This window comes from Cornus florida, unplaced genomic scaffold, assembly GCF_030987335.1.
Source record: "Cornus florida cultivar Cherokee Brave unplaced genomic scaffold, ASM3098733v1 CherokeeBrave_3.0.0_Hap2_Chr04, whole genome shotgun sequence".
NCBI lineage: Eukaryota > Viridiplantae > Streptophyta > Magnoliopsida > Cornales > Cornaceae > Cornus > Cornus florida.
The window spans coordinates 103,277,475-103,398,879 of record NW_026775574.1 but is presented as its reverse complement, the minus strand read 5'-3'; the positions used below and the strand labels follow the sequence as shown (position 1 = coordinate 103,398,879).

At 35.5% G+C, this 121,405-nt stretch overlaps 7 protein-coding genes and 1 pseudogene across 16 annotated transcripts; 6 read left to right on the top strand and 2 right to left on the bottom strand.

Annotated features, from left to right (window-relative positions):
• The first annotated feature begins 3,689 nt into the window (after positions 1-3,689).
• On the top strand, positions 3,690-12,443 carry LOC132304366 (casein kinase 1-like protein 3). 10 transcript variants are annotated; one of them, XR_009481584.1, is made up of 18 exons: positions 3,691-4,149; positions 4,268-4,308; positions 5,029-5,098; positions 5,203-5,351; positions 5,782-5,877; positions 5,999-6,069; positions 7,021-7,082; positions 7,168-7,231; positions 7,550-7,634; positions 7,850-7,976; positions 8,733-8,815; positions 9,017-9,098; positions 10,461-10,594; positions 10,819-11,001; positions 11,155-11,267; positions 11,588-11,633; positions 11,736-11,872; positions 12,029-12,443. XR_009481584.1 is itself a non-coding variant. In XM_059802011.1 (15 exons), exons 1-14 carry the CDS (start codon positions 4,074-4,076, stop codon positions 10,996-10,998), a joined length of 1,311 nt encoding a protein of 436 aa, XP_059657994.1. In that variant the 5' UTR covers positions 3,690-4,073; the 3' UTR covers positions 10,999-11,001; positions 11,155-11,432. The 10 variants fall into 10 exon arrangements, 9 of the variants coding, with proteins under 9 accessions (XP_059657994.1, XP_059658001.1, XP_059657996.1 ...); XM_059802011.1 differs by lacking the exons at positions 11,588-11,633; positions 11,736-11,872; positions 12,029-12,443 and having other exon boundaries at positions 3,690-4,149; positions 9,026-9,098; positions 11,155-11,432; XM_059802018.1 differs by lacking the exons at positions 11,588-11,633; positions 11,736-11,872; positions 12,029-12,443 and having other exon boundaries at positions 9,026-9,083; positions 10,485-10,594; positions 11,155-11,432.
• Positions 12,444-13,165: 722 nt separating this feature from the next.
• LOC132304365 (VAN3-binding protein-like) lies at positions 13,166-18,725 on the top strand. Its single transcript, XM_059802009.1, has 9 exons — positions 13,166-15,995; positions 16,076-16,356; positions 16,494-16,559; positions 16,770-16,832; positions 16,907-17,279; positions 17,759-17,920; positions 18,052-18,101; positions 18,370-18,427; positions 18,514-18,725. Exons 1-9 carry the CDS (start codon positions 15,719-15,721, stop codon positions 18,717-18,719), a joined length of 1,536 nt encoding a protein of 511 aa, XP_059657992.1. The 5' UTR covers positions 13,166-15,718; the 3' UTR covers positions 18,720-18,725.
• A 35-nt stretch (positions 18,726-18,760) lies between these two features.
• LOC132304368 (probable lactoylglutathione lyase, chloroplastic) lies at positions 18,761-30,423 on the bottom strand. Its single transcript, XM_059802020.1, has 9 exons — positions 30,153-30,423; positions 28,118-28,322; positions 27,877-28,001; positions 27,582-27,646; positions 24,604-24,816; positions 24,446-24,493; positions 23,563-23,670; positions 23,325-23,465; positions 18,761-19,060 (listed from the first exon to the last, which is right to left on the bottom strand). Exons 1-9 carry the CDS (start codon positions 30,352-30,354, stop codon positions 19,013-19,015), a joined length of 1,155 nt encoding a protein of 384 aa, XP_059658003.1. The 5' UTR covers positions 30,355-30,423; the 3' UTR covers positions 18,761-19,012.
• Positions 30,424-36,890: 6,467 nt separating this feature from the next.
• Positions 36,891-39,316, top strand: LOC132304364 (aquaporin TIP4-1). The gene is made up of 3 exons (XM_059802008.1): positions 36,891-37,116; positions 37,271-37,512; positions 38,647-39,316. The coding sequence occupies exons 1-3, from the start codon at positions 36,990-36,992 to the stop codon at positions 39,022-39,024; spliced, it is 747 nt and encodes a 248-aa protein (XP_059657991.1). The 5' UTR covers positions 36,891-36,989; the 3' UTR covers positions 39,025-39,316.
• A 1,144-nt stretch (positions 39,317-40,460) lies between these two features.
• Positions 40,461-40,595, top strand: LOC132305594 (U2 spliceosomal RNA; annotated as a pseudogene).
• A 12,428-nt stretch (positions 40,596-53,023) lies between these two features.
• LOC132304363 (ankyrin repeat-containing protein ITN1-like) lies at positions 53,024-59,824 on the top strand. The gene is made up of 3 exons (XM_059802007.1): positions 53,024-53,636; positions 58,026-58,441; positions 58,657-59,824. The coding sequence occupies exons 1-3, from the start codon at positions 53,183-53,185 to the stop codon at positions 59,578-59,580; spliced, it is 1,794 nt and encodes a 597-aa protein (XP_059657990.1). The 5' UTR covers positions 53,024-53,182; the 3' UTR covers positions 59,581-59,824.
• Positions 59,825-62,769: 2,945 nt separating this feature from the next.
• On the top strand, positions 62,770-115,065 carry LOC132304362 (ankyrin repeat-containing protein NPR4-like). The gene is made up of 3 exons (XM_059802005.1): positions 62,770-63,348; positions 112,455-112,870; positions 113,790-115,065. The coding sequence occupies exons 1-3, from the start codon at positions 62,892-62,894 to the stop codon at positions 114,720-114,722; spliced, it is 1,806 nt and encodes a 601-aa protein (XP_059657988.1). The 5' UTR covers positions 62,770-62,891; the 3' UTR covers positions 114,723-115,065.
• Positions 115,066-117,920: 2,855 nt separating this feature from the next.
• On the bottom strand, positions 117,921-118,832 carry LOC132305495 (E3 ubiquitin-protein ligase ATL42-like). Its single transcript, XM_059803130.1, has one exon. The coding sequence runs from the start codon at positions 118,830-118,832 to the stop codon at positions 117,921-117,923; it is 912 nt and encodes a 303-aa protein (XP_059659113.1).
• Positions 118,833-121,405: the final 2,573 nt, after the last annotated feature.

The following is a 121,405-nucleotide window of genomic DNA, read 5'->3' as shown; positions in this document are numbered from 1 at the left end:
AATCAAGTTTCATAAAATAGTTTTCTTAAACGTATAACAATTTTAATTGTTTTGTTTTTTCTAATTTTTTAAAAACAAATTTAGTTTTTGACAAATTGAACCAAACATACTATCAACAAATTTTTTATTATTATTATTATTTTAAAATAAATCGAACGATTGTGATGTAGCCGGCCTTTTAAAGTACGCATTGGCCTTTTAAAGTACTCCATCATTTATTATTAGACGCGTGCAATCATATTCCAACATGCAGAGCAGTTATTGAATAGAAGACGGATTATCTCTCGCAAGAATTAAGCCCTAAATTCCACGAGACACATTGTTTTTCACCCAATATTGTTTTACTGGAATGAGAAACTTGACTTTGACGCACTTTTCTTAGCCACTCATAAATTTCAGCATTCAACTCTTTCATATTCTTTAAATGATCTTCGAATTAGCATCCATAAAGGTTCTTACTGTTTCTCATAGCTCAAATTTAAATTGTGTTCTTTTAAATTTGGAGAAAGAATTGTGTGACATTAATCAATTATATCTTATTATACAAGTAAAAACGTTTATTTTTTAGTAAGTGATATTATATTATTTAGGAGTGACAATATTTAACACGACACAAAGATGAGATAAGAGGGTTTGGATTTGGGTAAATCTTGTTCGTGTTATAATCGTGTTGGCATGGATTGACCCGTTAACTAAATGTGTCGTATTCATATTTGACTCTGTTAACACAATTATGGTACGATTAACCCGATTAACTAAATGTGTTGTATTCGTGTAAAAAATGACCTATTTAGTTAAACGTGTAAAATAAATGTATCGTGTTTATGTCAAAATTACTTAAACGTGTCCTTTCGTGCCGTGTCAAGTCTTGACCCATTTATTAAACGGGTTACGCGTGTCGTATCATGTTATACGTATAATAATTGTGTCATATTCGTGTTATGGGGTTTTGACACGATTAATAATCATGTCGTATTTGTATCATAATCGTGTTGACACAAACACGATCCGTCAACACGAATTACCACCTCTAATGTCATTAATATAATGGAGCAATAAGTATTGTATTTAATCAATTAGTGATACTATGTCACTAATATAATGGAGCAATAAAGTATTGTATTGAATGAAATGAAATAAAGTTGGGAATGGAATGGAATGATAATGGAAATGAAATGGAATGGAATGGTCGTTTTCATTCTTTTATTTTGTTGCAAATATGAAATGAATTGATAATCACAATTTTAAGTGGTTGTGGTGGGTGGCGGTAGTGACGGTGGCAGTGGTGGTGGCGAAAGATGGTGGAGAAAGGCGGTGATGGCGATGGCAATGGAAATCGGTAGTAATAGCGGAAGGCGGTGCCATGGTGGTGGTGGTTGAAGTTTTCAAAAAGGTAGCCTTCACAATTCTAAGTTTAATTATGTATTTGTAGAGAGAGAGATTTGTAGAGAGAGAGAGAGAGAACAAATAGAGGAGAAGTGTTTTTCCTCTCCCAATTTTGCCTCCAAACATAGGCCATCTAATCCTTTCATCAGTAAAAGATGGACATTATTGTAATTTCAATTGATTATTTAATTGCATTGTGGTAAAAAAAAAAAAAAAAAAACACTCTGTTAGTTGATTTGATGGTAGGGGAGGTCTGCGTAACAAAGTTTGGTTTTTAGGGAGGTCAGAGTAATTTTGAAAACTATAAGGGAGTCTATGTAATTTGAAAAAAATTTAAGGGAGCTCAGTGTAATTTAGCCTATTATATATTAATAAATATCTATAGGGGTAAAATGGTATAAAATTTATTTTCTTTCAAATTTCCTTTTCACATCCAAATATTTAAAAATAATTCATTTCATTTGAAATCCAATTCATTCCAAACATAAATTGGAATCCCATTTTAATTTGAATCCTATTCCTTTCAATTCTAATTTTAAATCTAAAAGAATTTGATTCCAAATAAAGCTAATTTTTCTTCCTTCTCCTTCTTTGTTTTTTATTATTATTTTATTTTCACTTGCTTTTATTATTGTAACTAAACAGCTGTAATAATTTTTTGTAAAAAAAATCAATATAATGTAAATACCATTTTTAAAAAATAATTAAAACGTTTTTTTTTATGAAACATTGTTTAACAATTTAATTACCAAACATGTTTTTGTTTTGGAATAAATAACACCACATAAAAGAAAAAAAGAAAAAAAACAAAGTTACTTTGTTTGTTTCATATGAAATTGAAAGAACTTTGTTTTTGTTTATTAGATAAATTTAGGGATAATGATTTAAGAATCGAATTCGGTAATTATCAAATTCATTTTTTCTAAGTGGAGTGGTATGTGATGTCACTTATCACTCCTCACACACAAAACGGAATTCGATTTTTAAATCAATACCTAATACATATACCTTGATAAAAATATTATTTTTACTCACATTTCAACATCGAATCCTATATGTTTGGTGTGCAGATTTTGAATAAAATGCAAATGGGAATGGAATGAAATGAGAATGAAAATGGAATGGTCATTCTCATTCTATTGTTTGGTTGTAAATATGAAATGTGTATGAATTGAATAATAAGAACCATTCTAGTGTTTGGTTGGACCAATTTAAAATTTTGAATGGAATAGATTTCAAATTGAATTCTCCAAAATATCTCTCGTAGTAACGAATAAATAAAATTAACAAAATGACATTTTTCTATAATTTTTTTATTTTTATTTTTAAAATGGTGGCAGTGGCGGTGGTGGATGGTGGTGGAGGTGGAGCGGTAATGGTGTTGGAAGGCGGCTGCAGCGGCAGGGTGGTGGAAGGCGGTGACAGTAATGTGGTGGTAGTGGTGGAAGGAGATAGTGGTGTAAGTGATGGTGATGGAAGCCAATGGAGGTGACTGCGGTAGTGGTGGAAGACAGTGGCGGTGGTAGTGGAAGGCGATGATGGTGGTGGTGGAAGGCAATGGGAGGTGGCGGTGGTGGAAGGGGTGGCGGTGACGATGGTGGTGGTTGTAGAAGGCTGTGGAAGTGGTGGTGGCGAAAGATGATGGTGGTGGTGGAAGGCAGTGATCGTGACTGTGGTGGGAGGTGGTAGCGGTGAAAGATGATAGTGGTGGTGGTGGCTGTGGTAAAAGGCAATGGTGGTGGTGGAAGGTGGTGAAAGGCAATAGCAATGGCGGTGGTAGTGGGATGCGGTGGGTGGTGATGAAAGTCCATAGCGGCTGTAGTGAAAGTGGTTGTAGTGGAAGATAGGAGTAGTTTTTGAACTTGGAATATGAGAGTTTTTGGAAAGTTTATTTTTTAAAAAAAATTGCATGAGAATGGAATGATCATTCAATAAGTTTAGTTATGAAATAGATTTTCATTTCCAATAATGAATTTTTATTATAATGGAATGACTATTCTCACATTTAATTGTATACCAAATAAAGAAAGAATTAGAATGAATATTTTATTTCATTTCATTTTTACGTACCAAACCACAACATTATTTCTTGGTAAGATGCATAAGACAACATTATTTTTTTGTAAGATGAATAAATTATATCATTAAGCTAGATGTCATTATTTCTTTCTGGGATGAATAAGTTATATCATTAAGGTTGATGTGATTTAGAAGTTGAGAAGAGTTGGTGTCAAATTTAAAAAAAAAATACATTAACACACTATTTATCTCACATTTCGTCGGCATCCAATCCTCTTCTTTCCTCGTAGGAAGATGAACTTATACCATTAAGATATAGTGTGCGTATATATATATGCCTTGGTATAAAACTGCCGGATTTAGAGCGATAAAATGAAGTTTAATAGAGTGCTGCGTTACCTTATATAGGTGTTGCGATGGCTAGATTCGTTGCCAATTGAGTGGTGGCTTAAAAGTCCACCTCAAACCTTCTTCTAACAACCTTCTTGATTCTTCTTATTTTCTCTCTATCGTATTCAAAATTTTCCATGCTCTAGTTTCATTTTATATTCAAACCAAACTCAATCTCAGAAACCCTAATTTTATCAGCAGACTCGATCCATCAATTATTCATTCCACAGAGAGACAGAGAGGGAAAGGGATCATCAAATCGGAGCATACCCATTCATATGGAAAGGATAGTGGGAGGGAAGTATAAGCTAGGTCGCAAGATCGGAAGCGGATCGTTTGGTGAAATCTATCTGGGTCTGTTTCGATTCTTATTTATATGTTGTATTTGATCTTATTTCTTCACGTCTTCTTTGTGCCTTGCTAATTTTGTGATCTCTTTTTTTTTTTTTTTGTTCCTTTTTATCTCTTTCAGCTACTCACGTCGATAGTTTTGAGATAGTTGCTGTCAAAATTGTAAGATCTTGAACCCAATTGCTTTTTGTTATTTCATATTCATTATATTGATTTATACACATATACGCGTATATATATATATATACACACACACACACAGAGTGAGCTTTTACTACTTAATTGAACGTTATTGTTCAATGGCAAATCCTCTTTGGGCAAATTATCTGTCAGATTTTGTTTTACGTTTTTTTCTTTTTCTTTTTCTTTTTTTGGGGGTGAAGGTGGGGGGTGGTGGTGGTGATGATGGTGGTGGTTTGGGTGTTAGTTATCTGTTCTAATTCCCTGGAATTCATTAGTTGATGGGTTTTTCAAAATTTTGGTTAATTTGATAGAATCTGATCACTATCTGATCACTTGGTTGGTCCAAGACTTTTTCTTTCTCAAATTTTGTTATGCAGAAGGTTTTCTTAATTTTGATTATTTAGACGAAAGCCTATGCTTGATTAGTGTAACAAAATTAAGAACTAGAGAAGTGGGTTAAATGTTCTGTTGTGTGGCATGGAGTTATGTTTAAGTTTATCTGTTTAATACATACATTTCAAATGTTGGTAAAAAATATTTACTTGGACGATCAAATTTAGCTTAGAAGTGAGTATAAAGTTTTTTGTTTTCCCCCCATAAAAGTGGTTGTTGAGTTTATCTGTCACATTAGAGATAGCAGCTGTTGTTTTAATTAATGACTTATATGATAATTGATGGCTTTCTTGTTTATGTTTGTAGGAGAATAGCAAGACAAAACACCCTCAGTTGCTTTACGAGGCCAAGCTATATAATATTCTTCAGGGAGGAAGTAAGTATAATATTGATGTCGAGAGTACTTGGTTGGACTTATATACACATTGTCCAGATCATTTTTGTCAATTTCATTAATTCTTTCATTTTGACATCATTTAGGTGGTATTGCAAACACAAAATGGTGTGGTGTAGATGGAGAAGACAATATCCTTGTCCTTGACCTGCTAGGACCGAGTCTTGAAGACCTGTTTGTTTACTGTGGGAGGAGGTTCTCACTGAAAACAGTGTTAATGTTGGCTGATCAGATGGTAACCATATTCTATTTCTTGGTTTGATATATTTGCTAATGTAGACACCCCACACTGATTATCGTTTGCTCTAGAGTTCTAACAAGTTAATTAGAAAGGACTGTTGGCATTCAAAATCATTTTTTTCAGGTGTCAATTTAAGTTGTGTGTGTATATTGAGTTATCAGCTGTTTGTATCATCATTATCTTTTATGTTGCAAATTAGGATTTAGAATAAATTGTATATACCTAAATTTTTGTGGTTTTTCAGTTAGCTTTATATATACCATAAGCAACCTACTTGTGGGAAAAAAATTGTTTAATATAGTGTCCTGGATTCTGGAATGCATTGTAGGTTTGGCTACCGTATTTGTTTTGTGTTTATGATTAGTAGACTTTATTAAATCCAAATTAGTAATGAAGAACTTTTGTTTCATTTAATAAATTTCAGATTCCGAGAATAGAATATATGCATTCTAAAGGGTTTTTGCATAGAGACATCAAACCAGATAATTTCCTCATGGGTCTTGGCCGGAAAGCAAATCAGGTAATGATTATTGTTGTTTGTTCTTCTTTAACACATAGCATGCTTGAATATATCTGTTTCTTCAGATTTCTTTGTTCTATATCTGGTCGGTCTCAATTTCTCACCTTCTTATGCTCTTCAGGTTTACATTATTGATTTTGGGCTAGCAAAAAGATATCGTGATTCTACTACGAACCGTCATATCCCGTACAGGTATGTATTCAATAACCATTTGTTTTTGGGTTTACTACCATTTCTGTGCTGGACACTGCCCATTGTTTAGTTGTTTGGTTGTACATGTTCCATATCAATATATTTTTATGGTGATAGCGGATAACTATTATTAACTATTGTGGAGTACTTTTCTGTTGATAATTCGGAAATCCAACAAACTGTATAACTATGCTGAAAACTTGTTTTCCTGAGATTATTCTTTTTCTGGATGATTATTCTTTGCTGAAGTAATGAAATATGAACCCTTTCTGTGTGTGTGTGTCCTTATGTGTGTTATCATTACACACACACACACACATATATATATATATGTATGTATGTATGTATGTATGTATTTGTGGGTTGGGGGGGGGGGGGGGGGTGAATTTTCTGATAGGTTGACCAATAGAATATAAATTTTGGCATCTGCATGATACTAGAAAAACAAACATCTTCTTTTGGTTAGAGGTTCAATTCTCTGTAACTGTTCTGTAGCTGATTCTTTTTCTCAGTTAAAATAAGAAAGAAAGAAAGAAAGGAAAAAGAAGTTAAAACGGATCTTTGTGTGGGTGCGAAATGTGACAGCTGCTTTTATATAGTTTATCTGTAACTGAAAATTCAAAACTATAGATCTTTATATGTATGTTTTGTACACAACTTTTAGCGTTAACATCTTTTCCTTACTCTTCAATTTTTCTTAATACGTGACAAATTAATCTTTTTTCTTAATACGTGACTATCTCAGAAATGTCTGCATTATCATCCTCATCAATATCATCAAGTAGGACGCTGTTAAGCTCGTTATCCCGACTGTTTAGAAATGATGCTATCTTGTGTGTTTTTCCCTGATTTGTATATTCTGGTATCATGGCCTTCTGTTTTTCCTTGCTTGAACTTGCATTCCTAGGCCATACTATTCTAAATATTCTTGCCTACCCTTCACTCATACAGAGAGAATAAAAACTTAACAGGGACTGCACGATATGCAAGTTGCAATACTCATTTAGGAATTGGTAAGTAGCGAATGGTCAATTGGCTTGTTTGATATACGGTGTTGAGCATTTTTATTCATATCTGATTTTGTTTCCTTGTCTTCAGAACAAAGCCGTCGCGATGATTTGGAATCCCTTGGCTACGTTCTTTTGTACTTTTTGAGAGGAAGGTATGCCCATTTCCCAGGATTACCATTTCTTATTCCTGCATGAACTTTAGGCCCTGTTCCCCTTATTGGGTATTTTTACATTGCTGAAATGGTCTCTTATTACTGCATGAACTTCTTAGGCTCTGTTCCCATTATTGGGTATTTTTACATTTCTGTAATGATATATCGGAGTTCTACTGAAATAGATTTTTGAGCCTGGGATATGCATTTTTTTTTTTTTTCTTTTTTCTTTTTCCAAAAATTACTGTATTGTACTTTTATAACATTGATGGGGGTGTTTTGACGATTTTATGTTGATTAATCGTTTTCTTCCTTTAGCCTTCCATGGCAGGGTCTAAAAGCTGCAACAAAAAAGCAAAAATATGACAAAATATGTGAGAAGAAGTTATCTACTCCCATTGAGGTATTTTAAAATGATGTGATTGATTTATTTTATACAACACAAAAAGGCTTGAACATTATTTTGGTGATGATAATGGAGCCTACCTAAAAGAGTTTTGGAAAGAATCAGTTCTAAAATCTTTATGGGGACCTGTTGTTGTTTACCGAAATTTTTATTTACTGGTAAACTTGTACCTTCGGCATGAAAAAGTTAACTGACATGATTGTTTTCAAAAGGTTTTATGCAAGTCTCATCCGGTGGAGTTTGCATCCTACTTCCATTATTGCCACTCTTTAACATTTGATCAGCGGCCTGATTATGGATTCTTGAGGCGCCTATTTCGTGACTTGTTTACTCGTGAAGGTATCAGTAAACTCCAAATTCGTTAGATAGTTAATGCACTGTACACTCCATTGGTTATGAGACTGTGACCTTTGTAATCTGACGGCTAGACATTACATTCTAATCATTTTATATTTTATTGCATTTTTTCTCATCTAATAGTTAATCTGCATTATAAACAATTTCATAATTGTTTCTGTTAGATGCCAAAACTTTATGTAGTCATTATGAGCAAAGTTGTGGGTCATTATCATTTTGTATAGATGACAGCCGTGATGGTCCAGTTTAAATTAGTGAGGGTCTGTTCAGAGATATCAAGTAGTGTGTTTGTGTAGCACACTAGCACCTGTCTCAACTTGTTTTCATTGAAGTAGAGAAATGAAATGGTGATCTTACAACCTCAGTGCTAGGTCTCTGATCCGTGCCAGGAAGCTTATTAGTAAATAATTTACGCAGAATCCAAACCCTTAATTCTTAACATTCTGTATTTTGTGTATTCAGTCTTTCAATGTTTTGAACCTTTGAAAATGTACTTGTCAGATTCTTTTATTTTCTTATTTGCTGGATTTGTCATGTTTTGGTCATTCTGGAGAAGATCACTGTTGTGCTTTGTAGTTTCTATCTAAATGTGACATGGATGCCAGTCTTGGAATGTCTTTTCTTCCTAGATGATGTATTAAGTTGGTGGGGTTCATTTAGATAAGCACTGAGCGGACATAAATTAATTAAAATGTCACTTATCGCTGTATGACTCACTTGTTATGTTATGTCTGACAGGTTTCCAATTTGATTACATATTTGATTGGACTATCCTAAAGTACCAGCAAGCGCAAAGGACAAAGACACAGCCCCAATCCTCTGTTAGTATTTCCAGGACTTGGTCTTGTATGAATTAACTTGATCATGGCTTAGCCTTTCTTCCTTGTTATCATGTGCCTTATAGCTTATATCTTTTATATTTAATTCCAAATAAATGTCAATCTAACATAGTTCTTCGCTATTTTGTAATTTTGGTTTCTTAATAACTTATGGTGTTGTCCTTTCTCATGAGACTATCTCAGAATTTGCAGCCACTTTCTGGAGTGAACAGCAAGAAAGCAGTGCCAATGGATTTGGGTAAGCATCAAGGTAAGCTTTTGGCAGGTGAAAACTGTGTTCCTGTAGTGATTTTATTTTCAAATTCTATGAATAAATTACATGTTGTGTTAGGATGTTGAGTCATGTGTTGGCAAATTGCTATACAAGACTCTGTTGTAGTTGAACTTGAACATAATATCTATATGTGCACAATTGAAGAAGATGAAGATGTAGCAAAATTGACAATTATATAAAGAAATCCATCGAGTTCATCCAAATGTTTAGGAAAAGGTTAATAAAAGATCTTAGCAGACATTGGAATCTACGTTGGTTAATTTATTAGACAGTTGGACTGCCTGTGTGTAGGTATTTGAGCATTAAATTCAATTTAAGTCAAGAATTTGAGAAGTAGGAATTTTGAGCAATAGAACCAGGCAGAAATAAAGGCAGATTGCAATAATCGAAGCTTGATCCATCAAACTTATTGGTTTGCGGGATTCTAGAGTACTTCAATCAATCAAATTTGTTACTCGATTGGTCGATCATCAATAGACAACATTTAATTATTACGATTTTATTAAAAAAAACAAAAAAAACAAACTAAGAGAAGTTTCTTATTTTCTTTGGTTTTCCTATAATAATGACTAAGATACATGGTTATAGTCAGTCTAGAGTATGATCTTTAGGGAAAATTATAAAGAGAGAAAGCTTAGAGGTTTAATTTCAATCTAGGGTTGCCACTTAAATCACCATTCTCACGAGATTTAGTGAATCAAAGTGAGGATTTGAATTGAGGATTTTCAACAATAAAAAACCCGGGTATTGTTGAAGAACAAGGAAAGGATGAACAATCAAGGAAAGCAAGTGTTGTTGGAGAAAAAGTGTGTTGATTGACAGTAGCTGCGTTCAAGGTAGTTTGGATCATATGTAACTAGGTAATACTAGGGCTAGATTCTGATACTTTAAGTGTTAAACCTCTCAAATAGTGGATTGTTTGTGCCTGGACTGAAGGTCCCATGGTTTTCTCTTTTTAGGGTTTTTGACATAAAATTTGGTGTCTTCTTTTACGTGATTTGGTTTGGAACTTTGATTGATTATTCAGACACTTGGGTTAAACGGAAAAAAATATCATTATTGATATTTCAATAAAAATATCATTATTGAGATTTCAAAAAATAATAAATAGTTGGAATTAGACCTATTTAAAGAAAAACTAATTCTCTACATCTTATGACAGGACCCAGTTCTTAATTAGTAGGTGGCTAGTCCTTGAAAGCCTCAACTTAGAACCTAATGGCAGAACTTAGACTGATATTCTGGTGAAAGCTGTTAGGAACCTTGCTATTATAAGATGAAAGCTCCATAAATTCATCTTACGTTTAAGATACTTGATGAAGTGGAATTTAAGTTCATATCTTGAATTTTCAGGAGGCAATGATGCTTCTTTTTCAGCTGCAGCTACAGACCGCAGAGAAAGTGGTTTCATGCATGCTGGTGGTCATATGCATTCTAGATCGGGAGTAGCATATAATTCAAATGCTGATAATCCCATCCAGAAACATGTAAGTTATTCTAATAGTTAGTTTGCTTTTATTCCACCTCTCTATATCTTTTGTACTTGGTTTATGATTTTCCTGGAAAATGCATCCACCTGTAGCTTTTCATGCTAATAATGCAATGCACTCCATCACAAATGGGATCATCTCTTTCTGCTTCTTTTTATCAGTTGTATTATGCTGTGACTTGGACTCTTTGAATGACAACTGTACTAATTTGATTGTTACAGAGTATAAGCAATGCGGCAATGCCATCTACTTCGTTTTCGTTGGCCAGCACCTTGGAAAGAAATCTTCCGAAGCCAGAGGAGCCAACTGAAGCTGCGAACATTGGTCATGGACTAGGGAGAAAAGTTGGTCCCTCAAGCAGTTGGATGCAAACGTTGCACCGCATTTCTTCTCCCAAGTAATTGGTAATGATGACTTTATCTGACTCGTTTCTTTTTTTTGTGATGTATTATGCCATATCGCATAATCTATGGATGCTTATATTCTATAAAACTGTATACGGGTCTGTATATATTATTGATCAACTAGTGAGCCTTCTTTTATCTTTCTTTCTCAAGGACATGGATCTGACGGAGAAGATACATAGAATGTTCTGCAGATTTGCCTCTGTTGTGAAGTTAGCATTCCTTGAGTCAGTCAGTGCCAAATCACGTAATGTATTTCTCTTAAGGTGACTACAGAGTACAAACACATTCGATGATGTTATAATTTCGCTTGTCAATTGCCTTTTGATGTTAATGAGTATATAGATGGCAAAATTGACTAAAGCCAGTTGCCTGTTTTACCAGTTGCCTGTTTTACCATTCCAAGAAGGATGTATGAAGTGTTTCTACCATTCTTGTGTTTATAGATCATAAAGCTGCATTGTGTTATTTGGTATTTTTCACTATGTATTTCTTTTAATTCAGGATCGACATAGTTTCAATTTTTTATCTTTTAATTTCTTTGGATCGAAGCCCTGGATTTTCACCTGGGTCAGTTTTAACCTAGGTACTCGAGCCCTTCAGAGTGTGAACATGGTAATCTAGTGTTTCAGGTACTTCAGATACATATTTTCTTTTCCGTGTTTTGAAGCTATGATTATGATATGGCTTGTTGCATCTAGCCTTATATGGATATACCAATTTTCATGTCTCAGATTATGATATATGATGGGTGTAATTGATGAAGGGGATCTAACGGGAAGGTTTTGAAGTCAATTCAACTGCTTTTTGTAAGAAATCCAAATCTTCTTGGTGTTATTCATGTGGAGCTTTATATTTTGGGGATTCCAAGGTAATTAATATTATAGGATTAACTGAGCTTTGCTGAGTTGTTTAATCTTTTGAGAGTGTTATCGTTTTGTTGGAAACATGAAGCAAGTTTTATAACCGATTTTCTTCAATTATGAGTTGAATCTCACAGGGATTTATTTTTCTACTTAACTGGCAGTGGATAAGAGAAGTCATCAGGAACGCATGCTTCACCGGGAGATGGTATGCAAAGCCTAAAACAGCTGTTCCTCCGAGTATAGGAGGAAGCTGATTCACTAGACAAATTAATCAGGTGGTACTATTGCCTTCCTTTCCATTCTGTTCAATAATCGAATAATCCACAACCTTTGATGTTTCATTGCACCCCTTTCCCAGTTCTTGGAAAAAATGAGTTGCAAGGTTGCAATGGCCAACACCTCTCTCTCCGTTCTTACACCTTTTTTATTTTTAATTTAATTTTTTAATTATTATAAGTAGAACACCTCCCCACACCCAGAAGGGAAAGTGTGTGTGTGTGTGTGTGTGTGTGTGTGTGGGATCTTGAATCGAAGGTGAAGGTATGCCAATTGAGATGGAAGCTTGGTTTCTCCTCTTACTCTCTTATATGACCTTCATCCTCTCTCTCAATTTCATTATTTTTAGAATTTCAAATAGTTCAAGGGTGCTATCACATAATTGTGATTGAGAATGAGTTCGTTGTACTCATTTTAGGTCTCTACCCCTCTCAATTTCGTTATTTTTAAAAGTTCAAATAGTTCAGAATGTGTGTGTGTGTGTGTGTGTGTGTGTGTGTGTGTGTGTGTGTAATTTTAGTTCTTGCCATTATGCTCTCTCACGACACACGCACATATATATATATAGATATATGATGAGTGATATACAAATAGCACCATCACCAAAGTTATGGGTCCTTCAAAATTTAGTGTTTAATAGTAGTTCTTTGTATTTCTAAAGAAGTGCGTACATTACCCCGTGAATAAGATGTACATGAATCATATCATCTTCTTCAATTATATATGGTGTACAAAATGTTGATTGAAATGAAGAAATATGAAGAATCCAAAAACCATGGTGCTGCAAATAACGTGAGTGTTGAGATCAGTGTGCATTAGCTGGTGGAGGTATTGGATGAAGAGAGAATTCTATCAATTTAATAAACAAACGAGGAAAAAAAAATTCTATACAAAACAAAATAAAAACGCAAAAATGACAATTTTTACCATTAGGATGACTAAATGGTAGTGTGTGAAATGTCCATTATATTACTAACAGCCATGTGGCTCAAGGCTCTTACTTTTCGAAGGGAAGTTGGAGGCTCGAATTATAGTGGAGGTGTGAGAGTCTTAACTACAAAAAAAAAAAAAAAAAAAAAAAAAAAATTGTCCATTATATCTTAATATTTTAATATTATAATTATTGAAATGTAGAATGACAATTTTGCCCCGTCATATTAGCTCTCCTCTCCTCTCTTGACGCCTCCTAACGCGGCCTGTCTTTCCATTGCCATATTGTTCTTCTTTAGTGGAAGATTGGGTGTTGAGTTTTAATTGCAAAATAATTGATTTGTGTGATTTATTTACCCAAAAAAAAGATAAATAAACATAATTGAAGGGCTATATCTGTCCATTTTGATGTAATTAGGGCATTGAGCCCCTCCCACATTTGGTGTTTTTTTCTTTGGCCAAATTTCACTAAACCCATATGGCGTCAAATATACTATCGAAAGTTAAAAGATATTCCATTATTATTATTATTTTTTTATAGGGCAGCAAATATACATAATTTATCAGAGGTTGCAAATACCATGTTATGTATGAACTTATTTAGACGAAAATTCTCTTGAACATGCAACACTCCTAATTTCTTATATGTAAAATCAACAAAGGGTAAAATGGACAAGCAAAAGGATATATTTATCAAAACAATAACTTGGGGGAATTGAAGTTTTGGAAAATTATAGGTACACTTGTGAAAAAAATTTTAAAAAAAGAAGAAAAGTGGAGAGTATTTTGTAATTTTTTGATAATATAAAAAAAACAAAAAAAAAACACTCCACTTGTCCTCTTAATTTGATGTTTGAAAAGACTAATTGTGAGCCTATTTAACAATTTCATGGATAGATTAATCCGTGGGACTAAACTGGGGAGCATAAATCAAGTTTTCTAGGCAAGATTTACTATCCCTCTGTCCAAATACTTGATAATTGCAAGCCCTTCATTTTTCTTTATTTATTTATGTGTTTATTTTTTTATTTATTTACAAGATGTTAGATATGCAAATAACATACCCTTTTGCATATCATAGGACCTCATAATGGATCAACCTTCTAGAGTATATTTAAAGCATGGCATTAAAAAAGAGTTCTGGATTTGTATATGTAGTGTGTATATTGTAGTTAACCACTCGTTATAGTATGATTAAATGTGGGAAGTGGGATGTGGGACATTGAAAAATTAGTGCTCCATTTCTATTTCTGAGACATGATTAGACTTAGAACAATGATGAAAGAGTGAACAAAAAGAGACACCTTTTGATTGGTGAATGTTGTAAAAGATACTCAAAATGAAGGAATGGTCTATATTTTCATTCTATGCCAGTTTGGGAAGGTAGAAGGCGAGGGTTGTATGAACTTATGAAGCTAATCTTTGGGATTTGGTAGTGAAGCATCACTAAAATAAAGTAGCAAAATTTTAATTTGCAAGGATAATGATATTATGTTCGAAAATTGGAGAACTCTAAATAAAATTAATTGAGTTTGTCCTCTTGTACTTTCTGTTATTACTATCACCTAAAATTTAAAATGTTAGTACTTAAAATTCACTTTTCAATGCTTAGGAAACAAAAAACGATTACATTTAATATAGTTTTTTTTTTTTTTTTATTATTATTATTTTTTTATGATTACATATGTGGCGATATTGTGTACGGGTGTGTGAGCGTGTGTAAGTAACACTAGTAAGCTATCACATTAGACGAGTCACAGGTGCACAATCTCCTATTGCCTGGGTGTGGAGGGGACAAGTGCTATATGTAGATTTTAACACCCTTCTATGACACAATGCGTTTTAAAGTCATGATGGCCGTGAATCTATCAGAACTCCAAAAGTTAACCATATTGTGCATGAATAGGGTTAGGATTGTTACAAATGGTATTTGATCCAGCCGAAAGTGTAGCTAACAAGGACATTGGCTGCCAAAGGGGAGTGATTGTGGCCACCTTAAAGCTGCTAGAACTCTAGAGTTAAGCTAACCTGGCGTAGTATCAGCATAGGTTGGGAGTCAAAAAAGGATAATATTGTGTTTGGATAATGTAAAGATTGTTACAACATATGACATCACCTATCTCTCTCTCTCTCTCTCTCTCTTGAAAAAAAATGAAAATTATTTTCTTTTCAAGTCATACAAATTAATGAAACAAGAATACCAAACGTTACCAATGAATAAACAAATTATACAACAAAGCTTGTTGTAGCATAGTGAAAAGTGCTAGTAATCCTAAGTTATTCATGTTAATCCATATATTGGCACTCAAAAACTGATAAACTGCTGGTATTTGACCCCTTCTGTGCTTATACTTATCACATTGCTTATGCAAAAACTTCACATAACTACTAATAAAACAATTTTATATTATTTATACAACACCAATCACAAGTGTTAGCACTAACAATAAACATTTAAGCGCAGGATCAAGGCACAAGATTTTACAATACACACACATGCATATAAATATATATATTCAAGTTCAAGCAAATGCTAATATTAAAGGGCCCACTTTCTTACTTTATGCAGTAATAATGGTGACAAAGAACGGGATCAAACCTAGTAATGATGAAACCCGCCGTTCAAAAATGCTTTTTAGCTCTTTATGTACAAAGCCACAAAAGATGACACGCGCACGAGTGGAGAAACAAATGAAACATTTTCTTCAGAACTGGGACCCCTCTCTCATATCATATCATATCATATAATATGGCAGAGAATATATATGTACCTCCACTTGTTTTCTTGCATTTTAGTCACTCATTCAAGAGACTTGCACAACAGTTCACTAACAAACCACCATTTTAAATATCAGTCTCTTCTTACTCTTGTTCTTGGTTCCTCATTTCCAACTCAAAAGAGTGAAGCAACAAACCAAAGAAGTAAGCATTATAAGCTGCTAATCTTTCATTTCTATACCAAAAAATATTAACTGATGTTTGCTTTTGTGTGATTGGTACAGTGTCTTCAAGCTTGGGTGGCGCCAAATGCGCATCAAATAAGCTCAAAAACATAGAGGAAGACCGCCCGGCTTGTTGGCTTCCGGTGGCGTGCCACCCACCGGAAACTCCTACCGAGTCGATGGAGTTTCTTGCTAGGACATGGAGTCTCTCAGCTACGGAACTCTCCAAAGCTCTTTCCCACGCAAATATAGCATCGGACCATCTTGACAAGCCACCTTTGTTGTTGTGTTCGGTTGGCGGTGAAGCACAACTTTCAAGCTCTATCGTTTCAAGGGAATCTGTAAGATCCCTCAGCTGACCTTAATTAAAGCAGTTATAAAGAAGGCTTCTTTTTTCATTAGTCTACACCAGTGTCAAAAGTGTTATCTTTTTAACTGCCTAATATTGTGACTTTTATGAAACTTTCATGTCTTGTAGCAACTTCAACCACCACCAACCGCCGATAGCCCTCCAATTTCTCCAAGAGGAAGTTATGATACAAAGGTTTTTCTATGCATTCTCCGTGTGTGTGTGTGTGTGTGTGTGTGTGTGTGTTGCGTACTTAGTTAACACAAATCTTGTTTATCATCACCAAGTAGCTATTGTGCAAATTAGAATTGAACATGAGCAAATAAATCTACCTAGGATTAGATGTTCAACTAATTGCAAAAGCTTTATCCCTAATATAATCTAATAACAAATTAATCTCTGCAGGAACTATTTATACTTCATCAAGTACTCAATCATGTATCTAGTCAACAGTCACTCAAAAATGGGGTATTTGCTCATTCAACCTGATGATCATCGCCATTTTCATCTTTATCATTCTGATCATTGTCATTGTTATAAAGCTCTACAGGAGCATCATGAAGGGAAAGACAATGGGTAGATTGTTGAAATGCCAAAAAGAGAGGAAGCAGGAGGTTAGAACTCACAATGCTCAATTGCACGCAGCGGTGTCTGTGGTGGGGGTTGCTGCTGCTGTGGCAGCTCTTGCTGCCTCATCGGCGACATCTCCTGAAAAGTCGATGACTGCCCATAACAAGGAACACTCCAAAACATCTGCTGCAATTGCATCTGCAGCTGCTCTAGTAGCATCACACTGCATAGAGATTGCAGAGGATATGGGAGCTGAACATGAACAAATCCTATCTGTTGTCAGTTCTGCAATAAACGCAAGGACTAATGGTGATATCATGACCCTAACTGCTGGAGCAGCCACTGGTATCACTCCAACCGCCCCACATACCCATTCTTCTAAAACTCATAGTTAGCATCAACAAAATTGATAGAAAAAATTCAATGATTTCACTGCTGATTTTTATTTTTATTTATTTTTTATTTTTTTAATAAATAAAACACATTCACTTTGTAGATGATATAGACTACAACTTTGGTCAAGAACCAAAATTAATCAAGCATAAGTAACTTAGAATTCAACTAATTTAAACAATAGCTATTCCAAGGTAGTGAATTGATATAATTCAGTAGGATCAAGTCTAACACCATTTCAAGTGAAGGTTCTTAGAAATCTAGTTTCCTGCAGCTAATAAAATATATAACATCATTATCTACTATATTTTAGTGACCTTAAGAAAAGAAAAAAAAAAACAGTGAAAATCCACTTCAGGTTAAAACAATGTTAACACTAAAACCATTACACAACAAACTTTCCTAATCAAATTTGATAATCACCAATGCAGCCTTGAGAGGGGCTGCCACACTAACGGCAAGACTGCAGAAAGATTACGGAGCCACAACCATTGCTCTGGCCGAACAGGCAGAAGAAGGTAAAGAATTGAAGGTCACAAAAGCATTGAACTTCATTCTGAAAGGGGGAGAACTTCTCAAGCGTACAAGAAAAGGTAACTTTTTTTAGCATGACACTACTAGAGTAAAATAAGCACTATGCAGTACTGAAACTGTATTGACAAACCTTGGATTGGAAGTTAAAATTATTGTGTGGCGCTCACTATCATATAAATGTTGATGGCAGGAGCACTCCATTGGAAGCAAGTCTCTTTCAAGATAAATTCAAATTGGCAGGTAAAAGTAGGAGAATACTGTACAAATTCATTGGGGGATATTATCAAATAAAATGGAGTAGATTTCTATAAAATAATTGTGAAAAAAAACTTCAAATACCTATAGATCCGTAACTGTACGAATTAAAAATCAACATCCATTTCATAGTTCTGTTGCATAATAACAAAAGGAAGAATTTGAGCATGCAAGCGTGTGTTCATGTGCTCGGTGTCTTGTTCTTTTCTTCTACATGGTCATGAATACCTACTGATTGAGATAAAAGAAACAGGTGATAGCTAAAATGAAAAGCAAGCACATGGCAGGAACATTCACAAAGAAAAAGAAATGTAAGCAAAATCCATATACCATCATGTCATGTTTTACCTTGTTCCCCTGCCGATATCATCTGAACAGACCCATATTGTGCCTGCAGGTATAGTCTCTGGAGTCTACTGTGACATGCCGTCATGGACTGGACGAGAGTGGGAGGGGAGCAATGAGCAGAGGGCTTACTTCGGGATAAAAACTGCAGAGAGAATTATTGAATTCGAATGCAGAAGTAAAGACGACAAAGAGATGTGGATAGTGGGGATTCAACATATGTTAAATTGCCGAGCCAACATGCATGATTTCAATTAAAAAAGGGTTATATTGAATTGGTAGAGAACTAAATGTCAATATTTTAAAAGCAAATTATAATTGCATTAATATTTCAAATTTCAAAACAGGGATTGCGCAAAGGGCAACAAAAAAACATTAATTTCAACTATTTCAGTTGTATACATAGTGTTATATCTACAAAATGGTATTGCACACACACTCTCATTAGGAGCTTTTGGAAGTTATAATCTGACAGAAGCAAGATTTCAATAGACAAAATCGTTACGAATCTCCACAGATTCAGTCAAGAGGTGCTAAAGCTGCAAATGATTCTATAGTGATTCCAGTTCCTTGAGAAAATCAACATTATCAACAAAGACCTGCAGGAGGGTAAAGAAAAAAGAAAGAAAATTAATCACGTGACTATAATATGCTGCTGTGTAAACTAAACATAGCCCTTAACATTCCTTGCTTACAAAAGAGGGTACAAAGAATTTTTATTTTTCCCTTTTTGGGTAAGATAAAATGAAAGATAACTTATTGCGTCAAACCTCTGGGAATTTACATACTCAAAAATTATAATCTAGCAGCATCAAGCATGCTGAAGTGCAACAGAAAAAAAATAAAAATAAAAATAAAAAAAATTTATGGTGATTATTTTCCAACAATTTTTTAATACTAAAGGTCGTAACATATCAAAAAATGAAAAATAGGAAATTCAAAAGGCTATTATTATTTGTCATGCTTGAAATAAAAAGTGTATTAATAATTCTGATGGAAAATAGCTTGCTAATAGTAAACATGAACCCTCTTGCCTTGTATGACATAATCAAAGTGTACTCAGATTGTAACACAGTGTTATGGAACTCATCAACTACGCCAGCAGCTGGAGTTTGCTAAATTTGGCAAAGCAAAATGAATCAGTTCAATGTCCATCTACATTTTTTCTGCTTGGTGATAAGTAATTCATTTACAACTGATGACTTGGCAAAGTGCAAGAATTAAGATACTAGAAAACAAAGCGAGACCAAGCACTCAAGGACAGAAATTTTTTGAACACTTGGGGGTCAAGAAAAAACTAAGAATGTATTCAAACTGACAGATATATTATGTCTGTTTTGAGTGTGCCCGAAAAGCATAACAAGAGGATTTAGAAGATCTGGGTTTGCCGATTCATAAGTAAAAGCAGTTTAATGATTACATGTATTTTTGTTTGTAAAGGAGTTTTTCTTTACCCTTTTATTCTTTCGTAGATTTCTTATGTGACATGAGTTAAACAGAGAAGCTTAGTTTGTGTTTGCTTTTGTACAATCCATGCAAACATGGGTTTGACACCTGTCATGAATACACCATCAACTATTCCTTAATTAGGGGCATAATCACTGCTTTCCTTATTTTATGTTCTTGAGAACATTATATGTAATCATCCTTCGAATAATAATACTATGCAGTCGATCCTTCTCTCTCTAAGATTTAGCTTACACTTTTGACATGGTATCAGAACTTCAAGGTTAAAGTTGGAGACCTACGTAAGCTTCGTCGTCGTCTTCTTTTTTCCATTTTTCTTCTTCTCAGTTTCTTTTTATTGTATAGTCAACCTCTCTACTTTGTTGTTCTTCTCATTTGGACAGCGATGACCTAGAACCCTAGGTTCTAAAAAAAAAAAAAAAAATTGCCTCTGTAATTCTAACAGAAATGACCTGAAAAATAAAAAAAGAAGTCCCTTTCTTCTTGAAGTTCAAAATTCAGTAGTCCCTTTCTTCTTGATCTCATGCCCAAAATTCAGTAGTTTTTCTTGCTTGACACTTTTACTCGTCTCTACTATAATGGGTGACAAATCGAAAAACAAGGACTCTCTTTTTTGGCTCTATGCCTACTACCAAATTGAAGGGTTCCAATTACCTTCAATGGTCCCAGCCAGTCCAAGTTTTTCCATGGGAAGCATTCCTATATTAAGTCACCGAAGCCTAAGGATGAAAAACAGATTGACGCATGGGAACAAGAGGATGCACATATTATGACCTGGTTATGGAACCAAAGTTGTTCAATAATGTCTCGATTCTGGAGTCTGCTAAGGAAATTTGGACACTCTCAAAGAGATATATTCGTCAGAATAGAATATTTCTCAGATCAACCAGTTGTACTAGGATATCTTTTCTCTTGAACAGGGTGATCGTTAGATTGAAGAATACTACACGGAATTAAAAGGCATGTGGGAAGAACTTATTGTTTATCAGCCTTTGACTACAGATTTAGAGACTCAAAAACAACAATTTTGGGTAGCAAAATTTCTATCGGGACTTCAACCAGAACTTGCTCCCATTAGTTCTCAGATTCTCTCAGACAAAGACTTTCCAACTGCTAGTGAGACCTTTGCCCGGGTTTGACATGCCTCCATCCACTCTTCTACCATAAAGGAGGATGATCTTTCTACCCTTGTAGCTCCAGTTGAGCAATCAGATATTTCACGTTGTGGCCGAGGAGGACATGGTCGTGGTCCTTCACACACTAGCAGAGGTGCTCGTGGTGGCCAAATTGGTCGTGGTGGCAGGACATGTACACATTGTGGTCATACCAACCATTCTTGGGAACTTCATGGCAAGCCTATATGGGCAAATCAGGCTGTGGTTGAGGGGGAGAACACTAATCATGTTATTGCGGAACACGTTCTTATCTCTAAGGCTCGGTATGATTCAATTGTCAAGTGTGCTAATCCTCCATCCACTTCCACAGTCACTTTTGTTGATTTAGGTAATACTTGTTTTCATTCTTCACTCAGTACACCTTGGATCATTGATTCTGGGGCCTCAGATCATATGACATGTAACCCCTCTCTTCTGTCTCTCATTTCTAGTATGTCTTCACCCTCATTTGTCACGATAACTAATGGTACCCAGTCTCTAGTCCAAGGAATTGGTATCATTAGCACCTCTAGTCTCTTACGTCTTGTATCTACCCTAATTTTCCTTTAATATGTTATCAATTCATAAGCTTACCTCTACCCTAAATTCGTCAGTAACATTTTATCCTATTCACTATGTCTTTTAGGATCTAGAGACGAAGAGGATGAGTGGTGGGGGCTTTGAGAAGTGGGCAACTAATTTCAGTCATCTTGTTCGCCGATTTCATCTGCACTCCATACCTCGACTTCTCTGTATCAGTGGCACTATTGGTTAGGGCATCCTTTGTTTGACAGTCTTCGGCACTACTTTCCTTCCTTACCCAGTTTTTCTAATTGTGAAACATGTGAACTTAGCAAGCATTATAGGGTTTTTCCTAATTGATACTCACACACACATGCCTCCACTGAGGCTTGAACCCCCAACCTCCCTTTGGGAGGTAAGGGCCTAATACCGTGGCTGTTGGTAAGTATCATAGGGTTTCGTTTAAACTTAGGACATATGGACCTTATTTACACCCTTTTGAACTTGTTCTTCTGATGTTTGGGGTTCAGCCCGAACTACTGGATTGGTTGGTGCCCGTTGTTTTGTTTCCTTTATTGATGACTATTCTCGTTTGACTTGGTTATAGGTTCTTAAAGATCGATCTCCACTCTTTCATGTGTTTAAATCTTTTCATGCCACTGAGATAACTAATCAGTTGAATGCTAATTCACATATTTTTCGAACTTATAATGCTCTTGAATATAAAGATTCTCTCTTTTATCAATTTCTCGAGGTGTCACCCAACAAATTTCTTGTGTTGATACTCTCCAACAAAATGGGACTGCTGAAAGAAAAAATGGACCCATTCTTGTAATTGCTTGGGATCTGATAATTCACATGAATGTACCTAAACAATTTTCTTTATTTTAGTGGCATGATTAACTATTCCTTAATTAGGGGCATGAATAGCTATTCTTAATTAGGGGCATAACAACTGCTTTCCTTATTTTATGTTGTTAAGAACATTATACATTCTCATTGTAATCATCCTTTGAATAATAATAATAATATGCAGTCAATTCTTCTCTCTCTAAGATTTATCTATATAACTATACATAAAACTCAAAGAGTTATTAGCATTAGTCATAAACAGACGGTGACCCAAAGATAGTTATGTAGTGAGCTGAGTTCCTCTCCCTATATTCTTTTTTTCCTTTTTGTTTGGTAGGTAACTCCTTATATTCGTAGTTTGGAAGATTCTTGAAAGTTTATGAGGTAACTTAATGGAAGAAGTGGCTCTTGATCAAAATCATTATGGCTTAAGAGAAGGATTGTGTAGCCGAAATCAAGTAGTTGGGATCTAAGACTGTCGAGTTGAGTTGAACATTAGAGTCAGATTTGGTCCAAACAAACAAATTTTGAGGATTGAGAGCTGGAGGAGAACCCATTTTTGGAGGATATTTTTACCATGCCTTATCTTACAAGTGATACACAAATTTTCAAATGATGTTCAAGTTTTCAAAACTTATTCACCCGTTCTCATTTCAAAACATGCCCAAGTCTCTCATAGAAAAACAAATTTCAGAAAGTAAACTAAAATTTAGGCTCATTACGAAAAGATTCCTTAGATGTTATCTAATTGTGAGAAGCAAAAATCCCATAAACTTCCATGCAAGCAAAAGTTAGGAACAATGGCATGGTCAGCAGACTGAAAAGTTAATCCATATGTCAATAGGGCTACAGTTATTCAAAGCCATACCGATTTCCAACCATCAGGATCCAAGCAGGCAGTAACCTTGGTGTTGATACCTGGCAAAGGCCCAGGTTCGAGAATAATTTTCCCACCACACAGTTTGACCACTTCTGCAGTCTTGTAGACATCATCAGTGCCTATTGCAATCTGGTAAACATAATGATTGGTGTTGTTAATTGATGACATAGCGTAAGTCTACAACGTGCCAAACTCTGATGAATCTAGGTAAAGGTAGAAAATTCACCTGTGCATAACCATTTCCTTTGTCATATTCTGTGACCCCATAGTTATATGTCAGTTCTAGCACGGTGTTTTTATCTTCAGGTCCGTAGCCCATCATTGCTATTGTATACTGGGGCAAAGCACAACCAAACATCAATTTGAGTCAAACATGCAGATAACTTGCAGCAAAACTCGTAAAATATTCAAATGAAGAAAAATTGATAAAAAGAGCGATGAAAATCATGGAAGGTTTTGAAAGAGCATAACTCTTTGAATGGAGGGTAATGGGCCCCAAAACAAAGTAATTTCACCATGAATTTGTCAGCACAACATTCCAGGTTTCAGCATGATGGGGTCGTGTAAAGCTCGTCCTAGCACTTTCACTTTCAAAAATAGCATCCACTATGGAAATTTTATAAAGCACTGACATGCCATCTGACACAAGCACATTATATTTACTTCCACATGAAGAGTCTTGCTCACCTCTCTTAAGTTGCCTCTTCAAGGAAGCACTTTACACATGGTAGAACACATGCACAAGTTTGAGATGCATGTCCTACACACCCGTGCATGACACATCCCAAATAGCTGCTTCCTTGTGTAAAAGGAACAAATAATGACAAAAAAATAAATGAATGATAACCAAATGGGTTAGGACACATCCCATAGCTCAACCTTTGGACCCAAAACACTATAGCAAAAATATCATGTCTAAAGAATTGGGGATCAAACAAATCTAACACCTAAATAAATATCTGGACCAAGCATGTATTCAAGTTGAACACAGCACTACACTCACACATGTTATTAGAATGGCATGGAAATAGATAAAACCTGCATTTAAGAGAGTAGACAGAGAATTTTGAACTTCAAATATTGTTGTCAAATGGAAGCTAAGAACTAACCTTGTACTCAGGGTTATCGCTTTTCCGGAGAAGCTCCATGCCAAAAGCCTTTAAATTCAAGAAGGGTTTAAAACTTTAGGCAATTCATGTATGTAACCGCAAAATATGGATATTGCTCAAATTTCAACAGTTTGCATATAACATAAAATGCTACAAACCTTCTTATAAAAATTTATGGAGCGGTCAAGATCTCCAACTCGCAGCATTACTTGACAGAGGGGCTCAGATGTAGGCCCCCGCTCCAAAAGCTCAAACTTGTAGCCATCTGGATCTTCAATGAAGGCAATTATTGTAGTACCACCTTTGACAGGACCAGGTTCCCTGGTAACTTTTCCCCCCTTTGCTTTTATAAGATCTACTGTTTTTTCAACCTATAATAATAATAATAATAATTAAATACATGAATATGAAAGTAATTATATGTGAACCTCCACCCAAAAAATCTGCCGAATGGGAAATAGAGATAAATGACTTCAAAATGTTTATTTTCTTTACAAATATATTTTCAAAGTTCCATGACAGAAAAGTCACTTTAGTGGACAACACGAAAAAAACCCATCTGGTTTGCTGCATTGATAAGATAGACAAACTTTAGCATCACATGGCATAGACATGGGCAAGATTTAATAATCCACACGAGTTGCAACCCTAGGTTGGTCAACTCCACAGCATATCTGTTTGATAAAATCTAACTTCAGATCTACTAAACTCTTCAGATGCACTTGGAGAAAGTGGTATTACTCATAAGGAGCTTGACATGCAGAAGAGACAGGCAATTGCATGGTTTACACACAATCATTCAAATATGAAGTTTCACCGGTAAGATTTCATTTTTTGTTATAAATAATAAGATCCCACTCATGGTACTAATGAACTGATACTGCGAGTCCATAAGCGTCACGAGAACGTTTGGCTAATTGGTATTGTATACGAGCAATACAACAAATATTAAACTTATCCAACATGAAGGGCTGTTTGATAAACCAGTAAGTACGTATGAAAACACAATTCGAGTGTCATTTAGGAAAATAGGTTCCACTTAAAAAGGAGTCCAGATTTAAGCGAATGGAACTTATAACTTGTTATGACAAACACCGGGAACCAAGAACAAATCAAGGAATCAATAGAAAAGCAAACACACAACACCCAAAGATTTATGTGGTTCGACGCAAAGCCTGCGTCAACAGTGAAGATTTGGTGAAAGATTTTAACATAAACCTGTGTTCTTTGTGCGGTGTGTGTTTGCTTTTCTGTCAATTTCATGATTTATTCTTGGTATGCAGTGTTTGTCGTAACAAACTAGTATGGTATCAGAGCTTTGGTCCTAGGCGATCTGAGATGGCAACCAAGTTTCTGAAAAATCGAGAAAATCAACGACAGGAACAACTTGAACCTGTGGCAGATTAGGATGCATGCTCTGTTGGTTCAACATGGGTTATCCAACGTGCTAAAGGGAAAGGATGCACTGCCAGAAAAGATCAAGAACAATGATGAGGTGATGGAAAAAGCACATAGTGCGATTATTTTGTACTTGAGTAACAAGGTTTTGCGAGAAGTTTCTGGAGAGACTATGCCGAATGGGCTGTGGTACAAGTTGGAAGTCTGTACGAACCGCTTGTATCTAAAGAAGCAGTTGTTCACCCTCCATATGCATAAAGGTTCGTCTCTAAAAGACCATCTTGACGAGGTAAACATTATCATCATGAATTTGAATAATACTGATGTTTCAATATTGGATTAGGACCAGGCTGTTATTCTGTTGTGTTCTCTACCAGCCTCATATGAGAACTTTGCCGATACGATGATGTACGGTAGAATTGTGTTTTATGTGGAAGACATGAAGGCAACTTTGAATTTGAGGGAGTTGCAAAGAACGGTGTTTGAGGGCAACATAGAAGGTTCGACAGTTGTTAAAGGGAGAAAGATTCAAAATGTAGGGTCTAGCAGCATAAGTCATTCTAAGTCCAAGAACAAAATTGAAGGTGAAGGAGATCCAGAAAACACAAAGAGTCTTACAGGTGGAGTCAATCAATCGGCTTGGTTGGTCTCGATGTTCAGAAAATCGTGATGGGTTTCAAGGCATGGAGCTAGAATAGTCAAGGTGGAGCCTTAGAGATTTGACTGAAGATTGTTGGGAATTTCGTCTCAAATTCTATTTTAATTAGGATACTATTTTAGAATTGTATTTGTTAGGAATTTCTTGTTAGAAAAGTATTGGGCTCCAAGGAATTGTAATCCTTGTCCAAGAATTGAGTTTAGAACTATATAAATAGTAACCTAGGTTATGAGTTGAGACTTATGAGATTGAGAGGGATGTAGTCTCATGAGTGAATTAATGGGTAGAGGTAGTTTAAGGGTTTTGGTAGAGAAGGAAAAACATCAGTGGCACTAGTAGCAAGGAGACAGACTCATGGAGTAATACATGGTGAAAGACATGTACACAGTATTGGTACTCTTCTATTGTAATATCTCTACGGAATCATAATGGAATCTCTTCTCATTCGTGAATGTAGGCTGGTTTTGGCTGGATCACATTATATCTTGTGTTTGTGTATGATTGGTTTGTTAGCTTTCATTGGATCTTGATTTTCATGTGTTTCCGCTGTTATCACTGACGCGCTAGTGAAAATTTGTTTAAAGTTTCTATTAAACTGGACATATTTAACCTTGGAAAAAAAAAAATCAAAATTCACAATTCAGTATCAAATCAGCACTTAAAAATTCTCAACACAAATTAAAAAATTTCAAAACAGCACCAAAGTAAAGCGACTTACTCATTTTTCTCCTCATTTTAGGAGGCAATTGAATGGGGATAAGCTGAAACTCCACCTTATAAGCATACTTTATTATGCATTCACTAGCATAGAAAACTGAGCTCGAACCACTTGTTATCGAATACAATTGCCAGTTTTAATTTTCACCATTTTGTCTTCAGAACTGATGGCACTTGGGGTAATACACAACTATGGACCTATGGTGAAACATATTCTATGATTTTACTCAATATGATGATGGCTGTGGAATGCATATCCATCTCAATTAATAGAAATTTATGGTGCAACATATCTGGTAGTAAGCCGGGATGTGGTCATAACCAAAGATAGACAATCCATTTTTTTAAGCAAAATGAACTTACATCCTCAACTGCAATACCAAAATGTCCAAAACCAGTTCCAATGTCATACTTGTCAACTCCATAATCTGAAAGCATTATTAACCCAAAACCAGTGAGAAGTCAGCATACAGTAATAGGGGAGAGTAACAGATTTCGTTAATAGACTATACACATTTGAAAATTCAAAAGAAGTGAAGGTCCAAGGTTCAAGTCGCCCAAGGGGAAAGTGGGTGTGTGTGTGTTTCTTGCCAATGAATATATATATTCAATCTTCCAGGAAAATATGACAGAGATGCTGATCAATCAGAAGGCTTACTGTAAGTAAGTTCAACGACAAAATAGGAATCTTCAGGCCCATATCCAAGAAAAGCATTTGTATATCTCTCTTCTGGTATGTCACGCTTCCTCAACAGCTTCATTCCCAAGCACTCCGTATAGAATCTGTAGCCACAACAAACTAGTCAGCTCTGACTTCAAACCATGTGTTTCCTTTAAGTAAGAATATAAAGCAGCAGCTTAGTGTAGCAAGCAGTAAATGTTATATCCAATACACGTACTTTATAGTCTTATCTAAATCCCCAACACGATAAACAACATGGAGCATCCTTCTGTGGTCATTTTTGACCCACTCTAAAGAATTCTCCTCAGTGACAACAGTACTTGGTCGTGCCATATCTGCAGTTGAACTGGCCTCTATCGTGTTCCCCTCTGCTCTTAACAACGTGGATGCATTTACACCAAATAGCTGGGACTGAGGGATAGCTGCATAACAAATAAGAGTCCATAAATGATTGCTAAATCAATTCAAGCTTTTATGCGTATCAAGTCATTGTATTCTTAGAAGAATAGAGTGATATGGCTGTACATAGGTATTTCCAAACCCTGCCATCCAGTAAAAGAAGTGAAGGAAAAAATCGAGTAATTTAGACTCTCATCCAACATTGAATATGTGGCCCAAAAACATGTTTAGCTTAAAACTGGAAAGAACAAATACAAAAAGGGGTAGCTGTGTAAGGTCTTGAATATGAGATTCTTGAATGATCGACTGAAATTTCAGTAAATTAAGTTGAGGTGTAATTTTGTATATGATACCAAGTCATAAGACTTAAGGATTGATGAATAGAAACCATAAACGAGAGAAAATATTGTATAAGTAAATGAAGGTAGTTAATCTAGAATATTAAATTGATTGTGAAAATAGATTGAGAATTGGATTATGTTAGTATAGTTAGAGTATACATGTCTATTCATAATACTAATTCTAGTAGCATCCTTATATTTATACAGTTATGTTTTGATATATAATAAGAGTGTCACTTATTGAGCGATGTAACTTGCTGATTTGTGAACTCCCCTTTGACCATCTTTCAGTTAATACTTGAGCCAAATTTCGATGGCCAGTTGCAGCCGCTTGGAAGTTGATGAAGCTTGAATATGGTCATTTTTTACTCTTAGGATTTATTTCTTTTGTTGAGAGGGCTATGTAGTGAACTATTGATGTAGGAAGATTTAGAGTGGACATTGCTATGGTCTATTTATGTTAAGACAGTAATTTGATTATCGTGTTTGATGTCATATTTCCTTATAATTGGATAATTATTTTAGTTTATTAGTCTGTATGTGCAATATTGGTTTGCCATTTTGGTACTTTTACAGTTCAAGCCTCAAATTTGAAGACTGATGGAAAATTTACTATGAAATTTGTGTGGGGGCACGACATTAAGTCATTAACAATTTCGTATTCTATTATTGGTTCTCAATTTTAGTTTGTTTGGACAATTTGATATCCTTAAATTGTATAAGGTTCAACTGAGAAGAAATTTATGCCAACAAGATTAACTATAGGAGAATGCTCATCAAAAGCATAAAAATGTCCTCTGCTCGGTTGTAGATAAAGCAAGAAAAAAAGAAAGTTTACAAAATAACCCAATTATACGCGATTTTCATTGTTTTAATTACAAGGGAAAATAAATGAAAACTCTCTCAACTAAGCTACAGAATCGTAGTAAGCTCAATTAAGGAAAATATTACTGTTTCCTTTGGTCCTAATCCAAACTTCAATATTACTATTTATTTTTTTTATTTTTCCATATTTTCACAGCAACCAAGAACAATGACATCTGTCCCTGTAGGTCTGTGTGTGCGTATATGTATGCGTATACTAATCGGAAAAAGTACATACTTGTGCAAATACTAATTAAAAAATACATGAGCATACATGCTTGTGTAAATACTAATAAAAAAAACAAATAAGTAATACATCTTCATGTATATATGAATGCATATATGTACATATAATGTATTTGATGTGTGCATTATATAATTTTTCGTTATTTTACAAATAATCAGCTTAACAACTTCATATATAATTTATATGGTCGAGTTTGCTTTAAGATTTTGTTTGTTTCAAAATTAAAACAAGCACAAAATATAAAAGTCCAACATTTTCTCTCAGTTTTCCAGGAAACCAAACAGATGAGCGAATGCCCATTTCACATCCTACAAATATATATACATACACAATAATATATATTGTATATATAGCCAAATTCTAGGTTTTACTGCAGATAAAAATTAGGATTGAATACATACCGCTGCTGAGATGGAAGAGAGCGAGTCTTCTAGAAGGGTTATAGGCAGAAGAGCGAGGAACAGCGAGTCGACAAGAACAAGAACAAGAAGAAGAAGGGAGGCTGATGAGAGATAAAGATGATGAGCGAGAAGGTCGAGCTGAGGACATATGGAGAGTCGGTGACAATGTCGACAAAGACGCCGAATGTAGAACCCCCACCATTTTTCTCTCTCTAGAGACCCACACTCTCTCTCTCTAACTCCACTCTGTTTGTCTCCCACCTGTTCATATAGATATCCTCAGCGACGAAAGATCGAGGGGGCGATTAATGGACTTATTTAGGAACTGCAAGAGGCCCATTGATGACAATGGGCTGCCCCATTAATGTTGTTTGATTGTAAATGAGATGGCCTAGCCCGTTTTTAAGACCAACTTGAACGCGAGTAATAATAGTTGGACCGATGCATGAAAGTGAATTGATTGACCTCTAACTTTTAATTGTCATCTTTGTACCAATCAAAACTTGTCAGTCAAACAAATCACTTGATCGGTTTAAAAATCATTTTTCATTCTATTACACTTATATTGCGAGTTTGTGAGGGGCAATATAGTTATTTTAAAAGGATATTTTTGAATTTTCATATAACTTCTTTTTTTTTTTTTTTTTTCTCATAATTGACTATAAATGGATTTTTTTTAACGGTCTCTTGATGGTTGTGAGCAAATTGTACACATTTTTAAAATGTTAAAAGATTATATGTTGATACTGCATGAAAAGGAATTTATTGCACATTTTTTATATAACTGGTTCAAATTGTTTTTTTTTTTTTTTTGGTAATTTATTATTGTTGGTAGTGGTGATGGTATTGAATAAGAGAGTGAATTGTGAATTCGTAATTCAGTGGTTGGATTGTTCCCGTTATTTTTAAAAGTCTGATTTCAAATTTTCGCATCTCTAATATCTAATATAACATTCTTGCATTAAAAAAAATAATAAAAATTTGGGCAGAAGGGTTTGCAAGGTATATACATATATATATATATATTGAATGAGTTATATGTATAATTTTTTATGTCCAAATCACAAGCTATTGATGGAGGGGAGGCTTTTTTTTCAACCCATATGCTGAAACATTAAAACTGTATTTAAACTTGTGTCATAAGGATGAAGGGGTTAATATGTATCAATCGTTGACTTTGTTGTATGATCAATTCCAATAAATGCTTATGCGGAGAAAGTAAGTATTGAGAATTTTATAATACACATACAAGATCCAATATATATAGTACAATCAATGTGATTTTTAATATTTTTATAATGAGAAACAATTTAATTATTTGATAATGCTAAGGGCTGTAACTTTTTTTTTTTTTTTTTCATAGATACAGATGTTTAAATGTAAAATGGGGAATGCTATTGAAACCAAAGGTGGTCATACAATTATTTGTTCTTGAATTTAAATGACACGATCATAGAGTGATGTGTATTCATTTTGAATTTATATATACGAGATAAAAATTTACTATTTTTATTGGACAATTTAAATTTAAAATTATCGCGTGCCCAAATTATTGGTAATTATCTTTGAATAATGATTTGTAGTTTGAGAGTGAGACAAGTCCGACTGATTTATGTAAGTGAGGACTGACATTATCATAATATATCCATAATATCATGATAATATTGTCCAACTGTCAGACTTTCTATCATTACTCATCATCTCTTACTATATTTTATGCACATTTCAAGTATTAACCGTTAAATTCTGGTTGACAATTAAAAAGATAGTTTATGTTTTTATATTCAACGGTGAAAATTTAATTCATGTATAAATTTCTTATCGCAGGTGATATTTTGAATAAATTATATATATATATATATATATATATATATATATATATATAATTTTTGATGTCCAAATCACAAGCCATTGAACAGTTCAACCATAAAACTATATTTAAACTTCTATTATTAGGGGCTTCTATCTATTTACTGTTGACTTTCTTGTATGGATAAATTTTATTAAATGCTGAGCATGTAAGCATTGAGAATTTTATATATAACATGCAATCTTGGATCCAACATGGTACTATGAATGTGATTTTAATAATTTATATAATGACAAACAATTTAATTATTATTTGACAGCCAGTGCCAATGCCCATAAATTTATTGACTATACACATTTGTAATTATAAAATAGGGAAATGCTGCAGAAACCAAAGGTAATTTTTTATATTTTTTTGTTAACTTGAAACCAAAGGTAATTAAACAATATTTATTCTTCAATCCAAATGTAACTCTTCTTTTTCTCTTTATTTTTTGTATAAAATCTTTTGCTTTGGTAAAAATACTCTCAAAACCTTCCTCATTGAAGTTCCCTGTGTTTTGAACTTTGTGATCGTTAACCTTTTTTTTTTTTTTTTTTGAATAAATTTTGTGATCATCAACTTGGATCAGATCATTACCATCAATCCATGTAATACAATATATTTATTTCGAAGATATAATATTCATTCAACATATTATTTAAATATGCAGCATTACAATATTGTTAAATGGAGAAATGCAAGACATTTTCATTATCATTCTATTTTCAAATTTAACAGTATTGTATAATATTGCTTCTTTGATTAATTTATAAAAAAAACCACGTCACATATTCATGTGTATGGGATGGGGCCTCGGTTAATGTATCACTATATAGTATAAAAATATATAGATATATATATACTCCTGTATTATATGTCAAGATTAAGGAAGGTATCACAGACAGACACTAACATGTCTTCAATAATTAAAAAAGCAATAATGCAAGGAAGGCTTTACAAAAGTTGATTCCAGCAATATGGAAGCATAATCATAGGACCAGGAAAACCTATTACATATTGTGCCATTATGAACTAGATGACAAAGCAATGTGTCAGCTACATTTGCCTATAATAATGCCAAGCTACACAGGCTCTACATGGGAGCTCCAAGTCATTCATGAACCCACCTCATCATCATCAGCATTTGGATATCTAGCATTGGACGGTGAAGATTCAATCTTGTTTCTTCCCATTCTCTTAAAAAAACAAAAACAAATCATTCATTGATCAATATTCTTCACTTCATCTTTGAGAGGTGAACCGTACATCTCAGCACACAGTCATAATTTTAGGTGTGAATAGATCTCAGCCGTCCATTTCAATACATCACACAATCTCAGTCGTTCACTGCAATACATCGCACGTTGATTAAAGTTATTACTGAGATACCTCTAGAAGTAGTGATTTCTAACATGTTTGGTGTGGTCAAATGGATTGAAATGGAAGTGGAAATGAAATTGAAATGATGATTCATATTTTACCGTTTGGTTGTAAATATAAAATGTGTAAAAATAAAATGCTTATTCTTATTTCTGTATTTGGTAAGAAACTTGGAATGAAATGAATTTATATTATTTTTATAAATTATATTTTATTATTAGTAAAAAAAATTAACTAAAGAAATTAACATCTGCAAAAATAAAATGGAGAAGAGATAATAAAGAGAGAAAATAGATGAGAAAAAAGAAACAAAGGGGCAAGAAGAGGCGATGGAGAGAAGTAGGTGATTGAACAGAGGTGAGGCGTCGCCGCCGGAGAATTTGTATCTAGCGGTGGTGTTTTTATGTATCTAGTGGTGGTGTTTATAATTGAGACCACCGATCATATAGGAATAAATCACAGACGAAGGTCCAATGTATTAAGACGAACACAACGGTGCAAAGAACAGCCCCATACAATGCTACATGTGTTAACACGCGCCACCTGAAGTTCTGCGCGTAGATCTCACTTGCTTGACCAATTTTTCGATCATCTTCTCCGGCAACGTTCTTTAACAACTTTCAGCAAACTGGTCCAGATCATTCATAGTTGTCGCCGTTTCAGTCCACTTCATCACTGGATCAAACCCTCTTCTTGCTCGTCAAAGCTGGCTTTGCTTCTTTCTTCCTTGTTCGTTACCGGTGTATTTACAGGATTGATGTGGGTGTATTTACTGGATTGATGTGGGTTTGTAATTTGTTGGGGACTCCGCTTTATTTTTTTAATTTTTTTTAGTCCGTATTTTTTTAAAGTGGGAATGGAATGGTCATTCCTTTTGTTTAAAGGTGGAATGATTTTAATGGAATGGTCATTCTCCAAGAATAGTGGGGAATGATGATTCCAACTTTAAAATTGCGCACCAAACACGAGAATGGAAAAAAACTCATTCCATTCCACTTTCTTTTATTCCATTTCACCACATCAAACTAGCTCTTAAATTGGGTGTTTTGATTGACTTAAGGTAATATATAAACCACGAATCCTGAATAATGTGTATGTTTCTTATAAATTGGACTTCAAGATATAAACCACGAATCCTGAATAATGTGTATGTTTCTTATAAATTGGACTTCAAGACGTGTTGTTATTGTGTCATATTTATTTTATAATTGGTAATTATAAATTTTGTTGTCAGAATGAATCTGATCGAGTTGTAAAATTTCGGTTTAAAATTTCAAGATTCAAGATCGGAAACGGATTTGAAGAAGTTAAAGTGTTCATGCTTTAATAAACTACGGGATGATGAGAACAATATTTAAGAGAGGTAAGAGCGTGTGTGAGTACACTTGGGAGGATTAAACTTAAGTGTTTAAGAAGACTTTACATTCTGCCCAATTTGAACTGGTTCAGGTTTTTTGGAACAGGTTCAACTTTTGATACTTTTTAGTGATCGATTTTCAAGTCTGACCAACTATAATCAGTTCAAACCACCCTGAACCGGTTCAAGTCTCAAAGTTATTTTGTCACGAAAACTCACCGGCCAACTTGAATCGGTTCAAGGTCTTCAGATCGATTTTGGTAACTTACCTTCCTGGTCTATTTTGATTCCTAGGTAGACTTCATTTCAAAAACCTATGCATGAAATTGACTTGTTTTAAGTATTTTAAGTTCTTCTAAATTTTTATATAATCTATCTTTTATTTAACATTAAGGTACGGCTTTTTGAAACAAAAATTCATTATTTTGAGAAAGTCTTTTGAGAGATATTTTTTAGAAAATCAATTATGATTTTCTTTTTTGTTTTTCTTTTGAGAGCACGTACATATATACATGAGTGATATAGAAGTATTGTTCTCTATCTCATCAAAATTGCAATATAATTAAATATTTAAAAATTTCAAAAAATAAATTTTATTTCTTTTACAACAAATTTAGATTCAAAGAAAAAGAATTTCATATTTACACTTTGAGTGAATGAAGGCACTTGCGGAGTAAAAGTGTTGTTAATCTACCAACTTTGATTTGTCATGCAACAGTACTATAAGAAGAGGACATGCACAGTCTCCTTTGTATTAGTGGTGGTAATTATGAAAGTCTGGCTAGTACCACCAAATAAGGTGGTGAATAAGATGGGTAAATAATGTTCGATCTTGAATCAGGCCTTTTAGGGTTCAAGTCAATGAAAGCGTAGGGGTCACTTTCGATTTTTGCATCGCCCATTCTTTGTTAAATGTCAAATGGACATAAAGCTATCAACAAAAAGGAAAGTATACCATGTCTACATGTTTAATTATCACATATATGAAGAAGACAACACCAAAAGCCACACCCACAAAAACACACTCATTGGACCATGACATTTACTTAAATCAATAGCAAGTTAATTAGCAACTCAGCTTTTGTTGTGGTGGGTTGTGAAGTGCCAATGTGTCTTGTTAAATTACCACACAACCCTTTACCATTCTGTCAAATTACCACAGCAACACCACATGCCAAAGAAAAATAATTAAATATATAGAAATGGGAAACCTTTGGACAACTCCATGTCTTCCATAACTCATGCATCATCCTCTTTGGTGCACTAGGAGGATTGAGATTTTAACCTAACAACAAGTAGGTTGATCGATCTCACAGTTCTCTCTTGTGCAATTAATTAATGGGCATTAACGTATCGATATAATTTTTTTTTTCTCAAAAGGATTGTGAGAAGTTCAAGTTTTGTATCGAACAATTTGTGAAATATATGTGTGAGTATTTACGTAACTTTTTTTTTTTTTTTTACTTATATTTCATTGGATTATAGGGACTACAAATAATACTCGTCTATAGTAGTCATAAAAAGGATGCAGGACAAGAAGAGGAATCAATACTCACGTGGGAGGAATTGCACCTTTGGACCGGAAGAGTCTTGGTTACTTGGCCAGTTGGCCACTAGGCTAGCTTTTACTTTAATTATAAATGATACAATGAAAAAATATAACCACTTCATATAACTAATTAATAAAATTAATTATAAATAAATATCTTATTATTCTTAAATATTCTTATATTAAAAAATTCATCAAAAAAGCATTTAATAAAATTAGAATGATAATGGATTAAATGAAATTATATATATATATATATATATATATTCATTCAGATACTCTAACAACATTCTTGTTTTCGTTGTCGCTTTATGTGATTTAGGTCTTTAACACCAATACTTGATTGATCAAATCAAGATCTCCAGTGAATAGAAAAGGGAAAAATGTCAACAGCAATATTAAGAGTAGGAAAATATTTATTTATATATTCAAAATGGCAAACTTAAAATTAGAACAGAAGTCAATGGGCATGTTAGTCATTTGAGCATTATAATAATTTCAGTAACAAAAGATGCCAACGTGCATTCCAGTTCAATGTTTAATTAATTACCTATAAACCCCTCGATCTCTCTCTCTCTATATATATATCACTCTCACTTCGCCAACATAAATGTACTAGGCCTTTCACCAAGTTTTTGAGACTTTACCATCTCTTACACACATATCTATTAGATCATTTTGTTCAGGTGAGAGTTGGAAATGGCGAAAATCGCCTTGGGAACAGGCCGAGAGGTCTTGCAGATCGACTGCATTCAAGCCCTTATTGTGGAGTTCATTTGTACCTTCCTATTCGTCTTCGCCGGTGTTGGATCGGCCATGGGCGCCGGTACATAATTCATTCATTACATATATACATACATACTATATATATATAGTATATATATATATACTATATATATATATATATATATATATATATATATATATAGTGCAACGGATATATATATATACATATATATAATTGTTGATTGGAAAAACAGATAAGCTAAGTGGGGATTCACTAGTGAGCCTATTTTTTGTGGCCATGGCACATGCATTGGTGGTGGGAGTGATGATATCGGCCGGCTTTCGCATCTCCGGTGGTCATCTTAACCCTGCCGTGACGCTCGGTCTCTGTGCCGGCGGTCGTATCACCGTCTTCCGATCCCTTCTCTACTTTATCGATCAGTGTTTAGCCTCTGTTGCAGCTTGTGCTCTACTTCATTACCTTACTGGAGGGTTGGTAAGTTTCTAAAAAAAAAAAAAAAAAGACTCTTTCTTTTCACGTAGATCCCATTAACATGGATTAAAATTTTAATTAAAACCCATATTTTAAAATGTTTTTATTATTATTTATATATATGATCGGATCAAATTATAAATAAATTTTATCAGATTTGAAACCGATTCTGGTTTCATTGGAATCTAATCCTTTGATTAACCTAATTTCCCAACTCTGTAACAAGCAATTGCATGGTCCACATGCAAGTGTGTGGACTCCATAAAAGTGCCTGATTTGATAGTTTTATTGTAAAAGATACGTTCGTATAAGTATATGCCAAATGAACTTCTTGTCACTCCTAAAGTACTTCTGAGATCTGGGGACACCCAGACCTATCCTCCACAACTTTCTCTCTCTATATTGTCTATATATATATATATTATGTATATGCACTCATAGAGCCATTACGTGCTGGCCCTCACAACAAAATGGATCCCTAATTAACTTTATAGTAATAAATTTGAGAGTAGTCAGTTTTGTGTAAAATCATCCCTTAAAAAAAAAAAAAAAAAAAAAAAAAAAGTCTGTCCCAATCATCTCCTCCCGACGTGACATACACTTATATGATATATGTGTAGGTGTGTGTGTGTATATATATATATATGTGCGCATGCATGCTAAAAGTTGAAATCTTTAGTCTGGAAAAATATTATATAACTGTACCAATACTCGTATTAAAGAGTGCTTGTGTTTGGTAAAACCCCTTTTTATATTCTGAAGTTCTGACTCTTAACCCTCTATTTTTTTTTTCCCAACAATCAAAGTGAATTTATTATTATTTTTTTTGTGTACTTTCTATAGTGAAAATGATTTTTATATATTCTGAATGGTAAAACAAACACATATCTTTTTATTCACATCTGGTTTGAATTCCTCCCCTAAATAAAAAGGTTATACTTTTAGGCTAAATGCTCTCTGGTCAAACATGCATATATTAAGCGTGTTAGTGTTTGGTTAATATTTACAACTTTTGACTCAGGTCCCTTCTAAATTCTTTCCATAATTAAGAGAATTATTATTCCTTTTTTCTTTTTACATAATTGAGAAAACTTTTTCGTGATTCTAATTATGATTTTGTGATCATGAATTCCACAGACAACTCCAGTACATACACTTGCAAGTGGGGTGGACTATTTACAAGGAGTAATAATGGAGGTTGTTTTGACCTTCTCATTGTTGTTCACAGTCTATGCTACTATGGTTGATCCCAAAAAGGGCAATCTTGATGGGCTGGGTCCATTCTTAGTCGGTCTTGTAGTGGGGGCCAACATCATGGCTGGTGGGGCTTTCTCTGGGGCCTCAATGAACCCTGCAAGGTCGTTCGGCCCGGCCTTGGTGAGCGGAGACTGGACCGATCACTGGGTCTACTGGGTCGGGCCACTCATTGGTGGTGGGCTTGCCGGGTTTATCTATGAGAATTTCTTCATTTTCAGGACTCATCTTCCTCTTCCAACAGAAGATGCAACTTTCTAGCTACGTGCCTAATGGTTTATTATTATGTTTGGGAGTACTGAATTGGTGCGATTGGAAGAAGTTTAGTTCAAAATTTGTACTAAAATTTCTCCAATCCTAAATTTAAGGCGCCGTTCGATGCTGTCAAACATAACATATGTGTTTTTGTTGTAATGTTCTATGATTTCTATTGTATGTTTAGTTAATCCTTTTGTAGCTTTATTTGAAAGATAACGTGTTTGTTTAATTTTGTTGGAATGTAAGTTTGTCATAACTGTACCAATATAAATGAGCATATGATCGTTTTACTGTCTATGATGTTTGATGATAATATTGTGTTAGTAGATATTTTTAAATAAAACTTGGCTCGAAGATTATTCAAAATAATCACTTTCGCTATTTAGCATTAATAGTACAAAAAGATGAAACCAAGATCCTCTAATGTCTATGTCATCGTAAGTAAACATTTAAGGGAAAAACGTTTGAACGTGCTCTTTAGTATAATGGAAAGCTCCTTGAAGCCTTTGGGTGCAAGTTATTGAATCCAAAATTGAAATTAGGGTTTTGATTTATTTTTGAAGCTTATTAATTAAATTTTTATGAAAAAAAATTATGGGAACTAAAAATAAATAGGTCAAGACCTAAGAAGACATGAATCAACACGATTTAATTAAAATTTTATATTTCCAGGATCATTCCAAACACAAACACAATATGCTTACCGGACCCGTTTAGTCTAATCGGATTACAAATGATTTGGCGGGTCAAAAATGAATATGACACCCCTAAAATCATCCACTATGTTAATAATCCATGATAATTAGGCCCAAGAACCCCTTCAATGAATTTGCAATTGGGGGTCCAGTTATAGCAAACGTATCATTTTAACCAAGCTTTAATGAACCCAACAGAGTTTTTCAAGCCCATTTATATGGATAATTTTTTGGGCCTCCAAGGTTTGTATGGCTTAGGTCCCAATCACCAAGATTGTGTATGATTTGTTTTGGTCTCTCTCTTACAGGGTTTAAGGGTCTACATATTAAAACCTTTATCCATTAAATTTTGTCCAACATCCAAACCAGCCCACGTTGTACCTCCTCGCCACAAAACCAACCTTGGTCAGCCCAACTCTCGCACTCACTCGTGCCAATACACTCCCACTCGTGCCTTTCACTGAATTTGGCCATCCTCGATCACCATTCCTACCATATATCTATATCTATATCTATACTATTATTAAATGTGCAAAGTGTTTCAGTGTTTCAGTATTTTAGTATTTATTTATTAATTAATATAAATTCTATAAAACTCAAAATTTACTAATAGAATTAAAATTATTCAAATTAACAAAATATAAAAAGAGCTTAATTCAAATTACAAAGTCCCACATGGATTTAAAGTAAAAAAGATTACATGAAAGCCTTTTATAAAACTATAGAGCTAAATAAATAATATTCACACCTTCTCGGCCTTTTGGCTAAGATCAAGTGTAATACTAAATTTTTTTGGGTCGGCTTTTTGGCTAACCTTTCTTGGTCTTTTGGCTAAGATCAAGTTCAGCATTTCAGTATTTATTTATTAATTGATATAAATTCTATAAAACTCAAAATTACCTAATAAAATTAAAATTAACTCAAATTAACAAAATATAAAAATAGTTTAATTCAAATTACAAAGTCCCACATTGGTTTTAAGTAAAAATGATTACATGAAATTATTAAATGTGCAAAGTGTTTCAGTATTTATTTATTAATTGATATAAATTCTATAAAACTCAAAATTACCTAATAAAATTAAAATTAATTCAAATTAACAAAATATAAAAAGAGTTTAATTCAAATTACAAAGTCCCACATTGATTTAAAGTAAAAAAGATTACATGAAAGCCTCTTATAAAACTATAGAACTAAAGAAATAATATTCACACCTTCTCGGTCTTTTGGCTAAGATCAAGTGTAATACTAAATTTTTTTGGGTCGACCTTTCGGCTAACCTTTCTCGGTCTTTTGGCTAAGATCAAGTTCAGTACTATATAGTTAAAGAAATAATAATCACACCCTTTCGGCCTTTTGGCTAAGATCAAGTGTAGTACTAAATTTTTTTGGGTCAGCCTTTTGGCTAAGATATAAATTATATAAAACTCCCTAATAAAATTCAAATTAATTCAAATTAAAAAAATATAAAAAGGGTTTAATTCACAATAAAGAACTCTCATTAATTATTATATCCCACGATATATATAATAGTGTTTCAGTATTTAAATTACCTAATAAAATTAAAAATTAATTCAAATTAACAAAATATAAAAAGAGTTTAATTCAAATTACAAAGTCCCACATTGGTTTAAAGTAAAAAAAGATTACATGAAAGTCTCTTATAAAATTATAGAGCTAAAGAAATAATATTCATACCTTCTCGACCTTTTGGCTAAGATCAAGTGTACCCTTGTTAAAAGATGCTCATTGGTGAAGAAGAGACAACTATAAGATTGTATTTCTTTCAAATATCTCAATAAAAACTAGACTCCAATAATTCAGGCAAACAAAAACTAGACTCCAATAATTGAAGCCTACAATTTTCTCAGGATCGTTGGAATAAAATCTGTAAAAGTAGATATTTTGTTTAAAATATTGTTCTGTTATATATGGCGTAGCCTTGTACCTAACGCAGTTAACTAACTAAGATCTTTGGGAGAAATCTATGGACAAAAAGTTCACCATATTTGATATGTACATACAAGAAAACAATTTACTTGAATTATGTTTTCAATCCATTTGCCACACAACTAGAATCCTGTAGTTATTATTATTTAAATAGAACTTCTCTTTGATGAAAATTATTGGGTCGGCCTTTTGGCTAACCTTTCTTGGTCTTTTGACTAAGATCAAGTTCAGTATTTCAGTATTTATTTATTAATTGATATAAATTCCATAAAACTTAAAATTACCTAATAAAATTAAAATTAACTCAAATTAACAAAATATAAAAATAGTTTAATTCAAATTAAAAAGTCCCACAGTTGTTTTAAGTAAAAAGGATTACTTGAAAGTATCTTATAAAACTATAGAGCTAAAGAAATAATAATCACACATTCTCGATCTTTTGGCTAAGATCAAGTGTAGTACCACTTTCTTGACCTTTGTGAAAAGAGTTTCAATACTTATTTATTAATTGATATAAATTTTATAAAACTCAAAATTACCTAATAAAATTCAAATTAATTCAAATTAACAAAATATAAAAAGAGTTTAATTCACAATAAAGAGCTCTCATTAATTATTATATCCCACGATATATAGAATAGTATTTCAGTATTTAAATTGCCTAATAAAATTAAAATTAATTCAAATTAACAAAATATAAAAAGAGTTTAATTCAAATTACAAAGTCCCACATTGGTTTTAAGTAAAAAAAATTACATAAAAGCCTCTTATAAAACTATAGAGTTAAAGATATAATAATTACACATTCTCGGCATTTTGGTTAACATCAAGTGTAGTATTAAACTTTTTTGAGTCGGCCTTTTGGCTAACTTTTCTTGGTCTTTTGGCTAAGATCAAGTGTAGTACTACTTTCTTGGCCTTTGTGCAAAGAGTTTCGGTATTTATTTATTAATTGATATAAAATCTACATAATAAAATTTAAATTAACCTATTTATCTATTTATTATTGTGAATTTTTTAATAAAAGAAAATCTAATTAGACAAAAATTATTAATATAAAAAATATTTATTAATTGATATATAAAATAAAATAATTTTTATAAAACTCTACCACAAATTAGCTTTTATTATGAGTTTCTTAATAAAATTAAATCTAATTAGACAATGATATATTTAAAGAAAATAAAATAATTTCTATAAAACTCTATTACAAATTACTTATTTTATTTTCAATAAAACTCTATCAACAAAGATATATTTAAAGAGATGCTATAAATTATAACATAAATTATCTATTTATCTATTTATTATAAGTTTTTTAATAAATGGAAACCTAATTAGACTAGAATTATTAAAATAAAAAATATTTATTAATTGATAGAAAAAAAGTTTTTAAAAGAGTTTATATTAAACTCTAACACAAATTACCTATTTATTTATTATAAGTTTTTAATAAAATAAAATGTAACAAGACAAAAATTATTATTATAAAAAATATTTTTTTAATTCATATAAAAAATAAAATAAATTTTTCTAAAATTCTACCACAAATTACCTTTTATTATGAGTTTTTTTTTTTTTTTTTTTTTTTAATAAAAGCTAATCTAATTAGATAGGAATTATTAAAATATGAAAATATTTATTAATTCATATAAAAAGAGTTTTGAAAATATTTTCTATAACACTCTAACACGTATTATATATTACAATTTTTTAATAAAAGAAAATCTAATTTTCAGAGTAAAATACAGAAGCTCTACCAAAGTGTTCCAGGATTTATTTATTTAAATAAAAAATATTTATTAATTGATATAAAAATAGTTTTTATCTGTACTACTGTTAAATATTCAAAGAGTTTCAGTATTTAAGTATCTATTTATATTAAAATATATTTATTAATTGATATGAAAAGTGTTTTTCTAAAAAAAAAAAAAAAAAAAAACTCTATCAAACTCCAAAATCTATGTAATAAAATTTAAATTAACCTATTTATCTTTTTATTATTATAAATTTTTTAATAAAAGAAAATATAATTAGACAAGAATTATTAATATAAAAAATATTTTTTAATTGATATATAAAATAAAATATTTTTTCTAAAATACCACAAATTAACTTTTATTATGAGTTTCTTAATAAAATTAAATCTAATTAGACAAGGATATATTTAAAGAAAATAAAATATTAAATGTGCAAAAAGTTTCAGTATTTCAGTATTTATTTATTTATATAAAAAGTATTTATTAATTGATATGAAAAGCATTTTTATATATAAAAAAATAAATAGAAGAAAAAAATACTCTATAAAAGTCTAAAATCTGCCTAATAAAATTAAAATTAACCTATTTATCTATTTATTTTTAGCAATTTTTTTTAATAAAAGTGAATATAAAGTTTCAATATTTATTTATTTATTTTTAAAATATTTATTAAATGTGTAAAGAGTTTCAGTATTTCAGTATTTATGAAGTTATATAAAAAAATATTTATTAATTGGTATGAAAAGAGTTTTTAAATATATATATATATATATATATATATATATATATATATATAAACTCTATAAAACTCCAAAATCTTCGTAATAAAATTCAAATTAACCTATTTATTATTATGAATTTTTTAATAAAAGAAAATCTAATTTTCACAGTAAAATACAGAAACTCTGACAAGGTGTTTCAGTATTTATTTATTGATATAAAAAAATATTTATTAATTAAAATAAAAAAAATCTTTTATCTATACTATTATTAAATATGCAAAGAGTTTTCGTATTTAAGTATCTATTTATATGAAAAAAATATTTATTAATTGATATGCAAAGAGTTTTTTTAGAAAATAAAAAAAAAGTCTATCAAACTCTAAAATCTATCTGATAAAATTTAAATTAGCTTATTTATCTATTTATTATTATGAATTTTTTAATAAAAGAAAATCTAATTAGACAAAAAATATTTATTAATTGGTATATTATAAAATAATTTTTCTAAAACTCTACTACAAATTAACTTTTATTATGAGTTTCTTAATAAAATTAAATCTAATTAGATAGTGATATATTTAAAGAAAATAAAATAATTTATATAAAACTCTATCACAAAATACATATTTTATTTTCAATAAAACTCTATCACATTAGATAAACATATAATATTTAAAGAGTTTCTATGAAATTCTAACACAAATTACATACTTATATATTTATTATTAGTTTTTTAATAAAAGGAAATCTAATTCGACACGTATTATTAATATAAAAAATTATTTATTAATTGATCTAAAAAGTAGTTTTAAAAAAGTTTTTATAAAACTCTAACACAATTTACCTATTTATCTATTTATTATGAGTTTTTTAATAAAAGGAAATTTAATTAGACAAGAATTATTAATATAAAAAATATTCATTTAGAATTATTAATATAAAAAATATTTATTAATTGATATAAAAAGTGTTTTTAAAAGAGTTTCTATTAAACTCTAAAACAAATTACCTATTTATTTATTTATTATAAGTTTTTTAATAAAAGGAAATCTATTTAGACTAGAATTATTAATGTAAAAAATATTTTTTAATTGATATAAAAAATAAAATAGTTTTTCCTAAAAAAAATTTAGAATTCTATAAATTCAGTGGGGGCATAGACCAAGAATTACAGAAGCTCTGCCAAAAAGTTTCAGTATTTATTTATTTATATAAAAAAATATTTATTAATTAATATAAAAATAGTTTTTATCTATAAAATAAAATAGAGAAGCTATGGCAGAAAAGAGTTTTATTATTAAATATGCAAAGAGTTTTAGTATTTCAGAACTTATTTATTTATATAAAAAAATATTTATTGATTGATATGAAAAGAGTTATTATTATTATTATTTTTTATTAAAAAGAACTTTATAAAACTCTAAAATCTATTTAATAAAATTTGAATTAATCTATTTATCTATTTATTATTATGAATTTTTAAATAAAATAAAATCTAATTAGACAAGAATTATTAATATAAAAATATTTATTAATTGATATATGAAATAAAATAATTGTTTTCTGAAACTCTACCGCAAATTAGCTTTTATGATGAGTTTCTTAATAAAATGAAATCTAATTAGATAAGGATATATTTAAAGAAAATAAAATAATTTCTATAAACTCTATCACCAATTACATATTTTATTTTTATTTTTCTTAATAAAATTAAATCTAATTAGAGAAAGAAATATTCAAAAAAAATAAAATAATTTCTATAAAATTCTATCACAAATTATATATTTTATTTTCAATAAAACTCTATCATATTAGATAAAGATGTATAAAACTCTAACACAAATTATCTATTTATATTTAAAGAAAATAAAATATTTTTTTAAAAGATTTTATATAAAACTCTAATATAAATAACCTATTTATGTATTTATTATGAGTTTTTTAATAAAAGAAAATATAATAACTGGACAAGAATTATTAATATAAAAAATATTTAATAATTGATATAAAAAATAAAATAATTTTTAAAAAACTCTACCTCAAATTACCTTTTAGTATGAGTTTTTTAATAAAAGAAAATAAAAACAAGCTATATATGGATATATTTAAAGAAAATAAAATAATTTCTATAAAACTTTACCACAAATGACAAATTATTTTATAAAACTTTACCACAAATTATCTATTTTATTTTCTATAAAACTCTATCACATTAGACAATGATATATTTAAAGAAAATATATAATACTATAATAATACATATAAATAAAGTATAAAAGTGTAAAGATTTTAGCATTTCAGTATTTATTTTTTAATATAAAAAATTATTAATTAATTTTATAATAGAACTCTATCACATATCACCTATGTATTTATCTATTTATTATAAGTTTTTTAATAAAAAAAATCTAATTAGATAAGGATATATATAAATAAAATAAAATAATTTTTATAAAATAATTAAAAAATATATGAAAAGAAAAATTTTATAAATTACAAAACATTCATCACGTGCATCGCACATGCCTTTTACTAATATATATATACATACTTGAGGTCAAGGTCACTTGCTTCTCGAATAGCTGATCAATCTATTTTCCAAAACTATATCTCTACGGGCTATTGGGACTTGCACACCCACCATTAAACTTTCACCAAGAGAGTCAATGATGTACTGGCACATGTGACATGCCCTACCATCTTCTTTCTCTCTCAAGTTTGTCTAGGCTTTCACCTCTCTTTGTCCATTTCGGATTCTACTATATTTCGAATAATGCCCTTTTTTTAAAAAAAATATTTTATATTGCGATTATTTCAAGATCCTTATCAGTGATATATGTATCTTCTAACAAATGTGTCATATGAGTTTTTGCGTCAATGTTTTATTGTTATGGTATTGTGTTGCATTCACGATTTAAAATGCATGCGAGGGCAATGTAAATATATTTAATGCCTTTTAATATTCATATGTAAAAGAAAAGAGTTCTCCTGATCACATTTGTCACTATCACACGTACGTCTCTTAGATCTTGTGGTTCTACAATGGGGCTCATAGATCTAATGATTGTGGCTGTGCAGTTGCAATTATACTTGAGCATTGTTTCAAAATAAAATTTGCATTACTAACCTTTTTATTATGCAAGTGTGTATGCACGTAGACCAATCAAAGAATCGGATTCAGATTGAATTTTGCATAGTAAAAAGTAGTTAAGTCTTGTCTATGTGGAATGCTAGGAGGAAAAAAATAGAGACAAATCGAACCTTTGAGTTGTTCAAAAAAAATAAAAAATAAAATACTCGAACTCAAGTTCTCATGCTAACCAGTTTTCACATTCTCAGTTGGTTATAGTCAAACTAAAGGCTTGTAGAGATGCTGTTTAGAAAAGTTAATTGCATCAGAATTACCTTTTCTATATCTGATTATTCTTTTGATGAAATTGTACAAAACAGTCGACAACTTGACGGATTATCTGTTAGTAAATCAATATCCAATTTTATAGTTCATCGGATATTGATCCGATAAGAGGTATATTTTGTATTAATTTTTTTAAAATAAAATTTTAAAAGTAACAGAAAGAGAGGGGGCAAAATATATGAAAAAGAGAGAAGAAATTAGATATTTGATTCTTTATCCAAAAAAAAAAAAAAAAAAAAAAGGAAGAAGAAAAAAAAATAAAGAAAAACTTGTATACTTAAAGAGTTCTAATAGTACACATGATACAACTCTATGTAAACTACATTTTTTTATTAATTTTTTCATCAACGGCATAATAAACAAAATTGTCGAATTCGGTCTTTAAATCATTCTCAAGTAAAACATCACATACCCCCCTCCCCCCAAAAAAAAAAAAAAAAAAAAAAAAAAAAAAAAAAAGCACTACGGCTACATTTGTTTCGGGGTAAAATATTTTTTTGGGAAAAGATTTTTCTTTTTCTGGTAAAATATTTTTTTATTTTTATTTATTCGGTGTTCAGCAGAGGTCTAAGTTAGTGGCGTAGGCTACTAAGAATTTCTTTATGTGGGGACAATTTTTAGTAGCAATAATATATATATATATATATATATATATATATATATATATATATAATTTGAATTAAAATAATATATGTAAAAATTAAAACATTGATTCATAATATTTCTATTCAGTACATTCACATTTGTCCTCTTAATAACTACTGTCATACTATCAATGTACTAATAATAAAAATTCATTCATATTAAAAATAAAAAATAATAAAATAAAAAGCAATACATAAAGATAACTAACCTTATAAGTTATAATTAACTAGATAATCTAATTAATTGAAAATTTTGATAGAGTAAGTGAATTTGTGATTTTATTGATTTGGACAGCAAATAAAAAAAATTTCTAAATCTTATTTGGATAATAGTAATTAGTAACACAATACATAAACTAAATTTTGAAAGAACAACAAACTCTAAAATAATTTTGATAGTAATAACTAATAATTTTTCTAATTAAAATTATAATATCAAATAATAATCGTAAATTTAGATGATAAAAAAAATATAAAAAAAAATCAGATTACCTATTTACCGCATTGCAATACGACTGAGTCTCTGTCTAGTGTAAATGGTTTTTTGTGAAACATTGAAAATTCGCAAAAAGGAAAATGTAATAGAAACAATCCATTTGTTTGTGGTAAAATAAAAAATGTGAAAGAATATCTTGATGAATTTTGTTTTTGGAAAGTGGGATAGAAGATAATAATTTGGGAAAGTGAAAAAAAATATCATATTTTGTGAGGAAATAATATTTTGTAAAATCGTGAATAGACTTTTGGTTATATATATATATATATATATATATACACACACACGTGAAGTGTCAAATTTTAGAGGGGGCAATTATAGAAATATAAAAATCTTTCCATATAAAATTAAAAATACAGTGGGATAGTTGCCCCCACTCGTCCCTATGTTGCTATGCCACTGTTAAGTTGTTGTTGAAGTCGAGTTTATTGGACGGAATGTACAAAATAACTTAGTGAAAATTAATAAGTAAGTTATATTGATTAGATTTTAATATATATATATATTTTTTCTCATTTTACAACAAACAAACATTAAAAAATAAAAAATATTTTACACGCAAACAAATGGAGCTTACTTACCAATTGAATATTCAAACAAACTGAGCCTACCTACCAATTGAACGATACATAATAATGTTACGAAAGATAGGTGTCGCGGTCATGCGCACGTGCATACGTATGTGAGAGCATATAGATATTTTGTTTGGGAAAGTGGGTGAAAAACAAGGTGGAGTATCATACGAAATTAATGGGATGATGTGACAAAGTTTAGAGACGACTACTACTTATTGGCCCAGCATTGTTATTGGACAAAATTGAATGTTTATGTTCTCTTAAAAAAAAAAAAAAAAAAAAAAATTAAAATTAAAGTTTAAAGTCAATATTATACTACTCCGTATTTTATACGTAATATAGTTGAGCGAAATGTTTGTCTTCATTTCCTAATAAATAAATTCTATTTTAACTTATTGAATTGTTGATCTACAATCAATTTATTGGTAATTTAGTAGTTTATAAATAAGAGATAAAATCAAATTTGGCTAGTGCACTGGCTCTAGAAGGCCAAAACAACAGGTTGAGTAATTAATGCACGACTCTATGGTGGACTCTAGTAGGCCAAAGAAACAAGTGATTAAAGTCTCTGATGGTACGGTTATTTTTAATGCAATATATGGCAAGAAGGGTTCGTGGGGTCAATCATCTCATCTTCCTACAATTTAAAGGTTGACAAATGAGTGGTGTGTATATATATATATACATACATTATGGTTCGTTGTACCGATTCATGCCTGACGTGACGTATCAATTAGTTTATAATTTTTTTTCAAGATTTTGATACCGTTATGTACTTTTATGAATCGATCGATTCGGTCTGTTTAAATTCGTTATATTGCAATCGTAAACGATACTATAATTCATAACATAACTGCAAACCATAATATATATATATATATATATATATATATATATACACACACACCAAGTGTGCTAACAAGATAACTCTACGTGTGGGAAACCCAATTATAGATATAATTGGGTTTCCCACACGTAGATATAATTGGGTTTCCCACACGTAGAGTTATCTTGTTAGCACACTTGGTTTGAGCCCACTGCTTTCATTTTCCTTTAGATTTTTCCATCCTCATTCGGAATATTCAGGCTTTGCCCTCTCTTTCCTCGAAGCAATAAGGAAAATGAGAGGTGTACGTGCCTCAAACTCATATTCATTTTCCTTCTTGCTTCCAGGACTTTACCCAGCAAATCTTTAGCAATAATTTTTCCATCGTCTTCACGTAATCAGTTTTTTTGGTGGATATACTTTCTCAATGTATCAATAAATTTTAAAATAATAAGAAAAAAAAAATAGTGATATCACTTTATTATTATTATTTTTATTGACAAGAAATTCACGCAGTACACATTTATCCTTATGGACTTGAACTCTCACGATCTATTTCAAGAGATAGATACAAGGCTCTTGGTCCTACCACTTTATTTGATTAGATGAAAATTTAGTTGGAATTATTTTTCGTAACTATTTAATTTTTTCATTTTTTTTTTTAAATACAAGAAAATTTTGATTTTTAAAAAAATTTTATGAACTTACAATAATGCCCTTTGTTATATGGTAAGTTTCATGTTATTCAAATCACAAAATGATAAATTTTCATAATTTTTTTTTGCAAAATTTTAATGGTAACCAAATATACATGGAATTTTTTTTTTTTTTCACTTTCTATTATTTTTTCTTTGAGTAGTGCAAGGGAAACCAAATGATTATCCCGAATTGTTTTTGTTCACCTCATTTATTTAAACATTTTTAAAAAATAATTGTTTAACACGTGATAAGTATAGCCAACCACGTCAAATTCGATTTCCTTTTCGGTTCCTCTATCATTACTCTTTTTTTTTTCCTAACCAAATGGAATCCTTCGTAGATAAATGGGTTTATGAGTTTTTGTCAATATTTGCAAAATTTTAATGGTAATCATAATACACCTGGAAAATTTGTCTCTCCTTTTTTGTGTTTTTTAAACTTTCTACTATTAATTTTGATCTAATCAAATGGAGTCCTTCACAAATAAATAGGTTTATGAGTTTTTTGCCAATTAAGAAGGAAAAAAGAAAAAGAAAAAAAAGTATAAGAGAAATACGTAATTTGTAGTGACACCTAAACAACACCATGTTACTTGAGATGACGAATATGGTATAATGAATGAAAAATTAGGAATTTTTGCGACCTTATATATGTATTCGTTAACTATCTGTTCACCTGGTTTCACGGTTGCGGGGAGGACCCAATATGATTCAGACTCAAGCTCCAGGTAACACCATATCAAAATTTGGATCTGACTCTTAATATCAGTGAAATTGAATAGACACTTGCCCTTTAACAGTTTAACCACTAATCCGTAACATTCTTACCATAAAAACAAAAAAAAAGTACAAATGTATTTGAAATACTCTTACTACTTGGGCTCACACCACTTGACAAGTCAGAGAGGAAATTTTATGAGACTAAAATTTCAATTTATGCTGCACAAATCTATCATTGATAAAATTTTAATTAACTTTTATTCCTAGTTGTTAGTAATTTAGTTATTCAAACTATAATATGATATTTTCTAACAATTTTCTTGAATAAATTTTCATATTAATCAAATACATATTGAAAAATCACTTTTCTTTTCATTCACTTCATTTTTCTTTTGATTTTTTAGTTCTTTTTATTTCTTGCTATTTTTATCTATCCAAATGGAGGGAATGAATACTTGGAGAAAGGGAAAAAAGATTGGGAGAATATAAAATTTAAATGGGCTCACTTGACCTTGTTTGATCTCATGATTATATATTTGAAGCTCTTGAATAATTTTTTTTTTTTATTCATACATAAGATTCTCTCTATGATATAGTTTCGACCTCAACCTCTTATACGTTTGTCAAACATAAAAAAAAATAAAAATAAAAATATATTTTACTTAAAAAAGAAATTTTTTTTTATGTCAAAACAAACACAATGATTCTCTCTATCATATAATTAAACACATCCTACAATACAACCAAAAAAGAGGAGTTTTAGTGAAATAGAACAAAAGATGTGGAGCCAACAACACCTTTATTTCCATGTAAAATAATGAAGGTAAGAATCCACGACGAATTACTTTTAATATTAATTTCAACTTTTGATATTAATTTTAAAATTAATGTTCAACCACAACCATAAGACATGGATGAATTGAATGGTTGGAATCCAAGTATATTAATGACTGCCACTTACCACAAAAAGTTCTAACATACTACTAATATTTCTTTTTCCTTTAAAAATGAAAGGTTCTGAATTCAAATCTCAAAAAAATATACTTAATAGTAGTCATAAAAGAAAATTTTTTTAAAAAATAAAAAATTAAATAATTACCTGAGATTTTCTAACTCCTACCATAAAATATTTCAAATTTAAAACACCAATAGAACTTGCAATCTCCGCCACTCATAAGCTAAACAAACCACAAATGAAGACCCCTTTAATTTTTTTAACTGACAATAATTAGAAAGTTAGGAGTTAGTAAAAATTCGACCCTAAAAATATAAACTGACATTTTATCACTTGAGCAATACCAGTACACCTGGACCCCTTTACCCCTTTACAAGGTAATGTTTGATTCATGATTGCAGAAAGTTTTCTTGATATAAACTATCCAAAAAAGTAGTTTCTAGATACAAAAATCCCTATCATTTAAGTCCAACTAACATATTTAATTGTGTTGTGTGTGTACGTACGGACACAAAAGACCAACACCCTTTTAAGGCCTCACTTTGTTGATAAAACTCCCAAAGGAAAATTCCACGTTGCTGCAATTGTGGAAAAAAATGTCTCCTCTATCCTTTTTTATTTCCCTTCAACCACCATACCCTCATACCATTCCTGCAACTCCAATCCCAACCACCACCATTCTCCCTCATCCCAAAGCTCCGAAACATGGACCGCCGGCTCTCCGAGGCCGTCGTAAAGGGCGACGTCCCGGCCCTTCAAAAACTCACACAAGAAGATGAGGACATCATCAAACAGACAGCTCCTGGTTCATTCAACACCATATTGCACCTGGCTGCCCGGTACGGGCACGTGGGGTTCGCGTCGGCCGTACTGAATTCATGGCCGGAGATGGGGTCGGCGGAGAACGGGGAGATGGAGACGCCTCTGCATGAGGCATGCAGAGAAGGGCAGATGGAGATTGTGAGAGTGTTGGTGGAGACTGATCCTTGGGTTGTTTATAAGGTGAACTGTAGGGATGAGAGTGTCCTCTTTGTGGCAAGTGAGAAAGGGAGGCTTGAAGTGGTGAAGCATCTTCTGATCAACTTCCCAAGGCTACTGATGCTGGAGGTTGATGTGTTGACCAGTTCAATCCATGTTGCAGCTTCAGCAGGACATACAGGTAATTTTTCTATCTTTCTAGTGGTATATTTGGGTATTGATCGATCCTGCGAGAATGTTTGGTATATTCATTGTATATTGGGACTCATTTCTTACATATATACAGAATCATATATATAAACAACTGAATTCTATATGTGCTTATTAATATAAAAAGGGCAAACTCAATTACACGAAGTTTCAAGTCTAATGATTGAAGATAAGATTTAGGCAATCTTTTACAGTCATATACAAAGTAGGTATTTTTTTTATTTATTTTTCGAACTTGTGACCTTTAAATCACAATAAAACAAAATTTAACATTGGAGAAATTTTAAAAATTTTCTGTGCTATTTTATCCTTGGGTTGATCCCTCAATAGGAATGAGGAGATAGCTAGATGTCACTTGAACTACAAGTCTTAGCGGTTGTTATTGTTAAATGACTTTACATGATTCTTATATACTATGCATTATGTTTTTTTTTTTACTTAGTTTAGTGTTTTCAAATTTTTTTTATGACAACTTGCTAGTCAATCACAGTGGAAAACCCAATAATAAAAGAAGAATTTGGACCAGTGTGACTTGACACATGACCTAGTAAGAAGGATACAACTTGGATTTTCATCATCCAATAATATCACATGCGAATTACACACTCTAAAAGTAGATTTATACCAGTTTTACTTATATTTGAGGATTGATAAGATGAGACATCAAATAATGATTTAACTTTGAATTCATGAATTACAAGACTTAAAAACAATAATAATTGAGTTATTATCAAAAAGTATAAAACTCGTCTTATTGATGATGTCCAAAGTACGGTTTGTAGTTATAATATTAATTATGGTATGATTACAGTGTAATGGACTCGAGCTTAATATATATTGATCGAACTAATCAATTTATAAAAATATATAATGATATCCAACCCTTAAAAAAAATTTTACAAACCAAATAATACCTTATGTATCGACATATATGACAAATCATGATCCATGATTGATATTATCATATAAATAGGTCATTGACTCGTGTAGAATCTTTCTACCTCTGAGTCAACCAACATGGTCCCCTGCCATTATTGCGAGGAATAACAATTAAAAATTACAAGTGATGGATAACAGCACATTTAATCACACTCAAAAAAGTCTAGTACCCATTCTATGATAGGGACTGTCACGTGGCATGGCCATCTTTTTGTTGTGTTCATACCACACAGAAAGTGTATGGTTGACTGCGTGCATGGGCCACTAATTATTATTTTATTTACTTATTTGAAACTCACGCCAATTACTTTTTAGGGTTAGTTTAAGTCATTTTTTAGTTTTGGTCAAATATAACAGTAAAATAATTTTTAAAAATTATTATTATTCGTATTATAAAATGTTTGATCCGTTTTTTATTTACATTTCAAAAGTTACTTTTCAATAATGTAGCAACTTTTGCTTGTAGAATAACATTATTATCCTTTTGACTTCGCGATGGCTTGTAAAAAGATTATTTTGCATATAAAATTACTTAATTACCCCCATAGAACACCAAAATGCCCAAAAATTGAATCCCTCTCTCTCCTCCTCCTATCACTGATTATATATGTTATTCTCTCACTAAGTATATACGGAGTATATATATATATATGTAGATCTCTTTTCATCTCCATTTGCTCTTAGAATTACAGCAACCAAAAATCAAAGGAAAATGAATGAGGCTAACCAGCTAGGCAGTCGCAACAATACAACTTATTACAAAAACCAGGTGTCGTTGTTTATGATTACAACAGGGTGAGACCATGAGAGGTGGCAGCGTACATGACAGAGAGAAGACAACATCGCCTCCTAAGAATTGTGATTATATACGTATATATTATACAACATATATATAAGACCTATATATATATATATATATATATAATATAACCCTAATTTGTGAGTATCAATGATAGATTTGAACATATAACTGTGAAACGGAACCTAGATTTAGAAAACCCATTTTTATCAACCACCACCACGGACTCTTCTTTCATAGGCGTCCCTTCCACCATAACCACCACGACGGCCTTGGTTTTTATGTACCATGCCCAGGTGATTAAATTGGGTTGGGAAACTTACGAATTTGTGCAAAATGGATTGATTCATTGTCTGCTACTTTGTTGCATTGATTCACTTGCAGATTGTTCTGTGATTAAATGAGGGTAAAATGGTTATTTTAGTTACTTGATATTTTGGAATAAATATGATTAAAAAATTATGGATAAAAATGTCTTTTCATATATTTTAACGGTGTTAATAACGGAAAAGTAAAATTGGACCTAAGTGATAGTAATTTTCGAAAGTTGTTTCAACGTGATATTTGACCGAACTTGAGGGGGTGTCACTGAAATTAACCCTACTTTTTAATAGGGGTGGCAAAATGAGTCAGAAATTATCAGCCCGTTTTTTAATGGTTTTGGGTGAACTATATTTAAGATAGGTAAAAAATGGATTGGGTAATTTTTAACAAGTTAATTTGAGAATCAAGATGGGTTGAATATAGTTACCCATATTCAACTCATATTTCACCCGGTATATAATAGACACACAATACATATCTATTTTATATTGCACTCAACTCATTTCTCTCTCTAAAATTCACTCACTCACGATTAGGGCTGCAAGTTGGGCTGGCCTAACCCAACCCAGTCCCAACCCAACCTCAACCGAAAATCGGATTGGGTTGGGTCAACCTGAATATTTTGGGTTGGTTTCACAAGTCAATATATATATATATATATAGATATATTTTCTAAATATGCAAATTACATTTTCCTTTTCTATCAATATTTTGGGCAGGTCAGTCTGGTTTCACGGGTCACTTATTTTATTTTATTTTTTTCCCAAATATGCAAATTACATTTTCCTTTTTCATATTTGTAAATATCAAAATTTTTAAGAAAATTTTATTTTTAAAACATCAATATTTTGGGCGGGTCAGTCGGGTTTCACAGGTCAATTTTTTTTTATTTTTACAAATATACGAATTAAATTTTCCTTTTCCAAGTTTGTAAACATTAAAATTTTTATTTTTTAAACATTAATATTTTGGGCGGCTCGGTCGGGTATCAAGGGTCAGATTTATTTATTTTTATTTACTTATTTATTTTTTTTCATTTCAAATATTCAAATTACATTTTTCTTTTCCATTTTGTAAACATCAAAGTTTTTTAAAAAAATTTATTTTTAAAACATCAATATTTTGGACGGATCAGTCGGGTTTCACAGGTCAAATTTATTTATTTATTTCAAATATGCAAATTACATTTTCCTTTTTCATGTTTGTAAACGTCAAAGTTTTTAAGAAAAATTTATTTTTAAAACATCAATATTTTGGGCGGGTCAATTTTCACGGGTCAAATTTTTTTTTTTTCCCCAAATATGTAAATTACATTTTCCTTTTCCATGTTTGTAACATCAAAGTTTTTAAGAAAATTTTATTTTTAAAATATCAATATTTTGGGCGGGTCGGTCGGGTTTCATCAGACAATTTTATTTTATTTTTTTTACAAATTAAAATTTCTTTTTCCATGTTTGTAAACATCAAAATTTTTGAGAAAATTTTATTTTTTAAACATCAATATTTTTGGCAGATAGGTCGGGTTTCACAGGTCATTTTTTTTTTTTTTTTTTTTTTTTTCAAATTTGCAAATTACATTTTCTTTTTCCATGTTTGTAAACATAAAAAATTTTATTTTTAAAGCATCAATATTTCTTTTCTTTCCTTCACTTCTCTCTCTCTAAAACGAGTCGATAAATATTGCTGAGTTTGAGATTGTTTTTTTATTTGTTATTAAATAAAATTTTAAGACCTTCTGGGAAAAAAATAATTAAAAAAATAAATAATAATAATTAATGAGTCCACGGGTCACAACAGGTTGACCCTATATATTTTTGACTCATTCATTTTTAACCCATTCTGAGCGGGTTGAATATGAGTCTTGACCCATATTTAACCCGTTCATTTTTAATTCAACCCAAATTTGGTCCAACCCGCCCATTTGCCACCCTTACTTTTTTATTTTTAATATGAGGAATAAGTACCATGCCACGGTCTTTAGTAGTGGTGGATCCAAATCTATAATTCTTGTAACAGTGTATAAAGTCGGACGTTTAGAGTTTTGGGTGTGTATTGAGAGGACACTGATAATTTTAACGTACGGTGTTAGAGAAAATAAGGATTTGGGAGCTGAAATCTATAACCTTCCGATTTCCTCAGTGTATGGTCGATTTAGGCACATACTACCCCGAACTACATGAATTTTTGTACTCTTTGTATTTGTGACGTGTTTATTTTTCCGTCCATTGTTTTAATTGCGTTCTACTTCTTGGTTGGCCACCATTGTCTCAAGTAAAATCCATGAACGTTTTGCTACAGAAATAGTGAAAGAAATACTGGAGGTGCGCCCGGACTTTTCATGGAAGAAGAATTCACATGGATGCTCACCACTGCACCTAGCTAGCAGCAAAGGGCACTTGGAGATAACAAGGGAGCTTCTGAGATTGGATCCAGACCTGTCTTCCTCGCAGGACCAAGAAGGTCGAACGCCGCTCCATTTGGCTGCCATTAAAGGGAGAGTCAACATCTTAGATGAGATTCTCTCAGTGAGCCTTGAATCTTCTGAGATGGTGACAAGATATGGAGAGACAGTTCTACACATTGCTGTGAAGAACAACCAGTATGAGGCAGTTAGGTTCCTGATGGAAACTCTCAACATTACAAAGCTTGCTAACATGCAAGACAATGACGGCAACACCATCTTGCACCTAGCCATTGCCGGAAAACTCACCACTGTAAGACCTCTCGATCTTTTCGCCCTTTTTAGCTCGATATATCTCTTTCATTATGTGTTGACAAGACTTGTCAGAGGATTTAAACATTAAAATTAATATACCCTTTTTAACGGCTTAAAATTTTGAAGCAAATGATAAGGAACATGGTATCAGAATCAAAAGTCTCGAGTTGTAATACCTTTTATTTTTCTTGCATATTTATGCCTGGAGAATAGATGGTGACCTACTTGCTTAAACTTGGTGTGGATGTGAATATTCTAAATCGCAATGGAGACACAGCTCTAGACATAGTTGCATCTGATGCTAGTAACTCAGGCGCCCTTGTGATTATACCGACATTAGAAGAAGCAGGTGCTAAGAGAAGTGAGCAATTGCCCCCTGCATCACAAGAAATCTGGCGGATCAGCAGCAATCCCAACTCCGAGAGATCACAAGTATACAGCCCCAACATACCCAAGAAGAAGACTTCAGAGTCTCACCACCGGCACAAGCACCATCACCAGAGAGCCAAGCAGCTCGAGCACCAACTGGAGGGCTTACGCAATGCGCGAAACACAATCACAGTAGTGGCGGTTTTAATAGCAACGGTCACATTTGCAGCCGGTATTAACCCTCCTGGAGGGTTCAACCAATCCACTGGAAAGGCTATCATGGGTAGGCACACTGCGTACAAGGTCTTCATGGTGTGCAACATTATGGCATTGTTCTTGTCCCTTGGCATTGTCAACATTCTGGTCAGTGTCATTCCTTTTAGGCGAAAATCCATGACAAAACTACTGGTGGTGACACATAAGGTCATGTGGGTGTCCACGTTGTTCATGTCGTCGGCCTACATTGCTGCCACATGGACGATTATGCCACATGGACCGGGGACTAGATGGGTGTCAGTAGAATTGGTGGCTGTAGGTGGAGGGTGCACGATGACGGTGTTTTTGGGGCTAGGGGTGATGCTGGCAAGACATTGGTGTAGAAAATGGGAATGGAGGAAGAAGAAGAAAGAGAGCAGAAGCAAGGATGGAAGCCCCATTTACAGTATCAATAGTCAAGTCGCAGAGATGCAGACGAGGAAGAAGGGGAGTCGCGAGTGTAGTAGCAACTCGGATGTTGATAGCTCCGATCATGGTTACCACTTGTATTAGCCAGATAGTATCCATTGGAACTTCATGAATAACACATACAGCTAGCTAGATAGAACACTAACGCAGGACAAGTTTGGTTTAGTGCCTAGTCCTGAGGTTTTAGGTATGTAGCATTATACACATGTTACCACCATCTGTTGTTATAGATAAATATGTACTTGTATATTCATTGCTTTCAATTAGTGAATTTCTTCTTGAAATTCATTATTGTTAGAATTTGTAATTCTTGGATCATTTCTGAGCATATGTTTTAGAAGCTTCAAATTAAATAGAAAAAGCATCCCATACAGCAATACCTGCATGTTTGAAAACTGAATTGATGAAAGCAATTTGGACAATATGCTATGTGAAGGGGTTGAATTTACAAAAATAATGCTTGAGAAACTTAATTACATCCGTTTATGAGACAATACTAAGGATAATTCAGTGTCTATAATTGAAAGCTAAGAAACACGGAAAAGGATATGGGACATGGATACGACATGACACGGACACTGCAATACGTCAAATTTTTAAAAATTAAAAAACGAATACGAAAGGCACACGGCGAATAATAAATAAATATATATATATATATATATATATATATATATATATATATATATATATACACTTTAAGAAATTAAAAGTAAGATTATCTTTTATCAACCTACTAATGAAAAAAAATTGTGTTTTGCTGGGAAAAAGAAAGAAAGAGGATTAGGGGATTGTCAAAAAAAGAATTAGGGTGTTAAAAATAAAGTTGTGAATTCATAGAAGAAAGAAATTCAATGTTATGAAAGGTGAAAAAAAAGAAATATCAAGGGTTTGTGAAGAAATAGAATAAGAAGAAGAAGAAGCAGGGAGAGAGAGACCATTCACCGATAGTCGGTGGGAGAACACGAGAGAGCCAAAGTCAATCGTGCAAGAGTTTGAATTTTTGAACTATAATATAAGCCTAAATATAAGACTTATAAAATATATATATATATTTGAATATAAAATTATTTTATAAAAAATTCTTTTAAATAATTATGTAATGACTACCATATTATGGAAAGTTATATATTAAACAATTTATCATATTTACACTTCAACACAACTTTCTTAAAAGTACCCCAGAATGCACTTATAAAAAAAAAAATTAATCTCTAAGAATGCAACAAGTTTGTCTAGCACACATTCATGGCGTGTTGGATGCGTGTTTGAATATTATAAAAAAAATTCAGACACATATTTTGACAACTTTTTTTTGAAAAGTGAAGTACACATATTTTGACTTGTCCCACACATGGTCGATACGGATTCTTTACCCTTGGCAGAGGGGGAGATTTGTTGGGTTCATCCGCTCAAGCTGACTACACATTTACCGGTTCACATAATTGGTTTAGCCTCGCCAAATTTGTTGATTTGATTCATCCTCTTTTGCCTATTCGATGAGATCCAAACTTTTCTTATTGAGATTATAGTTGAAATCCACCTGCTTTGACGGGTATATTGTTACCATGAACCAAAAGTGATTTATTCTCGATGATTGTGATTAGAGAAGAAATTTATGTATCCATTATTGTTGCATAGTAAAAATTGAAATTGAATTCCTGTGGATGAATTTATTATTTATTTAATTGTATTTTGGTTGATTAAAACACGTATTCTATTTTAATCAAAGACAAACAAAATTTACTGATGTGGATTGTTGTCGTGTCTTTTTTTTTTTTTTTTTTCAAAAATAAAAAATAAAAGAAAAACACGGTGGCGTATAAATTACCAAATTAGTGGGATGATATCCCATAACGCTGGGCACTACTTATTTTAGTTATTACCCAAATCATTACTCTCGTCCAATTGGGACAAAAGTGCCTAAATAAATAAATATTAATGAAGTTCTATTTTCCCTTAGTAGCTGATCTACAAATTTAAATAAGAGACAAATTGACTTTGACTTAACAAGTGATTAATTCATGGGTCTATGATGAGGTACAATAATTTATGGGTGGGTCCCTCATCTCATCCAATTAAGAGCTCGACAATTGAGTGGGTAGCGTTCTTTTTCCTCGAAGAAGAAAGGAAAATGAAACTCAATTTGAGCCACGTTACGACTTTCATTTTCCTTCTACTTCACGAATTTACGCAGAAGATGCATATATAGAAATAGTTTTTCTATACTCTCACATTTAGGTCTTGTGTTATCCTTTCTCTAGTTGTCTCTTTCTTATTAAAGGAGTTTGCTCATTTTTTACTATATTCTCTCCACATATTCTCTTTCCTTATTACCGAAAAGTTATATTTTATTTTTTGTGAATATTCATAGCTTTCGCTCGGCCAAATGGATTCACTTGACCTTGATTTATCATATTGTCCCTCTAGACTGAAATAAGGCATTGAATTAGCTAGAGTATTACAATTTTTTTTTTTTTTTTTTTTTTTTGGGAAACTACGATTAAGGGGGGATTCGAAAAAGACTGAATTCGACTTTGTGAATTCAAAATTGTTCTTTATTTTTTATGGTGCTCGGCCAAATGGGTTCACTTGACCTTGATTTATGAGAGTGTCCCTCTAGATTGAAATAAGGCATATTGAATTAGCTAGAGTATTACAAATTTTTATTTATTTATTTATTTATTTTTCATGGCAAACTATGAAAAAAGAGAATTTGAATACGGACACACCTGCTCGAAGAGTTAGAAGTTCTACCAACTATGCTACTGGACAATGCCCACTACAAATTTTTATACTATTCTTCACTTAATGTTCAATTACATGCAATACCTTATACAAAATAATTGATTGTGATCCGCAAGTGCAATAGTTTTTCGTGATATAAATCAAGAGAAAGACTTTACTGCACCTATAATACTTCATTATCCAACCAACCAATTGTATCATGTCACATAAATAGAATTGCTTTATTTTAGTGGGTCATATCAATATGTGCTAGTGTCTAATTAATAGGTGATATCTCGCCATTAATACAACCAGCGCAATTAATTTTTTTTTTTCCTATTAAGTAACATTGCATTTTTTTTCATTTTTATTCTTGAGGTATATATATTATGGATATATACTATATGCAAAATTATATTTTTAATTACATAGTATTAATTTCGCCCCTAAACTAAAATTTCTGCCTCGGTAGACACGTACATAAAAGAGACAAACACCCTTAAAGTATGTGGAATAAAAACCCCGTAGAGAAAATTCCATGCTGCTGCAGTTGTGGAAAAATATGTCTCCTCTATCCTTTTTAACTTCCCTTCCACCACACATGCCATTCGTGCAACTCCAATTCCTACCACCATCGTTTTCTCCCTCTCTTCCCAAAGCTCCGAAAAATGGACCGCCGACTCTTCGAGGCCGTCCTAAAGGGCGATATCGAAGCCCTTCACAAACTCACGCAAGAAGATGAAAATATCATCAAACAAACAGTCCCTGGATCACTCAACACCATATTGCACCAAGCTGCCCGGTTCGGGCACGTGGAGTTGGCATCCGCGATCCTGAATATCTGGCCGGAAACGATGTCGATGGAGAACGGATTGATGGAGACACCTCTGCATGAGGCATGCAGAGAAGGCCAAATGGAGATTGTGAGAGTGTTGGTGGAGACTGATCCTTGGGTTGTTTATAAGGTGAACTGTAGGGATGAGAGTGTCCTCTTTGTGGCAAGTGAGAGAGGAAGGCTTGAAGTGGTGAAGCATCTTCTGATCAACTTTCCAAGGCTACTGATGCTGGAAGTTGATGTGTTGACCGCCAGTTCAATCCATGTTGCAGCTTCAGCAGGACATACAGGTAATTTTTCTATCTTTGTAATGTTTGTTTCCATAGAAACATGACATTGACTCATTTAAAAATCTTTCTACCTTGGGTCAACCAGCATGGCACCGCCGTAACCTTTTATTGTGTGGAATAACAACTAAATTACAAAGTGATGTAAAACTACATATTTAATCACACTAAAAAAAGTTTAGTAGCCTTTCTATCAAATTTTTTTTAAAAAAAAAGGTGAAAAAAGGTTGCATATTATTGACTCCCGGAAGTCACGGGACTTTACTTTCCGACAATCAGAGGGTCAAAATTACTTATTTACTTCTCTTTATTAATTTATTGTAAAAATTGTTTACTCCATTATTTTTTGCCCAATGGAAATGCGACATGTGGCGAGTTCCAATGAGCTTGCCACATTGGATCAATTCTTTAAAATATTCAAAAGAGGAAGCATAATATGGAATTGCTGAAGTTTTGTGTTATTCACCAATAGGGAGGAAGTACGTGGTAAGTTACGCTAGATCGCAGCTCTCATTGAATTGTTATTAGAAGTTATATGATATTATAAGTGGGCCAGTATAGTTTGCTGTATGAATTCTGTTTCTATTTTTGTTAAAAGAAAATAGGACTTGTCATCTTTAAAACAAGGGCCCACCTTTCCCTAGGTGAATAAATTTTACCATACGTGGTGAGTTCCATTGAACTTACCATAGTCCTGATCATGATATATCAGTTCCTTTTAAAGTTATTGTCGTGGTTTTTAACAAAATAGGGACTTACTATCATGGCAAGACCAAAGTTGACTAAACAAGAAGAATGAGAACGTGGGTTTGATTTTCTCCTTATTTTTAGGAGATTTCAACAATGGTTCAGCCAAGTCAACTTCTGTTGTTAAAATTTAGCAAGACGTGGGAATTTAATTTATCTCTATAAATATATATATATACAAATATATATATTTATCAGACTTAACACATGATGAAGTAACCACTATGAAAAAGGAGTCCATGGCACCATGAGTTCTAAATGCAGATGAGGTAAGGTTGAAGGGAAGTTGCTAAAATTAAGGAAGTGTGCTACAACCATAACCCACGATGTAAAGTCAGTGGAAGAATGGAAAAAAACCACGACGCCATGAAGTTAACATGGAAGGTTCAGCCTAAAATCAAGGAGACGTGGTCTACAGAAGAAAATAGAGTGGGTTGGATAAATATGTGTGTGTGTGTGTGTGTGTGTGTGTGTATTCTGAAAAATACCCACTATGAAGGAGTTGCTGAAATTCAGGAGTTTATGGCGCCATGAATTCTAAAGTTCAGAAGGAAAGTCTCAGAATGGAAGTTATCAAAGTTTGAGAGATGTGGGCAATTAAAATTTTGATATATATATATATCAAAGTCAGAGACCACGATGCCATGAAAAGAAGGTTTTACAGAATGGGAAGACTACTATAAATCGTGGGACACTTGGCCAAACAAGAGTACGTCGGTTGAAAGTGGTGGAACTTCATAAGGGAACATCATGGATGACATGGCTAAAGCTGATAAAATCATGTCTGAAATAAGGAAAGAAGTCGACAACATGAGGAAGAAGAATAGAAACGTGGGACATCTGTCAATTGATAAAGAGAACATGGCTGAAGTCTGCGACAGAGGAGGAAAAAGATGGAAGGAAGAAGTTATAACTGCCAAGGGATCATAGGGCACTTGGCAGTCCAAAATCTGGCCACGTGGAAATCGCTGGAGTTGCCACATCAAGCTGTTAAATGCATGAAGCTCTATAAATAGAACACTTAGAGGTAGTTTGCAAACCTTGTTCAAATCACACAGCAAAACAGCACTTCAATTTCTTTACATTCATGTAATGCATTTTCAATATGTTTAATTCAAGTCCTGCACTTATTATTCTTACTTTCCAGCACTTTACTTTGAAGTCCTACACTTTCAATACCGTTTTCCTTTCCACTAGCCATATATCAGTCCAAAAGTCCTTTTCTCAAGGCAGAAAGAACATTTGAAGGTGGTAATTCTAGTCCTTTATTTAATCGCCTGATCCCTACAATCTCTTACTGGATAGTTGTTCGGATATCCATTTTGGAACGACAGCAGTTCCTGGCACGCCCAACATTCACCCTCCTTTCCACACTTGGAAAGAACCACGGTTTCTAGGAGCCAAACATTCTTGGCACGCCCGGCGAGACATCTAGACAGATTGTTCAATAGCCGGTAGAAGAAGGCAAGGCAAGTCTATCCAAGACCCTGCCGAATTAGAAAAGATGCAAGCCAATGAACTTCCAGTCGAAAGTTCATGATTTGCACCTGATAAAAATGATATGGTGGAAAAATTTGCTCAAATAATGGCAAATGGACCCATCATGGATAACATCCGCATGATGGCAATGCAGCAAGATAGGTTTACGCAAGACCAAGCAAAAGTCGCTCAAGACTTAGCCAGAGTTGCTCAAGACTAATCTAAAGTTATTCTTTCTCAAGACCAGAAGTTAGAAGAATTGGTAGACTGAATCTCTCAAAGGTTCGAGTTTATGTTGGAACGGACATTTGGAAGCTCAAACTAAGGTTTGGCCCCTCAGCCAAACCACTCTGAAGGGTTTCAACAGTCGACCTTCCAAGCTAGTAGGCCGGCCATATTTATTGAAGGTAGTTCTTCTCAACAGCAAGCATGGCCGTTCCCTCCAACTCAGCAGCATGTGTAATCTTTTCCAATGGCACAGACCTACATTCTAGCTGCACCTGTGACTGCTCCAGTGGCACAGATGACTGTTCCACAAGCAGTGTCCATGCCAGTCACTTAGCAAGTTCAGAACCCTCCACCTGTGGTGTTCCCACAGCAGACTTGGCATGATCAGCCTGGCCAACCATGGCCATACCACATCCTTGAAGCACAACAGAATATTTCACTTTTGAACATTCAGCCAGCCGCACCTGTTCCAACAAGGCCACCTATGGTCATTCCAATGGCGGTTGGGGGGCATCCTTTTCCAAGAGAACCATTTCTTGACCAATGAGGAAGGAATTGTGGCAAGAACAACTATGGAGATGCCAACCTACTGCCAATGGCAAATGGAGGGCATTAAGTGGCCAATCAACCTCAAGGATTGCCAGATAGCAACCCTCCACAGCCTATAGCGCTTGATAGAGGCCAATTTGCAGAATTCCTTTAACAGGAATTCGGTCTAACTCGAAGGGGTGGAAGGCCAACTTACAAAAAGCCCTATCTAGAGTTCATTGATGAAGTTGAATTTCCAAGGAATTTCATAATTCCAGAGTTTACAACGTTCAATGGAAAGGGCGAACAGTCTACCTTGGAACATATCAGTCGGTTCACTGTCCAATGTGGAGAAGTTGCAGCTATTCCATAGCTAAAAGTACGTTTATTTCCAAACACACTGACTGGATATGCTTTCAGGTGGTATTCCAACTTGCCAGCCAACTCCATCCAAAATTGGCAGCAATTTGAGGATTCATTCCATACTCAGTTTTATAGAGCTGAGCCTGTAGTGTCCATGGCAGACCTTTCCAGACTTCATCAACTACTTGGAGAGTCGGTGAAGAGCTCCTTTCCAGAATCAGGGGGACCAAGTACAAATGTAATTTGTTTTTGCCGCAAGAAGAATATATGAAGATGGCTGTGAACGGCCTAAAATTTGAACTTCGTAAGAAGTTTGAAGGTGTACAATTTCATGAATTGTTTGACTTGGCCAGAAGAGTGGCTAAGTGTAATACCCCTAAATTCAAAAGGATAATTTTGGTATTTTATCAATTGTTTTTATTGCATTTTTAAATTGTTTAAGTGTGTATTTTCATTAATTGTTGAATTGTTTGATTTAATTTGAATTTTTTTTGAATTAATTGTGATGATTTGAATTACTTGAATTAATTGTTTTTCTTTTTATTATTATTGCTTTAATTGAATTATTTTTAAGTTTAATATTTTTTAAATGCGTTTATTGTAAATTAGGGTTTTATATTGTTTTAGTTGCAGCCAACTCCGTTTATAGGCTTTATTAATTCATAATTGTAATATTATAAGGATTAGGGTTTTGGTTTTAAAAGTCTATATATATACAACAATATACTTTGGTATAGGGTTACGAACAAACCCTATTGAGAGACAGAGAGAAACAGAGCGTGAACCTTAGGATACACAGAGAGGTTCAAGGATTTCTAGACAGAATGTTTCTGGGTTGAACCAAGAGCACCTGAGGTGTAGAACAAGAGTCTCAGACGTGGACAGAAGTTTCAAAGACGGTGGTTTAGAGTTTCAAAACTGAAACTCAAGGCAAGTCACTGTTCTTCTCTTTCCCTTTAATTCGTGTTCTGTGCATGCCTAGTTGAACTCCAGGGATTTAATAAAGGTTAAAATGGTTGTAAACAAACATAATAACATGTTTTATACATATAAGAATTTTGTTTAATCTCGTGAATTAATGATTGTTGATTTTTCTGTTATTTGTTCCTTATGTGGTTTACGATTAAGCGTTGCTTGAATTGAGATTAGTAATATGTTTGGATGCCTTGTACTTAATCTAGAATTGAGTTTGAACTCTAGAACAAGTGTTTAGAACAGTCTTTAATTGTACTAAAGTAATCTGCATTAAGTCTGTTGTGATTTGCTTAAAAGATTTCTAATAGTGGTTCTATAATCGTGGTTTTAAAACTTGTGTTTCTATGCATGTTAGGATTGGATCTTAGTGGTTTAAATTTATCTAGGACTAAGATTGAACCTAGAAGTAGAATTAAAACACATTACAGAGGCTTTGTTAGTCACCGGAGTTGGAGACGACAAACAGGAACGGACGACGGCTCTCAAAGGAAGAGAGCCGACTCACCAAAAGAGGGAGCCGGCTCTAGGGCTTGAGGAGCCGGCTCTACAAGGGGTAGAGCTAGCTCCACATGAAGTGGAGGTGGTTCCACTAAGGGGGGAGCCGGCTTCAACTTTCTAGAGGCGGCTCCAACCCCTTTTCTTGATGTTTTGCGTGGTTTTGGGTCCGGTTTGGCCTGTAGGGAGGTATTTGGGTTATTTCAGTTGCTATGGGTGATTTGGATAACTATTCCAGAGTTGTAAAAACTGTGTAGAAGCGTGTTAATGTTATTGTGTTAAAATAGGAAACAACTTAAGGATTAAACAATGAAATTGTATATGAAAGGTTGGTTAATTAATCTTAAAACTACTTACTACTTTGAGCAATTTTGGTTTCTTCTGCATGATTTAAAATTATCAATCATGTCTCAGCTATGTTATAAGTATATAGTTATTTATCTGGAAACCTAAGCATGTTTAGTTGAAATTAATTGATGGTGACCTCTTTTGATTGTTGCATCAATTGTGGTATTGTTTGGAGGAAATAAATGTGCAGCCTTATTTCACTTATATAAAGAACTGAAATGTGATTTCTAAATCTTACTGAATGCATTAATTGGCCATATACATGTTGGACTATATTTATGCTAAATCTGGAATATGGTTGACTAGTATGTATTACTGTTTTGTTAACTATGTTGGCTGGAGGATTGTATGCACCGGTATGAGATGGTGGCTTACTAGATATGGATTAGTTCAAACACTAAGTCCTACCTATTCTGAAATAAGTGGATTAACTATAAAAGTTAAGTTCTACTTATATGTATGTATATGTACCGGTATGGGACGGTGACATATTGGGGACGGCTTAGTCAAAACACTAAGACCTATCTATATTGGGGATTGATTAGTTCAAACACTAAGTCCTACCTATTCTGAAATAAGATGGATTAACTACCAAAAGTTAAGTCCTACTTATAACTATGTGTCAGGTCAATAAACCTTTTGAATGACACACCTTGAACGGACTTTATATATTTATGTTATGGTGCCATGGTATGAGCTTAAGTCTCAGGACCATGGTTAGGGTGTGTATATCGCCTAGGATGGATAACTGGACATTGGGTTTTGTTCCCTGGTAGGTTCAGATACACATGACCACATTATGTGCGATTTGCATGGTATCTCTACTTAGGCTGAGACATACCTATTAGACTAGCGAGCGTCCTATAGTGTGTACTATATATACATATATGGACTACTCTAGATATTGTTAAGTCTTTCTAGGATGTATTTGAGTATCGGATTCCTGTTTGGATTGTAGTAGATCAGGACTTGCGTGTGGGTTTGACCCACTCTTTATTTTTCAGGTGTTCGTCAGTTCCAGAGTTAAAGCTTGGACGTGCAGAGCAGATACAGACACTCATTCCTCCGACTACGTAGGAATCTTTTCTATGTTTAGTATTAGATTAATTTCAGTTGAGATTTTAATAAGGGGTCCATTGGATGGATTCCCGAGTTATTAAACTTATGGAGTTTGGATTATCGAATTTTAATAATTATGATTTGAGGATTTTTATTTTAGTTTCTTTCAGCTTATAATGTTTATTTCTTAAATCATTTTTGTATTCCGTGTTCGTTTTAACATATTAATTGTTTGATATCCATTCGGGTTGGGCCTAGGCTTGATCAACCCGCGTCTCGGATCTGAGGGGTATCACACTAAGTATGAGAGCTCCTTCACGAGGAGCACGAACGGAAGAGCTCTTCTAAAGGCACCTACTATCGTGATCCTAATTATGAAGTGTACACCACTGAAACTGATGGGGAGTTGGAAGTAAATGTAACCGAGCCTAATATAAAGAAGGCCTATACTTGTGAAGCTTTGGCAAAACCAAAATCAGCCACAGCCAACTTGCAGGCCGCCTCTGGTTCTAAGTGAAAGAGAGCAGACCCTTCCAGAAGTTACTCTTTTGACATCTCTAAAGTCGAGCAAATTTTTGATTTACTTATGGCTGACAAGCAACTAATATTCATAGCAGGCTATAAGAAGCGAACGACATCTGAAATGGCTGAGAAAGACTATTGCAAGTTTCACAATTCGTGGAGGCATTCCACAAATAATTGTGTTATTTTCTACAATATTGTGCAGAAGGCAATTGAAGATGGCAGGTTAAAGTTTCCAGAAAAAATAGAAGTCATGGGTGTTGATGGAAATCCTTTCCCCAAGGTCATTGCCATAAATGTTACTTCACTTGCCTCGAAACACCCTAACAAAAAGGTGGACTTGGCAAATCCAGGATTCATTGGAAAACTGAAAATTCCAGAGTCTGCAACATCTACGGAGAAAACAGTGGCCGAGTTGGAAAAGCAAATTTGTGAGGCTCAGATTGCCTTAATCCAGTAGGGTTTTTGCCCTAAGTGTAAAATTCAGAATGAAGATTGCCATAGAGATTTTCCGAAAGAAAAGCAGAAAGAGAATTTTTCCAATGGCGACCGAGGTCAGAAACGGAAGGTCCATGACCGGTTAACTTTCCAGAAAGTGGAAAAATCTTTTACTGTAACCATTCCAGAGAAGGAAAACCAGGTCCATATAGAAAGAAGGGCAGAAACAAGGAAACCAGAATTTCTTCCAAGGAGCGTGGAAAGGAATAGGGTTCCTTATGAGGCATATTTTCGTCCTAGCAAAAGGTATGAAAGTAGCAGATGGCAAGGCAGAGGTTTTGAAAGTGATAGGCATTCCAGGCCAAAATTGGCCACGGAAGTATGGGTCAGAAAAGGGGAATGAGCGTCTTCGACCAATAATGGTTAAGCCTCACATCTTGCAAAATGACAGGTGGAAGAGGCTTGATCATCCCAAGTTCCCTATTCATGATGATTCATATATGACCCGCACACAAAAGCGAAGGCAGCAAAGGAAGAGGGCTGATAGAAGGAAATTATAGGAGAAAGACCATAGCTGGTCCAACTGGCCAAAGAAGATGGCTAAACCATCAGACTTATCAGAACTTCCAACTAAAGGAGGAGTTAGAGATCCTGATGATTTATTGGATTTGGTTTCAGAAGTTGGAAATTCCTTGACTGCAGATGGCCCTCCTACCAAAGAGAGAACAGACTTGGAAATCTCCAATAGTTCCAGCAGCAGCAAGAAAATCTGTTTTGGGAGCCTCCCTGAATTTACTTGCAATATGGTAGTGGTTCTTCTCTTATTTTTTGAGCCACAACCAAATCAACAAACTTCAATGGAAGGAAATGTAGTAGATACAAGTCCTCCCATGGAAAGCCCTGGGCAGTCTAGTTCTGGGCCAATCATAATGGAACCAAATAATGGTATACATATAGAAGAGATTTTCGAAGAAGAAGCTGAGCATCTCCATAAATTAAAAGAAGTTGTGATTAAAGAAAACAGCCCTACGAAACTAAAAAAAAATTGTGTTGGACAAGCCACCATATGGCATGACTTAGCAGCTCAAACCTTTATATATAAAGGTATTGGTGGAAGGGAGACCCCTGGCAAGAGTTCTGGTGGATAATGGTTCGATATTGAATGTTGTTCCAGTCAATGTCATGCGCATGCTTGGAAAGTCGCCTGAAGATATCATTCCAACTGATGTATCCATTAGTGGATTCACGGGAGGAATAGTGAAGACACAAGGCATTCTACCGTTGGAATTAACAGTGGGAGATAGAACTTTCATCACAACCTTCTTTGTTATTGAGTCTATAACGGCTTATAACTTGCTTTTAGGCCGTGTGATACCCCTCAATTCTAGAGCCACGGGTGATCAAGTCCGAGCACAGATCCGAAGGATATCAAACAATTAATATTTAATCGAACACAGAATACAAAATGAATTTAAGAAATAATAATAAACTGAAGGAATACTAAATTAAAAATCCTCAAATATAAATATTTAAACTCTGACAATCCAAACTTCATAAGTTTACAACTCGGGAATCCATCTCCAGTGGACCCCTAATAAAAATCCAAACCGAGCAAAAATAAATAACTGAAGATAAAAGCCCAAATCGAATATCAGGAAAGAAGTCCTACATCGTTTGTAGAATGAAAGATCGTCTCTGCTCAGCTCGAACAAGCTCTAAGACCTCAACCATCCAACACCTGAAAAATAATAAGTGGGTCAGGCCCACTAGCAAGTTCTATACTACTACTACCCAAGCAAAGACCCGATACGCATGTACATCCTAACCAATCCAACAATAACTAAATAGTCCGTAGATACATATATATATAATCACACTACAGGACTCTCACTGGACTACAGGCCTGTCTCAACCTGACTAGTAGGCACCATGCAAAAACGCACCCGAGGTGGGCATGACTACCTAGACCTAGCAGGGTACACATACAACCATCATAGCCAGCTATGCATCCCAATGCATATACGCTCCTTAGCCAACGACTCTGAGACTCAGGCTCATATCGTGGCACCATAAAATATATTTAAATTTCGTTTCAAACCAAAGTGTCACTCAACTATTTAGTGATCTAACACAAAACACAGGTGGGACTTAACCTTTGTAGTTAATCCATCCCTTAATCCAGAGTAGGTAGCACTTAGCGTTCGTTTGAGCTAATCCCCCTAGTATGTCACCGTCCCATACCGGTGCATACAAACCATCCATTCAGTATTAATAATATATGTATAATGGCATAGCATATCAATATCAACATATCCAATCACAAGCATAACAAGAATGTTTAACTAGCTTGCTTGTTCAATACATCCAGTACCTGATTCTCTAACAAGTTTTAAATGCAGAGAATAAATATAATCACCCTGTAACTCACAACAAGCATAATAATAATAACAGAATTAACATGCTTATTGATACCAACTCCATAACATCCAATAAGTTGATATAAAGAACTCTTTGTAAACATCAACTAACTTCTGATTATATGATAACAGAATTTATATAAACTAACCTGTTTAAACTCATACCATTGTTACATGATTTAACCATAAACCCCTAATTCAATTGCTAACTTAGAATTTAACAACTTGAATCGTCTGCAAAATCTTAACCATGTAAACTTCCTTAAAAGTGACTTACTGACACTTATTCCGATTATAATCATTCTGTAATCTAATATGCTTAATTTAAATCACAGAAACATGATTAAACAATATTCCCATTCCCAGACAAAATTGCAACTCATAGGGTTATGCACTTAAAATCCTCTGCCTCCAAAACAGTCCATAAGTTCACTTGAAAATGCAACGGTTTAAAACTACCGACCTCTTTGTAATTTATTATGTATTAACACATCCTCAAAAATTTTAATAGGACTTAGATGCTACTGGAAGATCCCTGCATAGTTCCTAATAGCATCTGAAAACACCAAATTCTGAAACCCGTAGCCAAAACCATCACTGAAAAGGCGAAAAAACTGAAAACCGTTGAAGGAGCCGGCTCCACACAAAGTGGAGCCGCTTCCACTACCAAGTAGAGACAGCTCTACTACAAAGTAGAGCCTGCTCCACTTTTTAATTGAGCCTGCTCTACTTGAAATAGAGCAGGCTCCTTCCCCTGTGCGTTGTTTTTCCAATCCCGGCGGTGTCCGGCTGTGTTGATCCTCCAAACCAAATTTCTTGCTGATTAAAATTAAGTCCTTGGGTGTTCAAAAGTTAATTAACTTCCTTGATTAATAATCACATTCAGTGGAAACAAGAATTAAACAGAATAATTTAAAAACACTTAACATGTACCTAAAAGAAAACATACTGTTCAACTTCTTCTCCAACTCCGGCAAATTTGTTCCTCCAAACCACATTTCCTATGGATTAAAACTAAGTCCCAAAGGGCTCTAAAGTTGTTTAAGTTCATTACTTAATATTCAAAACCATATGAAACAAGAATTTCGCAAAACCGTTTCTAAGTGGATTAAAACCCCTACAAGAACACATACTGTTCAAATTTGTTTAATCTTTCAAACCTACTTTCTTTCCAGTTTAAAACTAAAACCCAAGATGCTCCCGAGTAATTTCAATTCATTATTCATTAATTAAATTCAATTTGAAATAAGAATTAAACACAAACAGTTTAAAAACGAACAAAACACACATACAGGAAAACATACTGTTATGAAGCAATTTACGTGTAAAGCAATTTAATTTAATCTTTATTTCATCCTGAGACTGTATTAGGGATGCAAAGAACACAGGTCAAAGAGATGGAGTTAGTTATAGAACTTGCCTTACACCGACGATTCTTCACAAGTTCTCCGGTAACCTTTCTGTTTGCTCTTTCTTTCTCTGTTCCCTCTACGCCTCCTTACGTTTTTGTTTAATTGTTTCTCTAAACCCTACACCACCGTAATGAGCCTATTTATAAACTTAAACTTTAAACCCTAATCCATGTATAATACAGCCCATAAGCAAACCTAGGTTATACACTGTCGGCTGTCAATGCAAACTATAAACCCCGTGAAACTATATTCACGTGAAAACCAATTTAAATTTAATTTAACTTAAAACAATTTAATTACACCACATTAATTCCTCATTTATATTAAATTTCATAAATTCAAAGTAACATAAACAAAGAAGTAAATTAAAACCATTAGAGAAAATAGAACAATTAACTTAAAGTAAATCCCTAATTAAATAAAGTAAATCAATTAAACTTAAAAATGCAATTAAATAAATTCCAAAACTATCCTTCTAAAAATTAGAGGTATTACAGGCCGCGAATGGATTCACCCAAACTTTTGCATTCCGTCTTCACTCCAACAAATGCTGACATTTTAGGATGGAGATGAGGTAAAAGTGGTGGAGGCTGATAGCCAGCCATTTGTGGCAAGGGTCTACCATGCAGATGCTGAGTTATATAGTGAAGAATTCGTTCCAATCAGATTTGTTGGAAAAGATAGCAAGGGCCGTCCAAGGAAAACCACCATGAGGAGAACTCTCACGGAAGAGGATGTTAGAGAGCTTTTCCAAGAAGCACCAAGGCCAACAATTCTACCCAAGGCTGGTGTTTAACACTACATTTCAAACAAAAGTTTTAATGGAAGAGAAACCTAAATAAAATAGAATTCTTGGCCAGGTGGTAACTGCTGCCTTGTCAAGTTGAAAGCATATCTAGCCGAACTACGGCTAGAAAGAGCTGTTGCAGTTGGTACTTCATTTTCAACCAATGTTTTGGAGATTATGGAAGATACTAAAGACAAGTTGGATGTTATCCAGTTGACAGACTTGAAGGCAGCGCCGATAAAGTTAGACGATCTTAAGGCCGAAGTACAAGATCCACTTTTGGAAGTTAATCTTGGAACTGAATAAGACCCTCGTCCTACCTACATCAGTAAGCTTCTGGAACCAACCTTTAGAGAAGAATTGATTTCCTGACTTGAAGAATACAAGGATTGTTTTGCATGGACATATGAGGAAATGCTAGGACTTTCCAGAGAGCTGGTAGAGCATAAGCTGCCAATCAAGGAAGGTTTCAAGCCTTTCAAGTAGCCTCTAAGAAGTTTTTCTAAAGGTCAATGAAGAAATTGAAAGGCTACACAAAGCTGGTTTTATAAGAACCGCCAAGTATGTTGATTGGATTTTCAACATAGTTCCAGTTATTATGAAGAATGGCAAGTTAAAGGTATGTGTGGATTTCCGGAATATCAATCTTGCAACCCCAAAGGATGAGTACCCCATGCCTGTTGCTGACCAATTGGTAGATTCTGCCGCAAAGAATGAAATTCTTTCATTCATGGATGGACATTCCGGGTACAACCATATTTATATTGCTGAGGAAGACATTGTTAAAATAGCCTTCAGATGTCCAGGGTCTATTGGAACCTTTAAATGGGTTGTTACGCCATTTGGTTGAAGAATGCCAAAACAACATATCAAAGGGCCATAAACCCCATTTTTCATAACATGATCGGCCATTTTCTGGAAGTATACATCGATGATGTAGTCATCAAGTCCTCAGTCAAGTTGAAAGAATGAGACAACATAAGTTGAAGATGAATATCTTGAAGTGTGTTTTTTGAGTTTCAACTAGAAACTTCCTAGGTTTCCTGGTCCACCAAAGAGGTATTGAGGTAGACCAAAATAAAGCAAAGACAATTATTGAAGTAAGGCCACCGACCACTAAGAAAGAATTACAAAGGTTTCTTGGCCAGGTTGGATATTTAAGAAGGTTAATTGCCAACCATGCTGGAAAGACTCATGTTTTTTCTCCATTGCTGAAATTAAAAGGTGCTTAAAAATTTAATTGGATAGAACAGCACCAGCAAGCTTTCGAAGGTTTGAAAGGCTACTTGGCCAACCCACTAGTTATGATGCCTCCAATTAAGAAGCGGCCTTTAAGATTATACTTATCGGTCGTTGATGAGTCAATTGGAACCCTTTTAGCCTAAAACAATGAATGGGGAAGGAGCAAGCCATCTATTATCTAAGTAGGGTGCTCACTCCAGTGGAATGTAGATACTCTTTCATTGAAAAGTTGTGTCTTTCCTTATATTATGCGGCTATGAAGTTGAGAACCTACATGTTGCCAGTAGCCGTGTATATCATTTCTTAAACAAATTTGATTAAATATATACTTTCAAGGCCTTTGATCACTGGACGTATTGGAAAGTGGTCATTGGTCTTAATGGAATTTTCTTTCAAGTACATTCCACAAAAGGCAGTTAAAGGAAGGGAGGTGGCAGAATTTCTAGCAGATCACCCTTCTACCAAGATAGATTCAAAAGTATGTGACGGGGTGGATAATCTCTACCTTGATTATACACCTTAGACTTTTATGTTTGATGGGTCAAGTACCCATGATGGATGAGGAGCTGGAATAGTTATCATTTCACCAAAAGGAAAAAAAACCACATTTTCTTTCTTCTTGGATTTCAAGTGTACAAACAACCAAGCTAAGTATGAGGCATTAATTATCGGGCTGAAAATCCTGCTAGAGTTAAAGATGGATAAGGTCCAGATTATAGGAGATTCCAACTTGATACTTAGCCAACTTTCTGAAGAATATAGATATCTCAACTGGCATTTGAGGCCTTTCCACTCTTTGGCCTTGGAATTACTTTGCCAGTTTGATGATTTCCAACTCAAATATTGGCCAAGACATTTGAACACGGAGGCTGATGATTTAGCACAACTAGCCTCTTGTGATACCCCTCGGATCCGAGACATGGGTTGATTAGGCCCAGGCCCAAACCCGAGGGATATCAAACAATTAATATGTAATACGAACACAGATGACAAAATGAATTTAATAAATAAAGTTTAAGCTGGAAGAAACTAAAAGTAAAATCCTTTATAATTAAATACTTAGAATCTGATAATCCAAAACTCCATCAGTTTAACAACTCGGGAATCCATCTCTAGTGGACCTCTAATAAAAAATCCCAAACTGAATAAAGTAAAAACTGAAGATAAAATCTAAATCTAATATCTGGAAAGAAGTCCTACGTCGTCGGTAGAACGGAAGATCGTCTCTGCTCAGCATGAACAAGCTCTAAACTGGAAATGTCCGATACCTGAAAAATGATGAGTGGGTCAGGCCCACATGCAAGTTCTATACTACTACTACCCAAGCAGAGACCCGATACGCATGTACATCCTAACCAATCCAACAATAGCTAATAGTTCGTAGATATATTTATATATAATCATACTACAGGACTCTCACTGGACTACAAGCCCGTCTCAACCTGACTAGTAGGCACCATGCGAAAACGCACCCAAAGGTGGGCATGACTACCTAGTCCTAGCAGGGTACACATCCAACCATCATAGCCAGCTATGCATCCCAATGCATATACGCTCCCTAACCAACGACTCTGAGACTCAGGCACATATCGTGGCACCATAAAAATATATTTAAATTCCATTCCAAACTAATGTGTCACTCAATTATTTATTGATCTGACACAAAAGACAGGTAGGACTTAACTTTTGTAATTAATCCATCCCTTATTCCAGAGTAGGTAGGACTTAGCATTTTTAAGCTAATCCCCCTAGTATGTCACCGTCCCATACCGGTGCATACCAAACATCCATCCAGAATTGATAATATATATATGACAGCATAACATACCAATATCAACATATCCAATCATAAGCATTACAATAATGTTTAACTAGCAGGCTTGTTCAACACATCTAGTACCTGATTCTTCAACCAATTTTAAATGCAGAGAATAAATATAACCATCCTGTAACTCATAATAAACATAATAATAACATTAATAGAATTTACATGATTACTTGTAATTACTCCACAACATCCCACAAGTTGACATAAACAATTTTTTTGGTAATCATCAACTAGTTCCTTATTAAGTATTAACTGAATTTATATTAGTTAATAGGCTTAATCCCATACCCATGTTATATGATTTACATATCAAATGCCTAATTCAATTGCTAAATTAAAATTAAACAACTTGAATCATCCGCACAAAGCAACCATGTAAACTTTCTTAAAAGTTTCATAATGTCCCTTCTACTAACCTTCTATGGTATAATATGTATTATCATGCCTTCTGAAGTTTTAGTAGGAATTTAAACATCACTAAGAACCTCTAATTAAACTCTCAGTTGCCCCTGGAAACCCATTAATCCAAGCACAGTAGCTAGCAGTCTCGCAAAAAACCAAAAAAAAATGAAAACCCTCGAAGGAGCCGCCTCCACCCAAAGTGGAGCCGCCTCCATCACCAAGTAGAGCCTACTCCATCTTTTAATTGAGCCTGCTCTACTTGAAATAGAGCAGGCTCCTTCCCCTGTGCGTCGTTTTTCCAATTCCGGCGGTGTCCGGCTGTGTTGATCCTCCAAACCAAATTTCTTGCTGATTAAAATTAAGTCCTTGGGTGTTCAAAAGTTAATTAACTTCCTTGATTAATAATCACATTCAGTGGGAACAAGAATTTAACAAAATAGTTTAAAAACGATTAACATGCACCTAAAAGAAAACATGCTGTTCAACTTCTTCTCCAACTCTGGCAACTTTGTTCCTCCAACCCAAGTTTCTTGTTGATTTAAAACTAAGTCCTAGGGTATTCCAGATTAATTTAAATTCATCATTCATTAATTGAATTCAATTGGAACAAGAGTTACACAAAACAGAATAAAACATGCAAAATACTTAATCGGAAACACAACCTGTTTTGAACAAATTCCATGCAATCAAGCAATTTAATTTAGTTTTTACCCATCCTGAGATTGTGTTAGAGATGCAAAGAACACAGGCCAAAGAGATAGAGCTAGTATAAAACTTGCCTTACACCGATGTCGTTCAACAATCTCCGGCCAACTCTCTGTTTCTTCCCTTTGTTGCTTCCCAAATTTCTCCCAGACTCCTCTAAACTTCTCTCTATTTTCTTTATGTCGTGACTAGGGTTTTTGATCTCTAAACCCTAAGTAGTCGTCTAATACTATATTTATAGGCTTAAGTAAAAACCTAAACCCTAATTCTAATTAAAAGAGAATTATACAACCGACAATATAACAATCCTATACTACGTCGGCTACAACAACGACGCTAAAACAAAACCCTAATTAATCCTACTAACGTAAAAACTCATTTACTTAATTAAATCATTTAATAATTAATTCTATTTAAAGAAAACAATTTCATCAAATAATTAAAACCCAATCAATAAATAATTAAAGAATTAAATAGAATAAATAATTTACAACACTTAAACAAGTCACAAAATTCAAATAATTAATTAAATCCAATGAAACAATTAAACCAATAAATTCACAACTAAACACATAAAACACAATTTAAATAATTAAATAAATTCCAGAATTATCCTTGTTAAATTAGGGGTATTACACCTCTCGAGTAAAAGTCCCACTGGGTGTAAAAGAGACCTTGATCACAATCGGAAGAAGGACTCTCCCTTTTATAGAGTCACAGCATGAGATGGCAGGTTATTTCCAAGCGGACGAGCCAGAAAGAATCAAACCTGCTAAGAAGACATGGGAGATTTTCAATGTTGATATAGATGGATTAGACTTGGAAGATTGGAGAACACCAATTATCCATTTCTTGCAGGAGCCTAGTGCCAATATGGACAAAAGAATTCAGCTTTTGGCACCTTATTATATTTTGATTGATGGAGATCTCTACAGAAAGAGTAAAGAAGATGGACTTTTACTAAGATCTTTTGGTAAGAATGAGCCTATGAGAGAGATGGCAGAATCATACCTTGGAATATGCGGAACACATTAAGCTGGAATCAAAATGAGATGGCTTTTGAGAAGGTATGGTTATTATTGGAAAGGCATATTGAAAGATTACATAGAGTTTGCAAAGACTTGTATTGCATGTCATGAACATGGCCCGGTCCAAAGAGTTCCAGCTATCAACATGCAGCCGGTAGTAAAAATATGGCCATTTAGAGGGTGGGCTTTGGACTTTATTGGAAAGTTAACACCACCATCTGCAGATGACCATACTCATACTGTGGTAGCAATAGATTACTTTACAAAATGGGTGGAAGCTATTCGTTTTTGCCTTTCAAACAACTTTTACAAAGGGACTACGCTTGTTGATTGTTTTGATAGAATGCTGAGTATGAGTTTGCCCTTTGGAAATACCATCGTCATTGGAAGAATCTTTATCAGAGGAAGAAAATTGGGGTTGAAACTTTTTTTTCACAATAGTCAGTCCCTACAAAAGGAAATATTAGGAAAATCCAAAAGTTGGAAAAGTTAAGTCTGGCTTTATTGGAAATACCTGAGAGATTTTTTCTTTTCCTTTTGCCTTATATAAGGCATCTTCTTCTTCCTCAACTTCTACTTCTTCTTCTTCGTCACTGGAAGTGATAAGTTCGTGACTCACATTACCACTCTCAGCCACACCTTCAACTTTGGTGGGCAAAACAGTGTTTTTCTCTTCACTTTCTTCTTCATCACTTTCCTCTGGAATTTCTTCTTCTCCATCTGACGAATTTTAAGTCAAATCTTTAATATGTGGAAAGGGAACAGATTTTAATATGAAAGAAAGATGGAAGGAAAAGTTCAATAAAAGTACATGTTACCTGGAGACAAAGGTTTGAAGGAGGCTAAAATAGTGTCACAAACGGCTTTATGATTTTTTGTCCGAGTGGAAGAAATATAGGTCGTCCACTATATGGTAAACTCATTAGAAGATTGAGGCTTGCTAGTATGGCCTTGAAAGTTGAAAGCCAACCTTTCCACTTCATAAGTTTTATCAATCGTAGCAAATTTGGTAACATCTGTGATCCTCACTCTTTGATCGAAATACCTGTTCTGAGATTTATACGGCGGTAAGGGAATGAGTTGGGTGAATCCCATTTGCCTAGCTAGTTGTGCCGGATTGTAGAATTCCACGCCACAAAAGTTGTTCCTTAGAGTAGGATTGGCAGTGCTGTAATGAAGATCTCGAGCAAGTAGAAAGCTCACCCAGATATTTTTCCATTCTCCAGAATGCTTTTTGGTGGAAACCCCTAAGGAAGGGACTAGCCATGATGGCATGCGACTAAGGAAAGTAAAAGGGCCGAAGAATTTGTCATCTCCAGTTTCACATTGGTTGTAAAAATACTCAAAGTTTTCAGCAAAGCTGAAAGAGGAAGGGGATGTCGTAACTAAGGGATAACATAGAAGGGTTTTTCCAGTCTACATGGCAAGAGGGGATGTTCTGTCTTGGAAATACATCTTAAGCCACATTTAGAACAACCAAAAAGGGCTTTGAAAGCTTGAAAATTTGGAGGCAAGGAGTTGATTTAGACCTCTGTACAGATGAGAAAGTACGAGAGGTGCTAATGCCAAATCTCCATTCCTAGCTAAAGATATGGCAACTTGAACAAAGTCCTTAGTAACTTGGCCGGATGGAACGCACAGTAGGTAGCCGGAAAGCCAACAGATTAGGAAAGCTATGTGCTCGTTCTCTTCGACTGGCCCCGTTCCTTTATAGTGTTTGATGAAAGAAATATGGGATGAGACACATCTTTTACTACCAGTGTTTTTGGTAGGAAAAAAGAATTGGTCAACATAGAGAGTGGTACTAACATCATCGCCATGAGGTTTGAGGCTGGTAATACAGTAAATATCCCTTAGAGTAGGGGACATCATTCCACATTTCAAATGAAGGGCATTTGTGGTTAAAGACCAGAAAAAAAGACTGGAAAGAGAAGATTTGGGTGAAGTGTGATAGAGGCTTTGCTAATCTGGATAATGTCAAAGATTCCTTATTTTTTCCATTGTGAGGAAATCTTTTCATCTTTGGAAAGACGATTCACCTAGGAAGTCCAAGAGGAACGGTATGGTGGCCAATTCCTTATACTGAAGGAGGGATTTACTTTCTTTCCTTTTTTTAAAATAAGAGAGAACTCCAAATCAAAGGGGAGAGGAGACGTTCCGGAAGGGTAGAAATTTGCCAACTCGTACCTGCAAAGGCCGGTCCAAGCCCGATTGAAGAATCTTCAAGGTGAACTAGAGGATTGAGATGTAGCCTAGCAGATTCAGGGATTGCAGAAGTAATTGGACTTGATGGCTTGGGCTTCGAGTTTTAATTTTAGGTTGAATTGAAGGTGCTGGAAGAGAGGAACTAGTGGTCTGTTTGGGAGGTTTCTTAGCTTTGACAGGAGCCATAGTTCGTCACTTCTGCAAGGTTAGAGTTTTGCTATTTTTTTAGGGTTTGGTTGGAGGAGAAGAAAGAGGTAAAAGAGAGAGGTCTTGTGATGAGGATGAGAGATCTACATGCATATATATAGAAGTAATGAGAAAGCTACGTTTTTTGAGGATTGGTAGTTGGGATTTTCAAAATTCAAAAGAAGGTAATAAAGATTAAGAAGTTTGGTGGTTTTAGCCATAAATGGATAGGATCTTCTCGGAATATGTGGTACTTTTCAAATTAGCGGCAGAATAAATTAATATTGAAGGAATCAAGGAAGTGAGCCGCATGAAAAGAAGAATTTGGAATTTTAAGTGGGTCATGATGGTGGAATTCAAATCCAATGCCTTATCATCAAGTTGTTCCACATGGCATGGAATTTGGGGGGTATATGTTTAATCCATTATTTTGGCCCAATGGAAAAGCGACATATGGCAAGTTCCAATGAGCTTGCCATATTGGATCAATTCTTTAAAATATCCAAAAGAGGAAGCATAATATGAAATTGCTGAAGTTTTGTGTTATTAACCAATAGGGAGGAAATACGTCGCAAGTTCCAGTGGAACTTGCCATGCTAGATTGCAGCTCTCATTGAATTATTATTAAAAGCTATATGATATGACAAGTGGGCCAGTATAGTTTGTTGTGTGGATTCTGTTTCTATTTTTGTTAAAAGGAAAGAGGCAAATCCTAATTGGACTTGCCATCTTTAAAACAAGGGCCCACCTTTCCCTAGGTGAATAAATCTTACCATACGTAGTGAGTTCCATTGAACTTACTATAGTCCTGATCATGATATATCAGTTCCTTTTAAATATATTATCCTGGTTTTTAATAAAATAGGGACTTACTGTCATGGCAAGACCAAAGTTGACTAAACAAGAAAAAGGAGAACGTGTGTTTGATTTTCTCCTTATTTTTAGGAGACTTCAACAATGGTTCAGCCAAGTTAACTTCTGTTGCTAAAATTTAGCAAGACGTGGGAATTTAATTTCTCTCTCTCTCTCTCTCTCTCTATATATATATATATATATATATATATATATATATATATATATATATATATATAAATATATATTTATCAGACTTAACATACGATGAAGTAACCACTGTGAAGAAGGAGTCCATGGCGCTATGAGTTCTAAATCCAGATGAGGTAAGGTTAAAGGGAAGTTGCTAAAATTAAGGAAGTGTGCTACAACCACAACCCACGATGTAAAGCCAGTGGAAGAATGGAAAGTAACCATGACGCCATGAAGTTAACATGGAAGGTTCAGCCTAAAATCAAGGAGATGTGGTCTGCAGAAGAAAATGGATTGGGTTGGATAAATATATATGTGTGTGTGTGTGTGTGTGTGTATGTGTATGTATTCCGGAAAATACCCACTATGAGGGAGTTGCTGAAATTCGGGAGTTTATGGCACCATGAATTCTAAAGTTTAGATTTAAAGTCTCATAATGGAAGTTATCAAAGTTTGAGAGACGTGGGCAATTATGTTTTTGATATATATATATATATATATATATATATATATTTGAAATATTATTCACGATGAGGAGGTTACTAAAAGTCAGAGACCACGACGCCATGAAAGGAAGGTTCTACAGAATGGGAAGACTAATATAAATCGTGAGACACTTGGCCAAATAAGAGTACGTCGATTGAAAGTGGTGGAACTTCATAAGGGAACTACCACTAACCAGGGGAAGTTATCATGGATCATAGATGGTAAGGCTAAAGCTGGTAAAATCACGTCTGAAATTAAGGAAAGAAGTCGACAACATGAGGAAGAAGAATAGAAACGTGGGACATCTGTCAATTGATAAAGAGAACATGGCTGAAGTCTGCGACAGAGGAGGAAGAAGATGGAAGAAAAAAGTTACAACTGCCAAGAGATCATGGGGCACTTGGCTGTCCAAAATCTAGCCACGTGGAAATCGCTGGAGTTGCCACATCAAGCTGCTAAATGCATGGAGCTCTATAAATAGAACACTTAGAGCTAGTTTGCAAACCTTGGTTAAATCACACAGCCCAATAGTACTTCTGAAAGTACAAAGAATTTCCCTCTTTTACAGAGAGAATTTCTTCACTCCCAATACCTTCTAACCCCTTTTCCCTATCGATTTCCCTTATTTATAGACGGTTACAACCCCCTCTGGCTTGGGCCTTATCTGTTCCCCTTTGCCTGGACTCAACTTCCCTCATTTTAACATGGGATTCTGTAATGACTTTATGGACCTGGGCCCATCCCGCGCGAACTTGCTCCATCCCGTTTGTCCACACCCGACCCGTCCTCTGCAATGCGGATCACACCAAGCCCGGGTCAATTCGGTGTCCTCATCTGCCCCCAATAATCTCTTTCCTCATTAATGAGGATGAGATTATTGAAAAGACACGATCTTGGTCTGACGGCTCGGAGCAATGACACGAGGAATCGAACGACTGGCACAAAAACCCAAGCTTCGAGATCTGCAGCGCCACTTTTCGCCTTGACCTTTTGAGTTCCATGTCGCCTTTACTTTTCCACTTTATAAGTTCCGGTCTTTCAACCTTCACCCTTCCTCTTACGTCTCGCTTCTACTTTCTGCTGCTTTCCTGCACATTCCGGCGATCCTTTTCAATTTCTCTGTCAAGTCCTTCCTTTTCAATTTTTAGCTACTGTGCCGTTGCTGAGTTCATCACAAACTTTCAAGGTCAGTTTTTTTTTTTAAATCTCTCCTTTACTGGCTAGGACTCTTCCCCTTATCTATGGCTCCCCCCAACCTGAACGCCATTCGATCTAAGAATTACATTCCTCGCGACGTTTCTCTCAGAGTCTATCCAATAAACTTAGACGAGAGATCTGGTAAGGGTCTTCTTCCTGGGGAAGTTTTATTCTCCGCCGTTCACTTGAACGTCATTAGGTTCCCCCTATACCCGTTCTTTTGTTATGCTTTCAACAAATTGGGGCTATGCCCCTACAAGTTAACCCAAACTTTCTTAGGGTAATTTCAGTCCTCCTGCTCTTGAATCGTGATAGGGGTCTCAATCTTAACATTATTGACCTTCTCCTCTGCTATCGAATTAATAAGATTTCACAAAATGACTTGTACTATCACTTCTTCCCTATTGACAAACGGTCAATCTGCACTGATAAGAACTCATTTGAAAAAGGTTAGAGACGAAATTTAATCGTGGTTGGTGGGAATTGGCAGACTCTGCTCGGCCAATCCTTCTCTATCCCTTCTTCCTTTGGATCATGTTCTGTCTCTGACTACAAAAAGCTGAAAACCCATCCTACTGAATGCCACTGTGAAAGTTGTCTTCCCCGTTTTTGCACTTTTCTTTGTAAATGCCTTCAAATCCCCCATGATGAACTAGTTTATAGCGTCTGCAGGGCTAGGCTAGACACCTTGCAAGAAAGTGTGCTGAATAATGTCCCTTCAGCTACTGATTTGCTTACATCTGATAATCTCTCTGACATCTCTCTTTTAGGGTCTACAATGGAGAACATTCAGATCCCATCGTTCAGCAGGAGGAGACGTCCTGCTCCCACCCCTTTTAACGCTCCTGCTATCACATCATCATCATCTACACCTGCTTCCATATCGTCTTTCCTTGCTGTCTCTGCCCCAGAGCAAGTTGCGATTGCTCCAGCTGTGATTCAAGTCTCAAACCGTTCTGCTGATGCGCCCTCTGAGCTCACCCATGCTGAGAACCCTACTGTGGGCCATACTGCTGAAATCCGTCCTGCTGCTCTTGTCATTATGCCTTCACACATCTTGTCCGATACTTCCTCAGAGAGCACTCAAGATGCTGGGAATTCTGAAGACAATGGAGGGCCAGCTAATGCTGGTCTGTCATAGAAGAGTTTAGGAAAAAGGCCAATGCCTGAGGGCGGTCATGATCAGAGTGATATCCCACCGACCCGAAGGATCAGGACGGCTTCCTTCAGGGTTACTAAACCATTGCCCCCTGCCCGGTTCTTCATTCCTGAAGGCGAATCGGCCAGAACCTCTGGTCCGATTCCATCTGTTCTTCCATGGCGACCTTTACTCAGCCGTGAAGATGGATCAACCATTGGCTCCACTGACTCAATATACAAGGACCCCCTCACCTCCTTTGCTTTCTACAAGGGTTTTTGGATCCCCAAAGACCTTGAAATCCAGAACAAGCTATCCTTTGGTGAGATGTTCCAACGGTTCCCAACCGCTGATATGGAGGTGACTCTTCTTTTCACTGGAATGTGTTTCTTTTCTGTTATGACTCCTTAGTAGCTAGTCTGACCTGAATTTCTTTTTCTTCATGCAGACTTTATTTGGGATGTTCACTTTTCAAAAAACCATTGAAACTCTGAACAAAAAGCTTAAATCCCTCTCTGTGGGCCTTAAAAGGTCTGTTGAAGCAGAGAATCTTTTTGAGGCTAAAGTTGCTGAGCTGGAGTCTAAACTGAGCGAGTCAGAGAAGAGAGTTGCTGACTTAAAGGCAGAGAGAAACGGTCTGGCAAACGAGAGGGATTCCCTCAGAGTTGAACGGGATTCCCTGAGGACCGAACGGGATTCCCTTCATGATGAAGTTGATATCTTGAAAACTGAGAAGTGTGTGGCTCTGATAGAAAGGGACTTTCTCAAAGTTGAAAAGGGAGACCTTCAATGCTCATTCATTGCTGAACGGTTGTCTCATGCGAACTCTCAGGAAAAGCTCTTAAACGAACGGTCTTCCTTGATGAACATGATCGGTAAAGTCGAAGGGGGTATGAAAGCTCTCCTTGCTCGCTTTACCAGGACCAGTGCCATCCGGTATGCTGAAGGGTACAGAGACGGTTTTATTGACCGTTCTCCCCCTGAAGGTGAATCAAGCTCTTGTGCTGGTCCAGATGAATTAGATGCTTCTCTGGACATCCACCCCCCAAATAATTATCAAAACCCACCCTGCGACCCGGCTGAGAATATTTTTATTGAGTGTATAAATGTTGCATCCTCAAGAATTGTCCCACCCTTTCATCCCCTGAACATTCTTCCCCTTTTTACCATTGTGCCCTCCTCCTCAGTTACTGCTGACAGACCTATGCCTGCCGAGGGAGTGATTCATCTTGACTCCCCTTCTAAGGATGATAGGGCAGATGAGAATGGAGAAGACCTCGATGGTCCAGAGGATGATGGTGGGGAGAATGACAGGATACAACCTGGAGAAGATCATCAAAACTGACACCCAGTAGCAGTTTTTTTTTTTTTTTCTTCTTCTTTTTTTTTTAAAAAAAAATCTTCATGTATCGTGCTATGTACTTTGGGGCCTTTTTGGTAATGAATGATAATGTTTTTGCTCAGCACCACTTCCCTCCTTCGAGTTTTCTATTTTCAGCTTTGCAGTGTATTTTCACAAGTGCTTAACGTTCGGCCTTGTCACCATTCTGTCCTTTTCTTACTTATTTTTGAGCAAGTGTTTGGCGTTCGGCTTTAAGTGCCAGCTGCCACCAACTTTGCTAAATGCCTGGCGCTCGGCTTGAACGCCTCTTGCCACTTGGCTTTATTTTTATTTTTTGAGCAAGTGTTTGGCGTTCGGCTTTAAGTGCCAGCTGCCACTAACTTTGCTGAATGCCTGGCGCTCGGCTTGAATGCCTCTTGCCACTTGGCTTTATTTTTATTTTTTGAACAAGTGTTTGGCGTTCGGCTTTAAGTGCCAGCTGCCACTAACTTTGTTGAATGCCTGGCGCTCGGCTTGAACGCCTCTTGCCACTTGGCTTTATTTTTATTTTTTGAGCAAGTGTTTGGCGTTCGGCTTTAAGTGCCAGCTGCCACTAACTTTGCTGAATGCCTGGCACTCGGCTTGAACGCCTCTTGCCACTTAGCTTTATTTTTGAGCAAGTGTTTGGCGTTCGGCCTTAAGTGCCAGCTGCCACTAACTTTGCTGAATGCCTGGCACTCGGCTTGAACGCCTCTTGCCACTTGGCTTTATTTTTGAGCAAGTGTTTGGCGTTCGGCTTTAAGTGCCAACTGCCACAAACTTTGCTGAATGTCTGGCGCTCGGCTTGAACGCCTCTTGCCACTTGGCTTTATTTTTATTTTTTGAGTAAGTGTTTGGCGTTTGGCTTTAAGTGCCAGCTGCCACTGACTTTGCTGAATGGGAAGAGTGTCAATTAAATTTTTAACAAATAAGAGACTTTTTATAAAGCTTGAAACTTTCGTACACTTGCAAGCATGCAATTTAGAGTGTGCATATTGCTTGAAATTAAACTTTACTTTTACTGGTAGTACCTTTTCAGAGACGTAGCATTCCATGGCTTATTGACCACCCTTCCTGTCATAGTTTCTAGGACGTATGCCCCCTTCCCTATGACCTCTGCTATTCTATATGGACCTTCCCATGGGGAGAACATCTTTTTCGCTATTCCCACCTTCCTTTTCAGAACCAGATAGCCAAGAGCGAAATCCCTGTGCCTCACCTTCTTGTTATGGCTATTCACAAGCGTCTGTTGATAAGAGGCAAGCCTCACTGTAGCCGCATCCCTTTTTTCCTCCAGCAAATCAAGATTAAACCTCAGAATTCTATCATTCTACTCTTGATCCCACGCCAAGCTCCTTACAGTTGGAACCAAGTGCTCGACTGGTATCATCGCCTCGGTGCCATAGGCCATAGCGAATGGGCTCTCTCCAATTGGCCGTCTTGGGGTTGTTCTGTAAGCCCACAAGACGTTCGGAAGCTCATCTAACCATTTGCCTTTTTCATTCTCCAGCTTTTTCTTAATACAAGCAAATATTGTCCTGTTTGTGATTTTGGCTTGACCATTAGCCTGGGGATGACTAACTACTGCTAACTTCTGGTTGATTCCATATTCTTCCAGCAGCTCTTTCACTTGCTTGCTATCGAGGTTGGTTCCATTGTCCATCATAATTGACCGTGGTACGCCAAAACGATAGATAATATTATTCCAGATGAAGCGTCTTACTTGAGTTTGGGTGACACTAGGGTACGGCTCTGCTTCTACCCATTTGGTGAAGTAATCAGTTGCTAGCAGAATATACTTATTCTGCGATCTTGTAGTCGGCAAAGGGCCAACCTCGTCCATCCCCCACTGCGCGAAAGGCCATGGGGTGGCCATTACGTGCAGGTCTTCAGGTGGTTGATGTATCAATAACCCAAACCTCTGGCATTTATCGCATCTTCTAGAGAATTCTTCTGCATCTCATGCCATGTTTGGCCAGAAGTACCCCTGTGTCATTGCTTTGTGTGCTAAAGACCTTCTTCCCGAATGATTTTCGCATACTCCCTCGTGAATGGTTCGCATAATCTGTCTAGCTTCTGCTGGGGTAGCACACTTCAAATATGGACCTGAGAAGGAGCGTCTATACAACTGATCACGTACAATGGCATACTTTGTCGCGTTGGACCTAATTTTTCTTACCTCGTCCTTACGCTCGGGGAGTGCACCATTACGTATGAAAGCCATGATTGGATCAATCCAGCTCGGCTCATAAGGTATAACATTAACATATTGAGTGGTCGGATTCGGCAGCTCTTTAAAAATGGAAGGTTGGATCAGTATGTCGACCGGGATGACCCTAGTCAAAGTATCTCCAGAACTGGATGCACTACAAGTCAAGCGGTCGGCATCTTCGTTATACTCTCTCGGTAATTGGATAAACCTGATCTGATCAAAGCCTTTCGCCTCACGCAGAACCGCAGTTCGGTATGCTTCCATGGTATTATCCTTGGCCCCATAATCCCCATTGACTTGTCGAATGACTAGTTGTGAATCACTATAAGCAATCAGATTCTTAATCTTCAGTTCTTTAGCCAACTTCAGCCCAGCTATCAACGCCTCGTATTCTGCCTCATTGTTGGTTGCGTTGAACTCTAGTCTTATCGCTTGGCTCAGCGAAGTTCCTTCTGGTGTTCGCAATTGAATTCCAATCCTAGCCCCCATTTGATTTGAGGAGCCGTCCACAAAGAGCTTCCACCAGGAACAACTATAATCCTCCACCACGTCTTCAGCATCACATTCAAGTAGGAAATCCGCTACCACTTGACCTTTGATTGCCGTCCTGGGCTCGTATGCAATATCAAATAAACTCAATTCAATGGCCCACTTGGTCATTATCCCCGATAGGTCCGGTTTGTGCAGGATCATTCTCAAAGGGAAAGTTGTTAAAACGACGATTGGATGAGATTCAAAGTAATGTCTAAGCTTCTTTTTTGCGTTGACCAGCGACAAGATCATTCGTTCGGCCCCAGAGTACCTTCTTTCCGGTTCAGATATTATTTTGCTAACATAAAACACCAGGAACTGCTTGCCCTCTTTGCAACGTATCAGAACGGCACTAGTTGCTATACTGGATACCCCAAGATATAGAAAGAGTTTCTCATTCGGCTCTAGAGCAGACAGAACCGGAGGATTACGCATGTACTCCTTCAGGCTTGTTAGCGCCTGTCATTGTTCATCCCCCCAGGTTTGCCTTCCGTGCCCTCGAATTGTATCAAAGAAAGGTTTACAGCAGTCTGAAAGCTTGGAAATAAATCGGCTCAGTGCAGTTATCCGACCTATGAGTGCTTGCACCTCCTTAATTATCTTTGGCTCTGCATTTCTGATCAAGGCTTTTGCCTGCACTGGGCTGGCCTCAATTCCTCTATAATTGACCACATGTCCCAAAAATTGACTGGAGCTTACGCCGAATGAGCATTTGGCTGGATTAAGCTTCATCTCATATTGGCGCAACACACCGAACACATATTGCAGGTGAGCTAAATGATCGCTCTTCTTCTTACTCTTGACCACCATATCATCAATATAAGCCTCGGCAGTGCTTCCCATTTGGCCCTTAAAAATCTTGCTGATCAGCCTCTGATAAGTAGCTCCAGTGTTTTTTAATCCGAACGGCATGACTTTGTAGCAATAAGTCCCTCGTTCAGTAACAAACGAGGTTTTCTCTCCATCAATTGGATCCATGAGAATTTGATTATAACCGGAATAAGCATCCAGGAATGTTAACCGCTTATATCCTGTGGTGGCATCTACCATTTGATCAATCCTGGGCAATGGGAAACTATCCTTTGGGAAGGTTTATTCAGATTAGTGAAGTTGATACACACTCTCCATTTCCCATTCTTCTTCTGCACTACAACAACGTTAGAGAGCCAGGCCGGGTACTGAACTTCTCTGATGAATCTGGCTTCAAACAGCCGATCAACCTCCTCTGCTATAATCTTATTTCGTTCTGAAGCAAATGTTCTCTACTTCTGCTTCATTGGCTTTGCATTCGGATCCACATTGATGGAATGACAGGATACAGCAGGATTTATCCCTGGCATATCTGAATGGCTCCATGCGAATACATCCGCATTCTTAGTCAAGAAATTAGTTAACTCTAGTTTCTCTTCTTCAGTGAGTCTGGTTCCCACCCTTGTTGCTCGGTCTGGTTTCTCATGGTCAATCTTCACTTCATGAAGGGATTCTATGGTCAGAACTGGTGGCTTCTCCTCCTCATCCCTGCTGGGAGGAGGGTTCTGTAATTGTTATTTTGGACTGGTAGAACGAATGGGATTTTTTCCTTTTCCAGCAGATTTCAAAGTTACTGAATAACATTCTTTAGCCGTAACCTGGTCCCCGTGTATGTCTATCACCTTAGTCTCATCCGGACCCAAACATCGCATCACTTAATGCAAGGTTGACGGGACGCCCTGAACTCTGTGAATCCATCCTCTGCCCATCAGGAGGTTGTAGGATGGATGAATTTCCACGACCACAAAACTTTCAGCCAAAACTCGCTCAGCAGCTTGTACTGTCAATTCTACCATTCCAATGGGTTCCACTCGCTTCTCATCAAATCCAAGCAACGGATTTCCTGTGGGTTTGAGTTTTCAGGTTCGATCTCCAGTCGGTCAAACGTCACCCTGGGCATGACATTCGCACTACTTCCTGGATCAATCAGGACTCTCTGGACCAGGCATTCTGCAACCGTCAGACTGACGACTAGTGGAGCTTCATGAGGAATCTGAACGCGTAGCAGGTCCATTTTATCAAACTTTATCGATGTGGACGTGTTCTGCTGGTGCAAAGCATGCACACCGCCAATTCTTCTTTTCAGCTGGGCCTGGCGTAACCTCGTTCTGAACAACTCTTCTAACTCCGTCGTTTGTTCAGGCCGGCTATGAATTACATTTATAATCCGGACAGGTTGAGAGTTGTGTTGGTTCAACCTCTGGTTCCGCTTGATTTACTCAGTCGGGCAGTTCTGCTCTTGCGCCGGACCTTGAACATAGCTTGCAAATTCCCCCTTTGCGATTAGCATCTCTACCTGCCTCCTTAGGTTCCTCCATTCGTTAGTCTGATGTCCAAAATCACTATGGAAAACACAATGTTTAGTCTGATCCCTCTGTTCAAGAGGTTGCCTGATTGGCAGAGGAAGACGAAACTTATCTTTGTTCTTTTGGTATAGCCTTGCTAAGGTAACTCTGAGTGGAGTGACTGATTCCTCCTCCCTGGGCCTCTTCTCTGCCTTCCATGAGGGGTGACGTTGCGGTTGGGCTTGTTTTTGCCGAATCTTGGCTTTTGACTTCTCCTCCGTCGAAATAATTGACGTCTTCCTCGAATTAGCTGTTTCTTCCTCCTCAAGACGAACGAAACCGTCAGCTCTCTCGTTCAGCTCGTCCATTATCTTTGGCGTATTAACCACCAAGCTGGTGTGGAATAGCGTCCCCCGGTTCATTGCGAGTTTAAATGCTTGGACTGCTGTGGACGGGTGACACTCCATTACCATGCTTTTAACGAGGTTGAACCGGGTGAGAAAAGCTTGGAGCCGTTCATCCTCATGCTGCTTCATTGTGAAAAGGCTTGATACATCCTTAGCCAGACGTTTATTCCCGTAGTACTGGTTTATGAACTTATCGCATAAGTTCTGGAAGCTGGCGATTGAGCCTTGAGCCAGATTTTTGAACCAATTGAGAGCTGGTCCAGCCAAGCTCGTAGGGAAACATTTACACATCAAAGGATCATTATTAGTATTCAAAGCCATTTTCAACTGAATATGGTATATGTGATCGACCGGATCGGTTGTTCCATCAAATAGAATGAAAACCGGCATGGAAAACTTCTTCGGATTCGGCGCGTTCATAATTTCATCAGTGAACGGAGACGCGACCGTCCTTGCTAATGAACGCAATACTTCATTTTCTCTTGAAAACCGTGACGGAAATCCCCGATCGGCAGATCTCCTTTCTGAGCTATGGTAATCAACTGTTGCTAATGAAGGTCGGTATGGCGGATCGAACGACCTGTCCTCCGTAAACTCACTCTGCCACGGTGACGCAATCCTATGTTCATATGTCGGTGCTTCCTCCCTTATAATCCATTCGTGATGCGGTTCCGGATGAACAGATCCTTCTCGATCCTCTACTCGACGGACATTCGGAGGCAGATTACCGATTATAACTTCATCACGACGTGAACCAGCACGATTGACATCTTCTGGATCACCTTGATGATCAGCTTAGGACGGTAAAGCTCCCTCTCCTTCAGGAGGTGGCCTCGGAATTGCAGGAGCCTCACGACGCTCCATTCCAGCTCGTAGCTCTGCATTTTCTTTCCTCAAAGCATCGATCATGTTCATCAGCTCATCGAGCTTCGTCTGCTGGCCGTTCTCCAAAGGATTCGAGTTTGCCTCTCCGATCATCATTCCAGATCGGAGCAAAGTCATCAACTACAGACTTCTTGACCAAATCGGAGTTCCGCTAATGCGCGCACACCAGATCTGAACTTAAACTTGCTGAATTCAGTCCGCTACTGGCCGGATTCAGTAATCACAACAGATCGCAATTGCGCAGTTCGCCGAATCAAGCACGGATCTAATCTGCTTGGATCGGACGCCAATTTTCCGATATTAACCGGAGCCTGGACTCGTCAGAACAAATCGTATTATCACCAATGTTGGTTCAGCTTTCGCAGATTAATCGTCTTCTTCGCAGAATGCGTTGAATCGATCCGATCTGGAATAACATCAATCAATCCTTCCTGTTCTTCCCACAGACGGCGCCAATTGAAAGTACAAAGAATTTCCCCCTTTTACAGAGAGAGAATTTCTTTACTCCTAATACCTTTTAACCCCTTTTCCCTCTCGATTTCCCTTATTTATAGACGGTTACAACCTCCTCTGGCTTGGGCCTTATATGCTCCCCTTTGCCTGGACTCAACTTCCCTCATTTTAACATGGGCTTCTGTAATGACTTTATGGACCTGGGCCCATCCCATGCGAACTTGCTCCATCCCGTTTGTCCACAGCCGACCCGTCCTCTGCAATGCGGATCACACCAAGCCCGGGTCATTTCGGTGTCCTCAACTTCAATTTCTTTACGTTCATGTATCTTTACATTAATGTAATGCACTTTCAATATGTTTAATTCAAGTCCTGCACTTATTATTCCTACTTTCCAGCATTTTACTTTAAAGTCCTACACTTTCAATACCGCTTTCCTTTCCACTAGCCATAGATCAGTCCAAAAGTCATTTTTCTAGGCAAAAAGAACTTTTGAAGATGGTAATTCGAGTCCTTCATTCAATCGCCTGATCACTACAATCTCCTACTAGATAGTTGTTCGGATATCCACTTTGGAACAATAGCAGTTCCTGGCACGCCCGACATTCACCCTCCTTTCCCCACCTGGAAAGGACCACGGTTTCTAGGAACTGAACAAAAATTATAAAATATCATAAGTATAAAATACCGAGAATACCTCAGGGATATCTTGCAATTAATCGTTATCAGAAGAAGAAGAAGAAGAAAAAATAATAATAATAATATTGTGCTTAAAATATATACGAACGTGTATTAAAATATTTGTATTAAATCAAATTCACCTTGCCTCTGTTGGATATAAGTGTAAAAAAAAATCCCATGTTGTTATTTTTATTATTATTACTATTACTATTATTACTTATTATTATTATTCTTCGTATTATTATTATTATTATTATTATTAGGTAAAAGTATAGAAAAAATCCTTGAACTATTGGTTAATTACAAGATACCCCCTAAAGGGTATTCTTAGTATTTTACACTTATGATATTTTATAACTTTTATAATAAATTAATGAGTCAAGATAAATAAGTAATTTCGACCCTCTGACTGCCGGAAAATAATGTCCGGTGACTTGCAGGGGGTCAATATGCAACCTTTTGATAGTTAAGGGGTTGACGTGCTTAAAAAAATACTTCAAGGGGGTATCTTGTTATTACTCCAATAGTTCAGATGTTTTTTTGCACTTTTGCCTTTTAATTAAGAGAAACAATTTCTTTCTCTATTTATTTAGCAAGAAACTCACACGTTCATTTGACTTTATATGGACTTAAACACTCACTTCTCAATCCTTATTTAAGAGGTTGATGAGATACCACTAAGTTACAACATTTTTTTCTCAATAACTAAGGGCATGTTTTGTAACACCTTGTTTTGTTTTTTTGTGGTCATCAGAGACAAATGAAAACAGTGATTTTTGGTGTTGTCATTTCTGTCAAAAGCAGAACACGTTTCATAACGTACCGTTGCTGAAATTAAGCAGAAAAGAGAAAACATGTTTGGTAATAAAAGAAAATAGTAGTATCGTTGACTACACCAAGGACTAAGGTGGAAGATGGTAGAAAGTGTCGGTTGAATATGGTGGTAGTGCATGTAAGGTGGAAGGTGATGAAAAGTGGCAGTGGTGGTAGATGGAAGGTGTTGGTAGCGGTGGAAGGTGGTATGTGATACCCCCTAATTTTGGTATACGGGTTGATCAGGTCCGCGCACAAAGTCAGGGGATATCAACCAATCAATAATAAACAAGCACAAAATACAAGAGGAATAAAAAATTAAATAAATAAATAACACTGAAAGGGAAATCTAAATTAACAATTAAATAATAAATCCTCTAATACATTAATCTCCAATAAATTCTCATTATAAGAAAAAAAAAAAAAAAAAAACCTCCAGCGTATAACTTGGGAATCCATACAATGTGGACCTCTAATAAAAATCCCAACTAAAGACGAAATAAATAAATGTCTAACTCAGAACTAATAAATAATAACGAAAACATAGTGGAGGTCCTACGTCTATGACACCGGAAGAGTGATGAAGTCTGGCCTTTGCTCTGCATGAACTGACTCTACGTCTGGAACTGTCGAGGACTTGAAAAGATAACAACAAAGGTGGGTCAAAACCCACGAACAAGCCCTTTCTACTACATCCCAAACAGAGACCCGATAACAATCCATCCTAGTCCGACTCACGCAATAGCTATGTAGGTCAATATACATAAGTATACACATTATAGACTTTCACTAGACCATAAGACAGCCTCAACCGGATAGTAGGTCTCATGCAAGCGCACACAAGGTGGTTATGAGTACCTCTTCTACCAGGGCACACACATCCCTATATCCAGCTACTCATCTCACTCGGCAATATACGCCAACCCTAACCATCGATTCTGAGATCTCAAGCTTGTATCATGATACCCAATTAAAATATATTTATGTAAGTAACTATAGCCATATCCTTACAATGGCACAATTTAAAGTAATAACTATATCTTGACAATAGTATGACAAAACGTATGAGTCTAGGCTTATTTGCCAGCTCACATAGGTATCAGCAAGCTATATCCTAACAATGGTGCTTTTAAGATCATATCCTGATAATGTCCTCCATCATACAATTCTAAACAGGTATGTATAAGTGCATATACTTATATAGTCACATGCATAACCATTAATGGTCTATAATCTGGAGCAATTGATTTAACAATGCAAGATAACATAAGTATCATCGGAGTAATTTAAAAGGCAAATAAAGTCATTTACCGTTATATGATCAATTAACATACTATCATCCTCTACGATAATTGTTCTGATAAGGTAAATATTATCGATAACTTGTCATCCAAAAGTTTCATTATTCTTCTTATTGTCATTAGAATAGTATTAAGTCATTTAAACTTTAACAGTCCCCATGTAAATGAATAAAAATCTAAATTATAAATATTTCATATTATCATAGCATGTTAACACAAAGTTGTCTACCTGTTATATATATAGAATCTGTGCACCGTCTCAAGGAGAAAAAAAAAACGCAGAAGGACTATTTTAGCTGAAGCTTTAGATTTGAATTTCATAAATTAGAACTAATTGAAAAATCAAGCACGGATAAATACAATAGCAATGGTCTGACAAATCTTATATATAACAAATCTTATACTTAAAAAACAATACAACAATACAACAGGCCTTATATTTAAACCACTACCCAGCCAAAACATAGGTATAAGCAACCATGTAAGCACTTGATTTTTGCCAAAACCAACCAACCCACACCCATGTAGCTACTGTACTTTGTAAACCCAACCTCTGTTGTTCACACTCCTAGATATGGGTACAATCAACAACAACCACTAAGATTTGAATATATATATATATACTTAATTTTAAATTTAAATTTAATTATTATTTTATTTTATTTTTCCTGCTATGATCCGTTTTGAACGTAAAACAAAATTACTTTAATCTGTAATTAACTCCCTAAAGCCGTTCTACAGATGGATCGAACACGAAATCAACGAGAATGAGTAGAACTAAGACTTGCCCTAGAGTTTCGGTCTAAACTCTACACCGTTCGTCTCCGATTTCCCTTGACGCCGGCGGCTTCCGGGTCGCCGTTAACTACCTTTGCTGCTCCGGTTAACCCCCACAACAGCTGGCCTTACCACTCTCCTCCTCCTCCTCTTTCTTTCTCCCTCTCTTTCTTCTCTTCTTTTTTCTCACCGGTTCTCGCCGCCCCTCTCTGTTCTTTTTCTTCTTCTTCTTCTTCTTTTTTTTTTTTTTTTTTTTTTTCCATATTGTGATGACCTTATGGATGGGTGTGCCGTGGGCGGCTGCGAGAACTGACAGGCTACCACACTGGCGAGTTATAGGTGCACAATCCCACATCGCCTGGGAAAAGGGAAATGTGAAGTGCTTATATGTAGGTGTGTCACTCCAATTGATATGAGGCCTTTTGGGGTAAAGTTTAAGAGCAAAACCGTGTGGGCTTAGACCCAAAGTGGATAATATCATACCATGTAGTGTAGTGGGTCGTTACAAATGATATCAGAGTTTAACCCAGCTGGAAGTGTGCTGACGGGAACGTCGAGCCTCCAAGGGGGGTGGATTGTGATGACCTTGTGGACGGGTGTGCCGTGGGTAAGTGCGAGACACTGGCAAGTTATGGGTGCACAATCCCACATCGCCTGAGAAAGGGAAAGGTAAAGTGTTTATATGTAGGTGTATCACTTCAATTGGTATGAGACTTTTTGGGGTAAAGCCCAAGAGCAAAACCGTGCGAGCTCATGCCCAAAGCGGATAATATCATACCATATGGTGGAGTGGGTTGTTACATGGTGGTAGTATAAAATGGCAGCGACAAAAGACGGCGGTGACTGGTGGAAGGTGGTGATGGTAGGTGGAAGGTATTGGTGGTGGTGTAAGCCGTTACAGTGCCCGCAACACCAAAGATGGAGCCAAGGTTCTATGGTTGGGGGTCCGAACCTATTAGTAACATTACCACACTATTTTAAGCCAAATATATTCTATTATCAATTATATTCATACAAAAATTTATCTAGCCAAACTTTGGCCAATTAGTTTACAAAAAAAAGAAGAAGATTGGCCTATATCTAGTCAAATATGACATAGATATGTACAAAATAAACCAAAAAGACCAAATATCTACTACAAAAGTTGAGCTCGACGATCTTTCATAGAACAAAAATCATTTATTATTGAATCTGAATTAAAAGTATTAGCAATTTCTTTTTCAATAATGATACTCGAGTAATCTATAAGAAACTCGTCCTCTATCTTGTTGCGAAGTTTTCTTTTGACATTTTTCATAATTGAAAACGTCATTTTCGTAGTTGCCATGGAAATTGGAAGAGTCAAGACGAAGACGAATCAATCTATCAATCAAATCATAGATATTTGATTTCTTTGTTCCCACTAATTCTCTACATAGTTCAAAAATTATTGACTTATTTCATAAATTTGGATGGTGAGGTACTTCAATCTCATAATACTGCAATTGATATCTCAAAAAAATCCTCTCCTGGTCCATGAAATCCTGAAGATAAAATTCATCTGCTAGCTCGTAAATGTCATCAATTTTAAATAACTTGTAAACATATCTAGGATCCAAAGCTGAGCTAAGAACAATTAGTTCCACTGTCTTTTCACTAAATCTGTTATTCAGCTCCTGCAACTGTGAATCAATTGTGCCATTGAATATATCAATCCAATAGTCGTGCTCAAGTGTAATATTTTTTTGTGGGTGACGTGGTCGACCTTTACCTTTTGTATAAAGTGCACTCATATCTAGCACATCAATGGTATGACACTCACAAAATGATTTAACAACTCCAAGTAGGTTATTCCAACCATTTTCTCTCAATTTTAGAATAGGGTTTTTAGTACTCGAAACCAAATGCATAGCATTTAAGATGTCTTGAGATTTTTGTTGCAAAACTTAACAAATGATATTACTTGTTCCCATAATATCTTTTACCAAATGCAAAATAAAAACAAACTCAAATGATGTAATAATATCAAAAGCAGTATCGACATCCCCTCGTTAGAAGGAAATGGATCCATCTTTAATGATGTTTCGAAGAACTGAACATGTAGCACCAAACAACCTTATTAAGTTGCAAACATAATCAAAATGAGAGCTCCAATGAGTATCTCCATGTCGTTGCAAGGTTCATTTTGTGCCTCGACAACTTGAGCAGCTTGTAATTCGTCATTTCGTTTGTAAAGAGCTCCAATGATATTAATAGTGAAGTTCAACTTTGAAAAGAATTGATGGACATGGATTACTTCTCTAGATGCTACAACTAATACTAGTTGTAGTCGGTGAGCCAAACAATGCACGTAATATGCATAAAGGCAATCATTAAGAAATAATGCTTGCAAGCCATTCCATGCTCCGCGTATATTGCTAGCACCATCATAACCTTGACCTCAAAGATCGTGAACACTAAGATTATAATGAGAGAGCACCATAGAAAGATCTTTTTTCAAAGTCAATGAAATTGTATCTTTAACATGCACAAGATCAAAGAAATGTTATTGTAAGAAACCATCTTTGTCAACAAATCTTAGAACGAAAGCCATTTGCTCTCTGTTAGATTCATCACATGCTTCATCATCAACAAGAACACAAAACTTGGCATCTCTAATACCTTCACGAATCTTAATTTTCACTTTTCTAGAAAGAATATGCAAAATCTCCATTTGAATTTGTGGTGAGGTATACTTGGCATTTTTTGGAGCATTTTATAGAACAAGTTTAACAACATCATCATTATATGTTGCCAAAATCTTTACCATTTCAATGAAATTACCCCTATTTCTTGATTCAGGGCATTTGTCATGCCCTCGAAAAGCACAAGCTTGAAATGTAAGCCACCGAACTATATCAACTGAAGTATTCAGTCTCAATTGGTTATTTGAAATTTGTTCCGAAATTTGTCTTTCCATCACTTTATCAATATGACCAGGTTGATTCATTAAATCCTTACACGATCTCTCGGCCATGTTGTGAGGTGAACAAGGACCTTCTCCAATATGATTTAAGAAAGCACAATTCTTTCCATCATTAACTTTATTCCAATTTCAAAATCCTTCAAGAATGAATGCATTGGTTCCAAGACGCCTCATTGGTTTCTTTCCAAAAAGAAAGCAAGGTAAGCAAAATGCAGCATCCTTTGTAGGAGAATACTCTAACCAAGAACGAAATAATTTGAACCAAAATGATTAAAACCAACGAAGATGCTTTTCCGATCTAGAACGTGGATACTCTGAGAGAAGAAGTTGGTATGGCTTCACATTGATATAAGCTCGATGAATTTCATCACGTTGGTTAATAGGATATTCCCATATTTGACGACGTAAACGGTATAATCAACATCTATATGTTCAACTCTAGGAGATTTTGGAGAATGTTGGTTCTCAAGTACCGAAGCATCAGGATTAGTGATCGGTTGGTCAATTAACATCAACCTTCGCAATAGCACGAATCATTGTAAAATAGGGCTATTGGTCGGGTAAGTCGAACCACTGGGACTGCGCTAGTCTATGGCAACCTAAGAGTCTAGATTACTTTTAGAATGATGAGGGGGTATATAGAGTTTTGTTGGTTTGTCACTTAGTCACTAGAATTGAAATGTGCTTAAAGAAATAAATGCAAGGAATTTAAGAAGAAGAAGTCTAGAAAAGGAGGTCTAGGGAAGTGAATTCACCACCAATCCTATAAACATACTAAATTTCTATTAACTTGGGAAACAATTTCACTACATGGCAATGATATGTAGTAATACTAGATTGCTACATTATCCTCAAGAAAATCATAGGATCAAGATTTAAGTATAATCCCTCAAAGAGCCACATGCTAGAACTACCTAGATTAGGTGTAGCCATAACATGCTCACTAAGCTAGGGACCATCAAACCCCTTAATCACTATGGTAATAGCACATGAAGTCAAGATACAAGATTAATCCATCAAAAGGAAGTCTTAAGCTATGGATTAACAAATTTCTCATACAACATGCCTTTAAACCCATTTCACAATTTCATTTCCATTCTCACTATGAAGATGCAAGTTATATAATCATGAGAGGATAAAATCTAAGACAAGATAAGAACTCAACATGATCATTTATAGGCATTGAAATCCATTACAACAAGTGTAAGTGCTCTAAATCATGAAACTACCATGTACATGAATCATTCCCCAAATTAGATGAAATTAAAGCATGCTTACAAGAGAGAGCTTCATCACCTCCCTAGATGGAGGTTTAGTTATCCATGGATACAAAAATGGAAGAAGGAAGATTGGAAGAATAAGCCATTTTCGAGCTCCCTTCCTTTGGCTTCAAGAACACACCCTCCTTGCTCTCTTCTCTCTCCTCTAATCTTGCAAAATGAAGCTTAATGATATATGTGGCCTTTGGGTAGCCTTTTATGCTCCAACCATACCCTCTCTCCCCCAAGGGACACCTCCAACCACTTCATAAAGAGGGAAGATGGCATTGAGGAATCCAATGTGCAAGTGGGCTGAAATGAGCCATTTCCGAAGGGCATTCTGCCTGATTTTCGAGCGCACGCTTGGTGACTTCGAGCACTCTAACTTAGTGCAATGTGTAACATGCTCCTCTTGCTCAGTGCTGACCTATTTTGGGAAAACTGCTATAACTTTGTGCCCCGAACTCCGAATGACGATCTGTTTGAAGCTTTGGAGAGCTGATTCAGTGCTTTAAAAACTTCATGTTTTGATGAAGACCCAAATCTCAAGTCTGGTTGGTCGAAAATGGGGAGAAAGGCAGTACATCAGTGCTGCCAGGCAGTTCTGCGCACCTCTGTTGTGAAGATCATAACTCTCTGCTCCGAACTCCGAATGATGAACCACTTGAAGCTTTGGAAAGCTGATTCAGAGCTCTAAATCTTTCATGTTATGAAGGAAGTCCAGATCTCGAGTTTGGAAGGTCAAAATGGCAAGCAAAGACCAGGCTCTACTGCTGCCAGAATTCAGCATTGGCACCCTTTTGTTGCTCAAGACTCCACAAGGCCTTATTCTTGTTCCATTTTGGCCAATGAACCTGAAAATGCATAAAAACATAGAATTGGAGTTAATCTACATAAAATAATTAATAACTGGACTTTGTTAATGTAATTTAGGGCGCTTGAATATACATTATTCGGCGCTCATCACACCCCCAAACTTACATTTTGCTAGTCCCTTAGCAAAACTACAATGAAAAACATAAAGAAAAGACAACCATGGGCATGCTACTACAAAAAATATCCTCCATGGTAAAATGAGATAGATACATAGCTCAAATACAACTTGAAACAGACAAAAACTAGAGATGGGGTCATTGGGAAAACTACCTTGCATATATGAAGCATTGATACAAAAATTGGCTAAATACATTTCCACATACATGCATCAACATCAAAGTCTATATAAATAACTCAATTATCATCTCTTGAATGGAAATCAACTCTAGCTTCAGTGAAAGTGAATTGGATTCTCAACGTGCGGCTTTTACTTTCTTTTCCAATTCCAAGGTACAAGTTTTCAAGTCAATGAATTCCCTTTTACATGAAGTCCCTAAGGCATGATTTTATTTTCAAGACAACTTTTGTTGCTTGTTAACAATTTATTTCAACACATAAGCGAAACATAGAATGGTTGTGCAATGCTGAAGTCCCTTAAGCTTTCTAACCAACCCTTGTAGCAAGCGTTAGGCCAACAACTCCCAAACCAGATGGCTTTAGGGTGCTAAGTGTAGAGACACTCCTAGGGCTTAATAGCTCGAGCTGGAAAGGCTACGAACTCCAACGAACCATGTTTATTACTAGTTTATTTTTTTGAATGACCGTGCAATGTTTAAGTCCCTTAAGCTTTCTAACCAACCCCTGTAGCAAGCGTTAGGCCAACAACTCCCAAACCAGACGGTTTTAGGGTGCTAAGTGTAGAGACACTCCTAGGGCTTAATAACTCGAGTTGGAAAGGCTACGAACGTCAACTGATCATTATTTTCTTTCTTTCTAAGTGTTTTTTTTTTTTTTTTTTTTTTTTTTTTTTTTTAGATTCATGCCAAAAGTATTCATCCATTAGGTTCATCAAATCAGATTAACTAGGGCAAGGTCAAGGTCAATCAAGTTGCATGCCTCACAGTTAAGTTTCCAATGTGCATCTGTGCATTGTGAAGCTTAAAAGAGTGTCAAATCCAGCGAGAATTTAATTGAGACATTTATACAGACTAATTTGAATCTACATGATCATTTCAACTTAAATTTTTCTTTATTTTCAAAAATGTCAATTGCTTCTATACACAAGGTATTAAACATATGCTTCATCTCCAACTAGTGTCAAGTTATATTATCATTGCTTAGCAAAAATGCAAAACCAAAAATGCATAAATGCACCCCCAAACTTAAATGTCACATTGTCCTCAATGTGAGGAGACAAGTAAATCAAAATAAGAGCAAAAAAGGGGGGAAAGGAACAATAATACCAAGTGGAGTGACGACGACGTAGATGGTCAGCCATGCGAGTGTGCAAATGCGTCCCCCAAACTTGGACATGAAGACCGATCAAAACACAACTAATGTACACAGGTAAAAATCAAAACATAAATAAAAAGAAAAACAGGACTTATTTATTTATATATATATATATATATATATATATATATTTTGTTATAATATTATTATTATATATATATAGTATTATGTTTTTTTTTTGTTTTTTTTTTTTTTTTTTTTTTTTTTTTTTTTTGAATGAATGGCATGCATGAGTTGGTGGTGAGTGAGAAGGTGAGGTGGGTGAGGGTGGATGCCGAGGGTGAAGGGGAGAGAAGCCAAGGTGGGTTGGTTTGGGTTGGGTGGCTGCATGGTTGAGAGTGGGGAGCATGCATGGTTTGCATGCTTGGGTGGGGAGGTGTGGGTTGTTTGGTGGAGAGTGGAGAGGTGGGGATGCCGAGAGGGTGGCATGAGAGAGTGAGGGGCATGCATGCATGGGCTTGCATGCATGCATGCAGGAGGGTTGAGGTTGGTTGGCATGGTTGAGGAATTTCAGCGAACACCTGGCGTGCACCACAAAAAGGAGAAGGTGAAAATGAGTGGGGTGGAGGAGGAAACCCAAAAAATTTGGCAAGATAACAAGCTCTAGCATAGAGCAACATCAACAACAAGCAACCCAAGCATCGACAAAATCACCGACATGCAATCCCATCCTCCTTATGATGAAATAAAGACAAGGAAAGGAGAAAAAAAGGAAGCTCACATACCTTGGGACAGAATATGAAATGGGAACTGCAGAGATGTAGGGGTGGTGGCAATGTGGGTGGGCTGGTGGTGGATGAGAGATGGATTGGGTGTTGTGGGTAGAGAGAGGAGGTGGTGGCATGCATTTGGTGCATGGAGGGGTTGGTGGGTGGTATGCCGAGAGAAATGTGGTGTGAGGAGGTGAGGGTGTGGGAGTTTTATGGGTTGAGAGGGAGGTGGAGTGGGGAGGTTGGTTGGTTGGTGTGGGGAAAGGGAGGAGCCGAGAGAGAGGGAGGTGGTTGTGAGGTGGAAGAGGGGTTGGTGGTGGTTTTGTGGGTTGAGAGGGAGATGGAGCTGCGAGGGAGAGAATGGGTTTTAAAAGAGAGAAAAGAGAGCTTGGTTCGAGCACTCGAAGGCCCACTTCGAGTGCTCGAAATTGGGACAGAGAGTTGGGTGATGGGCTAGGGTGCTGGCATGAGGAGTTCGAGCACTCGAAGCTTGGTCTTCGAGTGCTCGAAAGTGGAGCAGTGGGTTGCCGAGAGAAGATGGGTGTGAGTTGGTTGAGGTGCAGGGCATGGTGAGGGTTGATGGTGGTTGAGGGGTGGTGAGGTTGGTTGTGAGGGTTGGTAGGAGGGTGGTGGGATGCATGCATGGGTTTGGCATGCATGCATGCAGGAGGTGAGCTGGGTGGTGAGGTGGGTGGTGAGGTGAGAGGTTTGGTGAGAGGTTTGGGAGGGGTTTGGCATGCATGCATGGGCGTGCATGCATGCAAGGGTGAGAGTGGAGGGTGGTATGAGGGAAGATGGGTTTGGTGTGTGGATTGGGAGTTGGCTGCGAGGATGGGAGTTGGAGCACTCGAAATGGCCTTTTCGAGTGCTCGATATTGTGGCAGAGAGTGAGGGTTGGCTGGGGCATGGAATTCGAGCACTCATACCAGAATTGAGAGTGCTCGAAATGAGGGCAGTAGGTTCGGCAGTATGGGTGGAAGAATTTGGAGCACTCAAATTGGAAGCTAGAGTGCTCCAAAAATGGGCAGTGAGCTTGGGATTGATGGTGAAGACATCTGGAGCAATCCAAATGGAATTTAGAGTGCTCCAAAATGGGTAGTAGCTCATGGAATTTTGATTAGATCATTCGAGCACTAGAATCTTGGCCCAGTGAGCATTTTGAATGGATGCAATTGCTGAAACAAATGTGTCAAACTTTGCAACATCGTGCTAATGCATGAATATAATTGGAAATTTTTTTCAAAATGTAACACATTTCCAATGTATGGATGAAAAAATTTTTAAACGTGGCATGCCATTCCCATGCATGGAAAGATTGTTAAAGCTTTGCATGGTAGTTGGAAAAATATTTGAAAACTTTGCCATTCCCATGCATGGAAAATTTTAAAATTTTGCACATTATTCCAATCTAATGCATGGATGGATTTTTGAAGCTTTGCATGCATGGAAAGAAATTGAAATTTTGCATGGGACAATGCATGGGGAATTTTGAAAAATTTTCAAACATTGCAAATGCATGGAAAAAATTTTAAACAGTGCAAGAATTTCAATGCATGGATGATTTTGCGAAAATTTTCAAGAATGTATTACAAATGAGACATTATGCACATGAGTAGCATTCCCAAGATCCGATGAAATTGCTAGGAAGCGATGGAAATTTCCGGGAATGAAAATTAGAGTTGAGAAGGTCTAAGAAAAATCAAATTTTTGGCTTTTCTAAACCATTTCCCAGAAAATTTTGCAAGGCACGAGCAATTTCAAAAAGAAGGAAGCTTGGAAATTGAAAGAATTGCTTCCCTTGCTTTGCTAAATTTAATGTCGATAGCTAGACGAAGTTAGAGCAGGTACTAATCCTCAAAAATCTCGATAGCTAGACACACCGAGATCAGGTTAGTCCTCCTTACCCTATACCATGTCTCTCAAGAGATTCAAGCTTCCCCAAATAGGATAATTCTTTTAAAAGCGAAGGAGGAAGAGCTTGAAGACAAAAGTGGAAAAGAGGTAGCGGAAAGACCTCAACCCACTCTTCATCCTCAATGAAGAACTTTGGATTATGGGGCTTATTTGGATTATAGGAAGATGGAGTAGGTGAGAGTGCACCTAGCAAAGGCTTTTGAAGGGTCATATTGAGCACGAGAATGCTCGACAACTTATCCTTCAAAATTTCAACATCCTCCTCACACTTATCCGGCGGTTCGGGCTCAACAACTTGAGACAACTCAAGAGAAGGAATGAGATGAGATGCAAGCTCCCAAGAAAGAGATACATTTGATGTTGACCAAGGAAGATAATGAATAGGTGGATGAATATTAAGCAAAGAATTCAACTCTGAAATGGAATTGTCAACATTAAAATCCTCACAATTGAAATGAGCCAAACAAGCTTTTAGAGGATCCTCCATTGAAGGAGGTGCATCAAGCAAAGGATTATTTAGGGGTTGTTCTAGAGTTTTAAAGGATGCAATCTCATCATCTTTTTCCTCATTTTTAACCACAAATTCTTCCATTTTATGAGTGGCAACAATTTGATCTTCAACCACTATTTCATCATTTTCATAAGTGATGACCACTTGATCATTCTCATGATGAAAGTTACTAGGAGTAATCTCATCATTCATAGAATTTTCTTTTGGATTGGCCATAAATTCAAATGAAAATGTTTCCTCCTCTTCATGATTTTTAGCATTAATCCTTTGTTGAATTTGAGATATTTGGTCATCTATCATTGCACTAACTTGGGACTGGTGATATGGTACCACTTGATTGATAGACTCTACTGTGGATTGCATGCTAGCAAGGGAGGCCAATAGTTGATTGTTGGAGTCCATCATTTGCGTGTGCATAGACTCCATCATTTGTTTGTTAGCAACAATTAGCTCATCCAATGGAGACGGTGGAAAAGGAGAAGAGGGCGGGAAAGAATGATCATTGGGTTGAAAAGGTTGCATATGAGATTGTGGGGTTGAATTTCCTATGTCATGCCACAAGAAGTTTTGTTGGTCTCCCCAACCCGAGTTGTAACCATTGAAGTATGGATTACTACCCGGTTCAAAGAAATTTTCATTTGGTTGCTCTAGATAAAAATCCGAGAATTGTCTCGTTGGAAGACAATCTCTTGTATGATGTGTATTACTAGAGCAAAAAGCACAAAACGCATGTGGTGTGTAGAATTGAGTTGGAAGATAACTACCCTCCATCTAGGACTTAAATATCAACAACACACAACATAATCAACACAACAATTCTTTATCATCAACTCCACATACAATGATCCCTTTCTCCTCAATTATCAACAAGATAGGAAATAAATGGTCTCGACAAGGACCGATGCTTGGAATTGAAAATACACAATTGAAAAAGCCTCGACAAGGGCTTGCAATTTATCTACTTCTAAGCTTAACACATGCACGATATTCACAATTTGAAACTAGAAGTCACGAGACTTACCTGGGGTCCTCTAGACTTACAATTTGCTAGCATTCCCACGGCGAGCTTCGAGTTCCTAGAATCTCACTTACAACACAAAAATGGTTAAACCACACAAGAAATATTCACAAAACACAGTATTCACAATCAAACTAAAATTAACCCAAGAACCTTAGTTGCTAAACCGTTTGCAGTCCCCGGCAACGGCGCCAAAAATTGATCGGTTGGTCAATTAACATCAACCTTCGCAATAGCACGAATCATTGTAAAATAGGGCTATTGGTCGGGTAAGTCGAACCACTGGGACTGCGCTAGTCTATGGCAACCTAAGAGTCTAGATTACTTTTAGAATGATGAGGGGGTATATAGAGTTTTGTTGGTTTGTCACTTAGTCACTAGAATTGAAATGTGCTTAAAGAAATAAATGCAAGGAATTTAAGAAGAAGAAGTCTAGAAAAGGAGGTCTAGGGAAGTGAATTCACCACCAATCCTATAAACATACTAAATTTCTATTAACTTGGGAAACAATTTCACTACATGGCAATGATATGTAGTAATACTAGATTGCTACATTATCCTCAAGAAAATCATAGGATCAAGATTTAAGTATAATCCCTCAAAGAGCCACATGCTAGAACTACCTAGATTAGGTGTAGCCATAACATGCTCACTAAGCTAGGGACCATCAAACCCCTTAATCACTATGGTAATAGCACATGAAGTCAAGATACAAGATTAATCCATCAAAAGGAAGTCTTAAGCTATGGATTAACAAATTTCTCATACAACATGCCTTTAAACCCATTTCACAATTTCATTTCCATTCTCACTATGAAGATGCAAGTTATATAATCATGAGAGGATAAAATCTAAGACAAGATAAGAACTCAACATGATCATTTATAGGCATTGAAATCCATTACAACAAGTGTAAGTGCTCTAAATCATGAAACTACCATGTACATGAATCATTCCCCAAATTAGATGAAATTAAAGCATGCTTACAAGAGAGAGCTTCATCACCTCCCTAGATGGAGGTTTAGTTATCCATGGATACAAAAATGGAAGAAGGAAGATTGGAAGAATAAGCCATTTTCGAGCTCCCTTCCTTTGGCTTCAAGAACACACCCTCCTTGCTCTCTTCTCTCTCCTCTAATCTTGCAAAATGAAGCTTAATGATATATGTGGCCTTTGGGTAGCCTTTTATGCTCCAACCATACCCTCTCTCCCCCAAGGGACACCTCCAACCACTTCATAAAGAGGGAAGATGGCATTGAGGAATCCAATGTGCAAGTGGGCTGAAATGAGCCATTTCCGAAGGGCATTCTGCCTGATTTTCGAGCGCACGCTTGGTGACTTCGAGCACTCTAACTTAGTGCAATGTGTAACATGCTCCTCTTGCTCAGTGCTGACCTATTTTGGGAAAACTGCTATAACTTTGTGCCCCGAACTCCGAATGACGATCTGTTTGAAGCTTTGGAGAGCTGATTCAGTGCTTTAAAAACTTCATGTTTTGATGAAGACCCAAATCTCAAGTCTGGTTGGTCGAAAATGGGGAGAAAGGCAGTACATCAGTGCTGCCAGGCAGTTCTGCGCACCTCTGTTGTGAAGATCATAACTCTCTGCTCCGAACTCCGAATGATGAACCACTTGAAGCTTTGGAAAGCTGATTCAGAGCTCTAAATCTTTCATGTTATGAAGGAAGTCCAGATCTCGAGTTTGGAAGGTCAAAATGGCAAGCAAAGACCAGGCTCTACTGCTGCCAGAATTCAGCATTGGCACCCTTTTGTTGCTCAAGACTCCACAAGGCCTTATTCTTGTTCCATTTTGGCCAATGAACCTGAAAATGCATAAAAACATAGAATTGGAGTTAATCTACATAAAATAATTAATAACTGGACTTTGTTAATGTAATTTAGGGCGCTTGAATATACATTATTCGGCGCTCATCAATTAGCCGCGGAAGGCGCATCGTCTTTTGATTTATTGATGTTTTTTCTTTTAAAGAATGTGTCGATAGTTTTTAGTGGCTTGCCCATCGTATAACACTATTGACACATTCTTTACAGAGTTTGAAATAACACGCATAGAAAGAAAGAAATCGAAAGGAACCTGAGTGGCATTAGCAGTGGTGACATTAATCGAGAGTAATGGGGCTTTCCATTCATTGCCCAGATCTCTAGAAGTTGAACTGACCAGTCTTACAGACCTTGAAGTAGTGGGCAACTGGGTAAAGCAATTCCAGAGAGCGTGAAACGGCGTGAGAGTGAGGAATGGGGGAAAATAGTATAGGGCAAATATATATAGTTGGGTTTTTTATGAAAATTCAATGGGGACAAACTTAAAATTTTATGGGTGTAAAATAGAAGAAAAAAATTGAGCAGGCTATATAATATAAACAAAAAAAAAAAAATCAACCGGCCAGTGGCTTAGCAGTATCAATCTCTTCTTCCTAAAGGGAGGTTAGGGGTTTAAGTTTCAGAAGAGACAAGTGTGTGTGAGTACAACTAGGAAAAAATATATATAAACAAAAAATTCAGGAGGGGCCAAGTATGACTTACCCATATTTTTTAGTTTTTTTGGCCCTATACTAAAAAAAAAACTTTCAAAATTTTTGGGGGGTCCTTCCCTCCGCCCCTGCGCAACACAAAAGGGCAGCATCAAAATGATGCTGTGAAAATTGTAAATAAAGTGGCAGCAGCTAGTGTTTTCATTTTTTTTAGGATGCTTAAAAACAAAACATGGTTCCCCAACAGATTTTTTTGCTGCAGCTTTTCATTTTTGAAAATAGCAACATAAAACTGAAAATGACAGCGTTGCCAAACAAGGCCATAGGGAATAAAATATCCCAATGGCTGTGATATGAAAAAAATGACTTCATTTCTACAGTAACAGCTACGCTTGGTAAAAGTTAAATGTATCAACTTGATGGTTTTACAGTATAGGCCACATCTTGATAGACTTCACCAACAACATAGTTTTTTTTTGGACATGGCAAGGAGAGTTAGTAGTAGTTAGTGGGGATTAGGGGAAAGGGGAATCGAACCTATGATAGGGTGGGAAGCACTTAAGGCCTGTCCCGGGCAACACTGCCACAACATAGTGAGGGACACATTTATCAGTAAGTTATGTTATTCTTCATGAAAAAGAAATTCCAAGAACAAAACTGTTTTTATTAATAGAACTGTCACAAATTGTTGTTAATAAAAAGCATTATATAGTAGAACTGTTTTTATTAATAGAACTGTCACAAAATTGTAGTTAATAAAAAGCATTATATAGTAGAACACTGTATTCCTCACACCAAAAGGAAAAAGGTGCTCTTACTGAGTTCACGCCCTCGAAAGTGTTGAAGTCAGTCTCTTGATCCAATGGCTAGAGGGCCTGACCTGAATGAGCACCTTCAGGATGGATTTCTCCTGCTAAAATCCACAGATGCTTTTTTACAGAAATAGTGAAAAAAATACTGGAGGTACGCCCCGACTTTTCATGGAAGAAGAATTCACATGGATGCACACCACTGCACCTAGCTAGCAGTAAAGGACACTTGGAGATAGCAAGGGAGCTTCTGAGATTGGATCCAGACCTTTCTTCCTTGCAGGACCAAGGAGGTCGAACACCACTCCATCTGGCTGCCACTAAAGGGAGAGTCAACATCTTAGTTGAGATACTGTCAGTGAGCCTTGAATCTGTTGAGATGGTAACAAGAAATGGAGAGACAGTTCTACACATGGCTGTGAAGAACAATCAGTTTGAAGCAGTTAGATACTTGATGGAAACTCTCAACATTACAAAGCTTGCTAACATGCAAGACAATGACGGCAACACCATCTTGCACCTAGCAATTGCAGCAAAACTCACCACTGTAAGGCCTCTCTATGTGCACTTCAGCTCTCTCATTATGTGTTGACAATGGATTTTCAAATATTAAGATCAAAGACTTTCTAATCACTTTCACATAATCTCAATTCAGCTCAACAAAGTCTCACCTTTCCACAATTTGGGATCACCACTAATCTATACAATTGTCTCATGCGCAGTACAAAGTAGCCCTCTTGTGTGGCCTCCAACATTACATGGACCATTTTATCCCTCTAACATGCGTGCACACACATATTATATTCTTTTGAACACAGAATTGAGATAATATGAGTATAGGATATATGCATGTCCAATATATTCTTTTCAATGTGTAATGATGAAAGAATAAGAAAAAAATTCAAAATTAATAGTAGATAAAGTTTTCCTACTTTTTAAGATAGATGTGAACTCCTTTCATTATATCCTATTTAATTTAATTTCTACTTAAATAATAGTATCATGGATTACCCTATTGTGTAACATATAATATTTTCAAATGTGTACTTAAAGATTTGTGATTCAGGAAAGTCGAACACCACAGATCCACACCCCACAGATGTACTTGAATCCATGTAATATAAGTGGCATCACATGACAGTAGGGGCTAAAAAATGACTGGGTTTGAGTTGAATTGAATCATGCAGGCTAGTCCAGATTGTTTACTGTTCCATTAAATCAAAAATTGAATTCAAATCCTCAGATTGAATTCATGCAGGTGGCCTGGGTTCACAAGATGCTTGTGTCTAACAATTAATTAGGCAGGTCAAGCTTGTTTTTTTATTGTAGTCATATCTAAAGTCGAATACCAACCTAAACCTAAATTTTATAGTAGGATTTTATTAAACAATAAGCAAGTTGTCAGATTGGTTGTTCTGGTCTTTGTAATACTTTCTTTTTCTTGCATATTTATGCCTGGAGAATAGATGGTCACCCACATGCTCAAACTTGGTGTGGATGTAAATGTTCTAAATCGCAATGGACAAACACCTCTAGATATAGTTGCCTCTGATGCTAGTAACTCAGGTGCCCTTATGGTCATGCCAGCATTAGAAGAAGCAGGTGCTAAGAGAAGTGAGCAAATGCCCCCTACATCAATAGAAATCCGGCGGATCAGCAGCAATCCTATCTCCGAGAGATTACAAGTAAACAGCCCCAACATACCAAAGAAGACTTCAGAGTCTCCGCGCCAGTACCACTGGCAAAAGCAACATCACCATCACCAGAGAGCCAAGCAACTCGAGCACCAAATGGAGGGCTTACGCAATGCGCGAAACACCATTACAGTTGTGGCAGTTCTAATAGTCACTGTCACATTCGCAGCAGGTATTAACCCTCCTGGCGGGTTCGACCAAACCAATGGAAAGGCTATAATGGGTAGGCACACTCCTTACAAGGTTTTCATAGTGTGCAATATTATGGCATTGTTCTTGTCCCTTGGCATTGTCAATATTTTGGTTAGTGTTATTCCTTTTAGGAGAAAATCCATGAGTAAACTACTAGTGGTGACACATAAGATCATGTGGGTGTCCACGATGTTCATGGCGTCGGCTTACATTGCTGCCACGTGGACAATTATGCCACAAAAACCAGGGACTAGATGGGTGTCAGTAGAATCGGTGTTGGTAGGTGGAGGGAGCACGACGGCGGTGTTTTTGGGGTTAGGTGTGATGCTGTCAAGGCATTGGTGTAGAAAGCGGGAATGGAGGAAGAGGAAAGAGACCAGTAGCAAGGATGGAAGCCCCATTAATAGTACCAATAGTCGCATTGCAGAGATGAAGATGCTTAAGAAGAGGAGTCGCGAGTCTAGTAGCAACTCAGATGTTGATAGCTCTGATCATGGTTACCACTTGTATTAGATAGTAACATCCATTGGAGCTTCATGAATAAGACATCCAGCTAGATAGAACGCTAAACAAGTCCAGTGTGATACTAATGCAGCACAAGTCTGGTAGTGCCTCGTCCTGAAGTTCTAGGTATATAGCATTATGCATATGTTAGCACTATCTGATATAAATAAATATGTGAATGATGGTGATGCATAAATATATATAGCTTATGTACTTCTATATATTCATTGCTTTCAATTAGTGAATTTCTTCTTGAAATTCATCATTGTTAGAATTTGTAATGTTTGGACAATTTCTGTTCATATGATTTGAAATTAAGAGCTTCAAATTACTAGAAAATGCATCCCATATATCATATCTAAATGTTTGAGTACCTAATTGATCAAATCAATTTGGACAATGGGCTATGTGAAGGGTTGAATTTTAATAAATAATGCTTGAGAAAATTTTAATCATTTATGAGGCATTACTATGATAAATAAGTGTCTATAATTGGAAGAAACACTAATTCTGATTAATTTTCACACCTGATAAAATGATATAGAAAAATCACTTGTTGATACTTGAGAGCACAGTTTTAAACAATTTGCAAGTTTTAATAAATGTAAAGTGAAGAAGGTGGTTGTGCTAAGCAGTATGTAAATGAGAAACACTAACACCCACAGAAGCATGTAAAGATAACCTATGGACTGCTAAACAGTATGTATAGTATTATACATATGTTTGCACTGAAGACACTATTATTTGTAAGAGTGAAAACTGCAATTTGTAAACACACGCATTCAAACCCAAAAAAGAATTATTTGATCTTCAAATACCCCTTAATCTGAAAGTAATTTCCTTGTAGCTTTTGGTAAAATAAATAAATAAATAAAAGAAGTTGGTGGGCTGTTTCCTATGGAATGGAACAAATTCTAAAAATCATGGTGCCAAAATTGTATGGATTCAAGTATGCAGAGTTGCAGACCTAAAGAAGTCGGTGGGCTTGGTCTTCCACACCTTGACTCCTAAGCGAAACTAATTCTGTGAAAAAGCTTTGGCTCCTAATCAAGGAAAACCCTCACAGCATATGGGCTCAGTGGACAAGAATGCACTTAATCAGAAACAGGAGATATGGGGCTTAAACATACCACAGAGATGCTCTTGGAATTGGCGCAGCCTGCTTTAACTCAGAGGACTTGTTAGGCCATTTATCAAAGCCAAAGTGGGGAATGCAGAATCACTGTTTCTTCTGGCATGACAACTGGACTTCAGATGGACCTTTAGCTCCCAGCGCCACCCAGTCTTTCATCAATTCCAGTGGAATTGACACCACATCAAAACTGAGCTCATTTATAGCCAATTCTACATGGGAATTCCCCAACACCCTTAACACTCTATTTCCTATCCTGAACATCCTTCCTCCACCAAACCCATTACCCTCCGATTTTTTCAGATGGACACCCTCACCTTCAGGCTCTTTCTGCCTAAAACACACTCTATCATCCTCTGGCTTGCTATCCTAAATGGGCTCTCAACTCTAGACAGCAGAGCCATGTCCTATAAGAAAAATCCAAACTTTTGTAGCCTCTGTCTCTCCGACGCAGAATCTCCATCGCATCTATTCTTCAATTGCTCTTTTGTTCAACCCATGTGGAGATTTTCGCAAACACGTGGTGGGTATCATATTACCACTGAAAAACCAAGAGTTGCCGCAACTCAGTCAACAAATTAGCTTTTTCCGCATTTGTTTACCACATATGATATGAGAGGAACAAGAGAATCTTCAAAGTAGTCAGATCGTCTCAGAATATGGTGCTATCAAAATTTACAAATTCTATCAAAGGAAGGCGACTCTCCTCATCAATGAGAGATTCTGTCTCGAGTCGTCGGATTTGCCGCAATTGGGACTTGCCATCCTCTTTCATCCGCCCATCGCCGCGACCTCCGGACCTTCCTCCTTCAGTTGCCTAGCATAGGCCAACCTGAGCGCACCACTCGTGGTCACCGGAGGATACTGACGAGCTTAAGAGCCGTTAAGCTAACGGTCTTTTGTTATGTCTCGTGTTGGGGGCTTCAGTGAGTCTGGGCCTGATGATTGTATCATTTGCTGTATTTTGGGCCTTTCTTGGAAAGCCCAGTATGTTTTATTAGCTTTGGGCTTTGTCCTCCCTAACCTCATCAGTATCGACCCTGTACATATATATATAATTGTTTGAATTTTCAATATATATATATATATATATATATATATATATATATAGATATAATTTGTTACTACCTCTGTCCTATTAAAAGTCCACTTAGGAGACAGAGGTATTATATGTGAGTCACAGTTTTTGAAGTGGACTTTTAATATGGGACGGAGGGAATATATAACAAGTGGTCAATCCCGCTCATTACTAGCTTTGAAAGAAATAAAATGATCCTTAGACTAACTTGTCTTCTCTATTTAGAAAGAACAAGAGATTAATGAGACATTCATGCGAAAGAGATTGTGTCATTTCCACTCTTTATTTGGTTGGATGGAAGGAAAGATAATAAGATAATACTTTATTTTGTTTGTTAGGACAGAATAAAAAAGAAAGTGTTAATTATAAAGAAAGTTTTGTAATTTAAAAACTTTTATAATAGTCTTGCCCTTTTATCCCTCCATATTTGTTAAGATAAAAATTTATGGAGGAGAAAACATGATTAGTCCATTATCTTTTATCTTCTCTCTTTGTCTCTCTCTACCACACCAAAAAAAAGTTTGCAGATACAACAAAGAGTGAAAATTTTTTTCATGAAATACAACAAATTTCAATTCAGTTCAGCCTTTCATTTATGAACTTAAAAGACAGTCAAAGTGCATGTGAAAAAATGAAACAAAGATCTGGTGCTAACCATTTCTCTATGTTTTAAGACCACATTTTTGTAGCATATAAATCTCAATGACAACATTGCCTACATGAAAAAGCCACCCTAGCATTTCTACTCACCTTGTCACAAACTCTGTATTGGCAAAAAAAAAACCCACATATTTTGACAAGTTTCCATCAAATTTCACACATTTGATGTGTGTCTTTTGCTCTTTGATCCCTGTGAACTTCTTTCTCGACCTGCAAACCAATGAATTGTTCGCTTTGCCACAGACAACCAAAGACGCCTCGACCCCTCATCCTTTCCATCATTCCCGGAGGACAAAGATTCTTTGATCCTATTCCTCGTACTGAATTCTGTGAGCCTTCAAAAGTTGGTAATCTCCGACATTGATCTCTTGTCAGCAGCATTCAACAATCTCGAGGATGCACTTTGATCTGCTTCGTTGTCGGAAGCAGAAGCAAAGCTTGAAGTTGAAGAGGACTGACTTCTATTAATGTATGGTAATGTAGTCCTCTCTATGTCGTCTTGAATATTTACAATCTGTTCATTCATTGCAAACTCATGGTTGAACCTTTTGCTCGACATAGCACTAAGCATTTCAGAATTCAAGAGCATCAAATCGGAAGAGTTAACATCACTCCATCGGCTTTTGTACAAAATGTCAGAGAAGATGATCTTGTGCTTGAACTTGTGGACACAATTGTTACCGAGTTCTTTCTGACTTTCATCCAATTTTTGAAAGCTACTTCGCATTTTGAAGCTCGAGGACCTCTGGTGATCTTCCTCCCTTTGAACAAAGAGCTCGAGAATTGGATCGTCTACTAGATTTGGACAATTTTGAGGATATCTCAAACTATTTGAGTGAGTCAAACTGATGAGGTCTTTCACATCAAACTTGTACCGGCAAAGAGGACAGCTAGAGTGTTTTTCTAGCCACTGATCAATGCAGTTCGTGTGAAATGCATGCCTGCACTTGGGCAATAAACGAAGAATATCAGTGTCCTCGAATTTGGATAAGCAAACAACACACTCTAGGCCTTCTTTTGATCCCTTAAGCAAAGAGAACTTGAAAGAAGGGAGTGATTCGATCACTTTTTTTTCAATCCCAGAAGATCGAGAGCACAATCGAAGAAGGTCATGAGGGTTGTGGGGATGAGGTGTAGCTGTGCTGCATAACATAGCATAAGCAACCACTAGAAACAGCAGAGAGAAACTGATTGTCACGATGCCAATAGTGAGTGGAAGGCTGAGATTGAGTGGCTTATGGACATGCATGATTGAGTTGTCTTGGGCTCCTACATGAAAGAACAAGAAATGAACTATGATGAACACTAGAAAATGATTCATTGAGAGATGGGTAGAGTTGATAATTCAAAAAAAATTCTGAAAATTCTGCGCGATCTCAATGCTTTTTATGTGAAAATTCTTTCTCAAAATGCACCAAAAATATTCACGTGTTCATAATATTCATTTGCTAAAATGGTTTTGTTATGCATAGTCGATTCTATTTGTCTTTGCTTTCCTGGTTTTTTCCTTGCTGGCTTTGTCTGTCCTAATCTGAAAAATAAACAATTATAAATATTATTTTTAGGTCTTCTGGTACAAGAAAATATGCTCGAGACATAGAGCCAAAAAGCGAAATTGTTTAAGTTTTATTTTAGTATTCTTACCACAGGTCTTATATCCCTGTTTTCATTGAAAAATTCAACTTGCAGGCCAAAATGTGAGTGAGTATCTTGCAAAGAGTAGCCAAACTCTCCCAAGAGTTGGTCGAATTATTCAAGCACGAAATTATAGCCAGGAAGTTGGATCCGAACCAGGCAAGAATTCAAGTTTGAGCGCGGAATTGCACTGGAATTTTGTGTCTAGCCAGTAAATGCTCTGATTCAAAGGATTCTTCCTTGGTTGCCTTTGTTTGTCTTATTGGAAATAAATATATATATATATATGTACGTATGCCCAATGTCATATTCAAGTAGTGATAAAAGGATAATCCAAAACAGCACCTTTGCCTAAGAGGAAAGGAAATTGTTGCACTCTTATGACTTTGTGACTGATTGATCTTCCCATGTCAACTTTTGATCCAAACAGACAATTTGCAGATTTTGATTGTCTAGATTCAAAGGTATAAATACATGAGCCATAAAGAAGATGTAATGTGAATAACAGTTAGAGCCATTTCTTACCTACCATGGTTCAGCTTTTCAAGCAGAGAAAGAGAAGAGTCATGAAATTGGAGTTGGGAGTTTTATTCAGAAAAGACATGATCTCTATACATGTAAAAACATGGATTTTGCTGGCCAAATCACAAATCAATTTTGAGGTGAAATGGAATTATTATAAATTTTATCATTTTTATTATGCTCTAAGCACAAGTGATCAAGTCAAACACTATGAATGTGCACCTGCATTGTGATTTTTAATTTTAGCAATTTTAACTGTCACTTGCATGGACCTGAATCCCCTCCTGTTTGGACAGGGTGCATTGGGCTCCGGACCAGCCGACCCAAACAGCACCAAAATGTTGTCATTTGGTGCACCAGATGCACCCTCCTCGCATTTGTATTGCATCGGATGCTTCTTCTAAAGTAAAAGGTTTAGGGTTCAAAAATGTAGAAAAACCTAGATCAATCAATGGCTGACAATAGGTGGCAGTATAGCAAGAGAAATCCAGCTCTTTAGTTCTACATTTGTGTGAAAGGTATTGGTTTTGTATAGAATTTTCTACCATATTTAAGAATGTTAGTTGTGGAGTCTTTTTATTAGGTAGAAGTATCATCAATATACTTTTGAGTGAAGTTCTGAAGAATTCTGTCGTAAAATTCTGGAGAATTAATGTGAGCCATTATTGATGTAGTGACCGCTATAAATAAGTGTGATATATGGTACATTTGAAATAGGTTTACATACACCCTCGTGAGTTTTCATTTCATCCCTATTTGCCACCAAAAACAAAGAAAATAAGGAAAAACAGACATGTAATTGGTCAACTATCCATCTAAAAACTGAAGCGCGATGGTGTTTACTTCTTCTTCGACATACTGGATTTTTTTGTCATCGGTGTATCTGGATTTATGGTTATCACTTTATCTGTATTTATTGCACTTGTACTGGTTTGGTGCAATAAAGCACCATACAATCTCTATTATGTAAACATTATGGAAAGGGTACCCTAAGTGAGGATTATCTATCTAACCTTTTTCTACCAACAACAAAAGACGTCTATATTGTACTGGCGCAACCCCACGTCTATATTGTACTGGCGCAACCCCAGGCCCCACCCACTAACCCCACGTCTATATTGTACTGGCGCAACCCCAGGCCCCACCCACTCTTACACCGTCTCTAGTATATATATATATAAATATATATATATTATACACAATCTCTTTCTCTCTCTTATATACACACGCCCATAATCTCTCTCTCTATATTATATCCTCTATTTCAAAAAAAAAAAAAATTAAGTAGAGACATGGGACAATTGTTCAACTACAGCAATAAGTGAAAACATATATCAAAGTTCAGGTTCTATCAATTTTCTTATTGCTTTTAAATATTTGACCATTTGATCAATGCCTTTTTATACAAAATTGAAGCCTTAGAATTGAAACCCTTGACAAATGGTCTCCACCATATAAAATCAAATGAAACTAGACGAAATTCAATAAAATTAACTCACTCTTGATCTCCAAATGCTTGAAGGCAAAAATGAAACTCACTCTTGGAACATTCCTACGTCTCACTTTTCCCTACTCCATGATCTGTTAGTATGAATCTTGCAAAATGCGAAGTCCTGTCATGGGTGCTCTATTTAATTGGTTATTATTATAATTATTAGGGTTTAC

Excerpts from the sequence above, each read along its gene's own strand:
- LOC132304368 (XM_059802020.1), bottom strand. The coding sequence starts at position 30,354 with ATGGTGGGGGTTCTACATTCGGCGTCTTTGTCGACATTGTCACCGACT. Across the intron at positions 28,002-28,117 it reads GATTTAGATAAGACTATAAA|ATTCTATACGGAGTGCTTGG; the intron begins GTACGTGTATTG and ends TTGTGGCTACAG. Across the intron at positions 27,647-27,876 it reads TGTCGTTGAACTTACTTACA|ATTATGGAGTTGACAAGTAT; the intron begins GTAAGCCTTCTG and ends TAATGCTTTCAG.
- LOC132304365 (XM_059802009.1), top strand. The coding sequence starts at position 15,719 with ATGTACAAAGCCACAAAAGATGACACGCGCACGAGTGGAGAAACAAAT. Across the intron at positions 16,560-16,769 it reads GAGGAAGTTATGATACAAAG|GAACTATTTATACTTCATCA; the intron begins GTTTTTCTATGC and ends TAATCTCTGCAG. Across the intron at positions 16,833-16,906 it reads AACAGTCACTCAAAAATGGG|CTCTACAGGAGCATCATGAA; the intron begins GTATTTGCTCAT and ends ATTGTTATAAAG.
- LOC132304364 (XM_059802008.1), top strand. The coding sequence starts at position 36,990 with ATGGCGAAAATCGCCTTGGGAACAGGCCGAGAGGTCTTGCAGATCGAC. Across the intron at positions 37,117-37,270 it reads TGGATCGGCCATGGGCGCCG|ATAAGCTAAGTGGGGATTCA; the intron begins GTACATAATTCA and ends TTGGAAAAACAG. Across the intron at positions 37,513-38,646 it reads ATTACCTTACTGGAGGGTTG|ACAACTCCAGTACATACACT; the intron begins GTAAGTTTCTAA and ends TGAATTCCACAG.
- LOC132304362 (XM_059802005.1), top strand. The coding sequence starts at position 62,892 with ATGGACCGCCGACTCTTCGAGGCCGTCCTAAAGGGCGATATCGAAGCC. Across the intron at positions 63,349-112,454 it reads AGCTTCAGCAGGACATACAG|AAATAGTGAAAAAAATACTG; the intron begins GTAATTTTTCTA and ends GCTTTTTTACAG. Across the intron at positions 112,871-113,789 it reads TTGCAGCAAAACTCACCACT|ATGGTCACCCACATGCTCAA; the intron begins GTAAGGCCTCTC and ends CCTGGAGAATAG.
- LOC132304366 (XM_059802010.1), top strand. The coding sequence starts at position 4,074 with ATGGAAAGGATAGTGGGAGGGAAGTATAAGCTAGGTCGCAAGATCGGA. Across the intron at positions 4,150-4,267 it reads GTTTGGTGAAATCTATCTGG|CTACTCACGTCGATAGTTTT; the intron begins GTCTGTTTCGAT and ends TATCTCTTTCAG. Across the intron at positions 10,595-10,818 it reads ATAATCCCATCCAGAAACAT|AGTATAAGCAATGCGGCAAT; the intron begins GTAAGTTATTCT and ends TGATTGTTACAG.
- LOC132305495 (XM_059803130.1), bottom strand. The coding sequence starts at position 118,832 with ATGCATGTCCATAAGCCACTCAATCTCAGCCTTCCACTCACTATTGGC.
- LOC132304363 (XM_059802007.1), top strand. The coding sequence starts at position 53,183 with ATGGACCGCCGGCTCTCCGAGGCCGTCGTAAAGGGCGACGTCCCGGCC. Across the intron at positions 53,637-58,025 it reads AGCTTCAGCAGGACATACAG|AAATAGTGAAAGAAATACTG; the intron begins GTAATTTTTCTA and ends GTTTTGCTACAG. Across the intron at positions 58,442-58,656 it reads TTGCCGGAAAACTCACCACT|ATGGTGACCTACTTGCTTAA; the intron begins GTAAGACCTCTC and ends CCTGGAGAATAG.